Source organism: Choloepus didactylus (genome assembly GCF_015220235.1).
Source record: "Choloepus didactylus isolate mChoDid1 chromosome 23 unlocalized genomic scaffold, mChoDid1.pri SUPER_23_unloc1, whole genome shotgun sequence".
In the NCBI taxonomy this organism is placed as follows: Eukaryota; Metazoa; Chordata; class Mammalia; order Pilosa; family Megalonychidae; genus Choloepus; species Choloepus didactylus.
The window spans coordinates 3,769,684-3,893,799 of record NW_023637590.1 but is presented as its reverse complement, the minus strand read 5'-3'; the positions used below and the strand labels follow the sequence as shown (position 1 = coordinate 3,893,799).

Genomic DNA, 124,116 nt, shown 5'->3' with positions numbered 1-124,116 from the left:
TCCTGCTGCCCCCACAAGACCCCTGGGACACCCTGTCCCCCACCATGTACTCGAGGTCCCATCACTGGATAAAGGAGGCCTGCAGAACCCAGGGCTCGGCCCAGAGTCAGGGGTCAGGGTCGGGGGCCCAGATGGACCCACCTTCCTCCCCCGGACTGAGCCTGGGGTCCCGGCATGGGCTCGGCCATTGCACACGCAGAGAACCCGGTGGCAAGGCCACGGGTCAAGCTCCCCAGCCCGGGCGGCTGGCCGGGAGGGGCAACCGTGGGCTCCAGCCAGCCTGGCAGGGTGCCGGGCCCCGGGGTGAGCTCAGAGTTGTCCATCTGGTCCTCGAGGACCACTGGGCACTGGGGCTGGTCCCTGACCTTCTGTGACACCCTATAATGCCAACAAACAAAAAACAAAAACCTGCATCTTTCAGTGTCCTCTGCGCTCCCATCAGACTCACAGGACAGCGTGTCCTCAGGCCAGCCAAGGGCCTTTCCCGTGGCTGAGATGTCCCCTCCTACCCAAGGGGACAGAAGTCAGCCTGGAGTTTTAGATTGGGTGGTGTTGACTTTTATTAGCAGGACCCACAGAAACAGAAGTCCCCAGCGTTCATTCCGTGCTGAAAGGGGCGTCTGGCTGCCCCTCGAGGGGGACAAGTCCCCTTTGGGACGCAGCCTTCAGCCCCTTCTGCGCAGCTCACAGTGTCGCATCTCCATGTGGGGACAGGAGAGCCCCAGGCCATGTCCCGTGCCCATGTGGGGGGCCCTGAGGTGCATTATGACGGGCAGGAGGCCCAGTGTCCCTGTCCTGTGCTCACTGCTCCAGGGGAGGCTCCGGGCCCCGAGGGTCGCTCACGCTCTGCTCCGGACAGCACCACGCTTTAAAAAGCCACTTTGCTTACCCTGGAGACGTCTTACCTCCTTAGGGAGCCCATGGAGACAAGTCGAGGGGCCAGCGCCAGGCCCTGGCCCTGGCACACCTGCCAGCGCGACCCCGACAACCCTTGGGCAGCTAAGCGGCCCCACAGCCTGCTGCCCAATCAGGGTCCCCCGGGGAGCTGGCTGTGCCCTGGGGTGAGACCCGAGGCGTCCACGTGGCTGGGGATGCACACAGGCCAGGCACACACACCGACACTTCACGATGCGGGAGCCCAGTGCGGTGACACACACACACATGGGCATGCTCAGACCCGCTGCCCACCCTACGGCCAAGGGGCAGTCCCTCCCCAAGATGCATCCGAGGGCAAACTGGAGTCCAGTGTGTATTCTGGAGCATTTTATTCGGGCACCGAAGTTCTGCTGCAGTGAAGGAAGATGAGTCACTTGCAAGACTGGAAGTGGCCTCAGGATTTCCAGGGATGCAGAGGATTCTGAGACAGGGGAAGGAAGTTTGCTTGATCCCCACCAACTGGGCCAGGGCCCATCCGTCCCAGGGAGCGGGTCTGAGGCAGCTGGATCTTACGCTGGGTCAAACAGAATGAACCAGGGTTGCTTGGCTGCCTGGGGATTGCATGTTTCAAAAGATGCAGGGGGAAAATCGAGTTCAGAGAGGAAGTGGGGCCCAGGTGTGTGGTTCTGAGGGTTGGTTCTGTATAATTTGATCAATCCCTCCCTCCCCGGGTCAGTCTCTCCAAGGGCATTGATTTCATTCACCACTAAAAGTCCCTCACATTTCATCACCAATTTCACAGTTTAACTAAAGTTCAAGATTTTCTTTGTCCAGCTCACACTGCTTTTGTATTCTGTTTTCTCATGTTAGCAGCGGCGAAGTAGCAGTTAAGAGCCAGATCAGACGAGTGGGGGACATTATGATTAGGAGGAAATCAGGTGCCCCTGTCAGGGGATCTCTGAGCCAGTGTCCCCCAAGACCGTAGAAGCCAACCAGAGACGCCGACCATTCGGAATTGAGACATGGTGGCTTCTCTGCCACAGGCTTCTGCTGCCTGCCACCACCTCCTGGCCAACTTCTGACTGTCATTTAAACACAGCACTGGGCCCCACTAGCGCCCACCTCTGTGGATCTGCTCAAAACTGCAGTCATCTTGTGCAGTTCCAATACGTCATCAGCTGGCGAGCTGACGGCTTGCTCTCGGCTCACGCAGTTTCCCTAACCCCAAAGCCACCTTTTCCACCACCTGTAATCCTGGCGTATCTACCAGCACGGAGAGACCTGCCCCAGGGACAAGATACCAAGAACCGAAGCTTGGCCCGGGTTGTGGGCTTTGCCGCAATCCATCCCGAGCCCTCTAGCCTGCAACATCCTCCCCTGAGTTTCTAGGGTCCGGGAAGGGGTCTTCAGAGCCGATTTCCCCATTTTGGAAGCTTCTCATAACAGCATCTGGGGATCAGCAGAGGCTACGCCACAGGAACCAACCCAACTTACAGGTGGCACTTCATACGTCGTGTCCTCGAAGAGCTTAGCAACGTTTCCCTTTAAGGAACGGGACGTTGGCTTGCAGAGCTCATTGGGTGTCAACTCCCAAAGGAGGCTCGTCACCATCGTCTTTATTGTCGCCTGACATCTTCGTCTCACGTAACCCAGTTTCCTCTGCCTGCCCCTTTGGCCCACCAGAAACTTCTGCCCTGGGTGGAGTAAGTTACATTGCCAGAAACGGCGTCTTCAGAGTGGCTCTGGCCCTGACAGTGAGCTCCTGGCTCGTGGAAGCAGGAGTCTTGCCAAATAGAAACTGAACATTTACTCTGCCTGGCACGGTGGCGTTATCTGTCTGGTTCTTGGTAAACACTCCATTCCTTGGGGTGCAGGCCATGTCGCAACCCCAGTCCTGGGGGCTCCGGGGGGCAGCCCGAGTCACTCTGAACAGGAGACGGATCTGACCGGGTGGATCTGATGTCCTGCCAGGCCTGGGTGGGCGCAGCCCCGGCAGGGCTCTGGCCTTGTTTTCGTTTGCTATACGCTAGAGGACAAAGGAACTGTGCTCACAGCAGAACATCAGGCACAAATGGGGTACAGAGATGACACAGAACATCACGGTGAAGGTGGGGTGTTACTAGGGAGGGGGATTGGGCATCAGGAAGGGCTGGGGGTGGATGTTTAGACAGAGGCATCTCTCCATCTGTGATCTTGAGCGTCGTCCACCTGTCCTGAGGTTCTGGGCAGCAGCTGTCCACACCAGGGGCCGTCTGCTTCCAGAACCCTCGTGCCAATGTAGGCTGAGACCTGAGAGGGAAGTGACCTCCCAAGGACTTCAGGCACGTTGCAGTTGTGACAGGTGGATGCGGGGGTCACCTCCGTGCCGTTTCCCTGCCTCAGTGGGTCAGTAACCCTCACCAGGTCCCGTCCGGTTTTCCATCGTCTCTCCTGGGACAGCACGTCTCTGTGTGGAAGGCTGTGGTGGCATCTTGGGAAACGGTCTGTGTACTCGTCCTCATTATGATTAGCAACTTCACATCGTGGTGGGCTGGGATCCGGGAAAGCAGGGACCCTGGGCCTCGTGGGGCTTCCCAGCCTGAGCTCCCAGGTTAGCCGGCGCTTTCCAAGGGCCAGATCTGCAGCATCAAGGTTAAGGGGAGAACCCCCAGCCAAGGTGGAGAGAGGGGTTCAAATAACTAGGGCAATTTGAATTTCGTTCTGCCGTCCCCGACAGCTGAGGATGGTGGGGACGGCCAGGCCCTGGCCGATCGGTGAGAGCTTGCCAAGGTTCCAGGAAAGTGGGGCTCTTTCACTTGAGAGATTTGCAGGAAATCCCCAGGTGGGGAAAACAAAGTCTAGTCGTTTTTCAGCCACGGTGAGTGTGGCGGCCATGTGACAAGAAGACCCCTCCACCCACCCAGAGAACAGACAGGCCCTGTCCGTCGAAGTATCTGACCCTGTCCCGTTACCTATTTTATATACTCATCTTGCCTCTTGTTTAAAGTCCACCCCGTTTTTCTTCTGAAGATGAAGCTCTGACCTGTAGTTGACTGCAAGCACTTTTGGAGAAGCCTCAATTAAAACAATGTAACCGACAAGGAAATTCAGTTACCTTTATGGCATGTGAACGTTAAAAAAATAACTAAAATTATGTCCATAACACTACATTGTTTAATATGCAGATCAGTCTCAGGACATATCGTGGACGGTGAGAAGAACACTGTCCAGTCTCTGGGAATTTTATATAATATCTAAATACTCATATGGATATTTTATCCGTATAAGCTTAACAAACAGGTTAGAAAACCTCTTAATTTGACACTTCCCAAGGAACTCGTAACATATCAGAAGAACCTATCTGTAGCACCTCTTTTTCTAAGCACCTTTTTAAAAGGTGAAAGAACAATCCTTTGTGGTTTTTCAGGGGCCCCCTGGAAAATCCCAGAGTTTGAAATCAAAAAGATCTCCTTTATTCGATCTTGAGAAGGCAAAATGTCAGAAGCTGTCAGAAGTTTGACCAGAGGATCACAGGTCACTGACAATGTTTGAGTTACCTCCTTATAGTTAAAAGTAAATATAGGAGGTAAATGATTGTAAAATAAGGGGAAAAAATGTAGTTCTTTTATAAATGAGACGATTTGTTCTCCTAAACAAAGGATATAAGGTTGACACACTGTTCTGATAACACAGAATCTTCCAGGCAGACTGCTCTAAGAACCAACCAATAATCCAAGACACTTTCATAATTTTAACAGAGAAAACTAAATTCTAGTTTTGCACAAATATATTGATATGAAAGATCTTAAGAAATCTTAAAAACAAGCCTTTTGAAATGAAATAAGCTTCAGTGGCAGAGAGATTCCAAAAGGAGCCGAGAGGTCACTCTGGTGGGCACTCTTACACACGATTTAGACGACCCTTTTTAGGTTCTAAAGAAGGGGTGGCTGGTGGTGGATACCTGAAACTATCAAACTACAACCCAGAACCCATGAGTCTCAAAGACAATCGTATAAAAATGTAGCTTATGAGAGGTGAAAATGGGATTGGGAAAGCCATAAGGACCACACTCCCCTTTGTCCAGTGTATGGATGGATGAGTAGAGGGGTGGGGGAAGGAAACAAATAAACAAACAGACAAAGGTACCCAGTGTTCTTTTTTACTTAAATTGCTCTTTTTCCCTTTAATTATTATTCTTGTTATTTTTGTGTGTGTGGTAATGAAGGTGTCAGGGATTGATTTAGGTGATGAATGTAACTATGTAATGGTACTGTGAACAATCGAATGTATGATTTGTTTTGTATGACTGCGTGGTATATGGATATATCTCAATAAAATGAAGGTTTAAAAAAAATACAAAAAAAAAAAGCCTTTCAAATCTTAGTCAATATGGACCATGACAAGATTCATGTACACAAAACTTCTACAACTTTCTATATCCCTTCAAGGTTTTGTCCCACTTTCCTTAATGAGAGGCATCCCGCATACCTTACATATGTAAGTTCCCAAAAAGATCTTTGAATTTGACTTCAAGCTGACACGCTACAAAACAGAATAACGCTGAAAATAAAATTTGCCGGAATAATTCCACTGGGCTAAAAAGAAATTTACATTTTCCATCATTTTAAACACTTAGCTTACTTGATCAGTAAACCTGCATAATTTAGGAAGAACATAACCAAGTAAAGTAAAATTGTACATTTATATTACCTTAACATTGATAATCCAGAAGACAGAGCTGTTTTTATTCAACAATATTAAACTTGTCCTATTTGCCAAAGGTTTGCTTATGTGCACTTGAATTTTTAATAAAACATTGGGATTTAGTTTAATGAATACTCTTTACATTGAAGTATCAGAAGTTTGATTTCCCTGATTTCTGGGGTTTTAGGACTATTATTTATATATAAGTGCTTATTTATAAATTTATTTATTTATATTTATAAATAAGTGCTTATTTATCCTTAAGCAATTTGGATAGAGCTGTTTTAAGGAGATGTATGTTAATTTGGTATTACCATTTGGAGGTAGAAAAATATACATCAAACATACTGACACAAATACACAGCTAATGGTTTCAATTAAAAAATTTCCCCACCATAAGTCAGATGGAAACACAGAAATACAAAACTCACTGGTTTACATAAAAGAGCTGGCTTTCTCTCCTTGCTCTGTTTATATTTTTATCAGAAGTTTGCTCCTGGTGGATGGGACATATTGTGGCTGTTTATTTAACGTAAAGGCTGAATTTAATTCCTCAGATTTATCGTAGCGAGAGGGATCAGCCCACCGGCTTTCAACCATCGGGGATCTAGCATCAGAGGTTCTGAATGGCACGTGCACAAACCAAGGAAGGTCAGCGTGGCCCCGGACCACACACACCCCAAAAGAATTCTGAATTCTTCTACAGTATTTGCTGGTCTGATTTGGAGAAATCTTTAATTTCCGCTCTTGATGCAGTGTGAGCACAGGGCTTAAATTCTGCGCTAGCGGGCGGCCGGTGTCCTCAGGGGCTCGCAGCTCGTTCCCCTTCATTCTGTTTCGAACTTTTTCTAACACATCTGAGTGAAGCTATTTGTGGAGGCAGGTTGTCCCGTGGCAGCCCTGAGAACCGACCTCGAATCACCCCCCACACGCCTTTTTAAGGGGTGGTTTTGTTCCTATAACTTTTCTCAAAGTGGCCACTTGGTCAGATCCACCCGTGGACAGTAGTCAGGACACAGTGTGAATGCACGTGAGAAGCAGGAACGGGGATTTAGAGCAAAAAGGCCCCATTCTGCTGCAGTCAGACCCAATACTCTCGGCCCCAGGCCTTTTGGCTCAGCCGGGAGGACACCGGAGGGTGGGTGAAGGATGCTCACTGCCCAGGAGCAAGACGATGGGCAAACTGCTCGCCAGGCAACCCGGGCTGGGGTCCTGAACCCTATGTCCCCAAGAGGAACAGTGAATTAGAGAGTGGAGGAAAAAGGAAATGAAACAAATGGACGGTCTGATGACAGAGCCAAAACCCAACCCAAACCCAAGTCTCCCTGAAAAGGCAACTAACTGATCTCAACAGAAACCACGGAGCTCAGGTGGGGGGTTACCTGCGGGCGCCGTGCTGGCCATCGGAGAGCAGACACGAGGGGTCCCGGCTGGTGCCTCACCCGGCCCGTCGCCAGAGCCCGCAGCCCCGGAGGCACCTTCCGTCTCACCGGAGCCTCCACACTCGTCTAGAGACAAATCCGAAAGGGTCTGCAGACACCGCCTTACTTGGGACGCCAGTTTCATTACAGCAAGGGAAGCCAGATCACTTGTGAGAACAGAAGCGGCTTCGAGGTTCTGGGGGCGGGAAATGAGTTTTATAGCCATAAAAAGGCAGGCAGCCCGATTCCGACCAACCGGCGAGGGTCTGCCTCCATGGCGCGTGGGCCCAGGCAGCTGGGCTATTTTGTGTTGGGTCAAACGGAGGACCCGGGACTCGGCTGGCGGCCTGGGTGGGAAACACGGGCATTCGAGGAAGCAGGGCACGGTGGGGTCTGGGCTCTGAGGGCTCCCTGGGGTTCTATGTAATTTTATCAGACATTGTTTTCAAATGTGGTTTTATTCACTATTTTTGATGACTATAAATAAGTGTTTCCACTATGGAAAAGAAAGTTAGCACAGTACATTTTCATGACTGGGGAATGGATTTTCTGAAGTCATCTTCGACAGGGTAAAAACTTAGAAAAAACAACCTGAATGTTGGATGGGATTCAGTTCTTTGTATAAAGTCCCTTGTAAAAAACAGAAAAGGAGTGGGACCAAAAAAAAAGGGGAAAGAGAAGAAAGGAGGGAAGGAAAGGAAACGGGTTAAGACGACTTATTGCTCCTCTTCGACGTTCTCCTCGGCCTCCTCGTTTCCGGACTCCTCGTTCCCGGGGGCTGCCTCGCTCTCGTCCTTCACCGAAAGAGCCGCCAGCTTCTCGGCCGCCTTCCCGGCGTCACCGTGTCTGCCCGGGCCTGCGGCGGAGACGGCGAGAGTGGGGCGTGACTCCGAGCTGCCCAGCGCCCGGCCGCCTCGCCAGCCCGGGGTCACCCGTTTCCTCGGGGCCCCGTCGGAGGAGGAGGCGGTGTCCGAACGAGCCAAGTGTCCTGGGCACTGACAGCGCCCCGTGGCCCACGGCTGAGGACACAGGCCCGAGACCACCTCGAACAGCACTAACTGAATCTGGGGGAGCCCAAGCCCCGGCCGCCCCCACAGAGCAGCTCAAGGCCCAGGCACGAGGGTGCGGGGCCCGAGGGCCACCCCGGGAGGCGCCGTGTCCCCGGCCGCTGCAGCACCTGACACTCGAGGCCCTTGCGGCGGCCGGGAGGTTCTCTAGCAGACGGAAAAAGCACCCGGACTGGAGCCGCAGTCGGATGCAGAGTGAGTCTGCGAGGAACCCCCAAGCCTGCCACGCGGGGCGCCCAGTCACCTTTCTTTTCTCTCTCTTCGATCTCTTTCCTGCACTCTTCAAATTTCTTTTTGAATTTCTGTGCATCTAGAGAAAAAAGGAAAAAACACTTCAGAATTGTGAGCACCCCCAACACAGGGACATGAGTGCGTGAAGAGGGGGCTCCCTGGGACCCACCCGCAGCGGCCCCTGACCGAGGGATCACAAGCCGCGTGGCCGCAGAGCACCGAGCCTGCAGGGCCAGAAGGCAGCCCCAGGCCCCAGCAGGGCCGGCAGGCGGTGAGGACCTGGTACCCCAGTGACTGACGTCCTCCCAGGCCAGGGGCTCAGCTCCTGACGGCCCCAGACCCAGGGCAGAGGTGAGTTTCATTCGGTGCCAGACGGTCAACCCAGGACACCTGCTCATCCCCGGGCCCCGCAGGTACAGCCTCGGAAACTCAGGGCCAGGGAGGGCCAGCGTGCCCAGCCCCAGGGCCTGGATGGCCGTGAGGGTGTGTCCCTCCTGCCCAGGCCCAGGACACACACATCCACCCTGCCTGAGCCTGTCGTCACGGCCCTGGGCCTCAGGGGACGGAAGGAGCCCAGGGCAGGGCGGGGGAGCAGCACCCAGACCTCGGGGTACACCCATGTGTGCACACGTGTGTCTGCACGTGCATGGGCCTGCCCAAGACAAGAGTAGCATTGGAGTCCCAGGGTCAGCTCTACTCCCACCACGCCCAACAGACACTGCAGCCTAGACAAACAGCCAAAGCACCCGGGAGACGCGGCTGCTTGGAGCAGCACCATGGCCTCGGGGCCCAAACGCTTGACTTTCAGGGGTATGCACTGCCGAGCTTTCAGCAGCCCAGCCCATTCACAGCTCGGGCCGCCTCCACCTCGCACCTCCCGGTTGGCGTCACCCCCTGGCGGCTTACTCTCAGCATTGAGGAACCGGATGGCCAGTAGCTCGGGCTTGGGGCACTCGTCAGCAAAGTCGGCATGGGTGTTCCAGACCCAGGCCCGGTCGCTGCCCGCGTTCGGCTTCAGCTCCATCAGCGGCGTGACTGTGGGGAGACACCTGTGAGACCCGAGCAGCTGCCCCACCCCCACCAGGACCTCCCACTGAGAATCCCAAGCACCCAGTGCAGCCCTGCACCCCCAGGACCACGGACAAGGACATAAAACAGGAACAAGGCCAGGGTCAGGGCCCCATGCCGCGTGCGTCCCTGCACATCCCCACCTACCATTAGGGAACCACAGAGGGGAAGCAGCCCTCCAGTTCCACCACCCAGAGCCCGTGCCCACCCATGAGGTCGAGAAGGGCAGTGTGGCCTGACAAGCTCATCACGTCCAACCCCAGCCAGGCCTCAGGGCCCGGGTTCCTGCAACCCCCCAGGGAGCTGTCCCCTTGGGCATGTTTGTCTGGAGCAGCTGCAGTGCCCCTGGCCTGGAAGGGAGGAGACGCTCCAAGGCAGAAGTCTCGGGGACCGCAGAACCCCCCAAGTCTGTGTGTGCAGCCTGAGGTCCCGAGACAGCAGGCCTCCCGCTCTCCCCATGCAGACACCACATGCTCCCATCCCTACCTGGCACACCCAGGTGGCTGTGGACCAAAAGCTCTACCTGACCCCCAGGATGCAGGAGCAGCCTCCAGCCTCGGGGGGAGCAGATACCCCCTCCTCAGAAGGCACCCGGCAGCCTAACAAGGCCCAGCCTGCCCTGTAGGACTGGGGCTCGGGGAGGACCAAGGCGGGCTGGCCCTCCCTGGGAGTTGTGTGTGTGAGGGGGTAGATTGCTGGGCCAGGCCCCTTTCCAGGGGGCTAGAGAGCAAGTCAGAGCAAGGTGGGTGGGTCTGCAGCCGGGCTCTGTGACTCGGGGCCTGTCCCACCTTGGTCCCGGGGCCATACGCCAACATGGCACTGGGCCCCACTGTTTCTTCACCCGGAGCCGTCCCTGCACGACCTCCCCAGGCCGAGCCTCCTCTGGCCGCTCCCCGAGTGCCCGGGCACCTACTGTAGTGGTTGGCGCAGACCTTCAGCGTCTTGTCCCTGCGCATCAGCAGGCGGATGGTCCCCTTATCCTTGTGCTTCAGGAGCTTGACGTCGCCCGTGCCCCGCTCCTTCCACTCAGGGAGGTCGCTCTCCGAGGCAAACCGGAACAGCTTCGCCCGCCTTCAGGGAGGTCATCAGATCAGAGCTTAGACGCCAAAGACAGCGGCTCAGAGAGCCCTGGGCGGCCCGGCCCTGGCCATGGGGGCTGCCCCCACCGTCCCACCTGAGATGTGGCGTTGAAACACCCCCATGGGGGAGAGGGCCCTATGGGGCATCCCACAGGGGAAAAGGCCAGGTATTGGCTTTACTCCCAATGGATGTGCCCAGCCCCCAACGTCAGGGGGTGCACAGCCCCGGGTGGGCCCAGTAGCCACCCTAAGAGCAGGGGTGTTTCCTTGGGAGTGGGCAGCACGGAGGCAGGCAGGAGTCGAGGACCCAGATCCCAGGGGACCCCGGCAGCTTCACCCACCACACGCTCCGCCCAGGAGCCGAGGCAGCAGAGAGCGCCGCAGCCTTGCCCGTGGGGCACAGGTTGACGCCCCTACGCTGGATGCCCGGGTCTGGAAGCCCCTTTCCTACCAGGCCCCGGACGTGGGGCAGAAAACGCTGCTCTCGCCCTAACCTCAGCTCTACCGAGGGAGTCTCCAGCCTGATGGAGACAGCCCCTGGAGCCCAGGGCCGGATGCAACAGCCCAACTTGCAGCCTCACTCCCTTCCAGAACCCAGGACTCCCGCCCCACGGTGGTCCAGGGCAGTGGTGCTGGGAGCAGCTGCACCCCCACTGCCGTATCGTTTGTGGGCACAGCTGAGACCTGGTGAACCAGTCACTTCAGGAAGATGTCGCCACGCCTCAAAAAGAGAAGGCTGCACCCTGGCTCCCTCACTCAGATGGGGAGGGCCACCGTGTGGGTGACTCTGCTTCCTTCCCCGGCCCCACAGCAAAGTCATCGAACCTTCTAGAACAAGGGGTCCACAAACACGGGCGGCCTCCTTACTTCCACTACCTCGCATTGAATCCGGCATCCCCTGCAACCGTGAGCATCGGCAGCAGCCGTGGCACCAGCAGTGCCGTGACCCGCTCATGGGGATTTCGCTGCAAATCTCTCGGCATGCAGTTTAACTCCGTCACTGCCTCACAACCAAATCCGCTGCCAGGGCAGCGCACACAGGTGTGAATGAGAGATACGGGCGTCGTAGTTTTAAGAAAGCAGAAAGAAACCTTGATAACTGTGTTCCGACACCACCTGCCTTCCTGTGCAATTCCGGGCATTACTTTGTAGGTTTAAAACCGTTAAGAGTCAGGACGTGTAAGGCTGACTGCCAGGGGCCTCCACGATGCCAAGACGGCTGAGATCCGTATGTCAGCCACGGAAGGGACCTGCGGGCACCTGGGAGCGAGGTGCCAAGGAATGGGGGCTGGGGAGACGAGCCCTGGGGGACAAAGCAGCTGTGCTGCGACTTGGAGATGGGGGAGAACCCAGAGGCTTAAGGAAATGGACAAGTCGTATAACGGTTACCCTAAATTCCCACGTGAGACCAGTCCTCATGCAAACCTAAGCCCTGGTTTGATCAAAAGGGAGGCACAGTTGTTGGCACCGAAAAATACCACAATCCCAACCTCATGCTACCGGTCCGTCAGCCTACTCACATTTTAAAAAGTTCTTCCTCGTCTTCCTCCAGGGTTTTGATTTCTTGCTCAGGAAGACAGACGATAGGCTCAAACTGGGGGTCGTGGTTGGACTCGTCGGCATTCTCGGTGGAGGTATCATGGTCCTCCTGCGTGTCCTGGGGAGAGACGTGCTGAGAGGTGACCCTGCTACCCCGAGCCAGGCCCACGGGGGCATCCCTCCTCGTGACGGGCTCACCCCCGAGGAGGAAACCGAGCTCACAGTCTTTCACACTTACGTCCAGTTCCAGAGAACCACCAGGTGAGTGTGAAAGTGAGACACAGGATTTCGCACCCCTCCCCAAACACACAAACATTAATTCTGTCTGAGGACAGACAGACAGACCCCTAAGAGGCCGCCACCCACTTGCCCAGTGGCCTGGGAGGAACCGCCTGTCTCTTTGCCTCTCAGTTTCCTTGTCTGCAAAATGACAGATGACGCTGCTGTGTGAGCGTGAAAGGACGTGATGGGGTCTGGAGGGTGGGTTACACTCGAGGCAAGCCAGGAACATCTCCATCCTTACTTAAAAGAGAGAACTTGCAACAAATATACTTCGTTTAACACTTCTTTTCCTTACCTTCCAAAAGATAATAAAGGCTGCTATGAAACTCCAGCTATTCCTATTAGCATAGGGAGCTTTGCCAGTTTAGGGAATTACCACGCAAATAATAATCTTAAGACTCCCATCCAAGCCGGAGAATTACAAAACACAAAACACCGTATTTTACGCTCAAGTTTTGGAAAGCGTGTGATCTAATCTGTAAAGCCACAAAACACCGACGCTTTGCTCGGGTCCGAGCGGGAGGAGAATGAGTAACCCCTCAGGCTGTTTTTCCTGGGGCCGAGGGCACTGCGGCTCGGCCTGGCTCCCCGGCGGACACCCGCGGCCGGCAGGGCCGCCCTCACCCGGGATCGGCGCGCCCGGGGGCCCGTCCGCCCCGCGGGGACACGAGCTTCCACCGGCGCGGGCCTGTGGCGGGCCGGGGCCCGAAATGAATGGGGCGCTGCGTGGGCGGCGGGGGCTGCTGGGTCCCGGGGCGCCCGCGGTGGGCCCCGCCGCAGGAAGCCGGCCTTCCGCGCGTGTCCCCGGCCCGCGGCCCCCAGGGACTCGAGACCGAGGCGCTCGGGCCGCCCCAAGGTCACGCGGGCGCCCCCGCAGCCCCCGGCCCGCGCCCCCAGGCCCCGCAGGCCGCGCCCGCCCCCCGCGCCCCCCAGGCCCCGCGCGCCCGCAGGCCGGCGGGAGTTGGCGGCGCGGGGCCACCCACGTGGCTGCCGGTAGCGGCCCCGGCCCTGCCGCACCTTCGCGGACGCCATGGGGGCGCGGCGGCGGCGGCGGCGGCGGCGGCTCGGCTGGCTCGGTCGTCGCTGGCTCCGCGGCCTCTCGGCGGCTGCTCGCGGCTCCTTCCCTCCGCGTCTGGCGCCGGCACCTCCCGCCCGCCCGTTCTTCCCTCCGCGCGGCGCCCCGAACTCCGACCCCTGACCCCGGCGGCGGGAAACGCGCGGCGATTCAAAACCAGCGCAGCTTTATTGACCCAGGCGGCGGACGCGCTCATTGTCCCGCCCACCCCGGGCTTCCCGCGCACTCCCGGCGGCCCCCGCGCGCACTTCCGCCCCGCGGCGCGCGGCGATGACGTAGCCGGGGGTCCGGCCGCTGGGGACGGGCGTCTGCGGTGCACGCGCTGGCTGACGGGAGGGCGGCCGGCGCGGCGGGAGGGCTTGCGGGGTAACCCCGGGCCCGCGCTCGGAGCCGAGCCCCGGGAGTTCGAGTCCCGCCTTTCCTGGGTCCCCGACGACAAGGCGGGAGGACGATGAGTGCCACGCCGGGCCTCGGAGCCGAGTCCGTGGAGGTCCGGCCGGGGCCGCGGGCCGGGGGTGGAGAGGGGCCGGGCCGCGGGGGTCGCGGTGGCGGCGAGGGGGCGATCCGGGGAGGGCTCGGGCCGTCCCCAGCGCCTGCCTGTGCCCGCGCAGGGCCCCGAGCCCGGGGAGGGCGGCGCCCCGCGGCAGGAGGACGGCGAGGCGGCCCCGGAGCCCGGGCCCGGGCTCTACGGCTACATCCGGGACGGGCTGTTCACCTCGGAGATCTTCAAGCTGGAGCTGCAGAACGTGCCGCGCCACGCCAGCTTCAGCGACCTCCGGCGTTTCCTGGGCCGCTTCGGCCTGCAGCCCCACAAGACCAAGCTCTTCGGGCAGCCCCCCTGCGCCTTCGTGACCTTCCGCAGCGCCGCGGAGCGCGACCGGGCCCTGAGCGTGCTGCACGGCGCCCTGTGGAAGGGCCGCCCGCTCAGCGCGCGCCTGGCCAGGCCCAGGGCCGACCCCATGGCCAGGAGCAGGCGGCGCGAGGCCGAGGGCGAGCCGCCGGCCTCATGCGTCGCCGACGTGGTGACCCCGCTCTGGAGGGTGCCCTACGCCGAGCAGCTGGAACAGAAGCGGCGCGAGTGCGAGCAGGTGCTGCAGAAGCTCGCCAAGTGAGTGGTGCAGGGACGGGGCTCGAGCAGCGAGTCCTCTTGGGTGCCCGGGAGTTCGGGCACTTGGAGAGCGGAGTCCCACGGTGGCCACCCTCGTCCTGCAGGGAGATCGGGAGCACCAACCGTGGCCTGCTGCCCTGGTTGCTCGCGCAGAGGCACAAGCATAACAAGGCTTGCTGCCCGCTGGAGGGCGTCTGGCCGTCGCCTCTGCAGGTCAGGCCCTTGAAACATCCCCATCCGTCTACTCTGTTCCCTTTCCTTGTTCACGACGTGACTGTTAGCGGGGTCGGTCTCGTGCCCCTGTCGGGGGATCCAGGCGTTTTGCTTGCCGTGATGCCTGCTTGGTTGACGAGCGTAGAGATGAGGTGTGCCTCTCTGTTCTTCTCTATAGACAGAGTATCGCAACAAATGTGAGTTTCTGGTGGGCGTCGGTGTGGATGGAGAGGACAACACCGTCGGCTGCCGGCTTGGCAAGTACAAGGGTGGGACGTGCGCCGTGGCGTCCCCTTTCGACACCATGCACATCCCTGAGGCTGCCAAGCGGGTGGTGAAGGCTTTTCAGGAGTTTATCCGGTAAGAACTCGGGCCTGGGTGGAAGGAGTTCAGGATGTCCCTAGGGTCCAGCCCTGGGGAGCTGGGGATCCCACCATCTCTGGGAAGATGGTGAGCAGGTGGCTGCACCCCCGTTCCGGCTAGGCAGACGGCAGGGATCCCACCAGCTCAGGACCCCCCTTGCCCTCCAGGTCCACCCCATACTCAGCATATGACCCAGAGACGTACGCAGGCCACTGGAAGCAGCTCACTGTGCGCACCAGCCGCCGTGGCCAGGCCATGGCCATTGCCTACTTCCACCCCCAGGTGCTGGGCGGAGTGCCCCAGGTGGTGGGGGGCTGCCCCCGGCCGGTGCAGGCAGCAGACCCTGATGGTGCCTTATCCCTGCAACTCCAGAAGCTGAGCCGAGAGGAGCTGGCGGAGCTGAAAGCCTCTCTTACCCAGCACTTTGAGGCGGGGCCAGGCCGGGCCAGTGGGGTGACCTGCCTGTACTTCGTGGAGGAGGGGCAGCGGTGAGCGGCCGGTGGGGGGGTGGGCTGAGCGGGCGCCTGCGAGGGGCGGCCAGACTGACAGCCCATTCCCGCCCCCCACAGGAAGACCCCCAGCCAGGGAGACCTGCCTCTGGAGCACGTGGCCGGGGAGCGGTGCATCCATGAGGAGCTGCTGGGGCTGACCTTCCAGATCTCCCCTCATGCCTTCTTCCAGGTGTGCCTGGGCCCGGGGGGCAGAGGAGGAGGTAGGGTGCACCTGAGGAGTGGGGGTCTGGGGTCAGGAGGCAGTGGGGAGCCGTGAGATGGCCTCGTCTTCAGGGGGCGGCTGTTGTGGGAATGGAGCTGGATCTCTGGTCAGAGCAGAGATGGGAAGGGCAGGTGAGTCTAAGAGCCTGGGGGTCTGGGGGTCTGGGCTGGTGCTCAGGAAGTGGGCTCCTTAAAAGTTGGCAGGCCATGGGGTTGAGTTGCTGTTTAGAGCCATGACTCGTGAGCTTGGTGTCTCTGTGTGGATGGGGTCAGAGGTCAGCATGGCACTTGGGGTGAGGGACGGGTCAGTGCTGCTGGTGGTGAGGGGCCAAGTGAGGCAGGGCCACGGGCAGGCAGAGCAGCCCTGGGGTCCCAGGCGGTGCCGGGGCGGGCGGCTGTGATGTCCCTGCCCACCGCCACCCTCCAGGTGAACACGCCGGCGGCCGAGGTGCTCTACACAGTTGTCCAGGAGTGGGCCGAGCTGGACGCGGAGAGCACAGTGCTGGACGTGTGCTGCGGCACCGGCACGATAGGCCTGGCGCTGGCCCGGGTGAGCCCCGCTGTCCTGTCCCCACCCGCCCGCCCTGCCCAGGAAGCCCTGGTGGGAGGCTACTGACCCTTCTCTTCCGTTCCAGAAGGTGAAGAGGGTTGTCGGAATTGAGCTCTGCCAGGAGGCTGTGGAGGACGCCCGGACGAACGCCCGCGTGAATGGTGAGGGCCAGCAGGTGGCAGGGGTTGAGTTGGGGGGGGACCACCACCGGGCTGGGCCTTGGGTCCTCACGGGGTGGCCACACTGTCCCCAGGGCTGAGCAACGTCGAGTTCCACTGTGGGAGAGCCGAGGACCTGGTGCCTGCCCTGGTGGGCAGGTCGGCCACCCAGCAGCTCGTCGCCATCCTGGACCCGCCCCGCGCCGGCCTGCGTGAGTGCCCCTACTGCCCCCGCTCACCTCTCCCGAGGAGGGCTGCCCTTGGGGAGCAGCCTCGGTGACCCGGCCCCATCCGTCCATCTGTCCCTCCCTCCCTTCCAGACTCCAAGGTGATCCTGGCTGTGCGCAGAGCTGAAAACCTGAGGCGGCTGCTGTACATCTCCTGCAACCCCCGGGCGGCCATGGGCAACTTTGTGGAGTGAGTGGGGGGATGGGGGCTGGCAGACCAGGGTGGAGCCCCCAGGCCTGCTGCAGAGCCCCGGCCCTCCTGACCCCTATTCCCCCCACAGCCTCTGCAGGGCCCCTTCCAACCGCGTGAAGGGCACACCCTTCCGGCCGGTCAAGGCAGTGGCCGTGGACCTGTTCCCACAGACCCCGCACTGCGAGATGCTCATCCTGTTCGAGAGGGCGGAGCACCCCAACGGCGCCCCTCCCCCACCGGGGCCCCCCGGCGACGCCTCCCGGGAAGCAGGGCCCTCCCCGTCTCCCTAGGCCTCTGCGCAGACCCTGGGACCACTGGAAGCTGCACACTGGGAGCAGGGCCCACCCAGCATCCGGGGCAGGAACGGAGAGCTCTCGGGGCCCTGTCTGCGCCCCCATGTGTGGAAGCCGGCGGGCTGGAGCCTGCTGCTGGCTGGGGCCAAGCCTCAGGCGCCTGGGCCAGGGCCCCCGGCCAGGAGGGCAGGCGGGCACCGGGCCTCCCGCCGTTCCCATCCCCCGGACCACCAGGACCACAATAAACCGCTGCTGAACCTCGGGGACCCTGGCTCGTGTGCACGTGCGCCTCCCTCTAAAACCCCGCCCAGGTACGAGGGCAGGGCAGGTGGGCCCCTCCCCAGGACCGTCTGAACCCCTGGCTCCTGAGCTGCCCCCCGAGTGGGGTGGGGGTGCGGCTCCACACGGCTGGCCAGTATCGTTACCCCAGTGTCTGTGCACAGACCGGCCATGGACAACAGGAAGTCACGGCTACACTTGGATCTTGCCTGTTGCTGTTTTCCCTTTTGCTTGTGTTTGGCAAGCGCCTGTTCCCACACCGCGTGTGGGTTTGTTACATTTTCATCTGTAGGCGGGTCTCCAGTGTGTGTTTCACGAGAGATCGCAGGCAGGAGGGCGGCACGTGCCTGGTCTGCCCCAGCTCTCCAGGGCACCGAGGTGGCTTGTCGGCCGCTCCCTCTCGAGTGCGCCAAGCACAGCCCTGGTCAGCACACAGGTCCCTCATGTGGGTGCAAAGCTGCCGAGCAGGGGGCCTGCCCCGACCCACCAGCGTGGGCAGAGGTGCCAGCCCCTTGGCTGGGGCCCAAGGGTGTGCTGTTCGTCCTCCGGGAGGTGGTGACACATGGGATTCTGAGGATCCCCCACAAGTGTCAGGGAGTGGCCAGTGGGTTCCGTGCTAGCACACACTCCCTCGGCTCTGGACTGGGCACACGTACGTTCAGGCCACCGAGACAGTCCAGAGCTTGGCACAAGGACTGGAACGGCACCTCGTGGTTCCCTCGAGGCTGCCTCTGGGAAATGCAACTGAGCAGCCTTGTCGACTCACTGAGCTTCGACCCTGTGGCTCCTGGGGTAAGGGGTCCCAGGGCACACCGTGACAGTTGCCCGTGGAGGAGGAGGGCCATGGGTTGGCAGGGACCATCTGGCTGCCCCCACGACCCCCTGATGCAGGCGGCACAGAGGACCCTGGGGTGCTCCTGCCTCCCCTCCAGCCCTGACGGAGGAGCCTGGTCCCTGGGAAGGGCCGCCCAACCCAGACTTGACTGAACTGAAGATGGCTCAGGGCTTGGGGCTCCCTGGGATTAGGGGGCCTATGCCACAGCACGTGTACGGCTGGGGGATAGCGGACAAACCTTGAGGGTGCTTTGGATATGGGTGCATGGGTCACCACTGTTCTGGGAGGTGCAGCAGTGGGAGGTGCCTCTGCCCGGAGGTGGTGCCCGTTGCCCGTGGCCCTGCTCCCACCTGCAGCAAGCGTGAGGATGCACCCTCCCGTCCTCCCACGTCCTGGGCAGTGCCCCCCCCCTCGCTGCACTGCCCAGCCCCTGGTGGAGAAGAAAACAGGATGAACTCACAGGGGACCTGGCGTCTGTGGGTTCCTGTAGCAGCCAGTGTAGCTTGTGGACTTGGGTGCGGACGTGCCCTCTGGTGCCCGCAGAACCAGGCTGCCGTGGCCTCTGCCATGTGTGGTGGGTAGAGCCGACATGGCAGGCGCCCCTTTCTCCATTGCACTTTGGGAGGACCGGGATCAGCAAGGGCCAAGGCCTGTGGGGTCTTCTCTGGGCATCTGCAGGGGTATTTGAGCCCCTCACCCCCCCGTATCGGCCACAAAGGGTGGGACAGGATTTGAGCCAGCAGCCCCTGCCGAAGGAGCTCCATGTGTCCCAAACATGGATGACATGGTGGGCTGGAGTGTAGAGATGACCACTAGGGACCACATGTATTGCTAACAGGCCCCAGCGGTCCAGCCTGCCCCCAAACCCCAATGGGAGCCGAGGCCTGGCCCCTGGCCTGATGCAGGGCAGATTACTCCAACAGGAGGCCCAGTGGGTGACTGGGCTACTCATGCCAGCATGTCCCCCCCCCCCGGTATCCCCCTGGCACCCCTAGATCCCCTGGGGAACAGGAGCAGCCCCTGCAGGAGGTGGACATGGCTGTGTCAGTCGCCCACCTCCAGGACTATGGGGCCTGGGTGTCCCTTTGAGCCACCCAGACCCACATGTAGGTCCCTCTGCAGGAATTTACACACTTCTGGGGTTTCAGACCAAGCAGTTGCCAGGTGCAGGTGGCAGCGGAGAAGACTGCCATGTGCTCTCAGGCCCTGAGGCTGTGGCTCCTGGGCAAGCAGACCCCTGCCAGCAGAGGCTCTGGCCAAAATGCCCAGCGGGCCACCTGCCAGCAGCCCTCCAAGCGCCCCGGGTGCCCACTTCCTGACACGTGGGCAGCACCAGTGACTTAGCTGTCAGTCAGGCCCCCGGAGGGAAGGTGCCACTTGTATCAATGTGTATGACGAGGGCCTGAACCCCAGTGGACGGCACTGGAGAGCACAAGCCCTCAATGAGCTCTGACACAACCTGCCAAGACCTGTGGGCCAATAGCCCAGACCCTCTGCGGCTGCCATGTCTGATGGGAGGAGTGTGGCACGGCCAGACCCAGGGGCCACCATTAGGAGCTGCGGGCACACTCGGCAACCGCTCCTGCCTTGCCCACCCCCTCCTTTCCCTCTTGCTTGCTTGGGTGCAGGTTACTGTTTCCATTTATGCTTTAAATAGAGACATTAAATCATAGCCTGTCCCAGCTGCCTGGCACCTCGTCTTCAGCCCGAGGAAGGGTATGTGGAGCTGCTGTCCAGGGTCCTGCCCACAGCAGGGTCTCGCCCTACTCGCTGGACCCCTGTGCCATGCAGGCACTAAAGCGGTCATTTCCCGGGAGTCGGGCTGAGCCTGTGCTTCCAGCACACACCACACAGCCTCACTGTCAAAGCCTGAGGAGGCAGCGGGGGGGCCCCAAGGCCAGGCCCAGCCACCCGTGCTGGTGCGGGACACGGCGTGAACGCCTCCTGCCCCCCGCATCGGGCCGGCACGCTGGCTGCCCTGCTGGGGCAGGTGCTGGGAGAGGCTCTGGATCGCTGGCTGATGGACCCCGAGACCCCTGCTCCCAGCGTCGTGAGGAAAGACACCAGCCAGGCCCTTTTGGACAACTTTGCTTTATGTTAAGACAGTCGCAGGTGACCCCGACGCCCCCAGGACATACACGGCAGCTGGGGCCACGCGGCGGGGGCACCGCACACTCCCCATGGACGCCCTGCCGGAGTGTAGCAGAGCAGGCAGCTCAACCCAGCCCATGCCACAGACAGAGGGCACCCCTAGGCCCAGCCAGCCGCCCCTGGGACTGTGCACAAAGCTGTGGTTCCCAGGACACTTCGGGCTGTTTTAAGAGCAACAATCACGACCAAATGATGATTCACAGCGGCAGACGGAGGCAGGGCAGAAGCACGCATTTGATTACAGCCACTGGATCGGGGGCTTTTTTCTTACAAAAGGTCAACACGGAAGCCAGCCTCGGTCACGCAGGCGGCGAGGGAGGGGCACGAGGTGGGGGCACAGTTGAGACACTGTCTTCCCAACAAAAAGCGCCGCTGACGAAGGCTGTGGGGGCACGGATGGGCCCCCGGGGAAGCTGGGGTCGAGGTCCTGGGGTCCTTCTGAAAACAAGTCCACTTGCTAAAATGCCGTAATTCTGTTCATCTCTGCTACATTATTCCAAAGCTACAACCTACTTCCAAACCGCAAGTTTCTTTCCAAATGCTAAAATATCATAAAAGCTTTAAAAATCAATGGTGGACAGACAGATTTAGACTGTGCAAAAAACTTCAGTAAAAACTGCCAGAGGATGGCGTGGGCGCGGCGGGGGGCTTTTGCAGGCGGACACTTGGGGCATGAAGACATCACCAGAAAAACGCCACCGCCCGCAGCAGAGCCGGGTGAACAGGCAACAGGCCACAGAGGCTGGGATGGGACTTCACACCTAACGGTTTGCCTGCACTCACTGAAAATTAGCTCTGATGCAAGGTGTGCCTTTCAATCAGAAGGTCTGAAAGAACCCTTTCTACCTGCCGGGACGGGACGGGGGCAGGAGCCCCAGGAAGTGCCTCCTAGCTGGGGTCCCCGGGCAGCCACCGCCCACAGGCCTCGGCCGTCAGCTCACTTCCCTGCCGCCTGGGCCATCTCCCCCAGTGCCTGTTATGTGCTGAAATGGATCGAAACCTTCATAGAAAGCCGGGAGCGAGTATGTACAAGTGGTGGCTGTGTGCGCCAAGGCACCGGCTCCACCCAGCAGCTGCTCTGGGCTGGATCCGCTCAGACCCGAGAGCGATGGGTGCCCAGGGCTGCCCCCCGGCCCCGGCTGCCCTATGGCCACCGTGTGACTCAGGGTCCTGGGCCGTGCTGGCCCCTGCCTCTCACACGTCCACCGTGCACAGGGGCTCGCCGCCCGGCTGCGCAGACGCCACGATCGTCATCTTGGGCTTCTTCCGTGTCTCCTCCTGTGGGACAGCGGAGGTCAGGGGTGCCAGTGAGGCGGGCAGCACACAGCCTCGTCCCAGTGAGGGGACTCCTGGGACCCACTGTGGTGCCCACGGCTGATGCCCCCTGCGAGCCGCCCCCTGCCTGCCCTCAGGGGCCCTGGCAGCTCCTGCCCCAGGAGAGGCCAGTGTGCCCTGTGCCGAGCCCCCACTTGCTCCCACGCCAACTTCCAAGGGCTTCTGTGCAGGCTGCTCAAAGGAGTCAGAGCCCATCTGCTCAGGGGCCAGCAGGAGGGTCCCACAGCCTGGGGATCCCACTGACGAAGGTGGGCTGCCGGGGAGGGCGGGAGAGCCGTGGGGGCTCAGGGCAGCACCGTGACCCAGGCATCCTCCCAGGGCTGTCAAAGGTCAGGGAGAGAGACCCGGAGGGTGCGGCACCCTGCCCAGGCTGCCCACTCCCTGAGAGGCTCACCAAGAGCCAATGCAGGACACGCGACTTGAGGGCCACCTGGAGAAGAGGGGATTCAGGGCACCCCAGGCGTTTCCAGGCTTGGGGGCCAGTTCTCAGGGCCTGCCTCCCGACACAGCGGCCATGCCTGGTGCTGGCTGGGTGGATCCCCCACAAGGAGGGGAGGCCCGGGCAGGGGACGGGCTCAGGCCGCGGGCTCCTGGGCCCCAAGGGAGCTGCCGGCCGCTGCCCTCCCGCCCCAGGCTCACCCGCTCCTCGGCCAGCTTCTTCATCTCCTCTTGCAGCTTGTTCAGGATGTGCAGGTTAGGCTTGTTCTTCTTGGCGTACTGCTGCAGCTCGATCACGCTCTTGTCCGAGGTCTCCTGGGGGCACAGGGACCTACCCTGCAGCCCCCAGCAGCTGACCGCGCCTCGGGAGCCCTACCTCCCATCCTCCGTAGTGGCTTTCCGGGCGAGGGCCCCAGGACCCGGCTGCTTCAGCCGCCCAGGAAGGAGCAGATGCCGCGGTGCCAGGGCCCTCAGGCGGAAAAGTCACCACACACAGGCGGGGGCAGCTTGCTGCCGGACGCACACCTAGAGGCCACCTGGGAGGGTGCCCCTGGGACTCGGAGCCATCACGGCCCCCACCCTCCAGGGCGGCTCCTGCACCAGTGCGGGGACCCCTACCCGCACCCCACCCAGAGTCCAAGGGGAGGCAAAGGCAAAAGGCAGCTTTATTTGCATCCCAGCAGAGCTTTCTAAACAGCACGTCCTCACCCCTTGGCGAGCCCGGGGCCCTCCCTGCCCTGCCTCTCCATGCCCCAGGCAAGGGCGTCTGGTGGGGAGCCAAGGCCAGAGTCTCGGGGGGACCCAGGGGTGCCCCACTTCTCGGGGCCTTGTATTCCGTGGCCCGAGGGCCCCACAGCGTGGTCACAGGGGGTGACCCCCTCGGCAGCCCCCACCCTTCACATCTGCCACCCTCTACTTTCTGGGAGGCCAATATCTAGACGATCCATGGAAACGTTAGGGGGATTTTCCTCCACCCTACAAGGCACACAAACCCAAGGGAATTGGTAACAATTTCAAGATCTTTGCAAAAACAGCAAGAACAAAAAAGATCACACTCCCAGGAAGGCCTTTAGTCAGAGAGTGCCTGTGAGCGGGGAAAGCTGCCTGAGTCCCGGCTCACCCAAGGTCCTGCCCCCTGCACCATCCCGGCCACCACGTGCAGGCGGCTCTCATGGCTGCTGCCCCCACCAGGCCCCAAGCCGCCTCGGCAGCCATTCAGGCAGGCGGGAGAGCGTGGCTCAGACGGCCCCCGGCCCCCCGCCCCACGTGCAGGAAACCCCCGCGAGGCCGCAGGGGAGGGGCAGAGCTGCCAGCTGCCTGGGGCGAGGACGGGCCAGTTACCTGCTTGACCATCTTGCTGCTCTCGCGGCCGTACATCCGCAGCAGGGACCCCCAGTTCTTGACGTGCGGGTGCAGCAGCTGGAGGATTTTCTGGGAGGCCAGCTGTTTCCCCACCCTCTTGTTCTTACCTAGGAGGGGAGGAGACGTGGGGGAGGGTCCCACCCCGGGTCCCCAGGGTCCACCCCACCCCGTCCGTTCTGTGGCAGCTCCCGGGGATCAGTGACAAGCCTGGGCCACACGCTGTTGCAGACGCAGCCACACAAGGCCCCGGGACTGCAGCCTGGACTCCCTGGAGGGGGCACGGCGCCCATGGTGCAGAGAGGGGCGCCCCAGGAGGCACCCAGGTGAGAGTTTTTGGGGTGTCTGCATGTGTTCTACAGACCGGTGTCTTCGAGGCTGGGGGCCAGCAGGGAGCAGGTCTGGGCACGGTGAGCCCAGGGACAGTTCTGGAAGGACACAGACCACGAGACGGCCGTGTGCAGGAAGGGGGCTTGGCGGGACAGGGGCGAGAGTCTAGGGCACACTTGCACTGCCTTCCAATTTCCACAGCACATAGTTCTCTTAAGATACACATCGCAGTGTAAAAAGCGGCTACTTCAGATGCAGAACCGAGGCCGGGGGGGGGCACAGCGGCGCTCACGGCAGGGAAGGAGGCGTGGGCGCAGGAGGGGCGGGGGCCCTGGTGGGGGTGGGGTGGGGGTGCTTACACCACCCGCGCACGGTGTGCTTGCCACACGCCATGACGTATTCGCTCTTCTGGTTTTTCCCAGGAACCACTTCGAACTTGATGGATGTGTCGCCCATGCCATGGTTTCTTAAAGGAAAAACAAAACGCCAGCATGCCCCGCTTCCCTGACAGCACACTGAGGAGGGGAGACGGCTGCCTCGGGGGCTGTGGCAGAGCCCGGAACGGGTCTCTGTGGAAAGGACCACCCCTTCCCTCTGACGCTCTCAGCTGCCGAGGAGGAAGCCCCTGACGACCCCAGTCACGCCCGGTCGCCCTGCAGCACACATGGGGGCCCTGAGCACCCCCCAGAACAAGCGGCAGCCGGGCACCACCCCGCCGTCCTGCCTCACCTCTTAAGGCACTCGTGCAGGATCTGGTAGGGGGACAGCAGCCCAGCCTTGCTGGTCAGCTCGTAGACCCGTGAGTCCTCGATGCTGATGTGGTTAAAATACTGCAAGACAAGGCCAGCACCCCTGAGCCCCAGACCGCACGGCGTGTCCCTCCCGAGGGCGGCCCGCGGCCCACGCCCCGCTGCCTCCTCGGTTCCAGGGGACTGAAGGCCAGTGGGCCCCTGCTGTCCAGCTGCACCCCACGAGGCCCAGGGCGCCTTTTCTGAGTCTGATTTGATCAACAAGGGACATATCATCAGAAACCCAAAGACAAATAACTGGAGGAGAAAAACTTTAGACAGTCATAAACATAATAATAAAAGAGAGAAGGTGAACCAGATACAAACATGGGGTCTGACAATCCTGGCAGCAGAGGCGTGCCCGGGAGCCCAGGGGGCAGGGAAGACACGCTGGCTGGACTTGGGCTCTCACACAGGGAGTCACCCTGGCTCGGAGTCACTTCCTCCAACCAGAGAACGCTTAGACAGAGGGCCACAGGAAGCAAGGCAACCAGCCGAGGGAGGTGTCGCAGGGTCGTCTCTCCCCCGAGGAGCCTGACAATGAGGACGCTGTCTCCTGTCCGTGCTGCGACCACCTGACACTTTCTGTCCCAATGGGGAAGAACCAGTTATTCCTTCTGACATAGATGCATGTTTAACAGAACTTTTACCTAAAAACACTCAAGTACAATTTCCAAATGATAAAAGGTGGAGAGGCCTCAGAGATGTTTCCTATCCTTCGAGTCCCATATTAGAAAGTTATACTGAGGGAGAAGCTAAACAGTTAAAAGAACTGTGACTATTCTCAAGAAAGCAGAAAGGCCCTCTCAGCCCTCTTAGATACAGATAACATGCAATCCCCTGGGCCTCTGTGGAAACAGGATGGGCTGCAGCTGCTACTTTAATCACAGAGAAATCGTAAATAATGTAGCAAGGTTGAATACAGTCCAATCAAGTGTATGTTTATCAATATGATGTAATGGCTGAACTAATCAATAGAATAGAATAAAAAAACTATATTAACAAGTTAGAGAGAGGGAATAGTAATCTCTTTTCTAATTTTTATACAAGTAAAAGTATGTTATATTGCTCTTACAGAAATGATAGCTTAATTAGTAAAAATATTATCAATAGAGTTTTACAGGCATTCAAGGCTAAGTCTCTGATAACGTGGATACCTTCCTTTGATATTGAACAGCTCCTGGATCGAGATGCTTTGCTTCGTGAGACATTCGTGGTCATGAAGCATCATTTAATATAAAAATGGAAAATGACTCTAAATCAAGATGCTGTAAACTCTCTGTCACCGAGACGAGGGGAGCTCTCTGATCTCATGTCCGGCTGTGTCTGGAGGAGTGGGGGCTACCAGGCTTGGTGATGTATCAATTAATTGTTACATTATAAACTTGTTCCTTTTACCTGAAGTGCTCCTTTAGTAAAAATGTGTTCAAGGTGAACTCTTGAGTGCTCTTTACTTTTAAACCATCGTCTGTTCTATACACTGATTTGAGTGGGAGGTCACCTGATGAAGCCCAAACCCACTGAGCCCTGAGCTGATGAGGTGCAGGCCCTTTCTAACAGGGATCACAGGTTTGAGGTGCAAAGAGAGGAGCCCTGACGGGAAAAGGGCAGCCGGAGACGGAAGGCGGCAGCCAGTGGCGGCCCTGTGGGAAGCCCCACCCGCCCCGCGCCCCCACACTGTCCTTGGCATCACCCGAGACCTGCACCCCACCTAGCCCCCTCGGGATCAGGGCCCCGAGATCTGGAGAAGGGTGAGCTCTGCCCAGCTGGGAATTAAGACGAATCAGGGGCTCACAGCAGACAGGAAGCAGCCGGGCCGCCCGCCCTGCAGCGCTGGCCCATGGCCCGTTCTTGAGGTCTGCAGCCCTGCGGCCGAGGCGAGAGGGCCTGTCCCGGAGAAAGCGTGGGACCCAGGGATCCCAGCATCTCCACAGGAGGGCGGGGAGCGGCTGAGCACTGCTGCCCCAGTGAGTGAACTCCCCCGGGGGCAGCGCCGCCGGGCCCCTGTCTTCACACAAGTCCCTGGGAAATACCTCCAGGCCCGAGCACCCACTTCGGTCGTCAGCCAGCAGCTGTTTCCAGGGAGAGCTCCTCACCCAGACGTCACGGCCGAGGTCACCCCCAAAGGCCAGCCAGGCAGCCAGGCCATGGAGATCCCGTCTCCGACCGAGTGGGCAGGCGGCAGGCTGAGCAATGGGCCTGGCACGGTCCACAGATCCCACACTCGAGGAGAGCGTGCACACGCAGTCTCCGCGCAAGACCCACACCCAGGCAGCCAGCCGAGCCCCCTGGCCACACCGCCTGTGCTGAATCCCCACAGGCCCCGCAAAAGTCACTGATGGTGAACCGACCAGGGAAGCGTGGAGAGCCCAGGTCCTGAGAGCACGACAGGCAGAAGTCACCCTCAGACAAACTACTGTCATCTCTGCCAACAGCACTGGGGGACTAGCATCCAGCCGACACCAGAGGAACCAGAGGGACACCACAGACGGCCCGCACCCAACACCAGCCTCCACAACCCAACACCCAACACCAGCCTCCAGAGAACCAACACCCAACACCGGCCTCCACAGACCCAACACCCAACACCAGCCTCCGCAACCCAACACCCAACACCAGCCTCCGCACACCCAACACCCAACACCAGCCTCCGCACACCCAACACCCAACACCAGCCTCCGCGGACCCAACACCCAACACCGGCCTCCGCGGACCCAACACCCAACACCAGCCTCCAGAGAACCAACACCCAACACCGGCCTCCACAGGCCCAACACCCAACACCGGCCTCCGCAGAACCAACACCCAACACCGGCCTCCGCAGAACCAACACCCAACACCGGCCTCCACAACCCAACACCCAACACCAGCCTCCGCAGAACCAACACCCAACACCGGCCTCCGCACACCCAACACCCAACACCAGCCTCCGCACACCCAACACCCAACACCAGCCTCCGCAGAACCAACACCCAACACCAGCCTCCGCAGAACCAACACCCAACACCAGCCTCCGCAGAACCAACACCCAACACCAGCCTCCACAACCCAACACCCAACACCAGCCTCCGCAGAACCAACACCCAACACCAGCCTCCACAACCCAACACCCAACACCGGCCTCCAGAGAACCAACACCCAACACCAGCCTCCACAACCCCAATACCCAACACCCAACACTGGCCTCCACAGACCCAACACCCAACACCAGCCTCCACAACCCCCACAAGTGGGAGAAGATGGGCTGATCCTCAGAAAGACACAAAATACCAGAGAAGCTCTATATGTATTCAAGCAACTGAATTTGTAGTTAAAAACCTTCCCATGAAGAAAACTCCAGGCCTGAGTTTACTGGTAAATTTTACCAAACATTTGAGGAAGAAACAACACCATCTCTAAAACTCCAAAAACTCCAGAGGAGGATACACTTTCCAACTCATTTTACAATGCTAGCATTGCCCTGATGTTACGATCAGACAATAAGAAAAAAAGCTACAGATTAATAATTGTTGTGAATGTCGATGCAAAAATTCTAAATATACCATTAGCAAACTGAAACCATTAATAAGTAAAAGGCCATATACCATGCCCAAGTAAGGCTTATCACAGGAATATAATTAAAAAAAAAAAAATCAACATAATTAACTGTTAACCAAATAAAGAAAATAAATGCATGATCGTATCAATGGATACAGAAAAAGCACTTGATAAAACTCCTAATAAAAATTCCCAGCAAATGAGGAATAAAGGGAGACTCCTCAACCTAATAAACGCATCTACGGAAAACCCACAGCCAACATCACACAGAACAGTGAAAGCCTGGGTGCTTCCCCCTAAGACTGGGAGCAAGACAAGGATCCCCAATCTCATCATCCCTTTCCACAGCATATGGGGAGGTCCAGCTGGGGCAACCGGGCAAGGAAAAGAAAGAAAAGGCATCCATTGGAAAGGCAGATGTAAATCATCTTTAATTGCAGATGACATGATCCTGCATATAGAAAATCCAAAGAAATCTACAAAAAAGCCACTAGAGCTAGTAATAAAAGGGTTTAGCAAAGTAAAAGGAAACAACGGCAATATGGTGGTGTGAAGCAGTACGTTCCCCAGAAACGCATGTTCTGAAGGCTAATTCGCCCCTGTGGATTAGAGGGCCTTCTGCAGAGGCGACCTCGGGGAAGGTGTGGCCCTGTCGATCAGGAGGGGTCTCAGTCCAGTGACTGGAGGCCTTTACAAGAGAATGAAATTCAGACGGAGAGAGAAAGCCAAAGAAGCCAGAAGCTGAACATCAGCGGAACCCGGAAGGGCCGGGAGAAGCCGCCAAGTGCACGGCCGTGTGGCCGAGGACCCCAGGACCCGGGATCACCGGCAGCCAGCCCAGAATGCCACAGTCTTTGGGGTGAAAGCATCACCTTGATTTGGACTTAAGTTTAGCCTCAAACCATAAGCTAATAAATTCCCGTAGTTTGAGCCAACCCATTGCATGGTACTTGCTTGAGCAGCCCATGAAACTAAAACAGTGGATGAATGACGACAACAACAAAATGTATTTTCATACGCTAGCAATGAATAAGGAGAAGTGAAAGTAAAATAAAGTACTATTTACAGTAGCACCAAAAAGACCTGAAATGCTTAAATATAAATCTAATAAAATAGTGCAGAGCTGTGTGCAAAACACCGGTGAAGCACAGGAAAGGGGAGCCACGTGCGTGGAGAGGGGTGTGGTGTCCATGGTAAGACGCTCTTCTCCCCAGACTGATTCCCAACAATTCCACCCAAACTCCCAGCAGAATTTCTTTGTAGGCATCGACATGCCGATTCTAAAATCTTTACGGAAAGGCGACAGAGCCAGGATAGCCCAACACTTTTTCTGGAAAAGAACAAAGCCGGAGGACTCACGCTGCCTGAAGCATCAAGACCCTGACCGACTGGTGAAGGGAGAGACGCAAAGACCCACAGAATGAAGAGGAGAGCCGAGAAAAACACCCACGGATCTGGCCACCTGATTTTTTTTCATTGTGGTAAAACTTATCTAACATACAATTTGCCATTTTAACCATTTTTAAGTGTATACTTCAGTGGCATTAATTATATTCACAATGTTTTGTAACCATCACCACCATCTGTTTCTAAAACCTTTGCATCACCCCAAACAGACTCTCTATAGCCATTAACAAAAAGGCCCACAACCGCCGGATGCCAGCCCCGGGAGCCAGCCCGCACTCTCCTTTCTGTCTCTGTGAATTTGCTGTTTCAAGGGATCGCACCTAAGTGGAATCATACAATGCTCGTCCTTTGGGGTCTAGCCTGTGTCGCTCAGCATGTCTTCAAGGTCCCTCTGGGCTGGAGCAGGTAGCAGCCCTTCGTTCCTTTCTGCAGCCGAACAGTGCTCCATGGTGTGTACAGGCAGTGGCTGTCTGTTTCTCTGGACAGCTGGGCTGTTTCCAGCCTCCAGCCATGGTGAATACACTGCCATGAACGCTGGCAAGCAGCTAGGTGAGCTCCTGCCTTCGATCCCTTTGACAAGCGTGCAGAGGCAGTTCCGGTTACCTGTGTACTGACAGTGACCCTGCAACCCCATCCCAGGTGTCCACTTACCCGAGAGGAATAAACACCTCATTCCCACAACCACAGACCCGCACAGCAGCCGTCCTGGCCCAAAGTCGGAAACACCCCTGGGGGGGAATGAAGAGACAGCAGGAACCAGCAGAGAGGCACACACGGTGGACCCTGATTCAGCAGTGGAAGCGACCACAGACGTGCAGGCCAGCATGGAGCCAGACGCAGACAGCCGTCGCCTGTGCGTCCACGGATATGAAACGGCAGACGTACAGGGACAGTCAGGACTTTCCGGGGGTTCAGCTGGGGGAGTCTTGACTACAAAGGGGCAGCACGAGAGAACTGTGGGGGAGTGTCGTGGACGTGTGCTGGGTCTGGATTGTGGTGATGGTTACACAACACTATACATTTGTCCAAACTCAGAAACAGACACCAAGAAGAGTGAATTTAACCAGGTAAATTAAAACATACATAGGAAAACAACAACAACAAAACCTGGTCACTAGTGCCTCGATTCTCGACGATTCAGGTCATTAGGGTACCAACCAGCCCAAGCTGCCTGGAAGGCAATGAAACACCAGGAGAAAGTGGTACAAGCTTCGTGGAAAGGCCTGGGCCCAGTGCTGCTCGTCACTGCTCGTGGAACCACGATGACATCAAACACAAACATGAACCAGAGCAAGAGCACGCAGAGACGCAGACAGGCCGAGCGATGCGACAGTGGTTTACTCGTTCGACAACCAGCCGCGCACAGGGCCGGGTCTCCGTGTGTGCACACTGAAGGAAGACGCTCCTGGATGTTACCCTGAAACCAGGGATTCCCAGGCCTGGCTCTGCCTACCTTGGAGAATTTTCAATGACTTTAAGGTGTCAAAATCTCTCAAGAACATCTTAATTCCCTTGAATTCCTGTAAACTTTATATCTACAGGCAAGGCGGGAGTGGCTGCTGGGAGCTCAGGGGGCCAGGAGAGCCCACTCACGGCCCAGCTGCTGTGCTGTGGCCAAGCCCCCTCCCGCGTCACACGGTCCCGAACCCCGGGCCCCCTGGGCTCCGCTCACGTCTCAGCCGCCCCCATCAAAGGACAGGCGAGGCCACGTTTCTGGAAGGACAGTGCAGCGGAACTGACCCAGCCCAAGGTGCTACTGCCTGCAGCAACCCACTTGAAGAGTCTTTGCAGGTGGTGGGTATAGGCAACTGGTTCTCCAAAGCGCCCTGTAACCCCTCCCGAGGGCCAGCTCCCCCACGTGGGTCACCCAGAAGCAATACGAAGAAAACGTGCCTTTCCGTGGAGGAGCCAGGCCTTGAAGCTGTGCTGCTCCGAGTGGTGTCCGTAATCTGTCTGTGGCCGACCACAACCAGCTACATCACATTAACCAAGGAAAACACTTAGAATCGTGTAAGCAACTTGACAAAGCCACTAACAGGTAACTGTATTCTGCATGAGGATCAGTCCACAAAGTTTGGAAAACTTTAAAAATGCACCCGGAAGCACTTCCGGAATGGCAAAACAGGGGCCTCCACATACTCACTCCTCCACAAAAGCAACAAAAACACAAGCAAAAAATATCAAAATAAAGTTCTTAAGAAACTGGAAATTAAACAAAGGCTCACAACAATCTAAGACCTGTTTGCTTATTCAACAAAAACAGCTGAATCTCGGTAAGAACGATGAGCTCTGCGGCACTGTAACTCGGCCTTCTGCCGCTCCTGTGGCCCAGCGCCGTGGCGGCCCTGAGCACCAGCAGCCTCGGAGCCACAGTGGCCTCAGCAGCTGCAGAGTGGGGCAGAGCGAGCCTGCAGGCCCCGACGGGCCCAGCCCTGGGGAGTGCGCCTGCCCACTGTCAGGAAGCCCCGGTCGCAGGGCCTGGCCTGACTCGGCTGCCTCGCATCAACAGCCCCGTCCACGGGCATCACTTCCCCCTGCAGCTGCCCAAAGCCGCGACACCAGCTGGGCAGACAAAAGGCGGCCAGAGAAAGTCAAAAGGAAAAGCTGGAGAGTGGGGTGTCCAGGGGCCTTGAGGCGCTCTGGCACACTTGGGCTCTAGAAGGCCACGCACACAGGACTGTGCGCACAGGGGGGACACACTCGTGTCTCGCCCCAGGGGACGCGGAGCTGCGCACAAGCAAGGTGCAGAGCCTGAGGAGAACTCCAGACAGACAAGGCAAAACGAGAACCCCTCACAGGGGAAGTCTGGTTTCTGGAGTCTGGTTTCTTGGAGACTTGCAACAAAAACTATGAGACATACCGAGAAACAGGACTGTATGGCCACACGCAGAGAGACGGGGACGCATGGCCACACGCTGAGAAAAAGCAACCAACAGATGGTGCCCCTGGGGAAGTCGGACTCCCTGGAGAAAGACTTAAAGTCTAACTTACAGTAAGTGCAAAGAACTAAAAGAACCATGTCTCCAAAGAACATCGACAAAAAGACAGACACCATCACAAAGATCCAGGCAAAAATTCCGGAGTTGGGAAGGACAAGAACTGAAATGCAGGGTTCCCGAGAGGCGACGGCAGGTGCGGGCAGGCGGAAGGAAGGGTCCGCGACCATGCAGAGGCCGACTGAGTGGTCCAGTCTGGGCAACAGGAAGGAGAAGAGTAACGAAGGGAACCTGCAGGACACCAGGTGCCAACTCCCGCACAACAGGAGTCCAGAGAGGAGAAGACAGGAAAAAGAGGGCAAGAAGAGTATCTAAATAAACGATGACTGAAAAGCCACCCACATCCATCGACACAAACCCCAAAGACAATCGGCTCCGAGATCTACCCCGAGATCCATGTGTCAAAGGCACAGACCCTGAATCCGGACAGCAGCGAGGGGTGACTCGTCACCAGGAGCCGGAAGGCAGTGACACCCACACCAAGAACACGGCCATCGACCAAGAAGTCTACAATCAATAGAAATGAAGGCGAAATTAAGACAGTCCCTGACAAACAAAAACAGAGCCCACGGCCCGCAGCCCTGCCCTGCAGGAAGCACCGTCCTTCAGGCCGGGCCGGGCAGCAGCTCCGCCCCACAGGCAGAGCGAGGAGCCGAGGAAGGAGCAGCTACACTGGGGAACAAAAAGGCAATAGAAACCTATTTTCATTTGTATCCCAAACAACCACTTAAAGCAATAGCTACAGAAATGTTCTGATGGGCTTATAATGTATAAACACATAATTTGGATGATCATAATAGCAAAAAGAAGGGGTGAGGGAATGGGGCGATATTTATACACTATTGAAATTAAGATGATACTATTCTGACTAGATGAAGTTTAGAATTCCTTAGGACAAACACTAAGAAAACACCTAAAATACATACAGTGAAAGAAACAAGGGAATTAAAATAGTACATTAGAAAATACCTATTTAACACAAAAGAGGGCAGTAATGGAGGAATTGAGGAGCAAAAACAAACAAAACAATAAGAAAGAAAACAAAGAGCAAAGTAGCACACATGAATTCTACCTCAGCAGTAATTACTTCAAAGGTAAATGGACTAAACACTCTGATCAAAGGCAGAGCCTGACAGGATGGACTCAAAAACACGACCCAAACATATTCTGTCCACCAGAGACACACTTCAGACTCAGACACAAATAAGGATGAAAGCAAAAGGATGGAAAAAGAAACGTCATTCAAAGAGTAGTCTGAAGAGGGCTGGGGTGTGCGCCCTAATATCAAAAAAGATTGACTTTAAGACACACGATGCCACTAGAAATAAAGAAGGATATTTCATATTGATAAAATGGTCAAATCCACCAGGAAGACACAATCATCAACATATGCACCTAACAGAGCCCCAAAATACATGAAGGAAAAACGGACAGAACTGAAGGAAACAGATGGCTCAACAGTCATAGCTGGAGACCTCAATACCCCACTTTTGATGATGGAAGAACCACCAGGCGGATGATTAACGAGGAACTAGAAGAGGTGAACCACAAACCCATAAACCAGCCAGACCTAACAGACATCTGGAACTTTCTACCCAACAACAGCAGAATACAAACTCTTCTCCAGGATCACTGATATATTAGATCACAAAAAAAGCCTCAACAAATTTAAAAGGACTGAAACCATATAAACTATATTCTCCTACAACAATGAAATTAAATTAGAGATCAATAATTAAAGGAAATCTGTGAAATTCACAAATATGTGAAAAGAAAACACTCCTAAATAACCAATGGTTCAAAGAAGAAATCACAAGGGAACTTAGAAAAGACTTAGATGAATGAAAACAAAAACACAACACACTAAAACTTATAGGATGCAGCTAAAGAAGTGCACAGAGGGAAATTTATAACTGTGAACCCTCTCTTCAAAAAGAAGATCTCATATCCACAGCCTAACTTTCTACCTTAAATAAACCAGAAAAAGAATAAAAAGTAAAGCCAGAGCTAGCAGAAGGAAGGAATAGATTAAAAATAAACGAAATAAAGAATTTAAAAATACATAGTCAAGAAAGCCAGAAGTTAGCTCTTTGAAAAAACTGACGAAACTGACAAACCTTTAGCTAGACTAACCAAGAAAAAAAGAGAAGATGCAAATTACTAAAAACAGGAATAAGAGTGGGGTCATCACAACATCACAAAAACATAAAAGGCTACAAGAAATACTAGGAGTAAACGTAGACCAACAAACTAGATAACCTGGAATAAATGGAAAGAAGCCTGAGATAAAAGACAAACTACAGAAACTGACCAAGAAGAAATAGAAAAATGTGAATAAACCTATAACAAGTAAAAGAGATTGAATGACTAACTTTAAGACAGAATGAGTAACTTCAAACAAAGAAAAGCCCAGGCCCAGATGGCTTTACTGGAAAATGCTGCCAAATGTATGAAGAACCAATACCAATTCTTAGATACTTTCCAACTCATTCTACACAGCCAGTATTATGCTCAAACTAGCACTAGACGAAAACATCACTAAATAAAATTGCAGACCATTATCTCTCATACAGACAAAAAAATCCTTCGCAACCATTCCTGATAACAGCTCCGAGCAAACCAGGAGTAAAAGGGAACTTGCACGACTGACAAAACCCGCGGCGAGCACAGCAGACCAGCTGCAGGACACCACGAGCCCACCGAGTGTAGGATTCCATCCACGTGAAATGTCTGGAAAAGGCAAATCCACCGAGGAAGGGGACTGTGGTTGCCAGGGGCTGGGAGCCGGGGACGGAGAGCAGGGAGCGACTGCTAACGGGTGCAGGCTTTCTTCTTGGGGTGATGACAAGATTCTGAAACTAGACGGTAGTGATGGTTGTACAACTGTGAATTCACAAAAACCCACTGAATTGTACAGACTAAAAGGGTGAATTTTATGGTATGTTAATTATCTCAATAAAGCTGTTCTAAAAAAAAAATTTATCCTTTAGAGTAGAAGAAGCCCTTGCTACAAATCCTTAGACACGGAATCACATTTATTTAAATAAAAATTACGGGACGATTTAAACAGTTCTTCATGTAGGAGACGTTCTAAACGTTCACCCTCCACTCGGAGGTTCCCTCCTGCCACGGATCTTGGACTTGATCTGCTCCCACATGCGCTCCTAGAGCACACTCAGCTTATCAGCCACTGAAAACCACAAGGGGAAGCCTCCAACACAAACGAAGAGGACGACCAGCGAGAGACGCCAGCACGTGACGGCGACGGGCTGGGAGCCTGGAGGACGGAGGACGCGCCCTGCGGCCAGCGGCGTGGGAGCCAAGGGGACAGGGCGAGGCGGGGCCAGGACACTCACCTCAAGCTCCTCGCTGTCCTTGGGCTTCTCCTCAGAGGTCTGCTTGACAAAGTCGGGGATGAGGATCTCCAGCGTAGCGCGGGCTTTGAAAAGAAAACCACAAGGGTGAGGGCTGGGCGGCCTCCAGGGCGGGCTGTGTGCAGGCCACCGCACAGGGCTGGTCAGAAGGCGGCCTGGGCAAGGAGGAAACGGGGCAAGGGGAGGCCACAGTGGCCTCTGGTGCCACACTGAGCAACGTGTGCTTTCACCCCAAAGTACTGGCAGCAGGCGAGGGAGGAGGGCAACTCTGCGTTTCAGGAGTCGTTGGTGTGTGCCATCTCGGGGCAGCTGCCATGGGTGCTGAGGACAGGGGCGAGGGCAGGGGGCACTGTCACCAAGAGCATGGGCCAGCTCGGACACTGGGCCCGGGTGCCCAGGGGAGCGGAGGGGGAGTGGGGCACCAAGGGGGTGTGTGTCTGCAAGAGCCGGCGGCTGAGGGCTCAGCACGAGCGTGTGGAGCTTTAAATGCTGGCCAGACACCCAACAGAGCTGCGTTGAGATCCATCAGGTATTCTGGGCTGGAGGCAGGGAACTGGGGGTGGAAAGGGGCCCCAACACATAGGAAGGAGAGCAGGTGGCCCCACGCGGGGGGCACAGTAGCACTGTGACACCCCCGGACGCCTTCACCCCCACACCAAGTCCCCTCTGAGATTATCTGCTCACGGTCGTGGTGACCCGTTTGCTGAGTAAGGCAGAATCTCTGAAACGGACGCAGGCTCCCCTCGCCTTCCTCCCGGGCCTGGCCCCATCTCAGATGGGAGGACACACAGTAAAAACGCTGCGGAGGCTCCCGACTGTCCTCGTCACATGCAGCAGAGGAGACTGACCCTGAGGGACAGGAGCCCAGCAAGCAAGAATAGCCTCACTGGCAGCATCTCAGGGAGCCACCCGGCTGCTCTGCAGACGCACAGCCATGCTAGGAACTTGGGAATTCCTGCGGCGCAGGGGCTGCTGACCAGGCCTCAGAAGGTGCCAAACCACCCCAATGCCGGGCAGAAAACGGTGTCTGAAGAGAGGACCGGCTAGCAGCGCCGGGGAAGAAGGGGACTGAGAGGGCACGGCCGGAAGAGCAAGGGAAAACCCAGCACAAGGCCAGACCCACTGCGTGGGGCTCACAGGTCTGGGGCTGGCGGACTCGGGAGACGCTGTCCGGAGCCCCCAAGTCCGCAAGGAGGAGTTGGCAGCGGGACGAGCCCCTGCCCCCGTCTCCTGGCTCATCCGGGTCCCACTGGGTGTGAAAACTGACCTGCTCAAGCACGTGTGTGCCGGGACAAGGGTGGGCGACACTGGCCCCTTCCAGTCCTCACGTTTTACTTTATTTCCCTATTTGACTCTCTTCCAATGAGCAGGTAATTTTGAAAAACAAAACAGGCGACTCGGTGAGCAGAGGCGCCGACCCCGCCCCTCCCTCCCTGGCCGCTGGCTGAGGAGGCCCCACAAGCACATTACCCGCTTTATTCTTCGCTAATTTTTTGCTGCTTGCGGTTCCAGATCCGTAAGTCACACCATCGATGGTCACTGAGGCGCCAAAAGGCTCACTGGGGTTCTCTGAAAATCAAAATGACTTGTTTTAAAACACACTTGCCAAGACATAAGACGTGTGCGCACACTTGCCCCCCACCCCATACACAATCTGCTCGTGACAGCGGACCGGGGCCACTGGAGCAAGTCCGCACTGAGAGTGCAGAGACCCGGGGCCGTCAGCCAGCAGAGAGCCTGGCCAGGAGGGGCCCAGGGGACAGGGGACCAGCGACAGGACCCATATCTCTGAAGGACGGAGAGGATCACCCCAGGACCGTCGGGGTGGGGGGCACGAGGCAACCACAAGAAGCAACCAATGGCCCCCAGGTTTCAGCTTCCAAGAGGAGACGAGCTCTGGCCCAGGGAGGGGACGGGCCGGGGGACGGGAGAGGCGCTCCCTCCACTGGGGACAGTGGGGGCCAGGCAGGACCCCGTGCCCAGCAGGGGAGGCTTCCCCCGAGCAGGGCCGGCGGTGTGCGTGTGCTGCAGACAAGCGCAGAGCGGGGAGCAGCTGCCCACCCACAGACAAGAGGTCCGTGAAAAGGCACCGGCCGGCCGCCACGCGCTCTCCCTGCCCCAGCCCTGGCCACAAGGGCGTGTGCGGCTCTTCCCGACCGACTCACCACATTCAAAGAAGTTGTAGACAGGGCGGACCTTGAGGACGCGCTGCATGTACTCGTGCAGGATGCAGACCTCGGACTTCCCGTTCGGGTTGATGACAAACTCTGCAACGAGAAGGGGCGTCTCAGCAACCCACGGGGCCCGCGCGGGGTCCCACCGCCGAGGCGGAACCACCCGGCGGTGCAGTGACCGCAGCCGGCAGGCAGTGCACACTCGAACGGCATCGCCCTAGCAAGGACAGCAGAGCCGCCCACCCAGGGGCCCGCAGCCCCGGCCCACCTTTCTTGGTGGGTGCGTCCTGCACCGACAGGGTGATGAGCTTCTGATTGGCCGGCAGGATGGGCCGCTCCGACTCCGCCTGCTTCCGCTTCATTTCCCGGTTGAACTGCCGCCGCTCGGCCCAGGTCCGGAACTTCTTCACAGTGACTTGCTCAAAGTCAAAACGCTTCTCCAGGTAATTCCGAAACTCCTCGAGATCTGACGGGGATTCACCAGAGAGCCACTTTAGCAACATCCTGCACGGCTGTTCTGCCTCCTCTGCCTGCGGGGCACCCACACGTCCTCGCCCAGGGAAAGGAGGCAGATCCTCGCCCGTGGCCACCCCTAACTGTTCTGAAATGTCCCTTCATGAACCCGTTTCTGGAATGTCCTTTTAGCTTACTTGGGGGAAGAATAAGACCACAAAATGAAAAAAGGAAAAGGAAGGTAAAGCCAGGAGCTTGTGGGCCTGTTTCCCTGCCTCGAGGCAGGTGGGTGCCAACGACAACAGGGACCTGTGGGCACGGCCAGCCCGGGATGAGCCGCGGGGTCCGCTGCACGGCTCTCCCTGAGCTCCTTGCTCGCCACCCCCCAGCCACCCAGCCACCTCCTCCGCGCTCAGCACACACCCGGCTGCACCCTTGCCCTGCTCTTCCCAGGAGAACCCTGGCGCAGCCCCCGGAGCGTTCCACACCTCCTGCGCGGATCCACCGCAATCTCACCGGTACCTCTGCAGGAGGTAGCTGGGGCCTTCCTGTTTTAAGCGCGGCGCCCACTTTCCATGCTCCTTTCCCACTTTACGGCGCCTGCTATCCTCCAGGCTCACGTCCGCCTCGTCTGGGTGCTGCCCGCCCCCCACCGCCCACACCTCAGATTCAGGGCCCCGTGCGCCACAGAAGATCTCAGCTAACACAAAAACAGAAACACTGCAGAAAAAGACACTTGCTCCCACTTCTGAATTACAGACAAAAGCTACTACTCCTGTGTGTGTAAAGGCAGGGCGGGCCTGGAAAGAGGCCCATCTGGGAAGGCGGGGGCTTTAAGAATCAGAAGGCACACGCAGGTTCCAGGAGCACAGGGGACAGTCCGAAGAGTAAACCAGAGACCAGCGGCCACCAGGGCCATGTGGGGAGCTCTGGGGAATGGGGGGACTGTGAGAGAAGGGGAGCCTCTGGGGACAGGCCAAGGGCTGAGACCAGATGAAGAAGCATCTATTCAAGAGCGTCCAGGGGGTTGGTAGGAAGGGCGAGCGTCTGTGGAGTCTGAATGGGACGGTGCACTTGCTACACCCCACTCCAGTGGCTGCAGCCCGGAGCATGAGCTCCCGTCCCCCAGCACGTCCTGTCCTGCCCCCAGCTGCCTGCTGACAAGGCCAAGTGCCAGGTGAGTGCTGCCCAGCGGGGGGCTCTGCCCAGGTGTGGTGCACGAGAATCCTGGGGCCCTGACCACCCCAGCCTGGGAGGCGGTGTCTCCAAGCCAGGAGAGGCCAGTAGGAAGTGCTCGGGCGGCCGCCCCCACCCCCATGTCCCACTCCCAACCCCAGAGGCAGCTGGTCAGACGGAGCTGCTGGGCCCTTACGAAAGGGAGGGACGCCATGTCCAACAGAGCAGGAACTTTAAACCTCAGGGCACACGCAGAACAGCAGGCGCTTGGGGGAGGCTGGGGGGCTGATGAAGACACTTGGACGGTGGGCAGGAGAGAACTGGGGGACAGGTCAGCTGGGAGCAGCCCTCCTGGGGCCAGGACCATCACCCAGCGCGGACCCCAGAACTTCCTTCAAAGGAGCCACGACTTCTCGGGATCTGTCTGAGGAGCAGTGTGTGCCCAGGATACTGCTGCCAACACCTTCACCCCAGGTGACTTTGGCCACGGCCCAGGCTGCTCCCCTCTGGGGGGTGAGGTTGGGGGTCAGCACCGCACGGGCAGGGACAGGCGTCACCACACAAACTGACACACAAATACCAGCAGCAAGTCCCCGGGGGGACCAGAACCCAGAGCGGCTGCAATGTGCCACCACGACGCCCAGCTCCCCTCAAAAGGCAGCAAGGCACTCAAAGGAATACGCCCGGGAAACAGCAGGGGACACGGATGCCTGTGAAAGCAGCCGGAAGTCAGACGCAGCAGCTTTGCAGTCGCAGGGGTGCCCTGGCGGGGAAGTTCCAGAGGCAGAAGAGCTCACAGGAACAGGGAAAAGCTGAGCTGCTGTGAGGCCCAGCAAACGGGGGGCTGTAGTGAAAAGGCCGACCTGCGCGTGGGTTGGCTGGTGGGCAAACCCAGCGCGGGGAGGAAAACATGCATAAAACAAGGAGCAGCCCAGGACTCCTGACGGGGGGCCAAGGGAGGGACACCCTCTCCTGGGAGAAGGGTCATCCTAAAAGTGACAACACGTGTCCAGGCGAAGGACAGGTGCAGGAGACCTGAGGAAACCCAAGCTGCCCGACACGGGCGGCTCTGCGGCTTGGGGTAAGCTGGAGCACGCGCTGAAAAGGAGCCTGAACACACGGCCGAGCTGCCCCCAAACCCCAGGCCTGAGGGAGGGACAGCCCTTCAGGGTCAGCACACGGGCAGAGCCCAGGGCCCAGCAGCAACACCACACGAGAAGCAACACAAAGAAGCAGGGAGACACGGCTCATTCAAGGGAGCAAACAGACATCGGAACAACTGATCAAAGACGCTCAAATGAATCTAAATCAATGCAAGGAGCACAAGGAAAATGTGGATAGAAATAAGCCAAATGTGAACAGGATATTAAGAAAACAATGTGGGAACAAAAAGAATTAGAAACTTTAAAGAGGCACATGACAGAACTTGGGGGGTGAAAACCACAGAAATGGCGAGTCCAAGTACACTGGAGGCACACGGTAGCAGGTACAAACAGGCGAGATAACGAGTCCGTAAGCTAGAGGACAAAGCAGCCAAAATCACACAGTGGCAAGAGTAGACAGAGGAAGGAACAGAAGAAAACGGGCGGAGCCCAAGGGGCCTCGGGGGCAGCACGAAGCTGTGCTCCCACACACTCGTCACAGGGGCCCCAGGAGTAGAGAGGGGCGAGGGGCAGAAAGAGCGGCTGAGGGCAGAACGGCCAAAAGCCTCACAACTCTTAAAAAATACATAAACACACACGCTCGAGAAAACGCAGCCTGCTCCAAACAGGACAAACCCTAACAGACCCACTGCAAGCCGCGTCCTGCTCCACGTACTGATCAGACACAAAAGCCAAAGCTAAAGGGAGAAGTCTGCAAGCGGCAGGAGGAAAGCGGCTTTTCACCCTCAAGACCAAACGCCCAGAGGCGAGAGAACACTGGGATGATGCGGTTAAGCGCCGGAAAGGAAACCTGCCAGCCCAAAATTCTTTATCTGGCAAAACGGTCCTTCAAAGATGAGGGAGAATTTAAGACATTCACAGATAAACAAAACCTGAGCGTTCATCACCAAAAGACCTGCCCTGCGAGAAAGGCCAAAGGGGGTCCTTCGGGGAGAAGGGAGAGGACAGGAGAGGGCGGCTGGGGGCAGAGGAGGAAACGCAGGTCTTCAGTAACAGTAACCGAAGGGGCAACGAGTCCTCAGTGTGCGCTCAACTCCTCACCTCCCCTGCGGCCGAGATACAACTGAATACGGAGTACTCATGGTTCCTCGTAACAGACGCAAAATATGAAGACATGAAGTGCGACAAGAACAACGCAAAGGGGGAAACTGGGGTACGCGAGCAGAGGCAGTGTGTGCTGCTGAGGTTAAACCGGAATCTTTTCAAACTAGCAGGTCACAGACGTAAGTTGTTTAATACAAACCTACAAGAGAAAGGATCAATCTGTGTCCACAAAAGACTATATACAAAAGGCTGCAGTAAAGTGAAACAGGAACAAAAAAAGATGTAAGACATTAAAAAAAAAAAAAAAGACAAAACGGTTGAAGTAAGTTTTGCCGTTCAAAATAGATTAAACTCCCTAATCAAAAAACAGATTAGCAGAATAAATACAAAATCATGATCCAATTATATGTTGTTTCCGAGACTCACTGTGCCAATCTGGATATATTACGTCCCCAGAGAAGCCATGTTCTTTAATGTAATCTTGATCTTGTGGGGCAGACTGATGAGTCTGTTGATTAGGGTGAAGCCTCTGATAAATTACTTCCATGGAGGTGTGGAGCCCACCCATTCAGGGTGAGTCTTGATTAGTTCACTGAAGTATTTAAGAGACAAGCTAAGAGACGACACAGAGTCAGACGCTGGGAGATGCAGACAGAAGGACGTATGGAGATGCTGAGCTAACAGATGAAGCTCAGAGTCTGCCCCAGAGAAGCTCAGAGAGGACCCCCAGACACTTAGAGAGAAACACCCTAGGAGAACAAGGAAGGACACACAGGAGCTGAGAGAGAGGAGCTAAGAGAGACAGAAGCCCAGAGACATTCTGGAGAAAGCCATTTTTGAAACACAACCTGGGAGCAAAGGACCAGCAGACACCAGCCACATGCCTTTCCAGCTGACAGAGGTGATCCGGACGCCATCAACCCTTCTTTAGTGAAGGTGCCCTCTTGCTGATGCCTTAGTCTGGACAATTTCATGGCCTTAGGACTGTAAATTTGCAACCTAATAAATCCCCTTTGCAAAAGCCAATCCATTTCTGGTATTTTGCATAATGGCAGTATTAGCAAACCAGAACACTCACCTCCAGTTGGACTCAAAGATGAAAATAGGCTGAAAGTAAAAGGATGAAAAAAATATATTCCATGCAAATACCAACCCCAAATGAGCTGGACTAGCTATACTAACATTAGATTAAAAAGACTTCAAGTCAAAAACAGTTACAAGAGACAAAGAAGGACACTAAATATCAAGAAAAGGGTCAGTATACCGAGAAGCAATAGCAATCATAAACATTTATGCACCTTATCACAGTGCCCCAAAAACATGAGGCAGGAACTGACAGAACTGAGGGTTATCTAGATAACTCTACAGTAACAGTCGGAGAATTCAATACACCATTTTCATCAATGGAGAGAACATCTAGACAGAAGATCAACACAGAAACTGAGAACCTGAATAACACTATAAAGGAGCCAGGCCTAGTGGACATATACGAACACCGCACCCCCAAACAGTAGAATACACGTTCTTCTCGAGCACCAGGACCGTCCTCAGGGCCACATTCAAGGTCACAACGCAAGTCTCAGTGAACTTTAAAGAACTGAAATCAGGTTTCCCTCTGACAAGATGGCGGCACTGGACACTCTGAGGTGCTGCCCCCCACAAAATCTTTGAACAACAAATAAAGACCAGAGGAGCCACCTTCCTCAAAACTCCGGAAAACAGTTAAAGGGTTTCTGCAAGAGGGCAAAGGCCAACTCAAGAAGCAGCAGTCTGCAGAACAGCAGGTGAACCCCTGGTGCCCTCGCCTGTCCTCCCCGGGGGATACATGGGCAGCCTGCGTGCCCATCTGTGGGTCCCTGGTGTCCCCCGGAGACAGAGCCCTCTGCCCATCCCAGGACGCCCGCATGTCAGTGCAAATCTACCAGGTGGAACCCAGCACTGAATCAGGAAACTGGTCCGGGCTCAACTCCCAAGGTTGTCCCCAAGGCAGAGGAACGAAAGCAGGGTGAGCAACGGCTGAGTCACAGCAGCCTGGGGCAGTCTCCCTGCACCATCACACCACGGCACTCAGGAGGGGGTGAGAGCCTATGTCAAAGGAAGGACAGGGTCAAACTCCCATGAACGGTAGATGGGGGGACGCTTAAGGCTGCCAGGAAGAACAAAGCCAGGCAAAGACGCCAGCTCGCAAGGTCCAGACAGGCTCCGTCGGGGCTGATCTTCCAGACAGGAAGGCAAAACTCTGCCAAGATTGCAAAAGGCGCCACTGCTTTGGCTTGTCTGCTGCGGCCCCTCCTGGCAATCAAGAGAATCCCATCCTATCACTGGCTGGATAGAAACTCAAGAAACAGACGGCTCAGGGGCGAGGTCCCAGAGTCAGTGCCTTAAAAGTTTAAAATGTACAGAGACTGCTACTGCAAAGGAGAGGCTAGGCCTGCTTTTAATTGTGCCTACGAGTCTCACCCTGAATGCTCTTTGTTGCTCAGATGTGGCCCTCTTTCTCTAGCTAAGCCAACTTGGCAGATAAAACCACTGCCCTACCCCCTACATGGGATCTGACACCCAGGGGTGTAAATCTCCCTGGCAACGTGGAATATGACTCCCAGAGAGGAATCTGGACCCAGCATCGTGGGATGGAGAACATCTTGCTGACCAAAAGGGGGATGTGAAAGGAAATGAAATAAGTTTCAGTGGCAGAGAGATTCCAAAAGGAGCCAAGAGGTCACTCTGGTGGGCACTCCTATGAACAATATAGACAACCCTTTTTAGGTTCTAATGAATTGGAATAGCTAGCAGTAAATACCAAAACTAGCAAACTAAACCCAGAATCCATGAATCTTGAAGACAATTGTATAAAAATATAGCTTATGAGGGGTGACAATGTGATTGGGAAAGCCATAAGGACCACACTCCCCTTTGTCCAGTGTATGGATGGATGAGTAGTAAAAGGGGGCAAAAAAAAAAGCACCCAGTGATCTTTTTACTTAAATTGTTCTTTTTCACTTTAATTTTTATTCTTAATACTTTTCTGTGTGTGGTAAAGAAAATGTTCAAAAATTAATTTTGGTGATAGATGCACAACTATATCGTGGTACTGTGAACAATTGAATGTACGCTGTGTCACTGTACGGTATGTGAATATATCTCACTAAAACTGAATCATTAAAAAAACTAAAAAAAAATAAAATGTACAGAGCGCAAGAAGGACTACAAGGTAAACAAGGGAACAGGGAAGGATAGCCCATTCAAAGGCGCAAAACAGAAACCCAGAAACCATGAATGCAGAAGACCAGACTGTGACATGCTGGACCAAGATTTTAAAAAATGACCCTCAACATGCTCTAGGAGATACAGGAAACCACAGAGAGAGAATAAAGGATAGGAGGAAAACAATGGCTGCATAGGAGAATCACTTCGAGATTCCCCATGGAATCAAACAGAAACACTGGAATCGAAGAGCACCAGGCCTGAAACAAAAACTCCCCAGGAGGCTCTGACAGCCGACTGGAGCTGCAGAAGAAAGATCAGTGCTCTCCAGGACAAGACAAGTGAAATGATTCAGGCCGAGGAGCAGAGGAAAACAAGAATAAAAAGTGAGCAGAGCCTAAGAGACCTGTGGAACACCACCAGTGTCCCGGAAGGGTAATCCCTAAAGGAGAAGAGAGAGAAGGGGCAGAGGAAATAGTCAAAGAAAAACTAGCAGAAAATGAACAAATTTAATAAAAGACATCAACATGCACATTCAAGAAGCCCAACAAAGCACAGAAAGGATAAATTCAAAGAGAACTATTCCAGACATAACAAACTGTCCAATGCCAAAGGGCAAGAGAGAGCTCTGAAAGTGGCAAGAGGAAAGGAACGAGTTATTTACAAAGGAATCCCAGTAAGATTAAGTGCCAATTTATCATCAGAAACAATGGAGGCAAGAAAGCAGCAGGGAGAAATATTTAAAGTGCTGAGTGAAAACCACTGCCAACCAAGAATTTTAGATCCAGCCAGATTTTGTTCCCAGAAACGAGGGCGAGATGAAGACATTCCCAGATAAACAAGAGGTGAGGGAGTGCGTCACCGCTAGAGCTGCCTACAAGCCATGACAGAGGGTTCTTCAGGTGGGAAGGAAAGGACGTAGACGGTGGATCAAAGCAGCACAAAGAAGCAAGAACCTCTGGTAAAGGTAACCACACAGGTAATTACAAACGCCAACACTACTGTACTGTATTTTTTGGTACATAACTCCACTTTTTACTTCTTAAAGGTTCTAAAATGAAAATGCCTAAAAAGTAATGCTGAATCTATACTTTTAGAATACTCTGTATAAAAATATAATTTGTAACGCATGACAAAAAAGGTGGGAAGGCAGGGGTATAGGATCAGTGTTCGTGTGTGCTATGGAAGTTAAATCAGAATCTAATCAAACCTACTGTTATAGATTTAAGATATTAAATTTAATCCCCATGGTAATCACAAAGAAAATATATGAAAAATATATACAGAAAGGAATGAGAAGGGATGCAAAATGATAAAATACAGAAATTCAAATAAATATGAAAGTAGTCATTAATGGAAAAACTGAGGTCAAAAAAGGTATGACCCACAAAGACAAAAGAGCAAAATGGCAGAAGCCAGCCCTGCGTTATTGGTAGTGACTTTAAATGTACACGGACTAAACACTCCAGTCAAAAAGGCAGGGATTGGCAGAATGGATTACAAAGTGTGACCAACCACATGGAACAGCTGTAGCAATCCCAGACAAAACAGACTTTAAAAAGAAGGGACTACACACAGGTAAAGGGGTCAATTCAACAAGAAGACTTAACAATTGTAAATATATGTGGGCCTAACAGCAGAGCCCCAAAATTTAGGAAGCAAATATTGACAGATCTGAAGGGAGAAACAGATGTTCTCAACAATAGTAGGAAACTTCAATACACCAGTTTAAATGGACAGAACATCTAAGCAGACAATAAGGAAATACAAGACGCGAATGATCCTCTAGAAACAACCAGACCTCACAGACCCTCACACAGAAAGCTGCACCCAACAGCAGGGTACACATTCTTCTCTAGTGCACCCATATGGTAGGACACAAAACAGGTCTCAATGAATTCCAAAGTATTGAAGTAATACAGTGTATCTTCTCCTACCAAAGGAATGAAGAGGAAATCAATAACAGACGGAGAACTGCTATTGACAGTTTGTTTAACTTAAACAAACCCTGAGTACCAGCACAAAGACAGACGTACAGAACAACGGAATGGAATTGAGAGCTCGGAAATAAACTCTCACTTCTATGGCCAATTGAGTTTTGACAAGGCCACCAAGTCCGCTGAATTGGGAAAGAACGGTCTCTCACTCTTCAACAAACGGTGCTGGGAGAACTGGGTGTCCATTTGTAACAGGATGAAGGAGGAGCCCCACCTCACACCAGACACAAAAACCAACTCCAAAGGATCAAAGAGCGAAACATAAGGACCCAAACTATCAAACTCGTAGAAGAAAACCCAGAACCTTGTGTTAGGCAATGGCTTTTTAGACTCTCCAGCCCAAGAATAAGCAACAAAAGAAAAAACAGACAAATGGGACCCCATCAAAATTAAAAGCTTTGGTTCCTCAAAGGACTTTATCATGAAAGCAAAAAGACAACCCATAAAATGGGAGAAAATATTTGGAAATTACATGCCCAATAAAGGATTAATATCCAGTGTATGTCAAAAAAAAAAAATCCTTCAACTTAACAAAAAGACAAACAACCCAATTAAACAATGGGCAAAAGACTTGAATAGATATTTCTCCAAAGAACATATACCAGTAGCCAGAAAGCACATGAGAAATGCTCAACATCACTAGCCAAACAAAACCACAATGAGATACCATTGAACACCCATTAGAATGGCTGTTATTAAAAATGGGAAAGTCACAAGTGCTGGGGAGGGTGTGGAGACACCGGAACGCTAATCTACGGCTGGTGGGAACGTGAACTGGTGCGGTCGCCGTGGGGCAGTCAGGCAGTTCCTCAGGAAGTCAACACAGAATTACCATACAACCTGGCGAGCCCAACTCTAGGTAGGGGCCCCAAGGAATTGAAAGCAAGGGCTCGAACAGATATTTGCACACTGATATTCATCGTGGCATTATTCACAATTGCCAAAAGATGGAAGCAACCCAAGTGTCCGTCAACCAATGAATGGATAAATAAAATGTGGTATATACACACAATGGGATACTATGCAGCCACAGAAAGGAATGAATTCAACAGCCGAGTGGATAATCAGGATGTGGTATATACCTATGATGGAATACTATGCAGCAGTAAGAAGGAACAAGGTCCTGAAACATAAGGCAACATGGATGGACCCTGAAGATACAATGCCGAGTGAAGTAAGTCAGACAAAAAGGAGAGATACTGTATGTCACCACTTCTGTCAACTCCCTGAACAATGTAAAATCAGTGTCTTATGATGCAGAATATTGGGGGCCTAGTGATAGAAGCTAGTGAGGGGGACTGATAATCTAGTATGTTCGGGTATGTTAACGACGGTGAATTCACAGGTGTGGGAATGGCTAGGGGTGACGATTGTCAATCGGATTATAAGTATCAGAGCTCTACTGAAGGTGAACAGGATTGAGAGGGGCTGTGTAAAGGCATGTTTCCCACAGGTCAGCACCACAAATATAGACAGGGGCTTGCATGATATACTTCTAAGGTATGACACTGGTACAGAGAGTTGACAACAGAAGGGTATATGGGGAAAAACCTACCTATTGTATACCAGGGACCATAGTTAATGGGAATACCTTACTAACTTACTAGTACCACACAAATACTAGGGACAAATAATTAAGGGCTGAAAAGAGCAATGGAGTGTTCTGGGTCATGAGAATTGTTTAAAATGGAGAGTGATGAGAACTGCACAACCAAGTGATGATAATGTGAGATATGGATGGATGATTATTGACAGAATATCTGCTATGTGAACTTAGGAACCCCCTACTTTACAAGTCAAGCCCTCAAACTTGAGGCTTACTCTTGTGAAACTTACGGTTGTAAAGGGGAGGCGAAGCCCACCTACAATTATGCCCAGGAGTCACCTCCAGGGAATCTCTTTTGTTGCTCAAATGTGGACTTTCTCTCTCCCCAAGCCTAACTCTGCAAATAAACTCATCACCCTCCCCTGACGTGGGACAGGACCCCCTAGGTGAGTGAGTCTTCCCAGTGACGTGGGACACAGATTCCAAAAATGAACCTGACCCTGGCATCGCGGGATTGAGAATGCCTTTTTGACAAAAAGAGGGAAAAGAAAGGTAACAAAATAAGGTTTCAGTGGCTAAGAAAATTCAAATAGAGTCAAGAGGCTGTCCCGGAGCTCACTCCTATGCAAGCTTCACCTAGATATGCCAAATGACCACAGTAGGATCAGCCCAAGTCGACAGTAGTCCCAAAAACCCTAAAGAATACCCGGGTCCGTATCTGGGACTCTACAAAAGATTCACTCACTAAGTTTATTCTTCAAAAACTTAAATCCCCCAGAGAGCTCCTGTGCCAGCTAAGTCCCAAAACCCAGAGGCAATAGCCTCTTCAAGAACATCAACCAGATGTGTCCCTTTTTCCCATTATGTCAACACCACTTTTCAACATGAACAAGACATCCTTGAAGATCAGGAAAATTATTAAACTAGAGGAAGGAGTAGCAACAGACAAGATAGAATTTAACAAAGGATTATGAATTCTGAATCTCTGTTATTTTCTTTCTCTTAGCTACTAGGGTATTGGAATATTTACAAAGAAAGAACTGAAATGGTGGAACTGTAACCCACAGCATCCTTTGAAATTTGCTCTCTAACTACTTGTTAAGTTGCATTTGGAAAGTTACCACCTTTTTGTATATATATATATATCACAATAAAAAAGGAATGAAACCCTGATATATGCAATAAAAGGGATTAACCTTGAAGACTTCAAGTTGAGTGAAATAACCCAGACACAAAAGGAAAATATTATATGATCTCACTGTTTTGAAACAATCAGAATAAGCAAACTTGTAGAGTCAGAATCTAGAATATAGGTACCAGGAGATGTGGTGTGGAGAGGAAATAAAAGTTATTAAAATGTACAGGGTCCTACTGGGAATGATGGAAATGTTTTGGTGATGGATGGTAGGGATGGGAGCACATGGTGAATGCAATTAACAGCACTGAAATATGCATCCAATTATGATTAAAAGGGAGAAATGTTAGACTGTATATATGGTAACAGAATAAAAATGTTTTAAATATATGGAACTACAGCACACAAACAGTGAACCGTAAGTTATACTGTGGTCTACTGTCAGCAGTACAATTATTAAAATGTGCTCTCGTCCATTGTAACAAGCACCCCACAGTTATCCAAGGTGTTGGTGGTAAGCTGGTGCATGGGATTCCTGTATTTTGTGCAGGATTTTTCTGTAAACCCACAACTTCACCAGTAAAGGAAAAAAATACAAAAAACAAAAAAACCATGATCCAGCGCTATGCTGCCTACAGGAGACACACACAGACAGAAAGTAAAAGAACCGCACAGCTTTGTCAGGCAAACAGCACCACCAGGGAAGCTGGAGCAGCTACACTGATATCAGACAGGAGACGTCAGGACATACAACTCCTCAGAAACTCGTGCACAAATATTAGCAGCAGGATTCGTAACAGCTAAAACATGGTAGCAACCCAAATGTCCCCCCACAGATGGACGGATAATCAAAATGAAGCACAGCCACACAGCGGACTGTGATTCCATCATGGAACGGAACACAGCACTGCCAAGTGCTGCCACTCGGATGAACCTTGACAATGTCAGGCCAGGTGAAAGAAGCCAGTTGCTCAAGACCACGCCCTGCATGATTCTGCCCCGTGCACGTCCAGAGGCAAAGAAAATCTACAGACACAGGAAGTAGGTCAACGGCTGCTCTGCAGGGGATGCCAAAGGACACGGTGTTGCGAGGTTCTAGAGCTGCCCGTGTGGCTGCAGGTGTTGTCAACAGCCCCCAACCACTAAACCACTAACCCTGAGCACCCTGCACAGTGCCCTGCACTGTATGTGACTCGCATCTCAGTGAAGTTGTTACAGGCGAGGGAGGGAGGGAGGCTGGAGGCAGCACCCTAAAGACTGAAAGTCGCAAAGGGCCCGGAGAAAAGCTGACACCCCGGCAGGACGGGGGTGTCTGCCTGGGGAGGAGGGGCATTCTGGGGGGTGGGGGCACGGGCAGCCAGGCCGGGGCGGGAATGAGGAGCTGCACGTGGCGCACCTGGAGAGCGGCCAGCACACCTTGCCACACAGCCTCGCCCGGAGCTTCCACCATAAAGCGGAGAGTGTGGGGCCCGGAGACGCTGACGAGAGACCCGGGGCCTTTACCCGCAGTCGTCCGTTCCCCCTCACTTCCGTGTCTCCACAGCCCCCTCTTCCTTCACAGCCTTCAAGGCTCCACGCTGCCATTTCTTCTCACAGGCCCTCGCTGGCCTCCTTCCTTCATGTTCTTGGCCTTTCCCGGACGCCTGGGGGTCCTGCCAGGGCCCTTCCCCAGAGGCCCCCATCCCTCCTACAGTGCCAGCCAGCTGCCTCTGCTCCAAGGGGCCCTCCCCACCCTCAGACTGGCCCCGCCCCAGTTCCCAGCTCCCCAGCCCCAGGAGCAACCCTCACCGTCCACAGCAGGGCCTGGCCTGCACACCTCTCCTAGGGCTCCCCACACCGCACTCTGCTCCTGGGCACACGAGCACAGCGACACGGCCGCTGCGGGTAACACCGCCCCTCACCCGGGGTCTCGGGGAAAGTGAGCTGACCGAGGACTTTCCAGGTGGCCGGCTCCCCCAGCCCTTGCCCAGCATCGGGCTGCGGCTGTCCCAAGGCCCAGGCCTGGTGCTCCCCCTCCCTCCCCTGTCCTCCAGGCTGCAGGCATCATGCCCTCTGACTTCTAAGGAGCGACAAAAAGGGCAGGGAAGAATTCTCCTCCGTAAGCTCCTCCACCTTAGAGCACAAGCAGGGCAAGGAGGGGACCCACCGGGGCACAGCCTCCTCCAGTGTGGCTCGAGACTGCGTTTCACATGGAAACCGCCTGCCACCGGGAGAGGAACCCACACTGCAGAGGACGTGCAGACCGTTTTGGTAAAGACATCCCAGTTTTTACTTTGTTTAAAATTCAGCATAAAAATAAAGACCGTTGTTCTGGGAGAGGATCGTGGGGAGACAGCAGAGCGAGAGGCTCCAGGAACCAGACCCTTCACTCAAACAGCTACTGAACTGGCAGGAAGCGCCTGCAGCACCGACTGTGTTGGAACGCTGGCAGGTCATGGAGCACCGCACGGCGTCCAGGGAAGGGAAGCACGAAGAGGCCGGTGACCTGCCTCCCACACAGGGGCCGCCATCCCTGTGGGAACCGCAGCTATGCCGGGGTGGGGCAAAGGGACCTTGGTCCCCCAAGCCAGAGGCGTGAGGCCTGTCGGTGGCACAGCCTGTGAGGGGCTGCCGCTGGAGGCGGACAGAGGGGACTCCTGCAGAGGCACTGCCCCCCCCACTCTTCTTTTTTCCCTCTTTCCTCTTTCCATTCCCCGTTTGGGAGCATAAATAGACTGGAAAAATCACAAACTGACAGCTCTAGCCCTCAATCAGAAAAAGAAAAAAAGAAAACAACAAAGAACAACAGTAACCCTAGAAGGATGGGAGCATTAGATTTCCAGTTACAACAACTTAAAACTCGGACCATCCAGTTCTCCATTTAAAACCACAACACACAAGGCAACAGGAAAGCATGACACACTCACAGGAAAAAAGAATTCCCCAGGAACCATCCCCAAAGGAAGCTCACAGACTGGAAAAACCTTAAATCAACAGTCTGAAATATGTTCAACGGGCTAGAGGAATTCATAGCCTGAAAACTACAGTAAATTAGGACGGCACTGCCTGAACAAAATAAAGAAATAGAAATTATAAAACGTCACCAAATGGAAACTCAGCCACTGAAAAACACAATAATTTAAATGAACAACTCCCTAGAGGAGTTCAACAGCAGACTTGAGAAGAAGAAAGCAAGATCGGCAAACACGAAGACAAGAAAGCTGAAACTATGCAGTGTGCAGAGCAGAAAGAAAAAAGAATGAAGAAAAATGAACAAAGCCCAAAGGATCTGTGGGACACCATCAAGTGCACCAACACATGCATCATTGGAAGGCCTGGAGGAAAGGGGGCGGGAACAGTACTTGAAAAAATAAGAGCCCTGAACTTCCCAAACCTGATGCGAGACACGAACACACACATCCAGGAGGCTCGATGGACTGCAAGCGGGTCAGACTGAAAGCAAACCACATCAAGATGCAGGGTGAAGCTGTTAACACCCAAAGGCAAAGGGATTTCTGAAAGTAGCAGGAGAAAAGAGATTTGTCACATACAAGCAACTCCCAATCAAAGGAACAGAAGATTTCTCATCAGAAACCATGACAGCCAGAAGATAATGGGATGGCAGATTTAAATTCCTTAAGGAAAAAAACATCCACCAAGAATTCCACATCTGGCAAAATTATCCTTCAAAAAATTGAGAAATTAAAACACTTACAGACAAAAGCTGAAGGAGTTGCCCTACAAGAAATGCCAAAGAGAGTCATTAGGCTCAAATAAAAGGACACTAGAGAGAGACTTGAAGCCTGAGCCATAACAAGAAATAAAGAAAAGCGGTGAAGGTGATTACACAGGCAAACACAAAATCCTGTAGTATTGCACTTCGGGTCTGTCCCGGCTTTCTCCCTGTAAATGACTTAAAAGGCAAATGTGTAAAGCAGTAATTAAAATCTAAGTTAAAACAGGCATCCGATGCGTAAAAATACAGCCAGAAACAAGGACTGAGAGAGAGGGATGGAGATACAGAAGTACAGGAGGAGGCTTTAGGTGTTCGCAGGCTGCCAAAACAAGACCGGTACCGCTGAAGAGGAGCCACGACCAGAGCCGGCAGAACCGACAGCGACAGGGCAGACCTGGAGGGCCGACAGGAGGAACCGACGCGTCCGAAGGCAGCTGCAGGCCTTAACAAGAGGGAAAGGTCCCAGCAACAGTCACTTAGTATTTTCCAGCCCTGAGTCTGAAGATTGAAGAAGCTTTCTCTGCCCTCACTGAGATAAATAAAAGTAATTCCACAAGCATGTTGTACCTAAAAAACAAAGCTTTGAGGAAGACCTTAAAAACCCCCAGAGAGGAAGCCCTGGCACTGACGGCAGCCCTTGTCCTGGTCACTGGCAGGTGGGCCCCGTGGGCTGAGGCGAGACGGGCTCCTGTGTGAGCGAGAGGGGCCCTGCTGGCAAGAACAGAGGTCCCCAGCCCCCGGAAGGAGGAAGCCCCTCGCCAGGGACACTCACCCACTGACTCATCCTTGCAGACTTCGACCTTGGCCTTCACCTGCCCAAGGGCCCCGGGTGCAGCCTCGGCCCCCAGAGGGTCCTTCTCGTCCGGGGGACCCGCATCGGCGCCTGTGGGGTCCGGCTCTTCCAGGGGGAAGTCCAGCTCTGCCGACCGGCTCAGGGGCTTGACGGGGGACCCCTCCCCACTGGGGACAAGGCCACTGCTCTGCTCCCTCTCCTCGTTGTCCTTCATCTTCTTGTAATGCAGACAGGGAATGCTGCTCAGAGGAGGGTCGTGCTTCTGTATGGAGAGAGCACAGCACCGGTCACAAGGGTGACTCCAGAGCCTTCAAACCCGAGGCCTCCCGCTCGGCTTCCATGGCTGCGACGAGCGTGCACAGACCCATGGCAGTAAACTCATCACTCTGCGTGCCCTACCCGTATGCTGCCCGTCCCCAGGAAGTACGGCCTGGACCAGGTGACCACCCGGGACTCTCTGTGCAGGTACACGGGGACCCCGGAATTGTGGAAGGTCATGATCCACCCGTCGGGCAGGGGCTCCGTAGGCGGACGGCCACGACCTTCAGAGAGAACAAGAAAACCCTGGAATAACTTAAACAACACTTAGCATCATCAGAATGTCTTATAAATTATGACTCGTGGCAGATAAAGGCAGCAGACCGTTTAAGTCCCGGAAAGGACCTCTAGGAAGTGGGGAAGCAGGAGGGGGCTCTGCCCACCCCGCCCCAGCCCCGGGCCACAGGCCCCCGCACCAGGAGCTCATCCGCCTGCCTCACTCGCCGCTGGAGCCCCAGCCCTACACCAGCGCAGGGTGTGTGGCCATAACTTACAGTTGGCACGGCGGCAGCTTATACTTGTTGAGTCAGCACATGGGAGAGCCCAGAACAGGGTTCTGCAAGGCAGCGCCTCGCCTCTGTGCCCCAGGAGCCAGAGGAGCTGCCCCTGCGGGCTCTGGGCTCCTCACCCGCCCGCTCGGCCAAGGCTCCCCAGGGCCAGGACCAGGGCAGCCTTCACCACACTGCGGACGCATCGGCCACTGCTCCCTCGTCACCAGGAGAGTCTTTACTTTCCCCGAGCCCTACCCTCTCACCAGCAGGTAACACGCTGCTGCAAAGCTGTAAACCTGGAAGTCGAGTTTACATTGTCTATTCTTCCACGCTTCTATCACTCATTCCCATTTCTTACAGGGAGTCACAAAAGAAAAGGAGTAAAAAAAAAAAGTTAAGGGCCTGTAATCTGCTTCCTCACCATCCACACTCAGTCCTGGCTGTGGATTTCACTGAAGCTTGATTTTCTTAAAGGTATTAGAAGCAAATTAAAAATTTGGAAACAAAGTGAAAAAAAGCAAGTGAAATTTAAAGAACAGAACAGGAAAGATTAAAAAGGCGTCAGTGACTCTGAAGTGGAAGGGCCCACCCGGGCCGGGGCCACGGCTGGCGGAGAGCGCAGGCAGGGCTGGCCTCCCGGAGGTGGTGCCACAAGAGGGGACCTGCTAGCCCGCTCCTCCCAGGCTGGCTCCAGGACGGATTGCCCCACTCCAGCGATGGGGGACATCAGGAAAAGCCAAGCCCAGAACAGGCCCACGGGTTCAGCCACATGTCCAAGAGGTCCACGGTGACGGCCAGAAAGCAGTCCCGGGCCACAGGCCACCTGCCCCAGCTTTCTTCCTGCTTGGCCTCACCACCTTCTGCACCCCACTGGCCTCGAGTCTCCCCGTTGAGCCCAGGAGCCCCCATGTCTCTTCAGAGCCACCCTCCACTGCACCGACCTCTTGACCAGGGCGCACAACACCCCCCAACACCTGTCCCTGCCCCCGTGGGGGCCACGCACTTCCTCCCGTTTCCTCTCCTGTCGCACCCAGGCCCAGACAGAAGACCAACTCTGCTGTCCGAACCCCTGACACCCTCCCTCCGGGACGGGAGCTTCCGTTCTGCCAGCCTCGCCACGCGGCCTGCCAGGGCAGGAGTTTAAACCAGAGCTGGTCCCAGCGCTCGCCAGCCTCTAACGGCCTCCCCGACTGTGAAATCCAGAGCTCGACCATGACCCGAGGCCACCACCCGCACCTGCCACCTCTGCCCCGCTCCCTGGCTCGCACCAGCACCCTCGCCTCAGGGCTCCCCGCCCCGACCCACCCCAGGGGCCCTCCCCATCCCTCTGCGGGACGTCAGCTCTGGGTTCCACAGGGCATCCCCCGGCCTGCACGCGGCACTCGCCTTGGGGTTCTTCCCGTTTCCTGCCTGCTGTCCCTTCGGCAGTCCCGGGGCTACACGGGGCCGTGGCCAGGACTCCAGCGTGAGCCCGCTGCCTGGCTCTCTGGGTGTACCGTCTGCTGCCCCGCGCACACGGCTCGGTCCCACAACTCACTCTTGAGCACTGTTTTAATCTTGGTCATCATGGGCTGCACACTGGTTTCTCCATCGGATGCATGGTCACTGTCTCCTCCGTATTTTTCCTCCATCCGCCTCTTTTTGGGGGCACAGAGGCCCTCTTCCAGCAGAGCATCCACGTCATTGTCAAAATCATCCTGCAAAACACTCTGTTACGGTCCCGTGACGCCAGGGGGCCAGCCTCGGGGACGGGGGCGGCGAGCCCCACGCCATGGGCTGGCACGGCACTAACGAGGACAGACACGGAAACGAGGTGCCCTGGCGGTGCCCTGGCGGTGAGCGACCACCTGAAAAGCGAAGGGAACGGAACCGCCAGCTAGTGCCAACTCTGGGTCCAGGCCGGCTCGCCTGCAGGGAGAGCTAGGCGGCCCCTCCTGTCAGGTCTGACAGAGGGGACAAAGGCGGCCCAGCAACTGGACCTCGTTAGGAACATCTGCCAGTGGGGCCTCATTACGGCTTCCCTGTGTTAATTTCATGGCACCTCAGATGAGGTGGTGTTTTGGGACTTTGTTTTTATCTTTCTGCCACGCCCACTCTCAAAAGATGCCGCGACCCCCGAACGCCTCTCTGTGGGTTTTGCCAAGAGCCCTCCAGAGGAGGGGCCCCCGACCTACCTCGTAGGAGAAATTCAAGGCCTCTTCATCCACTCTGTCTCTCTGAATGATCGCTTTAGCCGAGAACCCGCCTGCGCCTTCTTCATCTAGCTCCAAATTGTCAGTAAAGTCTTCTAACTCATCGAGCACTGCGTACTCCACTCTCTTTTCCTGATCCAGCTCATTCTCCTCATCCTTCTTATCCGCACTCTCACCCCCTAGGCCTACCCCGTTACCGACACTCCCGCCACAGGGACAAGCATGCACGTCTCCGAGAGGACTAGGGACAAACGCGCACTCGGCCCGCGCGTCGCGCTCCGCTCCCGTGTACAGCACCTTCCTGTCCTGACTCCTGCAGCTCTCGGTAAAACTCACACTAATCTTTACATCCTTAAGCAACTTAAGGTCAGGGGAGAACTTCCGGAGCGCCGGTGCATGCCGGGCGGTGCGTGGGCTGGGGCCGCCGCAGTTCGGGTCTATGAGGAGGCGGCCCTGAGAGAAGGGTCCTTTGGCGAGAAGAGACGCTCCGCAGAAGCTGAACGGGTCCTCGGCAGGGGGTTCGGACTGTCCATCACCACCAGAGCCAACGTCCATTACCTCTGCATCACTGGACGTTTGCAGGGGAGGTGGTGGAGACTGTTCACGGGCCAGCGCCTGGAAGGGCCGGGCGGGGTCCTCCATCACTGCGTCTCCTGCGGGCTCACGCGGGAGAGGAGAGGGGCGCTCAGTGGTCTCCATATTAAAAGCGGTTAAGACTACGTTAAAAGACCAGAGGCTTACGACACCTGACACCAATCTACAGCGCTAACATGCACAAGTCCGTGGGGACCCGGCTCCGTCCGGGCCGCGCTGCACACGCTGCGGCTTAGTCAAGCTGGCCACATTGCTCTTTTCATTAATGTAGACAGCTTTTAGAACCACTGCCTCAATTATTGGAAATCACAATGCACTCAGCTTAAATGACTGACGGCTAAGCGAGTCTGTCTTCATGCCAAAGTGGCACCTTTCTTCTTCCACCTGCAAAGAAATTCAAAAACATCGTCACAACCTAACAGAAGCCTCCCGCTTGCCTGGTACAAATTAGGAGTCGAGCGCTATTAACAGTGTGGAGAAGAGCTTAAAATAACGCTGCCTAGGAGGAGCTTTCCGGAATCGGAACACGCTCACTACACTGTTTTGTTTTAGAACCTTGCTTTAATTTCAGTCCAGGCTGAAGTATTTTATTAACAGTCTACATTACCTCCTGCTTCAGAAGCACAAAAACAGGATCGTCTTAGGACTCAAGAAGAAGGAAAGAAAATGACACTCCACCTTGCCGCAGCGTCCCCGACTCGCCTCACCAGGTGAACAAGTGTGAGGCGCCAGGCCGCCGTTCCCTGGATCCACTCACCTGCAAGCGCCAGGCCCTCGCGCAGCTCTGCGGCACCCCGGGCCTCAGAGGTGCGGCCAGGTGCTCTGCTAACCCAGGACCCTGGGGCTCGCCTGGGCCCGCAACGTGGCACGTGGAGGAGGGAGGAGGCAGCTGCCAGGGTGAGGGGGCGACAGCTGGGAGAAGGGAGCCTGCCCGGCGCAGCTGGGGGAGCCGCAGGCACCTGGGGGCCATCCAGAGCCCGGCTCCATCCTTGGGGCAGTAAGGAGCCGCGGAGGGTAAAGCAGCCCTTGGACCCCAACAAGGCCCCTGCTTCAGAGCGGAGGCTGGCCCGGGCAAGGAGGCAGCCCTCCGGCCAGAGGATAGGGTGCGAGTCCCTGGCCAGGGGGCTGTAGGAGAGGGTAGAGGTCAAGAGCTGTGGACGGCACTGCCCGCACTTGCTGACCAATGAGGGTGAGGAGAGAAAAGGGAATGAACGCAAAGAAGGCTTCCCCCTGGACGGACGCAAGTATTCTAGCACCCAGGCAGAAGTGTGGGGATGATGGAGAACACAACACCCAGGCAGGCCCGTCCAGCAAGTGCCGCAACCACACAGGTGGAGCCAGGTGCAGCAGTGAGGCGGAAGCCACCAAAACCCCAGGAGGGAGCCACTCAGGGGGCCACGACTGGGGACCTTCTTCACAGAGGAGACAGAGAAGGAGGGTCAGGGAGCGGCCACGTGGCCACACGCACAGACACAGCCTGCACGCCCGGGTGCCAACACGCTCGTGCAGCCTGCAAGAGGCGTCAGATTGGTGGTGTGCACACACCTCACACCCAAAACCACAGGAAGGACAGGATACAGTGGACGCCACAGCTTAAGAAGTTTCCAGCAAAGGGGAAAGTGCCTGCAGAGGCCTTCTGAAGGGAACACAACAGCCACAGCCATTCGACAAACAGGCATGGAACGCCACCAAGGCAGGCAGCTACGGGAACAAGAGGTGAGCCCCAGCCGGCAGGACACAGCTGTGAGGGAGGCCCACCGAGTCACGCTACTTCCTGGACCCTGGGTGCCCTAAGGTTCTAAATTCACCGGGACTTCAAGGCAGTCTCCGCCCCTCCCAGGTGTGTGCCTCGAAGGTGTACCCTGGAATCAAGGAAGTACAGCACTGAACTGCCAACACACGTGGAATGGCACTGAGTGCCAGGGAGGTGCAGCTGGGCGAGCTCAGCCACAGCAGGTGCAGGAGGGGCTGTACCCTGGCAACCGAGAGAGAGCACTTCAGGGAGGGACGGCGGTCAGCAGACCAGTGCAGCCGCTGCAGAGTGGGGTGCAGCCCCTCAGAAGCCAGGCATACACCTGCCGTGTGACCCGCAGCCCCACTACCAGCCGCACCCAGAAGAGCTGACAGCAGGGACACAGACCTCTGCACACCGAAGTTCACAGCTGCACTACTCACGAAAGCCTACAGATGGAAACAACCCAAGTGTCCATCAACTGATGAATGGATACACAAAATGGGATTTTATGCATACGATGGAACATTATTCAATTGTAAGAAGGAATGCAGTCCTGAAGCACGTGACAACAGGGATGAACCTTGAGGACACTGAGTGAAATAAGCCAGACACAAAGGGACAATTACTGTGTGCCCTCAGTAACATGAACTAACTAAAACAAGCAAACTCTTGGAGTTAAAATCTAGAGTACAGGTTACCAGGATAGAGCGTAGAGAATGGGGAGCTGATGCTTAAATTGTAGAGAATTTTTAATAAGGCTGATTGTAAATGTGTGGAAACAGAAGTGATGGTAGCACATAACTGTAAGGGTAACGAACAGCTCTGAATTACAGGTGTGATTAGGGTTGAAAGGGGATATTTAGGGCTGTGTGTGTTACTAGAAAGAAAGCTGGAGGACAAAATACGGGTCTGTATGATGCAGCAAACCCTGTGGCGGGCAATGACTGCAATTAATAGTAAAAACAGAAGAATGTTCTTCCATGAACCAGAAAAAATGTACGTCACTGTCACAAGGTGTTAATCATGGGGGAAAATACACCTCATGCAAACTAGGGACTACAGTTAACAGTAATATCATAATATTCTTTCGTCAGTTGTTACAGAGGTCCCACACCAATGTTAAGTGTCCACAACAGGGTGGTGGGATTTTTCCTTTTGGAGCACTAAGAATGTTCTCTAGTTGACTGTGGTGATGAAAGCACAACTCTGTGATTATACCGTAAGCTACTGATAACACTCTCTGGGTGAACTGTATGGTGTGTGAATAGAATTTTAAAAGATAAAACAAAACCACAAACAAACCCCTCTGTGGACTCCGCCCCGGGCAGGTCTGTGGAGAACTGGTAAGAGCCGGTCTGTGATTCCAGGGGCGGAAGCGGCCCAGGTGGCGAGAGGCTCAGGTGGGCAAGGCCCTGCCTGCTGGGAGGCCAACAAGCAGAAGCAAAGACGGTGACGAACTGATGATGCCGGAGGAGCACTGAGCCTAGGGGAGAGTGAGTACTCTCGCTCCAAGGTCAGGGAACCTGCCCAGCCCCAGAAAACATGAGCTTGAGGCTTGGAGCTTGGGATGGGCAATCGTGGGCAAATTCCTTATCTTTCCTTTGTAAGCCTTCTCTACTCAGTGGACAAATGTTTGCTGGACGCCTTCCACATGGCATGTGCCTTCTGGGGGCTGAGGACACGAGACAGACAAAATCCTTGCCCTCCCAGAGCTCGTATTTCAGCAAAGGAAGATGAAACACAAATAAGAAAAACATGTACCACGCCATGTATTCAAGGGAAAATAAAGCAACAAAGGGGTTGGGGAAGGGGAGGCAGCTTTACAGAGTGGCTGGGGAAGGCATCCCAGCCAGTGGCCCACAGACGACAAAGGAGGGTCCACCAAGACCATGGCGGGGTCGGGGGGAGAACATTCCAGGTGATGCAGGTGGCAGAGCAAAGCCCTGGTGCAGGTGTGCAGTGTGTGTGGCTCTAAGAGCGTAGCTGCAGGGAGGGCAGGAGGCCAGGTCAGAGGTCAGCTGGGGTGAGCAGAGCCAGGGCTGGTCCTCCAGAGCTGCAGCCAGGACTCTGGCTCTTATCCCAAGAGAGATGAAGTCACTGGATAAAAGGGGTCAAACGGTAACATCACACGGTCCGAGGATAACGGTGCAGCCAAGGCCCACTTCTAAGTGCTCTACACACTTTAACTCACTCAACTCTCACAGGACAATGTGTGGGAAAAGATAAGCACAGAAACGTTGAGCAGTTTTCCCAAGGTCACAAAGCCAGGAAGTGGCAAGAAGGCGCATATCTGCACCGCCTTGCTTTTTTACTACCTTGCAGTTAAAAAGGGTGGCTGGGTGCAGAGAAAATCACGGGGGGGGTCAAGAGTGAGCTCACCAGGTACGTGAAACAGAACCCTAAGGTGCAGGTGGTGAGCAAGGGCCAGATGCTGGGTTAGGAGGGGAAGCTGACAAGACTTCCTGAGGATCCCATGGGAAGGTCGGACAGACGGGTGTCGAGGTGACTCCAAACTCAAGGACAGAGCAGCAGGAGGGCAGCACGAGGAGCGGGTGGGGAGGTGAAAATCGGGGCTGGGGCTGCACCCACACAATGGGCATCAAGGTAACCGGAGGAGACGCGGGAGAGGCAGCTGGAAATGCGAGGCTGGTCTCAGAAGAGACTCAAGACCGCGTGGAAGCCACCAAACCGGAGGGCATCGCCGAGGAGGGCAGGGGCTGCGGCCGAGAGAGGCCGGGATGGAAGCAGGGGAATCTGCACCGTGCCTGGCCACAACGGGCTGCAGCTCCCCGGGCCTGAGATGCAAACCCGGCCTTGCCCCGACCGGGAGACGGCGGCAGACCCCGAGCAGGGGGTCCCCCGATCCCTGGGCTGGCATCGGGGCGCCGCGGCGGCCTCCCCCAGCCCGGGGCCCGATGACCTCACCGGCCCCTTTGTCATCCTCCAACGGGCCCCATCCTGCCCGGGCAGCGCCGGGGCCGGGGTCGGCCCGCCTGGGGGACCCCCGGGGTCTGCGGCCCAGCCCCGGCCGCGGGGGTCCGAGCGCGCCCGGCCCGGCAGGCGCGGCCGTCGGGGACCTCTCGGCGGGGCCCGCTGTCAACAGGTGGCCGCCGCCTGGGCCCGGCCGCGCTCATTGTTCCCGGCGGAGCAGCCGCGCCCGCGCAGCGCCCCGCGGCCCAGCTCCCCGCGGGAAGCCCCGAGCCCCGCGCCCCGCGTCGCCTCACAAAGGCCCGGCCCGCGCCCGGGGGACCGGAGGGAAGGGGCGCGCCCTCGCGCAGGCCGCCGCCCGCCCGGTCCGCGGGGCGCCCCCTGCGCCCCGCACCTACCTCCGCGCCCGCGGCCCCGCCCGCGGCGCGCAGACCCTCGCCGCCGCCCCGCCGCCGCCGCCGCCCCTCGCCGAAAGGCCGCCCGGGCTCTCCCCGCTCGGCGGGACCCGCCTGCCGCGCCGGGCCGAGCGGAGGGCGGGCCTCCGCGGCGCGCGGCCAATCGCTCTGGGGGAGCCGCGGAGCGGGCTGCGCAGGCCGCCAATCGGCGCCGCGCGGCGTTCGCGGCCTCGGCGCGCGGGCCAATGGCGCGGCCCGCGGGGGCGGGACCAGCCGCTGTGGCGAGGGGGGCGGTCCGCGGCCGCGCTGGAAAACGCTCGCGCCTGGGCGGCGCGGGGCGGTCGGCCGCGGGGAGCGCCGGGAGCCGGGGGGCGCGGGGCATGCCGGGAGCGGGCGGCGGGAGCGCGGGGAGAGCCCGGCGCAGCCGCCGTGGCCCTCGCCGCGCAGTCCCAGCATGCCCCGCGCTCCCGCCGCCGGCTCGCGGGCTAAGCAATCGGCCCAAAAAGCAGCCACGTGTGGCTCGACCATATTTGGCCCTTTTCCGTTCGTGCATATGCGGGGAGACTCAAACCGGAGGACAGGAGTGGAGAAGGGGCCCCCTTCCCCTGGACCAGAATTCCGGTTAATACATGCATTAGGATGATGAGATGCGAAACCCCCGTTTCGGGGCCGCCAGGAGAGTAACCTGCAGACGAAAATCAGCCCGGGCGCTAAAACTGGGGTGCAGAAGGAGGGGAAGCGGGTCTTTCGGGGAGTGCGAAGTTTGTCTCCTGAGATACTAATCACAAAATGAAAATGCTCATTTTAGAGTGGAAAAAAAAACCTGGGGACACCTCCTTAAGCAAATGACCAAAGTCACCTGCAAGTGGGCACTGAGGTCCAGAGTTAACCAACTGTGCACTTTAAACATGTACTCTGCCTTGTGTAGATTGGGTATACCGCAATAAAATGGGGGGGGGCAGAAAGTTGGCTCCACCGTGGAAACATACTGCAGCCTCTCAAGAAGGACCTACTGTCCCAAAATCTGAATGTAATCACGGAGAAAGACCAGACAACCCCCGAAAATGAGGGACAGTCTATGAAATCACCAACCAGTGCTTTTCAAAAGTGTCAAGATCATTCAAATCAAGGAAAGACTGAGAAGCAGCTTAGATTAAAAGGGATATGACAATTAAATGCAACGTGGCATCTGCACCAGAGGTTGGGTCCTGGCCAGGAAAAGGGACCTCAGTGGGGCGCTTGGTGAAATTCTAATCGGGTCTGTAGGTTAGCGAATAGCTTACGCTGATTTCCTGGATGTGATCAGTTTACTGGGGTTTGCTCAAGGGGTTAAGTTTTGGAGAAGCTGGGTAAAGGGTATACAAGAATGTCTTTGTTCAATTTTGTCTTTTAGTAAGTTGAAATTATTTCAAAACGGAAAACTTTGAAAACTGGGGGGAAGGGACAGAGATAGAGTGATAGCCTCCCAGGAAGCTGCCCGGGCCCTTGTCCTCCCTCCTCCCCCCGTGTTCTCCTGTCTGCCCAGCGGGCACCGTCTTCCTCGGGGTTTGCCAGACTCCCTGTGGCTGGGCCAGCTGCCGGTCAGCAACCACCGGTTCTTGGCAATGCACCTGCACCTGCAGCAGCCTCTCCATACTTCAGTGGTGGACCCCAGACCTGCCCCTAAGCTGGTCCCACAGAGCTTGGAACTGGGTGACAGTCCAGGAGATTCGCCATGGGGCCTTGCTCACTCTAGGGCTTGGACTGTGCTATCTGCCGGCAGGTGAGACCAAAAGACGGGGGCTTGGGGGTGTCCGTGGGCACAAGGCCAGGAGCCCAGGCCAGCTGGGATGGGGCACAGGGTCACGCCGCGTTCCCCAGCCAGCCCTGTTTGCTCATGGCCTTACCTCTGGGCAGCCGCCCCCAGGCCCGCAGCCCCTGCCCGCTCCCCTCAGCTCAGTCTCAGTCACTGGGGGCAGAAGCGGCTTACCTGAAAAGGGACGTCTACAATAGGGGTGAAGTCTCCAACCACCTGGGAAAAGGGGGCCAGCGTTGGGGTCTCTTCTGTCAGCATCAGGGCCTCTCCACAGGGGACTGGCCAAAATGAACGGGGGCTTGGAAAGTATCGCCGCTGTCATCCTCGGCGCAGAGGCTCACCCACTCAGACTCTGGGACACAGAAGTGGGCAAGGGTGGACAGCTCCCTGCCTGCCTGGAGCTCTGCATTCCACTGGGGAGATGCACAAGAAAGAAAACGCAGAGCGTGCCAATCGTGAACCGCTATCAAGGAAACTAATGCAGGGATGAGGGTGGCTTCAAACGCCTGCCTGAGACATTAGCAAGGGCCTGCAAGAACTGAGGGACAAGCACGGTTTGGGTATCTGAAGTTCCTCGGGCAGAGGGGACAAGCAGGTGCAAAAGCCCTGGGTGGAGAGGCCGGCCACAAAGGAGCAAGAGGGCGGCCTGGTGGCTCCACTTCTCCACCTGCCTGGCGACTGGTCAAATTGTCTGTCTCCGCAGGTCTCGGGGTCCTCTTCTATAAAGTGGGGATCACCACAGACCCTGTATCTCGTGCTGCCCCTTCATCAGCAGCCCAGGCCCGCCAGGAGCCCCAGCAAGCTGGGTGCTGAGAGGGTCCACAAGGGCCCAGAAAGCTTTCCCTGCAGTGAGCGGTTCTGCCCCAGCCAGGGAAGGCCCAGTTTCTGGGACAATGGTGCCCCACATGAGCCTGCTTGGCCTGGGTGGGTGCTCAGGAGGAGCACTGGGGCTGGAGGACAGTCTACTGATGGCAAAAGGAAGGCCACGCAGCAGTGGGGCAGAGGACAGAGCTCGAACCCGGCCCGGCTCAGTGGCCACGCCGTGGGACTTGGCCTGACTGTCACCTCTGGAAGATCCGTGGAAGGCACCAGGCCCCTGAGGGATGGTCGAGGCTGGGGAAAGGGCAAGGGGGAGGCAAGTGAGCCCCCTACTCCCTTCCAGACAGATGGAGCCACCGAAGCGTGGGTGCATGTCCGCACCCCACCCTGGGGTCCCATTGCCCTGAGAAGGCCACATTGGCTGGCTGCTGTAGAGCTAGGGTTGGGAACATGGGGCGCCCCATACTTGGATGGCTGGCGACGGGAGCCCCTGACACCCTGTTGCCTGCGAGCCTGCCCTTCCCTCGTACCCTTGCTTCTTGGGGACAGGAGGCTCTGGAAGATTCCGTGGGTGCCCACCTGTTTTTGGACACATGCCCAGCTCCTCGGCCTGGCGCAGGAGGCCTTGTTACCCTGTAACCACCAGCATCCACGTCCACGTGTGCCGGCCTCTCCCCAAGGACGGATGGATGGACAGACTAACCGCGGGCTCCCATCCTGGCACCCGGGAGGCCGCAGAATGAGAGAGTGGGAGAGCCCGGTACAGGGTGTCTGCACCCACGGGCAGGGAAGCTGCCCCTGCCCTGCCACCTACCCCAGGGCAGCAGGCGCGTGCAGGAGAACCCAGCCCTGCACAAAAATGGCTGCAGGCCCTGCCCGGCACAAGCAAAGGACCCGGAAGCACCTGCTCATCACGGCTTCGATGAGTTTTATTATCAGTGGCTCGCGTTCAAGGGCGGGTTCCTGTGAAGGTGGGCTCCCCGAGGAGGGGACAGGAAGTGGCCGGGCTCACTCCAGAGCCCGAGACCCCCACCCGGGCCGGGAGCAGCTGGAGCGAGAGCCTGCTGGGGACCCCAGGGAAGGGGGACACTGCAGGGCAGACCCCCTCCCTGCACAGATGTGACCCCGATCTGCCGGAGAGAGGTGCTCCCACTGTGACAGTGGGGCCCCTACTTGTCCCCTGCCCAGGTGTGAGCTGGCAATAGGGACACTCGCATGCTGTGTGGGCAGGAGCAGGCAGAGCGAGGGGCACGCTTCTGCCCAGCCGTCACAGTGGGTCCATGCGTGTGTGCACCTGCGCGTGAGCATGTGGGTGTGCCTGTGCATGTGTATGCATCTGAGTGGGTAAGCGTGCATGCACTTACGTGAGCTGTGTGTGCATGTGTATGCTAGTGGGCGTGCCTGTGTGCGTGCATATGCATGAGTGTGTACATGTGCGTGTGCTTATGTGAGCTGTGTGTCCGTGTGTGCACTAGTGGGCGTGCCTGTGTGCGTGCATATGCATCTGAGTGTGTACATGTACATGTGTTTATGTGAGCTGTGTGCATGTGTGTGCTAGTGGGCATGCCTGTGTGTATGCATCTGAGTGTGTAAGTGTACATGCACTTATGTGAGCTGTGTGTGCGTGTGTGCACTAGTGGGTGTGCCTGTGTGTGTGCATATGCATGAGTGTGTATGTGTGTATGCGCTTATGTAAGCAGTGTGTCTGTGTGTGCTAATGAGCATCTCTGCGTGTGTATGCATCTGAGTGTGTGTGTGTGTATTTGCTTATGTGAGCTGTGTGCATGTGTGCGCTAGTGAGCATCTCTGCGTGTGTATGCGTCTGAGTGTGTAAGTGTGCATGCACTTACGTAAGCAGTGTGTCTGTGTGTGTGGGTAGTGGGTGTGCCTGTGTGTATATGCATCTGAGTGTGTACATGTACATGTGTTTATGTGAGCTGTGTGCATGTGTGTGCTAGTGAGCATCCCTGTGTGTGTATGCATCTGAGTGTGTAAGCATGTGTGCACTTATGCGAGCACTGTGTGAATGTGAGCGCTAGTGGGCATGCCTGTGTGCGTATATGCATCTGAGTGTGTACATGTACATGTGTTTATGTGAGCTGTGTGTGCATGGGTGTGCTAGTGAGCATTCCTGTGTGTGTGTGTATGCATCTGAGTAAGCATGCATGCACTTATGTAAGCAGTGTGTCTGTGTGTGTGTGCGGTACTGGGCGTGCCTATGTGTGTATATGCATCTGAGTGTGTACATGTACATGTGTTTTTGTGAGCTGTGTGTGCATGGGTGTGCTAGTGAGCATCCCTGTGTGTGTATGCATCTGAGTGTGTACGCGTGTGTGCACTTATTCGAGCACTGTGCATGTGTGCGCTAGTGGGCGTGCCTGTACGTGTATATGCATCTGAGTGTGTACATGTACATGTGTTTATGTGAGCTGTGTGTGCATGGGCGTGCTAGTGGGCATGCCCGTGTGCATGTCTTTGCTTGTGCCTGTGTGAGCGTGTGCCTGTGAGCTGTGTGTGTGCCAACATGTGCATGTGCCTGGGGAGGCCTCGGTACTCTCCCACGTGCACAGCCCACCAGGCCTGCCCCAGGCCCAGGTGCCATCACGGTCACTCTCCTTGGGCATAAGGGCGATGTTGGGTGGGACGAGGGGACATGCAGACACACATGCCAGCAGGCCCCGGTCTGGGGGTGCCAGCCCAGGCTCCCGGCAGTGGCCCTGCGGTGGCCGGGCCAGGGAAAGGAGGGCTGGTCAGCTCTGCAGCTGGAACTCGTGGCTGCGGGTCTCCCAGTGGGCCGTGTCCTGGTCCAGCAGGCTGCGCTCTGTGAAGGTCACGTGGCCCTCAACGTCCACCAGGATGACCGTGTTGGCTCTGGAATGGAGGACAGGGCCACACTCTCCACCATCCACCCGCCATCCACGAGCTCCAGCTGGGAGTCAGATCTGGGGGCCCTCAGGGGCCAGCCCCTGCCCTGGGTTGCCAAGACGCCCGCTACCTCCCCATGCCTCCCGGCCACCAGCAATGCCCTCAATGGCCCCCACTCCAGCCTCCAGCCTCCCTCCTGGTCCTGGACACCGGGCATCCCCTTTCCTGAGAGCAATGGCTTGGTTTCCCCGGGTGGCGGTGGCTTCCCCAGGCAGAGGTGGCCTGATCCTGGCCTTGTGACACAGAGGATAGGACAGGCCCCCAGAGCCGGGCAGGGGAGGGGAAGGGCTGCCCTTGGACCTCCAGGCCCACCTCCGCACCCAAACCACAGGTGTTGGTTGACAAAGCGTCCCTAATGCCTTCCCACCCCCCCTTCCTCGTGGCTCTGTGTGTCAGCTCCGGGTGGGGAGGGGCAGCCCAGGACCCCCACAAGGGAGCCTGGGGCCTTGGGACTCGGCCTGCAGGACCCCAGAGCCGGGGGGCATTGGTGCACAATGGTTAGATGTTGAGTGCTCACCCCCACGGCCCCCCAACTGAAGCGGCAGCGCCCTGCTAGAGAGAACAGGGGAAGGAAACTCCCGGGGTCCTTGCCTGAGGCTAGGGGTGTCGGCGCCCAAGCCGAGGCCCAGCCGTACCTGGTGCCGTAGCGGGGGCTGCGCACGCACACGGCCGCGTACTTGCTCAGAATGGGCTGCACGTACTCCCTGCCCTGCGCCACGATGGCCGGGTCCGGCAGCTGTCTGGAAGGGCAGAGGCCGGTCACCGCGGGCCCACGGGCTGCCCTGCCACCGCGGTCACCGCCTCACAGTTGCTAAGGGGCCACCGGCTCCGGAGGAGGGGTGAGGGGATCCCCAGGGGCGTAGGGCCAAGGGCTCCAGGCTACCCAGAGCTCTGCTGGATTTGCAGTGCTCAGGGTGGGCTCATCTCCAGGAGCGACGGGGCAAACCCAGAGCCCTCTTACCCCTGCCTCTAGGGACCGGGCCTGGTGGGAAGGCGGGCAGCGCTGGAGACCAGGGTAGCAACGGGGACGCGGGCACCCCGAGCCCCGCCCCCGGCCCAAGAGAGTGCCCACCGCTCCAGGCCCTAGCCCCGCCCGCGGTCGGGGCGCACCCACCCCCCAGCCCTGGCCTGAGCGTGCCCCCATCCCGTCCAAAGCCCCGCCCCAGCCCCAGAGCGCCCACCCCTCCCCCAGCCGCCCCGGACCACGCCCCCAGCCCCGCCCCTGGTCTGGGCGCACCCACGCCACACCCCCACCCGGCCCCCGGCCCGCCCCCGCCCGCCCGCGCGCGCTCACGCCTCGTCGTTGTTGAGCACGGCCAGCAGCTGCGCGATGAGCTCGTCCTTGGGCAGCGCCTGGCCCCGCTCCACCGCCTCCAGGAACAGCTGTTTCCCGAAGCACAGCTTCCTCCAGGGCGTCTCCAGCAGCGCGTTGCTCAGCCCGTAGGTGCCTGCGGGGGGCGCTCAGCTGGACCAGCCCACCCGGGCGGCAGGTGCCCGCCGCGCGCCCCCGGCCCCTGCAGCACGCGCGCCCACGACGCATCTGCGCGCGCGGCAGGGAGGGGGCGCGCAGCAAAGAGGGCGCCTGGGGAGACCGTGATGGGCGGACTGAGGGGGCATAAAACCACTGCGATGCAGCTGGGCAGAGCCGAGGAACCCAAATAGCGGATCCACCCCACTCCACAGCCCCAGCACCTCACTCCCCACGCTCTCGCTCTCTAGGAAAAAAGCAGCAGATGCAGGCGCACCTGCAAGGTGAGGGGTGCGGGGATTGGAGCACAAGTCGGGGAGAACACCGCCTGGGAAGCCAGCCCACCTGGCAGGCGCCGGCACGACCACCTCCAGGAGCCGGGTACTGGGTGGAGGGCCAGGATCTTGGGGCCACAGAGGACCCTGGGCTGGATGCTCAGGTCAAGGTCCCCACAGAGCGTTCACGAATCCAGTTAACAGAAGGCGTTACCAGAGAAAGGGTGGGCTTGTCCCAAAGTGGAAATCTCAGATGACATGAGGCTGCCACGGGCTCCTTTTAGGAGCCGGGAGAACACGGTTTGGGGATGGTGCTGGACAGCCACGTGCCAAGAGCAAACTGGAGCCCTGCCTCACACCACACACAGAAGGTAACTCAAAATTAATCCAAGATCTACATGGAAGACCTAATGCTGAAATTCTTAAAGAGATCAAGGTGAAAATCTTTGTGTCACAGAGCAATCGTTGGATTGTGTCAAAATTAGAAGCTTTTGTGCTTCAAAACACACCATCAATTAATTAGCAGATATGGAATGTCTGAAAATAAAATTAATTTTAAAAAAATCACCATCAAGAAAGTGAAAAGATAACCCACAGGCAGGAAGAAAAATTTTTGGAAACCATATATCTGATAAGGGATACAAATCCGGAATATATAAATACCTACAAACAACCAAATTAAAGTTAGACAAAGTACAGAAAGACAAACAACCCAATTAAAATAGGGGCAAAGGACTTGAATAGATATTTCTCCAAAAAAGATACACAAATGACGAATAAACACAGGAAAAGATGCTCAACATCATTAGCCATTAGGGAAATGCACATCAAAACCACAGTGAGGTACCACTTCACACCCACTAGGATGGCTGTTATAAAATGCATGGGAAATAACAAGCATTGGCGAGGATGTGGAGAAATTGGAAACCTCGTGCATCGCTGGTGGGAATATAAAATGGTGCGGCCACTTTGGAAAACAGCTCAATAGTTTCTCAGAATGTTAAACATAGAGTTACCATATGACCCCCAGTTCCACTCCTAAGTATATCCCCAGGAGAAATGAAAACACATGTCCACACAAACACTTGTCCAAAAATGTACTCACAAAAATTTTACTCACAATAGCCAAGATATGGAAAAAACCCATGTGTCCATTAACTGATAAACAGTAAAACAAAATGTGGTCTATCCCCACAATGAGATATTATTCAGCCATAAAAAGAAATGAAGTAATGGTAGATGCTGAACCATGGGTCAATCTTGAAGACATGAAGCTGGGTGATAAAGAAGCCAGTCACAAAGGAGCACGTATCATATGACTCCATTTATATGAAATGTCCAGAACAGGCAAATCTACGGAGACGACCTAGCTTAGAGGTCACCCAGGGCTGGAGGGGAAGGCAGAACGAGGAGAGACAGCTAATGGGTACACGGTGCTTTCTGAGATGACGAGAAAGCTCTAAAACTGATGGTAGTGATGGTTGTGAAACTCTGAATTTAATAAAAACCACTGAATTAAGCACTTTGAGTGAATTGCATAGTATGTGAGTTAAATTTCAAGAAAACTGTTATTTTAAATAAAAAGCGGAGAAGAGAAAAACAATAGGGAGAGTCAATAAAACCAAAAATTGCTTCTTTGAAAAGATCAAAAAAATTGACAAATCTTTAGCTAGACTGACAAAAATAAAGAGAGAATATACAAATCACTAAAATCAGAAATAAAAGTGGGGATAGTCCTACCAACATACAGGGATAAGATGGATGATGAGAGGGTGATGGACAGCTGTACCCCAACAGATTAGATAACCCAGATGAAATGGGGGCAGATTCCAAGAAACAAAATGCCCAAACCGACCCTCAAGGAAAAGGAAGGCTCATTCGATCAAAGAAGTAAAGAAATTGGATCAGTAGTAAAAACTTCACAACAAAGAAAAAAAGCCCAGGGCCTGATGGCTTTACTGGTGAACTTTACCACACGTTTAAACGCCAAGCCTTCTCAAGCTCTTCCAAAACACTGAAGAGGAGGGAACGCTTCCTAACTTGTTCCATGAGGTCAGCCTCACCTCAACACCAAAGCCAAACAAAAATCACAAGTAAAAAAAACTACAGACCAATATCCCTTAAGAATATGGTTGCAAAAATCTACAGCAAGATACTAGCAAACTGAGTTTGACAGCACGTTAAAAGGATTATGCACCATGAGTGACTGGGGTACATCCCAGGAAAGCCAGGCGGCTCCACACGTGACTGTCAATCAATGAAACACACACCTTAACAGACTGAAGGAAGACGTCATAACCCAGGACCATTTCAACAGGTGCAGACAAAAGGCATTTGACAAGACCCAGCACCCTTTCGTGATTAAAACCCTCAGCAAACTAGGAATAGACAGGAACTGCCTCAGCATGATGAAGGGTGTTTATGAAAAACCCACGGCCAGCATCATGCTCGATGGTGAAAGCCTGGAAGTTCTTCCTCTAACGTCAAGAGTAAGACAAGTGTGCCCCCTGACACCACCGCTGTTTCCACATTGTTCTGGAAGTTTCTGCCAGAGCAGTTAGGCAAGAAAAAGAAATAAATGGCATCCACATTGGAAAGGAAGAAGTAAAACTTTCACTATTTGCAGATGACATGATCCTACATACAGAGAAAGTCCTGAAAAATCAATGATAATGCTACTAGAGCTAATAAACAAATTCAGCAAAGTTGCAGGGTGCAAGAGGAACACGTAAAAATCAGTTGGGTTTCTATACACCAGCAACAAAGAATCTGAAAAGGAAATCAAAAAAACAGTTCCATTTGCAATAGCATCTAAAAGAATAAAATACCTAGGGATAAATTTAACCAAGGAGGTGCAAGGTGTGTATACTGAAAACTATAAAATATTGTTGAAAATGATTGAAGAACATCCAAATAAGTGGAAGACATCGTGATGTGTTTACGGATTGGAAGACAATATTGTTAACAAGATGTCAATACTTTCCAAAGCAATCTACAGACTCCACACTATCCCTATCAAAATTCCAATGACCCTTTTTTCAGGAACAGAAAAGCAGATCCTCAAATTCATACACAATTGCAAGGGGCCTGTGTGTTGTTTTGGATGTATTATGTCCCCCAAAACACCTTTATCTTTGATGCAGTCTTGTGTGGGCAGGAAATGTATTGGTGTTGATTGGGCTGGAGACTTTTGATTGGATGTTTCCATGCAAATGTGATCACTCAACTGTGGGTGAGATCTTTCATTGGATAATTTCCATGGAGGTGTGGCCCTGCCCAGTCAGCATGGGCCTTGATTAGTTTACTGGGGCACTATATAAGCTCAGACAGAAGGAGTGAGCTTGCTACAGCCAAGAGGGAGACTTTGAAGAATGCACAGGAGCTGAGAGAGGAGCTGCAGATGAGAGACAGTTTGAAGATGGCCGTTGAAAGCAGACTCTTGCTCCGGAGAAGCTAAGAGAGGACAAGCACCCCAAGAGCAACTGAGAGTGACATTTTTGAGGAGCTGCAGCCTAGAGAGGAACATCCCGGGAGAAAGTCATTTTGAAACCAGAACTTGGAGCAGACGCCAGCCACATGCCTTCCCAGCTAACAGAGGTTTTCTGGATGTCATTGGCCATCCTCCAGTGAAGGTGCCCGATTATTGATGCATTACCTTGGACACTTTATGGCCTTAAGACTGTAACTGTGTAACCAAATAAACCCCCTTTATAAAAATCCATTTCTAGTGTTTTGCATTCCAGCAGCATTAGCAAACTAGAACAGCCTGGATAGCCAAGACCATCTTGAAAAAGAAGAAAATATTGGAGGATTTTTCAAACTTAGTACAAAGCTACAGTCATCAAAGTAAATCAAAGTCATCAAAATAAGTAAGCTTAGTGCATACTTCAAACAAAGCCACAGTAATTAAGTTTGGTCCGGGAATGGAATCGAATCGAAAGAACAACCATAAACCTGTATGTCCATTGGCCAAGTGATTTTCAAAGAGGAAAGAACAGTCTCTTCAAACAAATGGTTCCGGGACAACTGGATATCCATTTGCAAAAGAATGAAGTTAGGCCCCAATCTCACACCGTATGCAACATTAACTCAAAATGGATCCAAGACCTAATTGAAAGACCTGCCGATGCAGCTCTTAAAGAATTCATACGAGAAAACCTCGGGACCCTGATCACACCAAAAGTAGGAGCAGCCAAGAAAAAATAGATAAATTAAGTGTGTCATCAAAATTAAAAACTTATGCTTTGAAGCACACCATCAAGAAAGTGAAGGAAAAAAAAAAAAAAAAAAAAAAAAACCCAGAGCAGGAGAAAATACTTGCACATCATGTATCTGATGAGGGATTCATATCCAGAAGATACAAAGAATGCCTACAAGTGAACTGCCCCGAGCCGGACCTGGGGAGGCACGGTCCTGGGGTGGGGAGGTGTCTACTGGCAAAGGGAGAGGTGTGGGGGGCAATGCCCTCCCAGGGGTCCGAGGGGTCCCAGAGCCCGGCTGCACCCCACCTCCTGTGCATTTGGGGTCCCCGGGTGCAGAGTGGCCAGCGGGGGGCACAGTCCCCACATGCCCCAGCGACATCCCCAGCCGATTGCCAGGTGTCCACTCTGAGTGGACATCGGATTTGGGCCCACGGGATACAGACCCCGGAAGTGCCCACAGGGGGAGAAGGCAGCCCCTGGGTTGGTCGGGGATGGGCAGGGGGCTGCTGGGGGTGGGCACGGACGTGACCTGGAGGGGAGCGGGACGGGAGGGCAGAAGTGAGCAGCCGGGCAGGGACAGCCCCGGAGGCCCTGGGAGGGACGGCTGTGCCCGGTGGACCCCGTGCCCGGGAGGCAGGAGGGCTCCACGGGGTGGGGTACAGAGGAGGTGGACACAGAGAAGAGGGCACGGCCAGGCCCTGGGTGCAGGGTGGGTGCATCTCCAGCGGCACGGGAACTGGGTGAAGGTGATGGGGGAGCCTCCGGGGGCGCGGGTACGGCCTTAAGGTACAGTCCCCGGAAGTGAAGGGCCGGGCCTGGGTGGAGAGAGCAGGGGCAGTGTCACCCCCACCTTCCGTGGCTCGCTCACCTGGCACCAGGACGACGGGCTCAGGGTCCCCGCGGTTTCCGTAGTAGCAGACAATGTCTCCCTTCACCGTGCTGCAAGGCGGGGGGCGGGGGCAGAGGTCAGGGGGCGCCGATCTCGCAGGTGAACTGGCAGGGGGTAAGGGGCCAGCCCCCCACTCCCTGTCCCCCACTCCCCTGCGCTCCCGTCCAGCATCCCAGCCCCCAAGGGACGGCGCCCGCACCCCACCGCGGCCCCCACATCAGCCCTCCCTGTGTGGTCTCCAACTTGGCACCTCGGGGTCGGGGGCTTCCAAGGGGCCCCCGAACAAGGCACCCAGACCCCATTTCCATCACCAGCGCCGAGTGGGGGCTGCAGGACGGTTTAGAGCACGGGGGGCAGGCGTGCAGCCCCCCAAGCCCACGCTGAAACGCGGAGCAGCTCCTCTGGAGGGGCCGTACCAGTGCAGGCAACAGGGGTGTGGGGGTCCGGGAGCCCCCCACGGGACCCCCGGCCCTGACGCTGCACCTTCAGTTCTCGGTTTGCCCCCCAAGTCTCCCCCCAGTGCGGGGGCTCCTGAGGCTCCAGCCACACCGGCCCCGGCCTCACAAGCTCCCCTGGGACCCTCCATCCCTGCCCACCCCCACCCGGTGGGAGAAGCCCCTCATGCCTGGTCCTCAGGAAAAGGCCCACCTGGCCACCCCCGGGTGACCCCGGACCCCTTCTCTTGTCCCTCATGGACGTCCCCGTGGCCCGACCCCAGGGGCCCAGCTGGCAGCCAGCCGGGCCTGCGAGGACCCTCACCGCCCACCTCCCGGCGAGCACAGCCGGTCCTGGGGGGTCCCAAGGGGAGGACAGCAGGCGGCAGACCCTCCCCCTCCCCGCAGCCCCCACCTCAGGTCGGCCGCGATGAGGTTGAAGCCGTTGTACAGGTGACCCTCCGAGGAGACCTTCCGCAGGTAGGACAAGCTGTCCGTGTCGCCCGTCAGGAACTGCGTCACCAGCTCACCTGGGTGGGAAGCAGAGGCCTGGGGGTGCTGCGGGGGTCTCGGCTCCCCGGGCCATCCCTGGGAGGACGGAGCCCTCAGGAGGGTCCACGGGGAGCACTGGGGTGAGCTGAGCCAGGGCCTCGACAGCCAGCCGCCGGGGTGGGCCCGAAACCCTATGGGGGCCCCTTCTGGATTGTTCCCCAAGAAAAGCACATGGGGAAACCCAGCGCCAGGAGAGAAGCTTCAGGGAGAAAAGCACATGCACAGAGCCGTGCCTCGGACAAGGGGAACCCGCCAGCACAGCTGGGGTGAGCGCCAGGGAGCCCCGTGTAACCGGGGAGCAAGGGTTTAGGGGACAACAATGGCAACTGAATCGTTACACAGAAATTCCTTTGTACTTTCTGCTCCATCACAGTAGATAGCCAGAAATCCCTGACATCTCTGAACCGTACCCCAGCGGCCCTGATCTCTGGTAATGATCATACAGCCTTTATCTTGTGCCCTTGTGATGGTAAAAACTTGTGACTGGCCTTCACTTGTACATTTATCCAGTTTTTTTTTTTACTTTAAAGTCTTATGATCTCTAAAGACAGCTCTAATGTTTATTAAAGAAGCGTCCTGGGTCAGCCCAGAGCAAACCCACCCCAAGTCCAAAGTTATCTTGATAACCGAAGCTGGATCTGACCTAAATGGGCAGCCTGACATGCACAGTAGCTTAGACTTCAACCTGCAAGTCACCTATACCTCATTATAATACTAAAAATCACACCCATCATATTAAGGCTGCCATGTTCCATGACTAAGCACGTCATCAATCTGTGCAGGTTCAATAATTAGATCACCTTTAACCTCGCCATCTGGGGCCACTGTGCTCATTATCCTAAAACCTGCCCATCTTTTGATGCTATAAAACTATCAGTTACCGCAGATCGTGAGACAGGTTTTGGGGCCGACAGGCCGTCTGCTCTCCTGCTTTGCTCTTTGCAATAAACTCTTTGAAAGCTGTGGTCTTGGGAGTTGGTCGTTTGAGCGCCTCGGGCACAGAGCCCCCCACTGCCGATCGGGGTGTACTGGGGACGGCACCGAGGCTGGTAAGCACCCTGGTGACCCCCAGGGGCCTCCCCGCAGGCCTCTGCACCGGCCAGGGCTGCGGACGGATGCCACAGGGGCACTGCAAGCCGAGGGGAGTGGGAGTGGGCGGCTCTCCGTGCCCCCTTGCCCCGTCCGCCCCCCGCCCTGCCCCGGCCGTACCTCGGCCCCGGGTGTCCCTGTCGAGCCGCGGCTGCAGGTAGTTGGTGAGTGCCGCCAGCTTCCCCCGCGTGCTGATGCCGAGCCACGTGCCACCTTCCTTGCCCTCCTCCATGTCCAGCCCTGCGCGGGGGACAGGGTTGCCATCAGCAGCGCCACCGTGGCCAGCGAGGCCAACAGCCACCAGACGGCATCTTCCTGGTCAAGAATCACGACTTCACTTGAAGACTGGGGGAAAGTAAGTTACCTCATTTAAAACGTCACTTGTATTAACAATAACCCATTATAGCACAAAAAGAAATAAAAGAGGTAAACATCAGAAAAGGAAGAAGCAAAACTATTTTTATTTGTAGATGACATGATTGTGAGAAAAATACCAAAAGCAATCTATTAACAAACAAAAAAAAATAAAAAGAAAAGAACCTGCTAGAGCTAATAAGTAAATTTAGCAAAGTCACAAGATACAGGTGAGTTTTATACAATTTAAATTCTATATAGTAGCCAGAACTGAAAATGAAAACTGAAATATACTTTTTATAACAGTATTTAAAAAACACTTAGGACAATTAAAAAAAAATACTCAGGAAAAAAATCTTATGAGAACTGTATAGCCCCTAGAGACTGAGAACCACAAGCAACGTGAGTGAGGTTAAGTCGACCTAAACAAAGAGCGCAAAGCCGTGTTCCTACCGATGGAAGGCCCAGTATCGTTACGGTGACATTTCCCCCCAAATGACCAACAGAATCGACGCACTCCTGAAGTCCCAGGAGGGTTTTTGTTTTATAGAGACATCACGCCTTGGTGAGTGAATAATTAGCCCTCAATGGGGCACAATTCCAGACCCACACAACAAATCTTAAAAGCCCCAGAACAAAGCTCAACATTATTTATCAACACACAAAAATATTCAATCCTCAACAAGGTAAAATTCACTAATGTCTGGCGCACAATCAAAAATTACCAGGCATGCAAAGAAGCAGGGGAATCTGCACCATGAAGAGGAGGTAAATCAATCAATTGAAATTGATCCGGAAAGTACACGGATGTCAGAATCAGCAAAGGACATTAAAACAGTTATTGTAACTCTACTTTATATGCTAAAAATGTCAAGTAGAGGTTAGGAAGATATATTTCTTTTAAAAAGGCCCAAATGAAACTTCTAGAGGTAGAAACTACAAGGTGCAAGAGAAAAACACACAGGATTGGATTAACAGCACATTTGACACTGCGAAAGAAAAGATCAGTGAACTTGAAAGCATCACAATAGAAACCATCAAAAACGTAACACAGAAGAGAGGGTTTGCCAAACTGAAAAGAGCAAATGGGATGATGGCAAATGAACTAATATAACTGAGGCCCTGAAAGAAAGGAGAGCGAATAGGGGGCAGAAAAAAATAATTGAAGGAATAGCCAACATTTTTCTAAATTTGAGGCTTTGCATTTCTAAGGAGTCCCAAGGTATTTCCGAAACCAAGGACCACAATTTGAGAACCACTGGCCTAAAACTTTGCGTGCAATTTAGCGATGCCGGACAGAGCAAGCGCATGTGGGCCTTGGCATCTTGCACCCCTGACCCAGTCGGAACAGGCACAGCCCACTACGTCAGTGTGCCAATGAGTCACCCCCAAACCACTACGGCGGGTGAATGATTCCGTGCAGGAGAGAACCCCAGCCAGGACCACCCCTCATTCAGGGGCAGGGCAAAGGCCCAGTGCCATAAGGGAAGGTGAAAGGCAGCCATCATGGCCAAGCAGCCCTTTGCCTCGTCCCCCCAATGACGGAAACCCCGCCTCAAGGGTGCCTCCTGCCCACCTGATTTCGGGTGTTCTTGTTCTCAGTTCCTGCAGCCATCAGCCCCTCATCCTCTCTGCTCCCCAAGCCCTGGGCTGGCCTCCACCCCCCCAGCCCCCACACTGGGGTCTCACAGCAGCGACTGCCCCACCTGCTTGCTCCCCCATGACGCCCTTCTGTTCTGCCCTAACCTGTGATGGCTGGAACGTTCCTCGCCGAGCCCTGGGGCTCTCCTCAGCCGTGCCCCTACAGCACAGTGGGCCCAACCCCACAACCTCTGGGGGGTCCACAGTGAGACCCCCACCCCCACTGCCCTCCAGGTGCTGGCCGTCAGCTCCTGGCTGAGGCCCCGGCCCCTCACCCTCTGCGTTAACCACACCCAGAGCTTCAAGTCCTCAGCTGGGGGGCGGGGGTCTCCTTGCCAGCCCCTCTCCACTCTGCACACTGAGGCATTCCCGGGGGTCTCCATGCAGGACCTGACAAAGCCGACACAGAGCCCTGAGAACCGGGCTTTGCACCTAGCCTGGCACAGCCTCAGAGCAGCTCTCCCTACCAGCCACCAGCTCTGGCCTCTTTCCCCACGGGTGCTGATGGCATCCCCATCATGTCATCCCTGATTGCACATCCACTGCAGAGCTTTCAGACCCCCATCTGCCCGGGTGCCAGGGTTGCCGGACAAATTTCACATGTGGGTCGGTTCAAACAATGTGCCGGTTTGAATATATTATGTCCCCCAAAATGCCGTTATCTTTGATGCAATCTTGTGTGGGCAGACATATTAGTGCTGATTAAATTGTAATTCTTAGATTGAGTGTTTCCATGGAGATGTGACCCACCCATCTGTGGGTGATGACTCTGATTGGATGATTTCCATGGAGGTGTGGCCCCACCCATTCAGCATGGGCCTTGATTGGTTTATTAGAGCACTATATAAGCTCAGACAGAAGGAGCGAGCTTGCTACAGCCAAGAGGGACACTTTGAAGAATGCACAGGAGCTGAGAGAGGAGCTGCAGATGAGAGACAGTTTGAAGATGGCCGTTGAAAGCAGACTCTTGCTCCAGAGAAGCTAAGAGAGGACAAATACCCCAAGAGCAACTAAGAGTGACATTTTTGAGGAACTGCAGCCTAGAGAGGAACATTCTGGGAGAAAGCCATTTTGAAACCAGAACTCTGGAGCAAATGCCAGCCATGGGCTTTCCCAACTAACAGGTTTTCCAGACACCGCTGGCCATCCTCCAGTGAAGGTACCTGATTGCTGATGCGTTACCTTGGATACTTTATGGCCTTAAGACTGTAACTGTGTAACCAAATAAACCCCCTTTATAAAAGCCAGTCCATCTGTGGTGTTTTGCTTAACAGCAGCATTAGCAAACTAGAACAGACGAGCGTTCATTTGGCAAACAGTCTTGGAGCTAGAGGCCATGGCCCTGCCTTCTCCCTCAGGATTTGCAGGGTTCCAGAGCTGGCTCACCACAATCCGTGGGGCCAGTTTCCACTGGCTCCCAGCTTCTGTTCTCCTTGCCGCTTTATCTCTGACCCTGGCTTCTGGTTTCTTCTTTTAAAGGACTCCAGTAACACAAATGAAAACCCACCTGACTCCGCAGGCCACACCTCAGCTGAAAACAACACCTTCGGAAGATGTGATTTTCACATGAGTTCGCCCCCACGGGGACATGGATTAAGACAGAGAATGTCTTCTGTTGGGGAACACGTTCAACCTACCACCCTTCCCAGGCCCTACTGCAGCTTGGGGCCCGGGGGAGCCCCCCGAGTGGGCAGGCTGAGAAAGGGGAGCTCCAGGGTGGCCCAGGAGGCAATGGCAAAGCCAGCAGGACCCAGCGCACGTCCGAGGGCCTGGCCAGCCGTGTCCGTATGGCCCCCGTGGACTTGGTGAGCTCCCTGCCTGGAGGCCTTCCCATCCCCTCCGTGTCTGCCCCCCATGGGGGTACATGGCTCTGGGCCCAGCTCCCACCCGAACGTGCCCAGCCAAGCCCCTGCCCCCCAAATTGGGCCAGCTGGGTGAGGGGTGCTGGATGTCGATACAAGAGTGTGTGCTGCAGGGACAGGCACACAAGTCCCCCGGGTGACCAAGAAGGGGCTGGCACCCCACACATCACCCACATGCACTTTCCAGCGAACGGACGCAGCAAAACAAAGCCAGATGGCAACTCTCCTTTCTGCATGATTTTCCCGTAACCTACAACTGCCCTAAAAAGTAAAATGTGAAAAAACAAACCACGATCCTTTCCCAGGAAGTGAGTGGCCACTGTGTCTTCCAGGACCTTCGGGGATGGGGCTCGGTGGAGGCAGTGTGGGGGCTCACCCCAACTCTGGCCCTGGACCCGACTTTGGGGCCAAACCCCACTGCAGAGGAACTCGTCTGTCTGCACGTGCACAGGTCTGCATCGACGCCCGAGCGGCATCCGACAAATCACGGAAAGCCTGTGGGGCCCCCGGCTCTCCGTGAAGACTCACCACTGAGGATCTCATTGTCGTTCCCCCAAAACTCGGCCGACTTGGACGGTCGGTGGTAGAATTCATCCCTGTTGGCGGCGAGGATGAGCCTGGAAGGAAGAAAGCACAACTGATGGTCTCAGGGAAACAGAAACAGAAGAGACTTTGTTTTTTCCCTTGTTAACAGGGTCAATTTGCCTCGGTAGCAAAATGGTTCAGTCACAAAGGGGACAGAGACCCCCCCGAGATACGTGTTACACCCCGACTTCTGTGGGATGACGGCTGCCAGCAGCTCCAGGAGGGCCTGCCCCCCCTTTCAAGGGCCTAGCTTCCCCCAGCTCCCCCCAGCTCCCCCAGTCCCTCCCAGCCCCCCCAGCCCCTCCCAGCTCCCCCAGCCCCTCCAACAACCCCAGCTCCCCCCAGCCCCTCCCAGCACCTCCCAGCACCTCCAACACCCCCAGCTCCCCCCAGCCCCTCCCAGCTCCCCCAGCTCTCCCCAGTCCCTCCCAGCACCTCCCAGCCCCTCCAACACCCCCAGCCCCCCCAGCCCCTCCCAGCACCTCCCAGCCCCTCCAACACCCCCAGCTCCCCCCAGCCCCCCAGCCCCTCCAACACCCCCAGCTCCCCCCAGCCTCTCCCAGCACCCCCAGCTCCCCCCAGCTCCCCCAGCTCCCCCCAGCCCCTCCAACACCCCCAGCTCCCCCCAGCCCCTCCCAGCACCCCCAGCTCTCCCCAGACCCTCCAACACCCCCAGCTCCCCCCAGCCCCTCCCAGCTCCCCCCAGTCCCTCCCAGCACCTCCCAGCCCCTCCAACACCCCCAGCCCCCCCAGTCCCTCCCAGCACCTCCCAGCCCCTCCAACACCCCCAGCTCCCCCCAGCCCCTCCCAGCTCCCCCAGCTCTCCCCAGACCCTCCAACACCCCCAGCTCCCCCCAGCCCCTCCCAGCTCCCCCCAGTCCCTCCCAGCACCTCCCAGCCCCTCCAACACCCCCAGCTTCCCCCAGCCCCTCCCAGCTCCCCCAGCTCTCCCCAGACCCTCCAACACCCCCAGCCCCCCCAGTCCCTCCCAGCACCTCCCAGCCCCTCCAACACCCCCAGCTCCCCCCAGCCCCTCTCAGCTCCCCCAGCTCTCCCCAGACCCTCCAACACCCCCAGCCCCTCCCAGCACCTCCCAGCCCCTCCAACACCCCCAGCTCCCCCCAGCCCCTCCCAGCTCCCCCAGCTCCCCCCAGCTCCCCCAGCTCCCCCCAGCCCCTCCAACACCACCAGCTCCCCCCAGCCCCTCCAACACCCCCAGCCCCTCCCAGCACCCTCCAGCTCCCCCAGTCCCCCTAGCTACCCCCCCAGCTCCCCCAGCTCCCCGGGAAGCCTGTGGTCAGGATCAAGCTGGGAGACTGTGCTAAGGAAATGGGCAGGGGGCTGTGGCCAGGCTGAGGGCCCCTCTGAGTCTGTCCGCACCCCAAGAGCTTCCTGGAAAAGAGGGCTCCCCCGCCAAGGGCCGCAGGGCCACAGGTCACGCAATAAGCACTGCCAGACACTGGCTCCCTGGGGGGTCTCTCCTTTGTTTGGATTTTTTTCTTTTGGGGGGAAAGGGGGCTTCTCTGCTGCTTACTAGTTTTTTGCATCATGAATTTAACAAGTGTCTTCCGTGAGGAGAGAAGTGAAGAGTTTAAGGGACCTGTTGTTTTTTTTATAATTCAGTTTTATTGAGATATATTCACATACCACACAATCACCCATGGTGTACAATCAACTGTTCACAGCACCATCATATAGTTGCACATTCATCACCTCAATTTTTGAACATTTTCATTTTCACACACAAAAAAGAATAAAAATTAAAGTAAAAACGAACACCCAAAACATCCCATCCCCCCATCCCTCCCTATTATTCATTTACTTTTTGTCCCCATTTTTCTACTCATCCTTCCATACACTGGATAAAGGGAGTGTGATCCACATGGTTTTCACAATCACACTGTCACACCATGTAATTGACATTGTTATACAATCGCCTGCAAGAATCAAGGCTACTGGGCTGCAGTTTGACGGTTTCAGGATAATACACTAAAAACTAAAAAGGGATATCTATACAATGCATAAGAATAACCTCCAGAATGACCTCTCGACTCTATTTGAAATCTCTCAGCCACTGAAACTATTTTGTTTCATTTCTCTTCCCCCTTTTGGTCCAGAAGGCTTTCTCAATCCCACAACGCTGGGTCCAGGCTCATCTCCAGGAATCACGTCCCACGTGGCCAGGGAGATTTACACCCCTGGGAGTCATGTCCCATGTAGTGGGGAGGGCAGTGAATTTAATTTACCTCCAGAGTCGGCTTAGAGAGAGAGGCCACATCTGAGCAACAAAAGAAGTTCTCTGGGGAAGACTCTTGGGCACAATTATGAGTAGGCTTAGCCTCTCCTTTGCAGTAACAAACTTCATAAGGGCACGTCCCAAGATCAAGGGCTTGGCCTTATAAATTGGTAGTCCCCAACGCTCATGAGACTATCAGTAATTCCCCAGGTGGGGAAGTTTAATGTTTCCACATTTCCCCCCAGTCCCTCAAGGGGGCTTTGCAAATACTTTTCATTCTCTACCCAAATTACTGTGGGATGTATTGGGGCTTCACATTAATCTGTATAAACCAATGAGATTTCACTCCCTATTCAACTTTCCATGTAATTATGTTGTTTGAATAAACTGACCAAAGAAGTTAAATTATATAGTGTGTTACAAAAAACATGGATTTTGCACTGAATAAACATCTCTTCTGTTGGCTTCACACAGAAGCTGATGTTTTAAAACACCATCAATATCATCCTTTACTCTTTAGTTTGATTTCTCATAGTCCTAGTTATGCATTTACCATCACTATCTACATGAGGACTGTGCCCGTTTGGATGTGTTATGTCCCCCAAAATGCCATGTTCTTTGATGCAGTCTTGTGGGGGAGACGTTATTAGTGTTGATTAGGTTGGAAACTTCTGATTGTTTCCATGGAGATATGACCCACCCAAATGTGAGTGACACCTTTGATTAGGGTGTGACCCCTTGATTGTTTCCATGGAAACGTGGCCCCGCCCATTCAGGGTGGGTCTTGATTAGCTCACTGGAGTCCTTTATAAAGAGCTCACAAACAGGGACCTGAGAGCAACTGAGAGTGACATTTTAAAGAGGAGCTACAGCTACCAGAGGATGAAACGCCCCAAGGGCAACATTTTGGAGAAAGCCATTTTGAAACACAACCTGAGATCAGCAGATGCCAGCCACATGCCCTCCCAGCTAACAGAGGTTCTCCGGACGCCATTGGCCTTGCTTCGGTGAAGCTAACCGATTGCTGATGCCTTACCTTGGATACTTTATGGCCATAAGACTGTAACTTTGTAACCAAATAAACCCCCTTTATAAAAGCCAACCCATTTCTGGTGTTTTGCAAAACAGCAGCATTAGCAAACCGGAACAAAGACATTTCCATTTCTCCCCCAAAGAAAGAGGAAAAGGCATAAAAAGAAAAAAAAGGAAAAAGAAAAAGAAAGAAAAAAAACAGCAGCTAACATTTCTTCTCTTTCTTCAATTCGGCATTTGCAGGGTCCTTCTCCAGTCTCTACCCTCCTCCAAAGTATCAAACAATTCAAAATTGTCCTATTTTTCACTGAATCTCTGGAGAGGAGTTTTCAGTAGCTGTTTACGTCATCATGTTGAGGACACCACCCCCAAGGGCCCTGGTTTTGAGGTAAGAAAATGGTGTTTTGGGCCACAGCTCTGCCACTTTGACCCAAGGACGAGCACAGACGGCGACTGGACAGGGCATTTGTGGGCACCTCCGAAGGAGAGTCTCGGCATCACGTCCCCACAGGCACCTCGCAGGGCTTAACAGTAAATGTCCCCGCGGTGGGCGACGCCAAGAGCTGGGGGCGGGCGACCCCCAGGGACTGGGTCAGAAGGCAGAGTCTGGGCCAAAGCCCCACGGAGCTTTCCAGGATCTCTTCTGCCTTGGTTACGCGGATTTTGGAGACAGCAACTGCTCATTGTAAAACGTGAAATAATAAAGACAACGAACCAGTGGGGATTTTTGTTTGTTTTATTTTGAGTTATGGTCATGTTTCTAGAACTCAGCATTTCCCATTTTAACCATTTCGGTGGTGTTTGTTACAGTCACAACGTGGGGTGACTGAACCATTGCCACCCATTTCCAAAACGTTTCCACCACCCCGGACGGAGACCCTGTAGCCGCTGAGCATGAACTCCCCCTTCCCCACCACACCAACTGGTAATCTGCTTTCACCTCTGTGAATTTGCCTGTTCTCTTTATTTCACGTAAAGGACATTGTACAGTGTCTGTCCTTCTGGGTCTGTCTTGTTTCACTCAACACAACGTCGTCAAGGTTCATCCATGTTGCCACAGCTATCAGAACTTTGCTCCTTTTTCATGGCTGAATAATATTCTCAGTGCAGACACATCCCCTTTTGTTCATCCACTCGTCTGTCAGTGGACACCTGGTGCGATGGTTGGGTTCACGTGTCACCTTGGCCAGGTGATGGTGTCCAGGTGTCTGGTCAAGCAAGCACTGGCCTAACCGTTACTGCAAGGATGTCTGTGGCTGGTTAATAAATCAGAAGGCTGGTTCATTAAATCATCTGCCAATTGGCTGCAGCTGTGACAATGAAGGGTGTGCCTTCCACAATGAGAGAATGCAATCAGCTGGATTTAAGCCAATCAGTTGAAGACTTTTAAGCGAGACGGAGGACATTCACTTCTTCTTCGGCTAACCAGCAAAGCGTTTCCCGAGGAGCTCATCGAACACCTTCATCGGAGTTGCCAGTCTGCTGCCTGCCCTATGGAATTTGGACTCATGCATCCCCACAGTTGCATGAGACACTTTTATAAAATCTTAGCTTTCTAGATATCTCTCATTGGTTCTGTCTCCCTAGAGAATCCTAATACACCTGAGTTGCTTCCACCTTTTGGGATCGTGCACAGTGCCGCTCCCAGCATTGGGGAGCAGATGTCAGCCTGAGCCCCCACTTTCAGTCTTTTGGGGTGTGGGCCTGGTGGGGGGATGGCTGGGGTGGTGTTTTAAGCCAAGAGCACAAACATTTCCCACCCTACGGCCGGGGATGCCCGGCAGGGACAGAACACGGCCCAGTCTCACGTTGCAGCCTCAGCACTTTTGGGGGCCTCGTCTGGCCACAGCGACCCCCCTGCAGCCCCGGCCTGCTGTCCCCCCAGCACAGGCGGCTCACAGGCTGCTCCAGGCCTCTGGGTGTGCCCTGGGGCAGGGGGTTTCCCGGCCCCTCACGGAGCAGCCCAGCACAGTCAGATTCCAGCTGGGACCCAGCCTGGGAGGAGGCACTGGGCTCCGGGCCTGTCACCCCACATCCGTCCTGTCCCTAGGTGAGGAGCCCAGGCCACCCCGTGCTCCCTGCTGCCTCCCCAGGCTCCAGCCGGGCCACCCACGGGGACCAGGCCGAGAGCCACCAGCACCCTGCAACGGGCAGGGGGTGAGCTCAACGCAGCCCCGTGCAAATATACCCCCCACACGCCGAACACGCGTCCGCCGCTGACACGTCCCCAACACCTGCCACCAGTGCGGTGAGTGTCCCGCTTTCCCGGGCTGCCCGAGCAAACGCCACGCGCTGTCGGCTTAGACAACGGGGATTTATTGGCTCACGGTTTTGAGGCTAAGAGAAAGTCCAAATCAAGGTGCCGTCGAGGCGATGCTTTCTTCAAGATGGTGGCGTACTGCCGGTGATCCGTGGTCCCGAGCTTGGCACGTGGCGGCCTCTCCCAGCCTCTCTCTTCTTTTCTGGGCTCTGTTGACTCTCAGCTGCTTGTTTCCTGTGACTTTCCCTCTCTCTGTCTGACTTTCATTCTCTTATAAAGACTCCAGTCATAGGATAAAGTCCCTTCGTGGCTGGGCCACACCCCAACTGAAGTCACCTCATCAAAAGGTCCACAGGGAGGGATCCAGTTTAGGAACACGCTTTTCTGGGGTACACGGTGTGGGAGCTGGGGAGACCAGCAGGGCACCCACAGAACTGTCTCCAGCAGCCCTTAGCCTCCGGGGAGACACCAAGAGGCCCAGCCCGGGACAAAGCCTGTGCTGTTGGCCTCTCGCTCTGGTTCTCACGCAAGGCTCTGGGGGTGGAAAATTAACAAGAAAAAGAAAAAGAAACAAAAAGAAAAGCTGACTGAGAAGAATCTTCTGTCCTGACATACTCAATGGCCTGTTTTCGAAACACGGAGCCGCTGCATGCTTTTGCTTAATAATTCGGGAACTTCCGTGGCCATTTAGGAGAGATGCTTGTTGAACTGGTTGTGGGGATTTCGTTAAACGCGTAAGTCGGAGGTGCACAGGCCCGGCCCTGGGAGGGGAGAGAGTAATTCCCGTGGTGTGGACACTTCTGGGAGCTTCAGTGGGGACAAAAGGCCATCTGTGCCCATGGCGTCAGCCAGCGGGGCAAAGCCCACCGCGGTAAGGGGCCGGCGGGAGCCAGTTTCCATGTGGAAACGCTGCTGCCCATACCTGCCAGCCCCCACCCGCTGGCCCGTGGGGGCAGACGGCAGGTGCACGTGCCCGAGAGCCGGCAGGTAGACGCTCGGCGAGGCCAGGTGAGCACGTGAGGTCTGGGGAGACGCTGAGAAGACGATGGGCAGTTATGAGCCCAAGAGGGCAGCATTATCCTGATTGGGGGGGGTGATTTCGAGCTGTACATACCCCAGAACCTGTTCTTAAATCTAATCCCTCCCTGTGGGTCTGAACCCAGGTAAGAAGGACCTTTTTATGAAGCAACTTCAGTTAAGGCGTGGCCCCTCAATCAGGATGGGACTTCATCCTATTACTGGAGGCTTTTATAAGAGAATGAAACTCAGAGAGAGGGAGAGAGAGCGAGCGAGCACGGGAACGCTACAGAAGCAAGAAGCGGAAATCACTGGAACCCAGGAGAGAAGGGAGAGGCTGGGAGATGACGCCCCTGAGCGCCGGGCTTCAGGAAGAAAGCATCTCCTTGATGATGCCTTGATTCAGACTTTCCTTTAGCCTTGAAACTGGGAGCAAATAAATTGCCCTTGTTTAAGCTGACCCACTGCATGGTATTTGCTTGAGCAGCCCAGGAAACTAAAACGGGGTGCATCGACGTGCCAGCTTGGATGCATTATGTCCCCTGAAAAGAGCCATGATTTTTTTTTTTTTAATTAAATTCAGTTTTATTGAAATACATTCACACACCATACAATCATCCATGGTATACAATCCACTGTCCACAGCATAAGATAGTTATGCGTTCATCACCACAATCTATCTCTGAACATTTTCCTTACATCAGAAAGAACCAGAACAAGAATAAAAAATAAAAGTGAAAAAAGAACACCCAAATCATCCCCCCATCCCACCCCATTTGTCCTTTAGTTTTTATCCCCATTCCTCCACTCATCCATACACTAGATAAAGGGGGTGTGATCCACAAGGTCTTCACAATCACACTGTCACCCCTTGGAATCTACATTATTATATAATTGTCTTCAGGAGTCCAGACTGCTGGGTTGGAGTTTGGTAGTTTCAGGTATTTACTTCTAGCTATTCCAATACATTAAAACCTAAGAGGTGTTATCTATATAGTGCATAAGAATGTCCACCGGAGTGACCTCTCGACTCCATTTGGAATCTCTCAGCCACTGAAACTTTTGTCTCATTTTGCATCCCCCTTTTGGTCAAGAAGACACTCTCAGTCCCACGATGCCGGGTCCACATTCATCCCCGGGAGTCATACTCTGTGTTGCCAGGGAGATTTACACCCCTGGGAGTCGGGTCCCACGTAGGGGGGAGGGCAGCGAGTTCACCTGTCGAGATGGCTCAGTTAGAGAGAGAGAGAGAGAGGGCCACATCTGAGCAACAAAGAGGTACTCAGGGGGAGACTCTTAGGCACCATTACATACAACTTTAGACTCTCCTTTGTGGTAATGAGCTTCATAAGGGCAAGTCCCATGAAGAGCCATGATTTTTTAACCCAATCTTGCTGGGTGGAAACTTTTGATTGAGTGTTTCCATGGAGATGTGACTCAATCAACTGCGGGCGAGAACTTTACGTTATTTCTGTGGAGATGCGGGCCCTGCCCATTCAGCGTGGGTCTCAATTAAATCACTGGAGTCCTGTAAGAGTCCACAGACAGGAGGAGCTCAGAGCAGCTGAGAGAGACATTTTGGAGAAAGCCCCTTTGAAACACAACCCGGAATCAAAGGAAGAAGACGCCAGCCACGCGCCTTCCCAGCTGACAGAGGTGTTCCGGACGCCATCGGCCTTTCTTCAGTGAAGGTATTGCGGGTGACTGAGCTTGTACCTCGGCTTGCCAGGCCTGGGCCAGGGGACCTGATCACCCCCTGGGGAGGGTAGTAGGTACGGGCGTGAGTGCCCTCTGCAGCCCCCCCGAGCCTGGGGAGCGAGGTCAAGGCAGCTCCCTTTTCCTCACCCAAAATGCCACTGGCAGGGGAGGCTTGCCGGAGGAAACCGCCTTTCTCCCAACTGCCCTTTCCCCACTTCCTTATCTTACCCACTCACTCCCTGGTGCCAAGGCCACTCCTGCCACCGCCAGCGCGCATGCACCGTGGCCAGAACAACCCCCGCCCCGCTGCAACGGTTCCGGCGTTCTCTCAGAACCAATCCTAGCCCCTCTCCCTTCAGTATTGCCATTTAAGGCTGCTTCACCTCCTTTCCAGCCCTGCCCTTCTTACCAGCCTATATAACCTGTAATCACCCCTGAATAACTCTCTTTGGCGCATACTCCTACTGGATGAAGAGTGTCTTGTCCCTATCGCCGCCCTCCATACCTTGCACGCCTCCCGCCGAGGACCCCGGCCACGTCCTCCGCCTCGCCCTCGCCTCCGGGAAAGAGCCCCCGCCGCCGGTACCCCTTAAGCAGCCCCGAGAGCTGAGGGCTCAGCTACCGGCCGCCCCTCCCCCTAGAAGCAGTAACCGCGACCGCAACTGGTGCCCCGTGTGAGGAACGTCTCCACACAACAGTTTGGCAGGTCGCCCGCTCGCCCGGACGCCTCTCCAGCTTCCCGTTTCCTCGCCTGCAAGGTAAGGGCCGCCTCTCCTTCGCCGCTTCCGGAGCCGTGGGAGGTTCACTGCTCCGAAGCCGCTCCTCCCTTCCCCCACGCTCTCTTCGTCCGGTGGGAGTGTGCGCCAAGGAGAGCTCTCTTCGTCCTCTTGTATGCGCACTTCTATAACCCCCGGTCCTCCTAACGCTCTCCCTCTTCCCCTCCATTACTTTGCTGTAGTTCTTTGTATTTTTATTTCCTCATTTGGTGCCGTGTGCCTCTTTGCAACCGCCCCCCCCCCCCCCGACTACTCCCGTTGCCAAAGGGCACTGCTTTCTGCTCTCGCCGTCTCCTTCGGCCTCAAGGCCACAGTTTATCTAATTCTCTCTGCTCGGTAAACAACTCCTCCTCCTCCTCCCCGCCAGCCGGGCCGGCCCGGCTCGGGAGTAACCCCCCCTCCTCCCCCCTCAGCTATGGGTAATCGTATATCTACATGTCAGGCACCTCAAGTTCGCGCTCTGGCGGGTCTCCTAGACACGCATCGCTGTAAAGTGTCTGTCCGGCAGCTGCAGGTGTACTGGGACCTCCTGCTGCCCTTTAACCCATGGCTCACCACTTGCCATCTTTGGGACCCTGTTACTTATGATCGTCTTATTGATCGAGTCACTAACGCCATGGAACATGAGAGCAAGCGCTTCCCTCCCGGCTTGCTCCCCACCTTGATAACCATCCGCTCCTGCCTTCAAGGCTCCCTCCCCCCTGATCGAGGCCCCGTTAAATCCAAGCGATGACATCAGCCCTAAGCTGAGCCGGAAACCGCATACGCTTTACCCCGCCCTTTCACAGGGCGGAGTTAGTCCACCATCTTATGCCTTAAACCCCGCCCTTTCACAGGGCGGGGCTAATCCACCATCTTGTGTCTTAGCCACGCCCACCGCGCCGCCATCTTGCGACGCTTGGAGCCTCCCACTCCCACCTCCCCCTCCGGCGAGCTCCCCCTCGGAGCCGCTACCGGCAGCTGCCGCCGCTCCTCCCACCCCACCGACTAACAACCCCTGGCTGCCTTCTACACCTCAAGGCAACCCTTGGGGCAACGCTCCCCCTACCCCCACTCCCGCGCCAAGCCTTCTGCAAGCGCGTCCTCCTTTCTCTCGTGCTTTTCCCTGCTTTCCTCTTAACCTTGCGCCCACCCCACAGAAACCGTATGACTGGTATCCCATTGACTCAGATACTATCAAGCAGCTTTGCAGGGCCGTCAAGGAGGACGGGTTAGGTAGCCCATACGCTTCCCAAATACTGCAGGATCTCGGCATGGACTATTGCATCCCCCAAGACTGGGCCTCGCTTGCCCGTTCCATTCTTAACCCCGGTCAGTTTGTTGACTGGCGTGCTCACTTCCAGGCAGAAGCAGCTCAGCAAAGTGAGCAAGACGCAGCCCTTGGAGTCTATCATCCCCCTGAAGCCTATTTGGGCACTGGAGCATTTCTAAATGCGTCTGCTTATATTAATGCACCTGCCACCTTTTGGCCTATCCTTTGGGGAATCGCCTTACACGCGTTTGCCAACTGCTTTGCCTGTCGGCCTGATAAATTTACCAAGCTCTTCCAGGAGCCGAATAAGCCTTTCACCACCTTTGTCTCCAGAGTCGAAGAAACCTGCGCTCGAAAGGTAAGTGATCCCCAAGCCCAATATTACATGTGCCCATCCTCAAATCCTGAAAAATCGTACTGCAATTCCCCCAACGAGTACTACTGTGCATACTGGGGGTGTAAAACACTAACCACTAATTGGAAGCCTCCTGTTCCTAATCATTACCTTACCCTAAAGTGGGCCCCTACAGGGTGCAAACTCCCTACTGTTAACTGGCTCGGCCAAGAAAGTAAGGGATCCTGCACACATCTTAATCTTACAGTGCAGCTCCCCACTGATCCCTCCTGGTTACTCGGTCAAACTTGAGGCTTCAGAATCTATGAGAAAAGAACCGACCGAGGATCACTTATTCTTATAAAAAAGGAGGCTATAAACCAACCAAAGAAAGATACTATTATAAAAAAGCCCTTTAATATTAGTCCCAACAAGGTCATTAACCCTCTTTTTCCACAGCCCTCCAGCCGCACCTTAGCTCCGGCTAAACGCACTTCAATTACATCTCAAACCCCACCACCCCAGCTTCCTCTGCCCCCTTCTCGTTATTCCTCTCCCCTCCTCAGCCTCATCCAAGCCGCCTTTACCTCAGTAAACTCCTCCAACCCCAATTTTACCTCATCCTGCTGGCTCTGCCTCTCCACCTCTTCCTCACTATACGAGCCTGTTGCCTCCAATCTCTCCTTTTCAGAAAGCACAGAAAACAGCCCCTTGGAATGCATTTGGAATACCTCTGCCGTCCCCCTAACCTTTCATTCAGTCTCCTATACGGGAAAGTGCGTCCGCCCTCGCTCCAGGAACTCTCCCGACCTCACTGCCTGTGCCAGCTACTCATCTCCCAGCAGCTCGGCAAAATTTCTCATTCCTCATAACTCCTCCCAATGGCTCTGCTCCTCTACAGGACTTACCCCCTGTCTCAGCACAAATGTCATCAATGAATATAAAGAAACTTGCCTCCTAATTGTCCTTATCCCTAGGGTCTTATACCACAGCGAAGAAGACTTCTTCCTCCGTCTGGAAAAAACTGCGGCTCCTGCCCTTCTGCAAAAGCGAGAGCCCATCACCGTCCTTACAATTGCCTCCCTCCTAGGTCTTGCAGGCGCTGGCACCGGAATCGCTGCACTAGCCAGTCAAGGCTCCGCCCTAACTCACCTCAGGGCGGCTGTTGACGAAGACATTCATCACTTACAAAACGCTATTCACCATCTAAAAAATTCTGTCAATTCCCTCTCTGAAGTAGTGCTCCAAAACCGCCGAGGTCTCGACCTTCTCCTCCTCAAAGAAGGAGGCCTCTGCGCCGCCCTAGGAGAAGAGTGCTGTGTATATGCCAATTCCACAGGTCTCGTCGAGGACAGCCTGAAAAGGGTCCGAGAAGGACTGGAAAAGCGTAAAAGAGATCGTGAAGCCACCAGTTATTGGTCCAGTTTTTTCACTCCCATCCTCCCATACATCCTTCCTTTTCTTGGCCCCTTATTAATAATTATTCTAGCTCTCATCTTAGGACCCTGCCTCATCCGCAAAATTGTCCAGCTTGTAAAAAAACAAACGGATGCCATTTTTTCCTCGTTCGTGCAAATCCAGTATCAGCGACTCGCCACCTCTGATGCCCCCCACTCCAAGATAACAGCCAACCCTCCGCGACCTCAACGCCACCGGTCGACTCGCCAACCGCGAGGCCCTTCTCAATCACCTGAACATCGTTCTCGCCTCGAGTTCCAGCTTCTCTAAACCCCTGAACTTTAAACCCCTCACCTTCGCCCAGCCCGCTACAGCGAAGCCATTGTCAAGCGCCCGGGCACCACACCAACACTAAGCTCCAGCCTCGCTGAACCACCGTCAACCCCTTTTTCCCTTCCCTAACCTCCCCCTTCCCTCACCCGTAGTGGGCCTCTCCGGTAAAGCCTCTTCCTCTAATTAGAAAAGAAAGGGGAATTGCGGGTGACTGAGCTTGTACCTCGGCTTACCAGGCCTGGGCCAGGGGACCTGATATCACCCCCTGGGGAGGGTAGTAGGTACGGGCGTGAGTGCCCTCTGCAGCCCCCCCGAGCCTGGAGAGCGAGGTCAAGGCAGCTCCCTTTTCCTCACCCAAAATGCCACTGGCAGGGGAGGCTTGCCGGAGGAAACCGCCTTTCTCCCAACCGCCCTTTCCTCACTTCCTTATCTTACCCGCACACTCCCCTGTGCCAAGGCAACTCCTGCCACCGCCAGCGCGCATGCACCGTGGCCAGAACAACTCCCGCCCGCTGCAACGGCTCCTGCGTCCTCTCAGAACCAATCCTAGCCCCTCTCCCTTCAGTATGGCCATTTAAGGCTACTTCACCTCCTTTCCAGCCCTACCCTTCTTACCAGCCTATATAACCTGTAATCACACCTGAATAAATCTCTTTGGCGCATACTCCTACTGGATGAAGAGTGTCTTGTCCCTATCGCCGCCCTCCATACCTTGCACGCCTCCCGCCGAGGACCCCGGCCACGTCCTCCGCCTCGCCCTCGCCTCCGGGAAAGAGCCCCCGCCGCCGGTACCCTTTAAGCAGCCCCGAGAGCTGAGGGCTCAGCTACCGGCCGCCCCTCCCCCTAGAAGCAGTAACCGCGACCGCAAAGGTATCTTCTGTTGATGCCTGTTTGGACACTTCCATGGCCTTTCAACTGTAATTTTGTAACCAAATAAACCCCCTTTATAAAAGTCAATCCATTTCTGGTATTTTGCATGACGGCAGCTCTAGCAAACCGGAACAATCAGTCATCTACTGCTGCGTAACAAATGCCCACAAACAGCAGGAAGAAGAGAACAGCCCCTTGTGATCGCCGTGTCCTGGGTCACGGGTTTTGGGACAGAGACCAGCCACGGGCTCCTGCATTTGGTGGCTCTGCAGTGGCTTTACACGGCTCCTCTCCGTGGCCTGTCTGCTCAGCTTCGTCCTGTTTTTATTCTGCACGTGGGTGGCAGGAGGTTGCCTCAGGGAGGGGAATTTCAGGCTGGGCCGGGGCGGAATCTGGGAGGCACAGACATGGCCCGAGAAGGACACGGAGACGACCGGGCAGCTTCTCCTTGCTGACCAGGGAGGAGCGGGCAGTTGTCCTGCTGATGCTCGGGAGCTCCGAGGTGTGCGGAGGGTGCTGGAGAGCTGCATAGCCGAGGGGTGGGCCATGCCGGGATCGGTTTCCTGCAGCTCGGCTCCAAAGCCGCCCTTCAGCGCCTGCTCAGAGACAGTGCAGTGGAACGCTGGGTTTCCTTTGCAGACACTGCCGTGCTCAGCTCTGTCAGTGGAGGGGCTGCGAGACGGGGAAAGACGGGGCTGCTCTGCCCGGTTTCGGTGTTTCCCCAGCAGGCCCCTGCAGCACACACAGCTTCCTGCCCGGCACCTTCCCCGACACCGGCCTTGGATGGTATAATCGTGAAGCGTCTCTGCTGGACATATCCCTCTGAAAGAAGTGTGCTGATGTCCCGGAGGACAGAGTTACAGCGAGTTCCACCAGCACGGCACCCCAAGGGCTGCTCCGCCATCCGGTCCAGCTCTCGGCCTGGGGGTGGGAGTGGGGGCCCCTGCCTGACTGCTCGGTCTCAGCCCCGGGGGGGCTGTCCCTCAGGTGTGCCCTGTGCTCTTTGCGCTCTCTCTACCCGCTGCTCGCCAACCCCTCGCTGCTCCGATGGTGACTGGTCAGGAAAGTCCCGCACACCTGTCCCTGCTCGGGTGTCTCTGTTGGTGGCCCGGCCCCTGCAGCCCGCTCTGCTCGGGCCACGGAGGGTCACCCCAGGCCGCCCGGCCCTGACACCTGCCCACCCGGCTGGGCCCGGCACCCCTCCTCAAGCCAGTCTCTGCCTGAGCTGTGTGGGTCTAGCCCCGGGACAGGGCAGCAGGGGTCCGGGCAGTCTTCAGAGGCGGCTTAAATGTTCCAAATGGTTTCTGGTGTGGATTTTAAAATGACAAAAACTCCCCAGCCAAGTCCGCTGGTGCGCGGTTTCAAATGCCATGTGTGGTTTGGATTAAATCTCAGGCCTCGTTCTCCACGTGGGTAAATGCTGGTGGATTCCCTCCAGGGTGCCCTGGGGACGGCAGAACTGGGCAAGGAGGAGAAGGGGAAGTGGGCGAGGAGGAGGGGGAGGCTGGGTGGTGTCTGGCCCCCCTTCTGGGTCTCCCCCTCCTTGGACTGCCCTCCCAGCTCCTGCCTGGTCCTCGCTCCTCAGTCCGGGGCCCACGGACCCCCCAGAGCCTCCCACAAGCCATGTGGACCCTCCGACGCCAGCCGTGCCCACGTCGCCCTGACCCTTGACCCCCTGCCCTGACCTCCTGCCCTCGCAGCTGCCTCCAGGGGTTGCACCTCTGCATCATGGATGTGTTCCCAACATGTCCCCATGCGGAGGGGTCCCGTCCACCTGTCCCGGGTCCCCACGGCCAGAGCTGGGCACCCCGAGCTGGGGGGAGGCGGGTGCACACAAGGAGTTACCTGTACGCGTTCTTGGAGACAGGCCGGGGGTCGAACTTAAAGAAGATGATGCACATGGGTCCCGGGGGCTCTGCCGCCACGGTCTGCGGGGAGGGAAGGAGAGATGAGCGGGCGCCGTGCAGAGCCATACAGGGGCCCGGGATGGACGCAGGGCCACGGGGTCCCAGTCCCCCCACCCCAGGCCGCACAGAGCAGCTTCTCTGAACCATGATGTCCATCACGGGGAGAACTGCCTCCCGGGTGCTGCGGCGCTCACAGGCGTGGATGACGTCGTGGGGCAGGACCCGGGGAGGGGGCTCGGAGCAGGTGCCACCAGGGGGTGGGGGGCACCCTGGGGGCTGTGCTGGGCTCGCCCCTCACAGACGTGGCCCCCAGCGGCCCTGGGCCCAGCACCCCAGCCCAGGTGGGAATGGCCTCGGGGACTGGGGGTCTCTGGGAGACGCTGGGTGTGTCCACCACCAGGGTCAGGGTCGGGGGCTCCTCCTGCAGAGTCCAGCGACCCAGGGAAGGGCGGTGGCGGTCTGTGTGCGTGTGTGCACACGTCTGTTTCGTGCACGGGGAAGTGTGCCGGTGTGTACACGTGCACGTGTGTACCTGTGTGAGCCCACGGGTATGTGTCATGTGTGCATGTGTACACGTGTGCTGTGTGCACGTGCATATCTGTGCACGTGTCTGTGTGCGTGCGTGTGTAGTGCACAGGGAAATGTACTGGTGTGTACGCCCGTATGTGTGTACTTGTGTGAGCCCAGAAGGCCCACGGTGTCAGGGGAGTACCCAGCGGGAGAGCAGTTTTGGAGGTGCCAGGGTGGCAGCCACCCCCGCTCGGCCTCTCCGTCCACAGCACTGCCCAGGCTGCCTGCCTGGCCGCCGGACAAGGCTGCCGATGCCCACGGGCTGGACGCCAAGTCCCCGTGCCCACCCCGGCTGCAGAAGCTCTGCGCCCCGTTCCAGGCAGGAGGGCCCCCCGCTGCGGCCTCGGCGAGGATGTGGTCATTGGAGGGGAGGGACCCGAGGAAAGCCAGGCCCTGGGGAGGCACCGTCAGGAACTGCCTTTCTCTCCAGGCCCTCGCCCCCCGCTCGGGCCCCGCCACGGCCCACTGGCCCCCCGACCAGTTCCGACCCCAGGATGGACACAGGAGGTGGTGGAGGGTGGAGAAACCTGCCTGCAGTCAGGGCCACCCCTACCCATCCCCGTGGGAGCCCGGGCAAGGCCACGGCACGGTCAGGGCCAGGCAGCCCGAGGAGGGGGTGGCCCTGGGTGGGGTCCTCGCCTCAGTGTGTGGGGGCCCCGAAGGTGTCCGAGCGTCATGCAGAACCACCGCTCTGTGTTTTCCACCATCACTGGCATTGCCTCGGCATCCAGCGTGGCCGGGCTGACCGTCACTGGGTAGGGGACGCACGACAAGCCCCAAACCCCAGCAGGAGCCCCAATGCCAGACAGACGCGCTGTGCCTGGCCCCTCCAGCCGTGGAACGCCCGTCCTCCCTCCCGTCCCCTCGCCAGCCAAGCAGCAAGCGGTGGCAGTTGGGAAGCAGGTGACAGAGGGCCCCCAGCTGGCCCAGGGGCGGCCGGGGAGGGGACGGCTGAGGGTACAGGTGTGGCAGCCCACTCACAGAGCCCAGGTGGTGCGTGCAAGGTCGGGGCTCTCCGAGGGCATGGCGGCCGAACCCCGGGGCCCCCACCCACCCTCAGCACGTCTGAGCCCCCTACCCGGAAAGATCTGCAGACACCCTCTTCAAATCGCAGCCCCGGGCTTCCCAACCCCATTCCGGACACCAGCGGAAAACTCCGCAAAATCAGCCATTCAGCACATCTCACAACCCCCTGGTCCAACAACCCGACATCCCACAAACTGGCGGTGGACGGACGCTCTCCTGGCACAGCCACCCATATGCTCCCTCAGGGGCTCGGAAAGCCCCCCTCTGCAGACTCGGGGCCCCCTGCCTCCTTCCCCAGCCCCTGCTGCGTGGAAATGGGTCAAACTCTCCGTTTAAGGACGATGGCAAACCCTGGGCGCTAGATTCGGGAGCACAGGTTACCAGGAGGTAGAAAGAAGACAGAGATTGGGCACTTGGTGCTTCCAGAGTCCGGGAGGTTCAATACGGTCGATTGCAAAGGTTCAGAAATGGAGAGCACGATACTGCGTGACGGCAGCTCAGGACTGTATGTGCAATTAGCAAAGCTGAGTGTGGGGACGGCTGAAAGAGGAGGGGTAGTTCGTGGACGCCACCAGAAGGAAAGGCAGAGGATGAAAGCTGGGACGGTACAACTCAGCGAAACCCAGAGTGGATGACGACAGCGGTTAATTGTATAAACGTAAGAGAGTTCTTACATGAACTAGAACAAATGGAGGCCACTGTTACAATAATAACAGAGTGTATGTGGAAAAAGATCCATAGTTAACCACAACATTGTAATACATTTTCATTAATTGTAACCAAGACACTATACCAAAGCTAAATGTCAATAATACGGGGATATAAGGAGTATGGGATTATTTTTTTGGAAGAAATAAGAATGTACATTGACTGTGGCAGTGAATGCATAACTACGTGATTATACCATCAGGCATTGTTTGCACGTCGAGGATGGATTGTACAGTGTGTGAATAAAACTGTTTAAATAAAAAAAAGAAAAGAAAGTGGATATTCTCAAGTTGCGGAAGCCCCGACTCTCACTCCACGTGGCATCTGAGCAAAGCACAGCAAGGAAACGACACAGACGGAAGGACAGACCTGGCCAAAGCTGAAGGGACACAGGGCGGCTGCAGCGACGTGGCCGGGGGTGCCCAGGGGACGAGGCCTGTGCCCGTCACGACCACAGCACCCGAGGGGCCAGCAGGCTGTGCCGGAACGGGAGTCCTGGGCCCGGGGTTCATGTACCCAGAAGCACGGCCTGATCTGGACGTTTCCCTGCGACACACGTTGAGCACTACGCCCGCATTCTGTGTGAGCTCCCGGGCCCTTCTCCATGAGGCAGTGCCCACATGCGGGTGGTATCCGTGGGACGACCACATGTGCAGCGTCCCCCGCCGGCTGCATGGTGGGGGTGGTCCTGAGTTGACCAGACTTGGCTCCAGCTACCCCTGACCCCCAGAGCTGCCGGGTCACCCAGCACTCAGGGCTTCTGTTTCAGGGCCTTTGGGTGCTTTTTCTGTGGTGTGGATGGGAACCGGTCAGTTCCACGAGCTGCAAGTGTTTCCTTCCCTCCAGCCACCACCCTCTAGTTTTGCCTCAAGATGCCTACCAGAAATAAGCACGTAAATTGAAAGCAGGGACTCGGACAGATATCCAAACACCAATGTTCATGGCAGCGTTATTCACAAAAGTCCAAAAGTAGAAGCAACCCAAGAGTCCACCATATGACAGGATAAACAAAATGCAGAACAGATGCACAGCAGAATATTACTCAGCCGTAAAAAGGGACAAAGTCCTGATGACTGCAACAAGGATGGACATTGAAGATGTCACATTGAGTAAAATAAGCAGCCACAAAAAGACAAATAGCGTATGAGTCTACTTATATGGGATCATTCGGACATGCAAATTCACGGAGGCAAAAAGTAGATTACAGGTCGCCAGGGGCCTGGGGAGGGCAGTGGGAGTGAACGCGTAATGGGTGGGGGGCTGCTGTCTGGGGTGAAGGGAAGATTTGGTGATGGATGGTGGAGAGGGTACTGCACCACTGTGAATGTAACCAATAACTAGTATCGCTGGGTTGTTTATTTGAAAGCAAAGTGGAAACTGTTTCCGTTGCAAATATGTTACTAAGATAAAAACCAAAGGAAAAAAAAGTAGTCTGTTATCTTTACCTTATGGCGCCCCCGTCTTGTGCATCTGCCCCGAGAGGAGAAAAAACCCCTTCTCCTTGACTTCCTCCTTCTCGGGCTGTGTTTGGCCAAGCTCCGCGGTTGACCCGCCATCCACAGTGGGCACGGTGTCCAGCCCTCCCTCCCAGGGGACAGCCCGTAGGATCACACATGGTGGGCTCCGCCGGGGGACCCCGTGCGTGGGGCCCGGCCGTGACACGCCGGCCGACCTCGGGATGTGGCGTGGTGGGCTGAATCCACACACCCCGACAAACACACGTCCTTCACCGAGACCTGCCTCTGCAGGTGCAAACCCACTGTGCACAGGAGCTCATGGAGACGTTCTTCCTGGTTAAGGCGTGGGCCCCTCAAGCAGGGTGACCCCATAGAGAGCACCCAAAGTCACGGAAGAAAGGCGAGAAGGCCGTCATGGGACGGAAAGCGGGGACCGAAGCTAAGGAACCCCATGGAGCGCCGGCAGCCAGCACCGGAGCTCTGGGGCAAAGCCGGACCTTGGTCCTGTGGCCTTGAATCCGTGAGCCAACACGTTCTGGCTGTGTAAGCCCACCCTGTCACCGCCACCCAGCAGCTCGCTGCCAGCTGGAGGGCAAGTCTCTCTCGGCGGCTACTCACCGAACCCGACCGTGACGTGCCCACCCGAACCCCTTCTGCGGGTGCCCACTGCCGAGGCCGGAGCTCGTGCGCCACATCCCGGACACTGGTGGCGCACACGGCCATGGAGCGGTGCAGAGAGAGCCGGAGGCCCCCAACCCTGGGGCAGCAGGTGGGATGGACGGGCTGAGCCGGGGCTCCCCCGCGGACCCAGTGGGGAGCAGGAGACGGCGTCCTGCCTGTAGCCGTCGCGTGGCCGGGTCACTCTGTGAACTCCACCGAGCCACACGTTTAAACCGTGAGCACTTTCGCAGCATGTGGGTTTCAGTGCAGGCAAAAGAAAAACGGACTGACTGCTCCCGAAAACCGCCTGTACAAAGAAATGATGCAAACCAGCCCTTCCCCATGCCTGCTGGTTTCCACGCTGTTCCGACAGGCAGGGAGGGGAGGGACGGAGAGCCACAAAGAATAAAAACGCGTGATGGGCAAAATGGGGAGGGCACGCACCACGGAGCCAAGGGGAGGCGAGCCCCCGTCGAGCGTGAGCCATTGTGTCCCCCAGAGCCCCCGTCCCTGCTGCAGCCCCCCATGGCCACTCCTGCTGTGGACAGCCCTGGAGAAACTCGAAAGCCCCGGCTCAGTCTCTCCACCCGCCGCAAGCTCTTGGCGGCGGCCAGCGGGGGTGACACACACATGGGAACACGGTGTCACTGTTCCCCGGCTTTGGCTGTGACAGCCAAGATGTCTGTAAACTTCCCGGGGTCAAACCCACTGCTGTCACCTCCCCCCAACTAGACCGTCCGAGAGCTACACAATCTGTCCGACCCCTTTTGGGCTGTGAAACAGCGTTTGACTGTGGAGCCAATCCTCTGCTCCAAGCTCCCTGAAATGTTTTAGGAGCAGTCACCAAGCCTCACGCCACTGTCAGCGTCCTTCGCCATCCACGATGGGGTAGCGCCCACGAGGAGCCCGGGGAGCACAGAGAGCTCCCCGCCAGCCACAGCCGAGGGCCGCCCTGCCCCTCACTCAGCCCCCTCCTGGTGGGGATGCAGGGCTTCCCCCCAAGCCACGGGTGAGCCCGGCCTGACTGTGGCCACCACAGCCTGTGTGGCCGAGAAGCAAGGAGGGCACACGCAGGCACCGGAGGTCAGTGACACGGGGCAGCAGCCCTCAACAGGCCACATGAGCAGGTGTCCCCGCGTGGGGTTGGCCTTGTTACGTTCAAGCGTGCACGGGTGATTTTTGTCATCCAAAAAGAAACAATAAAGGGGTGCACCGGTGACCTCACATGGCAGCACGGTCACTCAGGCCTCCTGTTTCCACGGAGCTCAACCTCCAAAGCCGTGGCCACAGCCAGGAGCAGCCAGCATCACACACCAACTCGGCAAAGTGTTAGAGAAGAATCCAGCTGTCTGGCGTCCACACTGTCGGCAACAGACGGGGCCTCCCTCTCCAAGAAGCCCTCCAGGCTTCCCGGCCCTGGGCTGTTTCTCTCCAAACCCGTTCTGGGGTCTCCACAGAACTGTCCCAGAAAGAGTCCACTGAGCAGGGGCTGGGGATGCTGGGGAGGATGGGCCCCGGGGCTGCCCACAGAGAGTACAGAGAGTGGAAGTGGGCACAGGAGCAGGCCCCGGGGCATAGGAAGTGATCCCACTGGTCGTGGAAACATGAAGGACGCACCCGGAGTGAGCACTGCCCAGGGGACAGGACTGGCCCGACCGTGCTGGCAGCCGATGGCCTTGGCTCCGAGGGAGCAGTCACCTCTCCCCTCCATGGGTCAGGGGCCTGAGGGCCTGGGGGCTGCCCTGCGCTGTCCCACCCCACTGGAGCCCTGGGATCCCAGGTCCACAGCCGGCACAGCCGCCCCCCAGGCCAGCCTGGCCGGCCCCAGCAGCCCCACTTCCCGACAGGCCACCGGACGCAGCAGGGCTCCCTGGTCCCCAATGACCTTGAGGACAGCATTTGTTCCCTTGGCCAGTGTCCTCCATCGTGGGCGAGAAGGGGCCTGGCCCACGGCCACTGGCCTCCAAACGTGGCCCAGGGGATGAGGGGCAAGTGTGAGAAAGAGTGTCACCCGGCTGGGCAGGGACCCCTTTGGCTGTCCTCCCAGCTCCCCATGGAGGGGGGTTCCGAGCCCAAACAGCCACAGCCAAAACAGTGGTCAGTGGCCAGCTGGGACCACCTGCTCGGCCCCAGGCACCCCCCAGGAGGTGGGGGGTCTGAGCCCCGGGGAGCGCCCCAAGGTGCAGGGTGGGTGGGCTCTAGAGCAGAGCCCAGGCCTGGGGGAGACCTGGCAGGGGGCGGATCTCTGCTTCTGGCCCTGGAACCCCCTCCCCAGAGGACACAGGGGCAGGCCCAGGGCCCCTGCAGCCGGGGCAGGTGGGGTGGGCGGTGGGCTGCAGCCCCCAGCCCCCAGCCCCCCAGGAAGGCCGGGGCGCAGGGGGGTCCCAGCACTTGCGTCCCCTTCGGACGCACATCAGCTGTCACCCGGTGACGCTGCACCGCGGGGCCCACGCGGCGCCCCCTGCCCCGCCGGCCTCAGTTTCCCCGCGCCCGGACGCCCGGGAGGGGCCTCGTTTCAGACGCGGGGCGCTCTCCGCGGGACGGGTGGGTCTGGCCCGCCGGGGACTCTACGGCGCCCCGCTGCACGCCCCGGGAAGGGGAAACTGAGGCAGGCCCGGGCGGGGCGGGCCGGGGGCAGCGCACGGCCGCCGCTGCACTCACCGCAGTCCCGCCGCAGCGACTTCCGGGTGCCCCGCCCGCCGCCGCCACCGCCCTGGCCCCGCCCCCCGGCCGCCAGCGCGCGCGCCATTGGGCCGCGCGGCGAGAGGGCGGGGCGGCGCGCCGCGACCCGGGGCCCGGTTGGCCGCGCGCGCTGTCGCTCAGGGGTGCGGCGGCTCCCGGCGCCCGCCTCCCGGGGCTGCGCCGACGTCGGGGCGCGCGCGACCCCCGCGCCCCCCCCCCCCGGGTCCCGGCTGAGTTCCAGGCCCCAAGGTCACCTCCCCCCACCCTGGGCGCCTAAAAGGGCGGCCCCGCCCCTCCAGGCTGGGGACCCGTCTCCCACCCCCGGACCCCTCCCTGGGCTCCCCTCCCTCGTCTGCAGGGCCCCCGGCTCAGTCCAGCCTCCCCCTGGCAGGCCCCCTCCCCGCTGCAACCCTGACTCCCCGGACCCGGGACCCCAGCCCCACCCGGCCACTGAGGCCTTTGACCCACCCCAGCCCCTTCTGCAGGTGGGGGACCCCGATGATGAGGGGGAGCAGGTGGGCACAATTCACAGGGACCATAGTGACAGGCCCAGTGCTGCCCACGGCCTGGCACCCATGGCCCTCGGTCACCCCACTTTTCAGGTGCCAGCCCCGAGGTCCACCCGAGGGTCCGTGGCCGGACTGGCTCTGCTGCCCTAACCCCAAGCGGCTGACAGCCGAGCCACATCCACACGAGTTTATTAAATCCAGATCGTGTTTGAGGGCAGCAGTCGGGGAGAAGGGTCGCAGGGGGACGAGGGCGAGAAGATGGATGGGGTGACAGGGTGGGGGGGGGGCGTGCTTCAGAGGGGCTTCCTGGGGGAGGCAGGGCATGCTCCCTGGCGGCGGTGGCCGTGGCGGGTGCAGGCCTGGGGGCCCCGGCTGCTATCATGTCTTCTCTCTCAGGCCAGGCTCCTTCACGGGTTGACAAAGTAGACCTGCCATCGGTCAAGGCAGATAAAGAAAGCCACGTTGTCCCACAGGCAGCTACGCAGGTACATAGCAGGCGACTCGATGACAACGGCGAACTGGCCGTCAACGAAGGTGTTGAAGGCTTTGTAGGGGAGCACCTGCCAGGGCTTGGAGTTGAAGAGCTGGGGGTCATCATGATGAAACCGAGAGTCGGCAAGAAGCCGGAGGGCACCCAGAGGAGCCGCCCAGGAGGGAGAAGAGGCTCCAAGGCAGGTTCCGGAATGCCACGTCGTTGTACACTTTGGTCAAGGACTCATCGTGGGGGTAATTGTCTTTGGTGGCTTGTCTCCAAAGCTCTCGGGAGGTAGGGAGGCAAGCAGTACCCCCCACTGACAAGCAGCCTGGGTCCCCCCAGAGCTGGAGCTCGGTGGTCTGCACGGGCTCCCACCCCACACACCCTGCTGCCCCTCGGCGGGACGGCCTGGCCACGTTCCGTCATCCGCACCAGCAGCCAAACTGTGGGTGCCACATGGGCCCCCCAGTGCTTGCCCTGCAGAAACCTGGGGCTCAGAGAGGGAAAGGGCCTGGCTGGTACTCAGCAAAAGGCAAGATTCGAACCCATTTGGGCCCACTCTCGGGCCATCTCCCCAGGAGCCCGACAGAGGCCCTCTCCAGGCCGGGCACCCGTGTGGCATGCCCTCCTCCCTCCCCGCCACCCAGCAGGGAGAACCTTGCTGGGCTGGTGCCAGGGATGTCCCTCGGGGGCAGCTGGACCTTGCAGTCTGTTCAACCAAGAGGCAGCGATGCTGGACATGCAGGACCTGTGGCCTGGGGAGACAAGTGACTGTGCCCTGGGGTATGGGGTCAGCTGTCACAGAGAGGGGCGGGAACTGACCAAGCCCCCATGAGCAGTGCTTGCCCATTGCCCACAGGGGGAACGCGGTCACACCTCAATCAGACAGAGGTTCAAGTCCTTCTCTGCCACAAAACCAAGTGGCCCTGTGCCAGCCCCCACCCCCAAGTGTCGCCCCCTCCCCAGCCAGCAGGAGCCAGTTGGAGGCTCACTCATTCTCTCCAGCTCTGTCACCACTGACCCAAGCCTGGACAACATTTGGGGCTGGGGAGCAGGCAATGCTGGAAGTGGAGGTCTAGGGGATGGGAACCTGAGCCCTGGGATCTCAGGGCTGGAAGGGGGGCTCACTGCTACCAGCCTCCAATTGTATACATCCTCACACGGGGAGCTCACTACCTTATGCAGCCATGGAAAAATTCTTCCCGATACTCAGCTGTAGCCTCTTCCTCCCTGTGGCCTCCCCCAAAATGTCCCTACAAAGCGGCTGAGTGGGGAAGGTGGGAGACAGGAGGAGAAGGGGCAATGGGGGAGGAAGGCTGTCCCCTCAGCTCTCTCTCCCTGACCCCAGCCTGCAGCATGGGTGACTGTGGGCAGCCTGCCAGGCGGTGGGCTCGAGTTCTAGCCTTTCTTTCTTGTCAGCCCCATTTTGCCAACATCAGCAAATGTGCGGAGAGGGGGCCATACTGGGCTAATTAAACCCACTCCTTATTGGAGAAGAGACCCCTCCCCAGCCCACACAGCAGCCGGGCCAGGTGGTGATGCCCGTGGGACGATCGGTGACAGTGGGGGCCTCTGTGCCTTCTGCCCGTCCAGAGCTGTGGGCAACGTCCCCCTGCCAGGGACGCCAAATGGCTCTGACCACAAGCGCCAACTCTGATCGATTGGCAGGGCCTGCCTGGCTCCGAGGGGCTCCTGGGTTCGTTCCCCACGTCTGCCGGGGCACCCCGTGGTGGTTGCAGCAGGGGGTGGGAGGTGGGGGGGCCCTCACCCCAGGCCACTTTACTTTCTCAGTTCTGAAAAAGCAAGGTTGGGGTGAACTCACTGGAGCCCCCACAATGAGGGTAAACAGGATTTGAGTCTGGTTCTGGGCCAGGAGTCACGGCCACAAGGGCTGGCACGGATGGGTGGGTGGCTCCTCGGGTGGCAAACCAAGGATTGAGTAAACTTCAGATGCAACCAGAGCGGGAGAAGACAGAACCAAGAGTGGGTCGGGGTCACTGACCCCGGGCCTCTCGGGGAGCCGCCCCCCACACCACAAAGCTGAGTAGAGCTGGCTGGGGCTGAGGTCCCCTGTGCCCCGGGTCACAGGGACAAGAGTGGCGGCTCCATCCACAGGGAAATGAGATCCGTGTCCTGCTCAACACACCCCAGCCCAAGCTCGGTGGCCTGTGTCCTCCACCTGGGGTGGGTCTTGGGCCAGGAGCTTCCGGGGTGCAAAGAGGAGGTTTGCAGAAAGGTCTCCTGGGGGCTCTGCAGGGTGGGCCCAAGGTGTCAGTGGATTCAAGCTGGGTGGGGGCAAAAGGGGCAGCCGTGTCCCATTCACCGAGGGGCTCCCAGACGCTGCAGCCCCCTCGCCCAGCTCCTGCTCCCTGGGGTGGGGGTTAGGGTGGGAGAGCCCCCAGGCCCTGGAGTAAGATGCACCGGGTTTGAGCCCCGGCGGCCTCCATCGAGCGCCAGCCTCTCTGGGCCTCAGTTTCCCCATCTGTAAAATGGGGACAGCAGCAGCCCTCCCCCTCGCGGGCCGCGTGGGTAACACGAGTGGGAGTCGCCAGGAGAGCCGGGCGCGCAGCCCCGCAAACGGCCAGCGCGGGGAAAAAGACACCCCCGACATGGGGATGCGGCCGGAGTCCGGGCAGGGGCGTCCTCGGAGGGCGGCCGGGAGGAGGCGGCCCCGCGCCGCAGCGCAGCCGGCAGGTGCCGGGGCCCGGGGCCCGCGGCGAGGGGGGCGGACCCGCCGGGCCGGGACGGACACGCCGCGAGCCCAATGGCAGGCCGCCGACTGCGCGCGCCCGTCCAATCGGCGCCGGTTGCGGGGCCCAGCGGCCAATGGGAGCTTGCGGGGGGCCGGGCCGGCGGGCGAGGCGCCGCTTTGCGCACGGGCCGGGCGCGGGGCGCGGGGCGCGGGGCCGGGAGCGGCCGCCCCTGGGAAGGTCGAGCCGCAGGGCGCCGGGCGGGGGTCGGAGCCGCGCTGCAGGTAGGCGCGGGCCGGGGGTCGCGGCCGGGGGTGCGGGCCGGGGGCGCGCCGTGATCCGGGCCGGGGTCGGGGTGGGGATCCGGGAGCGCCCGGGGCGGGACATCGGCGCGGGGGGTGCCGGCCGCTATCGGGGAGGGGACCGCGCCCCCCTAGCCCCCCGCCGCAGCGCCGCTCCCCCGGGGCCAGCGGGGCCCTGTCCCCCCACACCCCACCCCGGGCCGTGCGCCCCGCCTCGCGCGCCCCCGCAGAGCCCAGTTCCCAGCCGTGTCCGTCCGTCCGTCCCGCAGCCACGGAAACTTCCCACTGCCCGAGGGGCGGCCGGGCCACGAACTTTCCTGGGGGGCGCGTCCCCAGGGTGGGGTCCCCTCGGCCCAGAGAACAAGGGAGGGGTCGCGTTCCAGGGCCTTCTCCTGGTGTCCCCTTTGGGCACCCCCACCCTACCCAACCGCCTCCAGTGCCTGCAGACCGGCCAGGGGGGCCTTTTCCCAGCGAGGTGTTTCCTGGCGGTTGGGGGAGCCCCAAACTGGGTTTCCCAAGGAATCGCCCGGGGCAAGCCTGGTGTTCCTCATTTTTAAATAATTCAGTCCTGGGTGTTTCCATCTCGGTTCCCAGTCACGGTGATGCCCTGTGTCAGCGTGGAGGTGGAGTAAGGACTCGTCTCCTTTCCCCGTAGACCAGGTGTTTCTAGAAACAAGAGGAAGGAGTGCCCGGCAGAGGCCGGCAACCCCCGGGGTCACATGTACTATGCCCCTTTCCCACCCCACCCTGGTGGCCGTGCAGGGCTCGCTACGGGTCAGGGGTTATGAACCCAAAGGGTTGAGGGTCGTTAGGGGACCTCCTGGCTCCCCTCCCCGCACCGAGGGCCCAGCCCCAGCCCAGCTCCCAAGCTCTCCCTGCTGAACTCAAGCTCGGACCCCTGCTCGGCCCCGTCTGCCTGCTGGGCCCCCACCTTTCAGGCCGGCACCCCCTCCAGAAGCGGCACTCAGCCCCCTTCCTGGGCTGCGAGACCCGGTGGCTTTTCTGGGAGGTGGAGCCGTGGCCGTGTCCCCTCGGTGCCGCCCAGGGACTCAGTGGGTTCACTGCATCCCTTCACCCCCGTAGACGGGTCTGCAGTGGGGGACACAAACAGCAGGGTCCCGTGCACCCCGAGAGGAGCCAGGGGCTCTGTGCAGCCCGCGAAGGCTGAGCACCAGGCACTCCAGAGCCTGGGGAGCCCCTTGTGTCTGCCCCGTCCCCCGTCTCAGCCACGTGGGACCAAGAGAGGGAAGAGACAGAGTGGGGAAAGCTCCGGGACAGAGGGTGGGGGTCCCAGGCCGGTGCTGCGGGGCACGGTGAGTGGCCCTGGGGCCTCGGGGGGCTCCATGAAGGAGCTGGGGTGTCTGTTTTTTGGCTGCCAGCCCTGATTGAGGCCAGAATGAAGCACCCCAGAACTGGGAGTCGGGCATCCTTTCGCAGCCTTCCCGACTTGGGGGGCTGCCCACCTCGGCCTGAGGCAGTCAGGGGGGCGACCCAGAGCGGGGAATGCCCACGCGGGTGGTTTGGGGTTAGTGCCCGGGCTGGGGTGGGGACAGGCCCCGGCGGGAAGGTCAGGCCCCAGCTCTTGACTGATCCCCGGGAGTGTGGTCTCCCCTCGGCCAGGCCCTGCCCTTCGCCCCGGGAGTCCCAGCGTGGCCTCTGAGACCCCGAGATCCACTGTTGGGCAGCCCTCAGGGGCGCAGGCTCCGTGTCCGAGGCCTTCCTGGGGCTGGGGAGGGCGGGGGGAGCCCCAGTCTCGGGGGGCCTGTATGAGGGTGACACAGGGCTGGTGAAGCTGGGTGGGTTCACGCCACTGCCCAGCTCCCTAGGGGCTTGTCCTCATTTGGGGGTGAGCTCAGCGGAGGGGGGGGGACCCGAGAGCCAGCCTCCAGCCCCGTGGGGGTGGGTGGGTGGGGTCAGGAGGGCCTGGGTTTAAGTCCTGCCCAGCCGCTGCCTCGCCATGACTCAGTTTCCCTGTCTGTAAGGGGTGGACGTGAGGCCCACTCCAGGCCCTTCTCCTTCAGCTCTGATGCCTCCGAGGGTCCCAGGGCCTGGGGGGTCCTAGCAGCCTGCCTGGAAGGGACATGGGCTCTGGTCTGGCTTGGGGGGGGCCCTGGGAGAGGGTCCCAGGGCAGGGGGGCCACCTGGGTGGGTGGGTGGGACCCTGAGCCAGCTGCCCTGGTACAGGGATTCCTGCCACTCCATCATTTATCGGAGTCAGGAGTCAGGCGGGTCAGCGTCCACGACACAAGGTGTTAAACCGCTGGGAAGGACACGCTTTTGAAGGACGGTCAGCAGCCTCAGGAAATGTTCTCAAGGGGTGGGTGGTCCAAGCGCACCAGGTGGGGACAGGACCCCTTTGTCCCAAAGAGAACTTGCCCCAGCGGCTCACATGGGCCCCTGCTTTCCCCTGCAGGAGCGGGAGCCGGTGGACGGGTGTTGTTGGGACATGCTGACCTCCCCCCGAGCCAGGTGAGTGACCCAAGCTCGGCCTGGGGGTCCCTCCCCTGACCACCCCACCTCAGACAGCGGAGGGATGGGCCGGGGCTCCGAGCAGTGTGCGCTTCTGGCCAGCAACCAGCTGGTGTGGACAGCGGCCATCAGTTTAATATCCGGCTCAAGAGAGGAGCCTGCAGTGGGGCTGGCCGGCCAGATCCAGGACCTTCTCTGGGCCTGATCTCCGCTGAGCTGGCCTCGGACACCAGCCCCAGCGCTGGCCAGTGGTGGCAAAGCTTGCCCCGCCCAGCACCCAGCCCGGGTAGCAGCCTCTTGCCCCAGGAGGCTGGAACCGCCAGCTGTTGGCAGATGAGAGTGGCTGCGGCGTGTGCCAAGCAGGGGCTGTGGCTCGCTGACCCACGGCCACAGGGGTGACCTGCCCCATGGACTTCACAGGGACACCCAGCGCCCCGTGCCGAGGGCTGTACGACGGCACAGACAGGGACACCGGCTCCCTCTTGCCTACTTCTGGGGACTGTGGGAGTGAGCCCGGCTGGTGGGGAGCACTGGGGAGGGGCTCGGTTGAGGGGGGGCCGAGGCGGGCACCCCTCTGTCCCCACACCCGCCCCACTCACTGAGCTTCACGGCCACGTCCGGCCACCCTGCCCTGCCCTCAGGGAGCCCCCAGCCCAGGGAAACCAGCGGCCCACCGTGGAATTTGCAAGGTGGTAACACAGAGCAGGGGCTTGGCTTGTTTCTCAGCCATTGGAACGAGTCTTTACATATTAAAGATATTAATTCTTTGCCCATCTGTGTGCCAGCTGCAAGTTTTTTCTCAGCATTTTAATTTTGTTTTACAGTGTTTTTTTGGTTAAAAAAAAAGAAATTTAGAGCAGTTGTAAGTTTACGGAAACATCACACAGAAAGTGAAGAATTCCCATATTCCCCCCAAACACGCACACACGCTCTCAGTTTTATGATGGGTTTTTGATGTTCAGAGATTTTTAGTATTTCGTGGTTAAAACCTGTTGATGTTTTTCCTTTTTTACTATCCCGCTGCTTTACGCTTAGCCTTTCCTAGCGTGTAACCCCGTAAATACACAGGCACCTGCTCTTGCAGATATTTCCGGTTTTATTTCTTCCTAAGCTTTCATCTACCTGGAGTTTATTTTGACATAAACGTGAGGCAAGAATTGGAACTCTGGTTTTTACGGTTGTAGCCGAACCTCTTCTCGGCTGTTATTCTTGTCACTAGAAGTCAGACACGTGAAGGCATTGCAGCCTCGGATTGGGGGTACACGGTGGCGGCCCCAGTTCTTAGCCGGAACCCACTGCTTTAATTTTTAAATGCCCGGGGAGTGTGTGTGTGTGTGTGTGTGTGTGTGTGTGTGTGTGTGTGTGTGTGTGTGTCGGGAGGTGCCCTCTTGCTCTGTCTTTGTTTTGGGAGTCTTGGGTTTTCTCCATGTTTATTTCCCACAGAGGAACATGGGCCTCCTTTTGTCACGTTCTCCTGCCCGGTTCTTGGAGTGGGGGGACCCCAGAAGCCCCTTGGGCACTGGTTTTCCAAGGCCACGCACGACCCGCAGCCCTGACGTGAGCGGCTTTGATGTGGCGTGGGGGTGACCAGGCCTCGTCTGTCCAGCTCGTGACCCTGGTGGCCTGTGGGCGTCTCGGCCCCGGGGGCTGGTGGACGGGCCGTGCCCTGCGGCTCTGCCAGCCGTGGAGGGAACACAGGCCGTCTGTCTGTCCTCTTTGGGTAGGGGCTCCCTCGGCCAGGACATCCAGGGGCCTCTGTCATCGGACTCGTGGGTCATTTCCTCGGTGGGACGATGAATGAAGTGTGAGTCTGGGTTGTGGACCCCAGAGGTGCCCTGAGCTTTGCAGGAGGGAAGGAGAAACAGCCTGGTAAGCGGCAAGGCTCTGCTCCGTGCCAGCTGTGGGCTGCGGACAGTTGCACACGTCACAGGCCGGGTGAGGGGTTGGATGCGAGATGTGTTCCGTAACTGGCCCCTGCCCCAAAAGTGTGCGGGCCACACCACGTCCCGCCACGCCACATCCCCCCACCCCACTTCCTGCCACGTCCGTCACCCCGTTCGGGATGAGGCGCGGCTGATGGTTTCCAGCCGGCAAAGGCCCGTGACACCAAGGCCTCCAGACAAGGGTCCCTCGCCGTGCTCTGTCCACACGCTCTCTGTGGTTCCTGCGTGCGTTTTTATCCACGACCCGGGTTTGGATCCCATGCTGCCTTCGCGGTACCCCTTAGCATCTCCCCTTTGTCCAGGTGTGCCCCCGGTCCCTCCTGCCCACCCTTCCCGTCCGTCCCGGGCCTGCCTCTCGTCGGACACACCAGCTTGTCCAGCCCCAGCCTCTGCTTTCCCCTGACTTGCCCGCGCTGGTTCACGCTTGGCCCTGGGCCCTGCCCAGCTCTCTCGGACTAAGAGCTGGAAACACGTATGTCGCCACCGTGGACGTCTGGGCTGTTTCCACACCTCCCATCGCCAGTGCCGTGGAGTGAACAGATCACGACCGGAGCTGCTTTTTGGTCTTTGGGGGCAGCTTGGGCTTGACCTCGAGCAGCAGGCAGGGGACATGTATGCTCAGGGAGAGCCTTGGGGGGGATTTTCAGACCAGGGCAGGGCCCGGGAGAGCTTGCCTGAGATGTGGGACCCAGGTGGGCTGTGCAGGGGACAGACCCCCTACAGGGAGGCCGGGTGATCCAGGGAGCCAAACCCTCAGAGCGGTGCCCACCCCCCCACACCCCATCCCCGCCTGCTGTTTCTCACCTGTAAACAGGACCGTTTGTGGTGAGTGTGCGCTCCTGGGGCTGTGCTGGGGAGCCCAGGTGATCCCAGGCCAGGCCGGTCCTCACAGAGCCTGCTGTAGGTACTGCGCACAGTAGGTGTTCAGGAACCCAGTGATCCCAGGCCAGGCTGTTCCCCACGGAGCCCCCACAGGCGCTGCACATAGTAGGTGTTCAGGAACCCAGGTGATCCCGGGCCAGGCTGTTCCCCACGGAGCCCTCACAGGTGCTGCACATCATAGGTGTTCAGGAACCCGGGTGATCCCAGACCAGTCCGGTCCTCACAGAGCCTGCTGTAGGTGCTGCACACAGTAGGTGTTCAGGAACCCAGGTGATCCCAGGCCAGGCTGTTCCCCACAGAGCCCCCACAGACACTGCACACAGTAGGTGTTCAGGAACCCGGGTGATCCCCCAGACCAGGCCGGTCCTCACAGAGCCTGCTCTAGGTGCTGCACACAGTAGGTGTTCAGGAACCCAGTGATCCCAGGCCAGGCTGTTCCCCACGGAGCCCCCACAGGCGCTGCACACAGTAGGCATTCAGGAACCCAGGTGATCCCAGGACAGGTCGGTCCCCATGGAGCCCCTGCAGGTGCTGTGCACAGTAGGTGTTCAGGAATCCAGTGATCCTAGGCCAGGCTGGTCACCACGGAGCCCCCACGGGTGCTGTACATGATAGACACTGGGGCCTCCCCATCAGCCTCTGCCCTGCCTGCATCTCCCAGCACCCCCTTTCCCCTTCCCCCCGCCCCGACTCTTGGTGCCCCCACCAGCTGGCCCTCCCTGCACGCCCACGCCCGGGACCCACCTGGCCCCCATGTGGGTTGGGAAGCCTGGGGGTGCGGTTTCCCCACAGGTGGTATCCTGGGTGGTGGGTTCCCGGGCAGATCCTGGCAGTGAGAGTTTGGGCTGAGGCGAGTCCCCTGCACACAGCCCCAGGCCTGGCACCAAAGCTCCCCAGACCCCCACCCCTGCTTGGATGCCCGCTTTGGGGCAGGGGCTCCAGGGGCTGCTTGGGGTGTCAGCTGTGCCCCTGGGGACAGGCCATGGGCTCCCAGCTCCCCTGCCCCCACAGCCTCAGACCCGGCCGGGTCAGGAACTCGGGGATGGAGGGTGGGGAAACTGAGTCCCGGCAGCCAGTGCCAGCCTCGTTCCCAGGCCCGCCCGGGGGGCGTGCTTTCCCCTCCCCAGTTTTCTTCTTGGTGACATTTCTCTGGCATTTGCCCGTCTGCAGGGAGGAAGTGCTTGTGACGAGGCTCATTCAGCGACTGTTTGCGTTTGAAGAGGAAACTCCAGACATTTATTTGCCAAACCTTGGAAACAGGCATTGGTTAATTGTTAATTAAGCCTCTCGGCTGCCCACTTTCATCTTCCCAGAGCCGAGTGACTGCAGGGTGGCTGGGGGTCGGTGTGGGTGACACCTCGGGGGACATGGTGTAAGGAAGGAAACTGAGGCTCGGGTTTCATCATGGACATCCCAGGGATGTCTTCTCAGCCCACTCAGAGCCCCCTTTGTCTCCCAGAGGCTCCACCGCTTTGGCAGAGCTGGAGTGACCCTTGAGCTGGGCCCTGGATCCAGGGGAAGGGGGGTGGACTGAGAGGGGCAGGGGCTGCTCCAGCCGGGGCTGGGGAAGCTGTGCCTGGCCGGGATCCTCTCGCCTGCTCCTTCAGCAAATGTTTACCTGGCTCCGAATCCCCCGACTCCTCACAGCCTCCAGGGTGAAAGCCACACCTGGTCCCTGTGACACAGCTCACCTGCTCACTCGTGCCTGCCTGGGACCTTCTCCGTGCACCCACCCCTGGGACCCTCACTGTGACGGCTTCCTCGGAGCCTTCCGAGAATCGAGGCAACCAGTATTTCTGTTCAGTTCCTTTTCATCATTTCTGTGTCTTTATTGAATTTCTCGTTTTGTTCATATGTTGTTTTCCTGATATCCTTTAATTTTTTTGTGCGTTTTCCTTGAGCTCTTTGATCATATTTAAGACCATTTTGAAAACTTCTTTTTCTGGTACACCTGTAGTCTGCTCTTCTTCATTGACAGTTTCTGATGTTTTATCTTTCTCCCTCAGATGGGCCATCGTTTCTTGTTTCTTTGTAATCTTTTGTTGCATTCTAGACTTTTTTATTTTAATAATATTTTTTATTGTGGAACATAACATATATACATAGAAGTGATAACTTTCCAAGTGCAATGTAACAAGTGATTAGCAAATTCAAAGAATGTTATGGATTACAGTTCCTTATTGTGAAATATAACATGTATGCAAAAAGGTGATAACTTTCAAAGTACAATTTAACAAGTGATATAGGAAATTTCCAAAAATGTTGTGAGTTACAGCACCATAGTTTCATTATTTGCTTATTATGAAATGTAACATATATACAAAATGTAATTTTCAAATTACAATTTGACAAGTAGCTATAGAGCAAATGTCAAAGAATGCTATGAGTTACATTTCCACCATTTCAGTTCTTTCCTAATATTTTAATGTATTTGCGGTCGCGGTTACTGCTTCTGGGGGGAGTGGCGGCCGGTAGCGGAGCCCTTAGCTCTCGGAGCTGCTTAAGGGTACCGGTGGCGGGGGCTCTTTCCCGGAGGCGAGGGCGAGGCGGAGGACTTGGCCAGGTCCTCGGCGGGAGGCGTACAAGGTGTGGAGGGCGGCGATAAGGACAAAACACTCTTCATTCAGTAGGAGTATGCGCCAAAGAGAGAATTTATTTAGGGGTGATTACAGGTTATATAGGCTGGTAAGAAGGGTAGGGCTGGAAAGGAGGTGAAGTAGCCTTAAATGGCAATACTGAAGGGAGAGGGGCTAGGATTGGTTCTGAGAGGACGCAGGAGCCGTTGCAGCGGGCGGGAGTTGTTCCGGCCACGGTGCATGCGCGCTGGCGGTGGCAGGAGTTGCCTTGGCACAGGGGAGTGTGCGGGCAAGATAAGGAAGTGGGGAAAGGGCGGTTGGGAGAAAGGCGGTTCCCTCCGGCAAGCCCCCCCTGCCCGTGACATTTTGGGTGAGGAAAAGGGAGCTGCCTTGACCTCGCTCCCCAGGCTCGGGGGGGCTGCAGAGGGCACTAAACGCCCGTACCCACTACCCTCCCCAGGGGGTGATATCAGGTCCCCTGGCCCAGGCCTGGTAAGTTGAGGTACAAGCTCAGTCACCCACATGTATTAAACCTACAATTTATTCTCTGAGATGTCAATTTCTTAAGTTTATATCCAGCTAGTATCATGACAAAGAGATTTCCTTGAATGCCATGAGCTAACAAAAACAAACAAACAAGTGAACAAACAGACAGGAACACCTTTCACGGTCTTTGGCAACCAACTCTGTTTTGGCTGGTGGGCTCCTTCAGAGTTTAGCCTTCCCAACAATGACCCTGAAGAACAGCCCACGGCCAAAGTGGAGGGTCCTCACAGTCTTTTCTGTGCATGCACATTGTCCTGGGCATGTGTTCAAGGCCTTGGGAATTCCCTTGTTTACATGGATTTGAATGTTCCGTCTTCCCCATGTGATACAGTCTTCCCTCCCAGACCCGGGCACTCCACTGTACGTCTCAAAGCCGTTAATCGTTTGACCCCAGGCTGCTGCTGCTTGATTTTTCCTTATCGTATGTTGCTGCTCGTGAGCTGCTTCTGTGGGCTTAGCAAGTTCTGGGATGGGGAGCAGAGTTGAGTTTCCTGATTCAGCCCCTCAGGCTGCCTCCAGATAGAGTGATACTGGATGTATGTGCATTGGGGTTTTTTTGTTCCCTGCAGAACTGGGACAGGGACCTGCGCTCAGAGTGGAGGCTGGTGCCAAGAGGTTTTGTAAGTTAAATCTTTCTTGATTCAGTGCTCATCTAATTGTTTCAACCTCTGAACTGCTTTTCAGAGCTCTGAAAAAGATTGTTCTGTCATTTTCCACTAGTTGTTTAAATATTTTGTTGGGGGAACAGAACCCCCGAGGTTCTCATTCTGCCACCGTGGTGCTGTCACTCATCCTAAGACTCAGTTGGTTTGGATTTTAGGGACTTGCATGTGATCTCTTGTTGGTTTGGTTGTTTCATTGGTTTGGTTTTTTCTGGATTCACACCTGATCTCTTGTCGGTTTGGCTTGGGTTTGGTTTTTTTTTTTAAACTTTGTTTTGGTGACATCTACACTCATCCCTGGTCTTGTTGGGTTGGCTGGCTGGTTGCTTTGGTTGGTTTGGTTTTTGAGGACTCACACCTGGTCTCACAGCTATCAGCCGACAGATCCGTGAATCTCCCGAGACAGTGGAAAATGCTTCCAGCCGGGCAGCTGACCAAGGGCTGAGGCACGGCCAACAAACCCAGGCAGCCTGTCCTTGCTGAGAAGTCGGCCCCACGTCTCAGCAGCTGGTAGTCTCTTCGTGCCAAGGAGCTGGCACCTGGAAGTGGCTGGGGGCCTCTGCTTTCGGTGGGGTGACCCCCAGATTTAAATCCCAGCAGCACGAGCCAGGCCTCACAACCCTGGAGCTTTTCTCTTCGTTTTCTTCTTAAAGCAAAACTGTTTCTACAGAGAGTCCAGGGCTCTGGGTCACCTGTGTTCACATGGGTCGTGACTCGGAAACCCACAACCTCCACCACGACGTTTCCTTAAGGAATTTCGGAGCTAGATTAACTTCTTAAAAGACTTTGATTAAGAAGGCATTTCGTTCTTAAAGAGTTGTCAGCTGTTACTTGGTGTCTTAGTTTCCAGAGCTGCCGAGACAAATAACCCCAAACAGGGCGGCTTAAAACTACAAAAATGTGTTGTCTCTGCCTTCCGGGGGCCAGAAGTTAGAAATCAAGGTGTCCAAAGAGCCACGTTCCCTCTGCAGCTGGTAAGGGAGAGCCTTCCTGGCCTCTTGCTGCAAATGGTGCTTTGCCAGCAGTCCTTGGCGACCCTCGTCGGTCCTTGGTGACCCTCGTCGGTCCTTGGCGATCCTCGCCGATCTGAGGCAATTCTTGGCGATCCTTGGTGATCCTTGGTGATCCTTGGCTCTAAGCTGCAGCACTCCGGTGTCTGTCCCCATTGTCACACGGCGTTCGCCCCCTCATTTGTGTGCACACTTCCCTCTTCTAAGGGCAGCAGTCATATTGGGTTAGAATCCACCCCAATCCAGCGTGACCTCATTTTAACTTGTCACATTTTCAAAGACCCTGTTTTCAAATACGGTCACATTCCTGGTTCCGGAGATGAAAACTTAACGTATTATTTCGGAGGACACCTAGTTCAACCCGTAAACTTGCCGTAAGAGTTCGTGACGAGAGGGATGAGACGGGACAGTCAGCAGCAGATATTCTTAAATAGGGAATGTTAGCCTCGCCGGGGGCATTTTAGTTTCCCGGCTGCTCAAGCAAACCCCATGCAGTGAGTCAGCTTAAACAGTGCGAATTTATTGGCTCATGGTTTCGAGGCTAAAAGAAAGTCCAAATCAAGGTGTCATCGAGGCAATGCTTTCTCCCGAGGACTGGTGTCCTGGGCTGGCTGCTGGTGATCCTGGGTCCTGGGCTCCTCGGCCGCCTGGCGAGGCACGTGGCAGCTTCTCCTGGCCTCTCTGTTCTCTCTCTGTGAGTGTCTGAATTTCATTCTGTTATAAAGACTCCAGTAGTAGGATGAAGTCCCATCGTGACTGGGCCACAGCCTAACTGAAGTCGTGTCTTCCAGAAGTCCTCCTTACAATGGGTCCACACCACAGGGATGGTTCAGCTTTAGGAACACGCTTTTCTGGGGAACATACAGCTCCAGCCACCACGAGGGGTGTGGACAGGCTGGTGGATAAAGTGAATCCCGACTTCAGCGCGGCCTGGGGGTATCTGCACAACGGCGGTCGGGGCCGGGCAGCCCCCTTCCCACACCAGAGAGTGGACACGGCATGTTCAGAAATGAGCCTGTGCCAGTTTAGTTATATTATGTCCACAGAAAAGTCATGTTCTTTAATGTGATCTTGTGGGGCAGACTGATTAGTCTGTTGATTAGGGTGGAAACTATGATTGAATTACATCCGTGGAGGTGTGGAGCCTGACCATTCACCGTGGGTCTTGACTGGTTCACTGGAGTATTTGAGAGAGAAGCTAAGAGCTGACACAGACCCAGACGCTTGCTGACGCTGGGAGATGTAGACAGAAGGACGTTTGGAGATGCTAAGCTAAGAGATGAAGCTCAGAGTTTGCCCCCAGGAGAAGTTAAGAGAGGATGCCCAGATTTTTAGACAGAGACGCCCTGGGAGAACAAGCAAGGACACACAGGAGCTGAGAGAGAGAAGCTAAGAGAGACGGAAGCCCAGAGACATTTTGGAGAAAGCCATTTTGAAACCAGAACCCAGGAGCAAAGGACCAGCAGATGCCAGCCACGTGCCTTCCCAGCTGACAGAGGTGTTCCGGACGCCATTGGCCTTTCTTCAGTGAAGGTGTCCTCTTGTTGATGCCTTAGTTTGGAAACTTTTATGGCCATAGGACTGTAATTTTGTGACCTAATAAACCCCTTTATAAAAGCCAATCCATTTCTGGTATTTTGCATAATGGCAGCTCTAGCAAACCGGAACAGAGCCCTGGTGAGATTCAATCTTAAGGTTCTGGAAATAGACACCCCATACCTTTCTCCGCTTTCAGGACAGAAAGCTCAGAACCCTAACTCGGAGGCCCACGGGGACACTGGCCACCGCTCAAGGCTTTCCCCGCGTCCACTCCTCCCCCCTCCGGGAATCCCCGTTATGGGGAAGCTTGGCCTCGGGGCGCTCCCCTCCCCGGCTCTTACCTTCCTCCTTTTGTTGTCTCTTTGTCCTTTGTGCTGGGCTTGGAAAGGCTTTCCTGCGTCTGCTCTCTGCCTCCCCCGGTGCTGGTTCTCTGCAGTGGCCCATCTGCTGTTTGCTGCCTCTGTCCTGGTTTTCCTCCAAACCTCCCTGGAATCCTCCTCGCTCTGGAATGCTCTTTTCGTTGTCGTCTTTGGTCGGGTCAGCCTTCGGAGGACCCACAGTAGCTATTTTACCTTACATCTGTGCTTGCGCTGAGCGTGCTTGGAGGAAGGCAGGTCTCCGGGGTGCTCCGAGGGGCGACGGACAGCAGGGTCTTCAGGCTGCTGCGTGCCAGCTGAGTCCCCCGCCACCCCCACCCATCACGGAGGAACCGCAGACATGTGTCCAATCTTGGGGACCTGGTGGGGGATGGCACAGGGGCCTTGCAGGCTGTGTGTCAAGGTCAGGGTTGGCTGGTCTTAGAGCCCCAGTGGGGGGGCCGCCCTGCCAGCGGGTGGTGCGGTCAGGGCCTCCCTGGGGTGCTGACCCTCAGCAGGCGCCACGGAGGCTGAGCCCTGGTTCGGTCCTCCCTTCCCCTCTGTGTCCCACCCTGAGAACTTGCAGCTCCCCCCATTTTCCAGGGGGGCAAACAGTCCCCGGGCCTGTGGCGAGCTGTCGGTGTGGGCGTGCCTGCGGGTGCATTTGTGGGTCCTGGTGGATGGATGTGCATGCGTCGTGGGCCTGGGCATGCCTGTGTGCATGTGCACACATGACTGGGGGGCTGCATGCATGTGTGTGCACATGGGTTGGTGTGCACACGGGGGAGTTGTGTTCCTGCATGTGTGGGGGTGTGTGCAAATGTCTGTGCATGTGGGTGTGTATACCTGTGTGTGTGTGTGCACATGAGTGGGTGTGCACATGGGGGAGTTGTGTACCTGCATGTGTGGGGGTATGTGCAAATGTCTGTGCATGTGGGTGTGTATACCTGTGTGTGTGTGCACGTGAGTGGGTGTGCACACGGGGGAGTTGTGTGTGCGAGTGTCTGTGTGCACATGGGTGTATATACCTGTGTGTGCATGTGGGGGGTAGGTGTGCACACAGGGGAGTTGCGTGCCTGCAGGTGCATGTGGGTGTGTACGAATGTCTGTGTACCTGTGGGTGTGTGTACCTGTGTCTGCATGTGTGTGCGCATGTGTGGGTGTGCCCGTGGAAAAATTGTGAGTCTTTGTGTGCTTGCACATGAGTGAGGTTGTGGTCATGCCTGTGCATATGTGTGCACACATGACCCTGCAGGTGCATTCGTGGGTACACGCAGGGTTGTGTGTGTCTTGTGCATGTGCGTGTGTGACTGTGGGTGGCTGCACTTGTGTGCGTGCACCTGCATGTGTGTGTGTGTGTGTGTGTGTGTGTGTGTGTGCGCGTGTGCGCCTGTGCTTGGGGGTGGACGTGAGGGGCCCCCACACTGTTCTCCTTCCTTTGCAGTCGCCCTGATGAGTGCAGCTCCCAGGAGGCTCCCTGGTATGTGGGGCCCCAGATGGGGACACTGCAGGACTCCCCGCCTGCCCCTGGCGGGGGTGGGACGCGGCCCCTGCCCATTTGCATGTAAAAGGCGGCTGCATTCCATCTCTGAAGGATGGTGGCTTTGGGACCCCGTTGCCATGGGCACCCCCAGGCATCCTGAACAGCTGAGCTGGCTCCCAAGCAGGGGGATTGGGGGTGGTCAGCCAGCCGGGCGTCCAGCTCAAGTTCAGGGAGGTTGGGGTGTCCCAGGGGCCCTGGCAGAGCCAGAGCTGGCCGGGGTTCTCTCAGCCCGGACCACCCGGGGCCCTGGGGCAAGCGCAGGTCAGAGGGTGCCCAGCCAAGGGAGCCCTGGGCTGGGAGGGGGTCCACGGGTCCAGTTCCGGCTGGCACAGGGGCCCCGGGTCCCCGGCTGCCTGGGCTGGGAGAGGCCATCGTCTCCGAGTGACCAGTGATGTCCTCCTTCCCTGCCTGCCCTTGGAGCACTTTCCTGGTGTCAGGGGCAGAGCGTGGCATGGCTCCTGGCTCCGGGGGGTGGCTGCTGGCACGTCTGGGTCTGCACCGTCTAACCTCCAGGGGCTTCCCTGGCTGGAGCAACCCACCTTTCCGTTCCCCCCACCCTGCTTCCCTTGAACCTCGTGTGTCCAGCGGCCCCCCGGCTTCCCTGGGGAAGGAGCCCGAGCCGGTGGCCTCACGTCGGCCCAGCTGCCCCTTCCCACCGAGCTGGCTCTGGCCTCGGGCCTCCCCCACCTGCTGGCCAAGTGGGTGCCCACAGCCCCCCTGGGCCGTGGTGGGGATTAGCCAGGATTTTGCTGACGAGTGGGTCTGGGGCCCGGCCTGCATCCCCAGCAGGGTCAGCAGATCCCAGGAATTCCGATGGAGGAGCTGGGCTGGGCGGGGTCCCCGGGGTGGGGAGCAGGCACAGGGGCTGCTGCTGACTCGGGGGGCCCTGTGCAGCCCACAGCGGACGGATTTCCAGGGGCCAGCACCGCCTCGTGCCGCTGGCCAGGCTTGCGACCCCCCCCGGCCCCCCACTCTCCAGCTTGGTCAGCAGAGCCACGGAGGGTCAGCCTGGGGGCGGTGGGGAGGCCGCGCGGGCACAGAGCCCGGCCCAGGACGTGCTGCCAAATGTCTGGTCAGCAGTGGCCGACGGGGGGCAGCGGCCCGGGGCCAGGCAGGGCAGGGGGCAGTGAGGGCTGCGGCTGGGGAGACGGTGACCCCAGCTGCCCCGGCTCCCTGACTGCGGGCCCAGGAGTCACGCTGGCGGGGGGGTCCCCAGGGGTGCAGGCCACCCTCCTGAGCCGTGCCAGGCCTCCCCCGTGACCCCTGTGCCCCCTGCCCGCCGGGGCCTTCCTGCACACAAGTTCTCTGGGCGTCTCCAGGTCACGTGGGGAGTCCCCCTTCGGCAGAGTGTGTTCCTTCTCAGAACGAGGGGAGACAGCGGTGGAAATCCCCCCCGAAAGCTCCCACCAGAGGGGCATATTCTCTGCCCGGCCGTCCCAGGCCTGCAGGGCCTGCACCAGGGGTCAGGCCCGTGGCCCGAGGGGAGGAGCAGCTGGCACCGGCCCCGTGCCCCCACCCGCGGGCTCTCCCACCCGGCTCCCCGGCTCTGGGACCTGGGGGGCCGCCTCGGTCACAGGCTCCCAGGGGCTGCACTCCCCGGGCCCTCAAAGGGTTTTTGTGTGGCCACAAAGAGGCTCTGTCCGTCCCGGAGAAGCCGGGGTGTTGCCGTGGTGACAGAGGGGCGCGAGGAGAAGGGGGTCCGCGGCGGGCAGGGGCACACGGGCGGGGTCTGCCGCTCCCGCCGAGCCCGGCCCCCAGCCCGCTGGACAGCCGCCCCCACCTGTGCCTTCTGGGGGCCATTGGGGCATCCCCCCATTTCCTCGGTGGGGATCCTGCCCAGCTGTGAGCCTCGGTCCCTTCCCGAATGCCCTGGTTTCTGTGCCCACCCCAAAGCATGGGCATGGGGGTTGGCCGGCAGCCTCATTTCTGCCCCCACTTTGCTCCCAGTCTCCCCAAAACGGGGGCTGAGTGGGACTCTAGGGCGGGGGCCATGCAGTGTGTTGAAATCTGGGTGTCCGGGGTGGGGAGCGACAGAGGCAGCAGGCCAGGCCCCCCCAACCTTCAGTGGGAACCTTGGGAGCTCCCCTCTTACACCCCCCACTCCTGGTCCTTGGGGGGTGCACTCGGGATGGGGGGGAGCTGGCGATGCAGGAAGAGGGGACCCTGCCAGCCACCCCCAGCCCTGCCCCGTCCCTCCTCGGCCGGAGAAATCCGATTTCCACTGGCTGTCGGAGGGAAGCAGCGGGCTTCTCGGAGGCCGGAGCTCTGTGGGTTGAGTCGGCTGGAGACGAGATTGCTCTGGGCCCCGAGCTCCCCCGGGACCCCCAGCTGCGTTTCCTTCCCGTCCTCCTTTCCTGCGTGGCCGCGCGTGAGCCGTTCCAGGAGTGCCCCGACCGCGTCGCCTGCCTGTGTCCCCCCACTCGGGACTGGGGTCTCGGTTTCCCCTTACCGACCGAGAAGCGCGCTCTGCTGATTCAGGGTATTGCT

At 56.9% G+C, this 124,116-nt stretch overlaps 4 protein-coding genes and 1 non-coding gene across 7 annotated transcripts; 1 reads left to right on the top strand and 4 right to left on the bottom strand.

Annotated features, from left to right (window-relative positions):
- Positions 1-7,422: 7,422 nt before the first annotated feature.
- Positions 7,423-13,472, bottom strand: RANBP1 (RAN binding protein 1). Its single transcript, XM_037823634.1, has 6 exons — positions 13,264-13,472; positions 11,946-12,082; positions 10,260-10,417; positions 9,185-9,313; positions 8,292-8,357; positions 7,423-7,836 (listed from the first exon to the last, which is right to left on the bottom strand). Exons 1-6 carry the CDS (start codon positions 13,276-13,278, stop codon positions 7,697-7,699), a joined length of 645 nt encoding a protein of 214 aa, XP_037679562.1. The 5' UTR covers positions 13,279-13,472; the 3' UTR covers positions 7,423-7,696.
- Positions 8,132-8,252, bottom strand: LOC119524946. Its single transcript, XR_005214902.1, has one exon. It is a non-coding gene; the product is annotated as a small nucleolar RNA SNORA77 (small nucleolar RNA).
- A 127-nt stretch (positions 13,473-13,599) lies between the features above and the next one.
- TRMT2A (tRNA methyltransferase 2 homolog A) lies at positions 13,600-17,405 on the top strand. 2 transcript variants are annotated; one of them, XM_037823632.1, is made up of 12 exons: positions 13,600-13,811; positions 13,933-14,429; positions 14,534-14,642; positions 14,821-15,002; positions 15,173-15,287; positions 15,378-15,493; positions 15,575-15,686; positions 16,146-16,268; positions 16,354-16,429; positions 16,522-16,638; positions 16,747-16,843; positions 17,017-17,405. In XM_037823632.1, exons 1-12 carry the CDS (start codon positions 13,773-13,775, stop codon positions 17,393-17,395), a joined length of 1,962 nt encoding a protein of 653 aa, XP_037679560.1. In that variant the 5' UTR covers positions 13,600-13,772; the 3' UTR covers positions 17,396-17,405. The 2 variants fall into 2 exon arrangements, with proteins under 2 accessions (XP_037679560.1, XP_037679561.1); XM_037823633.1 differs by having other exon boundaries at positions 16,935-17,280.
- A 2,923-nt stretch (positions 17,406-20,328) lies between these two features.
- DGCR8 (DGCR8 microprocessor complex subunit) lies at positions 20,329-63,085 on the bottom strand. Of its 2 annotated transcripts, XM_037823562.1 has the most exons (14): positions 63,025-63,085; positions 57,352-58,347; positions 56,715-56,874; positions 54,768-54,910; positions 54,348-54,630; positions 38,411-38,608; positions 38,134-38,235; positions 37,439-37,537; positions 35,951-36,033; positions 24,596-24,696; positions 24,226-24,332; positions 23,519-23,646; positions 22,379-22,492; positions 20,329-21,682 (listed from the first exon to the last, which is right to left on the bottom strand). In XM_037823562.1, exons 2-14 carry the CDS (start codon positions 58,066-58,068, stop codon positions 21,599-21,601), a joined length of 2,319 nt encoding a protein of 772 aa, XP_037679490.1. In that variant the 5' UTR covers positions 58,069-58,347; positions 63,025-63,085; the 3' UTR covers positions 20,329-21,598. The 2 variants fall into 2 exon arrangements, with proteins under 2 accessions (XP_037679490.1, XP_037679491.1); XM_037823563.1 differs by lacking the exon at positions 63,025-63,085 and having other exon boundaries at positions 22,379-22,489; positions 57,352-58,300.
- A 4,447-nt stretch (positions 63,086-67,532) lies between these two features.
- On the bottom strand, positions 67,533-104,135 carry TANGO2 (transport and golgi organization 2 homolog). The gene is made up of 9 exons (XM_037823625.1): positions 104,107-104,135; positions 96,963-97,045; positions 81,855-81,943; positions 77,590-77,709; positions 76,244-76,358; positions 75,374-75,444; positions 69,855-70,008; positions 69,196-69,300; positions 67,533-68,506 (listed from the first exon to the last, which is right to left on the bottom strand). Exons 2-9 carry the CDS (start codon positions 97,016-97,018, stop codon positions 68,386-68,388), a joined length of 831 nt encoding a protein of 276 aa, XP_037679553.1. The 5' UTR covers positions 97,019-97,045; positions 104,107-104,135; the 3' UTR covers positions 67,533-68,385.
- Between the last annotated feature and the right edge of the window lie 19,981 nt (positions 104,136-124,116).

Bases quoted from the DNA above. Each gene is read 5' to 3' on its own strand.
- DGCR8 (XM_037823562.1), bottom strand. From the start codon at position 58,068: ATGGAGACCACTGAGCGCCCCTCTCCTCTCCCGCGTGAGCCCGCAGGA. The intron at 38,609-54,347 runs GTGAGTGTCCCT...AATCCCCGTCAG, and splicing joins CTGCAAGGATGAGTCAGTGG to ATCTCGAGGAGTTTCGGAAT. The intron at 21,683-22,378 runs GTGAGCCTGGGG...GCTGTCCCACAG, and splicing joins AGAAGCTGGCCGAGGAGCGG to GAGGAGACACGGAAGAAGCC.
- TANGO2 (XM_037823625.1), bottom strand. From the start codon at position 97,018: ATGTGCATCATCTTCTTTAAGTTCGACCCCCGGCCTGTCTCCAAGAAC. The intron at 81,944-96,962 runs GTAACTCCTTGT...TCTTCCTTCCAG, and splicing joins GTCTCCAAGAACGCGTACAG to GCTCATCCTCGCCGCCAACA. The intron at 68,507-69,195 runs GTACGGCTGGGC...CCTCCATTCCAG, and splicing joins AGCCCCCGCTACGGCACCAG to AGCCAACACGGTCATCCTGG.
- RANBP1 (XM_037823634.1), bottom strand. The intron at 8,358-9,184 runs GTAAGCCGCCAG...TTTTTTCTCTAG, and splicing joins CCGGTTCCTCAATGCTGAGA to ATGCACAGAAATTCAAAAAG. The intron at 7,837-8,291 runs GTGACTGGGCGC...TCTCCGCCGCAG, and splicing joins CGAAGAGAGAGAAAAGAAAG to GCCCGGGCAGACACGGTGAC.
- TRMT2A (XM_037823632.1), top strand. From the start codon at position 13,773: ATGAGTGCCACGCCGGGCCTCGGAGCCGAGTCCGTGGAG. The intron at 15,003-15,172 runs GTAAGAACTCGG...CTTGCCCTCCAG, and splicing joins GCTTTTCAGGAGTTTATCCG to GTCCACCCCATACTCAGCAT. The intron at 16,430-16,521 runs GTGAGGGCCAGC...CACTGTCCCCAG, and splicing joins GACGAACGCCCGCGTGAATG to GGCTGAGCAACGTCGAGTTC.